The sequence below is a fragment of the Rhinatrema bivittatum genome, chromosome 8 (genome assembly GCF_901001135.1).
Source record: "Rhinatrema bivittatum chromosome 8, aRhiBiv1.1, whole genome shotgun sequence".
Taxonomy (NCBI): domain Eukaryota; kingdom Metazoa; phylum Chordata; class Amphibia; order Gymnophiona; family Rhinatrematidae; genus Rhinatrema; species Rhinatrema bivittatum.
Genome location: NC_042622.1, coordinates 142,494,221 through 142,598,509, shown reverse-complemented (window position 1 = coordinate 142,598,509; position 104,289 = coordinate 142,494,221). Strand labels below are relative to the sequence as shown.

Genomic DNA, 104,289 nt, shown 5'->3' with positions numbered 1-104,289 from the left:
ATCATTGAAATGCCTTTTAGGATTCACTTATGGTGGCCACACTACCCTATATATATATTTCCTAATAATGTCATTTTTTGCTCATTTGATAATTCTTACCAGAAAAAGAGAGCATAAGCTAGGGATGGCCAACTCCGGTCCTTGAGAGCCAGAAACAGGCCGGGTTTTCAGGATATCTGCAGTGAATATGGATGAAATAGATTTGCTTACAATGGAGGGAGTGCATGCAACTATATCTCATGCATATTCATTGTGGATATCCTGAACACCTGGCCTGTTTCTGGCTGTCAAGGACTAGAGTTGGCCACCCCCTGGGTTAAGCTCTCAAATGCTAGTCAAGAAATATGTTGTTAAGTCCAATAAGAAGGTATCAGCTTATATATATTTTTGTTTTGTTAGCCTTTTATTTCTGATCATTTACTATGTTACTATGCGGCTCTGATGACAGTCTGTTTTCTAGTTGTCTGTGCTGAATTCCTGCTTTCCGTGTATTAGCGCAATTCTGCATGGCCTGCTGCTGACAATCAGCACTGCAGCACTTTCTGATTCTCTTTGATTTTTTACTGTGAGTTGGGCTGAGCAGGAGAAGCCTAGGAGAGCATTAAACACAAAGATCGCCTAAAAAAAAAACCAACCCAACAAAAAATGACTCCAAAGAGGAAGGCAGGATGTGAAACGCTTTTGATAGTTTTATCCTCCCCATGAAATTATCAAAACCTTTTTTGGTTTGGATGTTTTTGTACTCCTCATGCTGCCTTTAAAGTGCAAAGCCATTAAAAAAGCAGAATTCTTGTAAAAGCCACTGCAGCCAAACATGCAACATTCATTGCCCCAAAACTTTCAGAGGAAAAATAGCATTCCCAGGGTCACTCCTGTGATTAGCGTCTGCCTTGTGCAGGGAAGTGGTGAGTCACTGAACAAAAGAAGCCTATAATGAAACACCCCCCTTCCCCTACCCAGTGTTGGAAAGGCCGTGAGAAGTGGCTTTTATCTGTCAGGAGGCAAGAATATGAGGGAATAGTTCCAGTTTTTTTTTATCCGATGCATCTTGTTTTGGTTTGTTTGTTGGAGGATGTGGGGCAAGGAGTGTTAAGGTTCTCGTATTTCAGTTTCTTCCTCCCTAGTGTTCTACTATGGCCTGTCCTTTGCCCAGAGACATAGGAAAGGATGAAGGGCTGGGGATTCCCCCTTGCCTGCTGGCACTCACTTCTGAATGTTTCTGCCCTCCACCACCCCATGTGCCCCCTCCCTCCAGCTCCCAGGCACGCCCATCCTTTCTCCACAGCTTGGCCTGACACCAGTGTGGGTTTTCTTGCCACAGTAGGAGGGCTCAATTGAGATGTGAGGGGGAGGGGTTAAAAATGGCCTAGCAGAGGAAAATCCACAATTACTCAGCCAAGAGAGTGGATGCCAGCAGCTTTCTTCCAGTCATTGTGGGTGCTGGGTGGGGGTGAGGATTGGAAACTGGAGTTCCCCAAGGAATAGTGTGAGAGAGGCTAGGACTGTCTGTGGCATTCTCCCAAAACATACACACTCTCCACATAGCAGTGTAACAAAAGGATGATAAAAGGCCTAGAGAGCACAGCTGGAGAGTCATGGGTCTTTTAGCCTGGAGAAGAATAGACTGCAGGGTGAGTTGATTGAAGTCTTCGAGGTAGGGGGAGAAAAGGGGTTATGGACAGTTGCCATCTCACCCAGGTATACCCAGAGCAGCTGAGCCAGGCTGGATTTTGCCCCACTGCATGCAGGGAGGTGTAGTTTTACTTGTCTTTGGAATTTTAGTTTTGAAGTCTTCTAAAATAAGTACAAACTGTATTTCCCTGCATGCCGCATGGCAAAACCAGGTCTAGATCAGCCTTGTTGGATTGTCCCTCCTCTCTCTGGTTTCCATGCATATTCTAGTACTTATGTCAGGGAGCTGGACAAGTTCCTGGACAGATACAGAGGAGAATTTTGCATGAAGGAAGGGGGGGGGGCATGAAGGGGGCTTTGGGGTACTTAAGGGCAAGACAATAAGAGCAATACAATATGTATACATTCTTTATCCATCTCATACCATTTTAGCAATGTAGATAATGCTGGCAGAGGGGGCAGCCTGCCACTCTATCAGAAAGAGATCCAATCCTGGTATTATACAATTACTAGGAAAAATCAGTTCTACAACTCCCTGCGTACTCCGAGGTAAAATCATGCCTGGATCAGCCTGTTTATTTTGACTTGGGTGAGTTAGAAATTCTACATTATCTATTAGGAAAGGGGGAGCAGTGCAACAAGCAGACACAGCCTTAGTCCCCGGTGCTGTTCTGTACAGCCCAGGACGGGGGCATAGCCATAGTTTGGCTGCTTAGTTTGGGGGGAGGGGCAAGGGATAGGGAGGTTATTTGGGGGAAGGATGGCTTAAATCAGCATTAGCCCAGAGCATTTTTGGGGGGGGGGGGGGGGGGTACTGCCCCCGATACCACTCTCCAACCTACACCTATGGCGGGAGGGTCCCCTTAAAGATCAAACGAAGTGCCACAGTGCTGCTCCTGTGAAACTCCTCAGTGGTGGTGCCCCTCCCGCTGCAGCTAACCCTGTGCAGTCACATGGCCCTGGGGATATAGGCGCATTTAATTTGAGTGGCTGAATGCCTCCAGATGTTCAGCCATTTCCATAGCTCAGGAATTTACCGCAGGAAAGAAACAGAGGCCAGGGCAAGACCAGTGCAAGCCTATTTGGTGCCCTAGGCGAACCTTTGGTCATTCACCCTCTCCCCCAACTTAACTACTGGCGGCAGTGGCTCCAGCACAGCGCTCCCTTCTTTGACGGTATTGCCTCTAGTATAGCACTCCTCTGAACCTCATACTGGTAGGATTTTGCTGCCCCCAAAATCTTGATGTTCTAGGCAACTGCCTAGCTTGCCTAATGAAAGCACTGTCCCTGGGTAAGGGCAAAATAAAAACCAAAGTAACTGCTTCCATGCCACTTAAGACACCCTACTGTAAACCAGTCAGCTGGCTGCAGATCATGGAGGACAGACTGTTTATTTATTTATTTAAAATCTTTTCTATACCGTCGTTCAATAGATTACCGTCACAGTGGTTTACATAGAGGCACATATAGTAAATTGTACATGTATCTGTTCCTATTATTGGTAATGGAGGTGCCTAGTGAGCTCGGTAACTGCAGACATGGACTTTATCTTTCTACTTTCTGATTATTGGAAGGATCCTCTTTCTATCTCCCAACACACTCACAGACTCACAAAACTGCACACAACATACACAGTCCACCACACACAGACATACACTCATAATGTTTTGTTATACAGTAGGACACCTGGCCATCCTAACTCCAAGGGAGATTATGCATAGGAGGAGCCAGCAGATGGCGGCAAAGCAAAGTTGAGGTATTTCCCAGCCAGAACACAACACACACACACACACACTCACACACATACAGTCATGCACGTGTGTGAGCTTAGGGCTGGCGTGATCTTCTGTGCAAACTGTGCACGTACAGAGGACAGCAGCTCCTAGGGGGTGACATCACACATCTGGGCTGGCCCATGGAGTCTAATCAGCACAGAACCTGGCTTATCCTCTCCACTCCCTACCATGCCCCCAGCTGTCAGTAGGAATGGCGCTTACCACAGCATCAGTTTCCTGTGGTGGGCAAAAGATCTGTGGGATCCACGTGGCTCACACCAGTAGACTGGACCCACAAAGCACAGGAAGTTGACACTGTGTTACACGCTGCTTCTTCTGCCAAACGGAGATGATCATCAGGAGGAGGTCAGGCTGCACTGAGGATCACAGGGCAGCGAGGATCAGGGTGAATTGGGGAGGGGAATGTGTGAGAGCTTTTGGGGGGGGGGAAAGATGGGGGCAGACAGAAAGATAGAACATGAAGTTTAAGAAGAGGGAACAAAGATGGAGGAAATGGGGGAGAGAGAGAGGACCCAGGGACTTAGAGAAAGAGGCCTGGCAATGGGGGACAGGGGGAGAAATGAATGAGAATGGAGGGAAAGGGGATTGGTTATTGGGTGGAGGAAGAAAGAACCCATGATGGGAGAGAGGAAGAAAATAAAGAGGATGGGATGGGGGTTGATAGAGGACTCTGGATTTGATGGGCAAGGGGGATCCAGGATGATAATGTAAGGAAAGGAGTGGAAGAGAGAGCGTATGAAAAACAGACGAGAAAGGAAGAGAAGCAGGGAAAGACAAGTAGGCAGGAGGACTATGAAGAGCTGAAAGGAGAGAAGCAGAGAAGAGGAAAAGAAAGTATGAAAATATCCATTTTGGAGGAAAAAGACAAAGAAGGGAAAGAATCTAAACAGAAAAGAAAAAAAGGACACCAGAGACAGAGAAGAAAAAAAGGAAGAGCTAGAGAATATTAATAACCAATTTAAAATATCCTGGGATTCAGTTCAAAGCCTCTGACCTGGATGTGTCTCTCACACAAAATTTAAATATTATCAGCTGGATTTGATTTTTTTTCTGGTGCACAGTTAATTCTGTTGTATGCAGGACATATCCCCAACCCTGAGACTTTTGTACTGGGTTTTGAAACATTTCGAATTGACAAAATTTAAAGAATATGCTTTTGGGTATATTTTGAGAGTAGATTACTACAATTTTGCATAGAAACGGTCTTATCAGACAACTGTCTCATCCTCCACCCCCAAATGAACTGCTGGTATTGCAGTGAATAAATGTCCCAGATTTGCTGACCAGAAATGGGGCAACTTGACTGTAACCCAAATGCAACTAGAAACAGGGATCAGATACTCAAAAGGTTATTGTTGGGGAAAACCGAGAAGCCCATGAAGGGCTCCATTAGAATCTGTGGGAGGGGAAGCGCAGTAATTGTTTGCCCAGGGCAGCAGGTAGCCCTGTGTGTGTTCATAACTACAGACAAGCATGTATATGAAAGGAGGCCAAGAAAAGACAGTAAGTGTGGACAGAAACCTTGCAGGAGGAAGGATTCCTGATGAAAGCCAGATAGGGAGGATCAGGGCCCTCACTAACAGGCCAATTCAGTAAGCTCCGCGGGAAAATGGAGAGCTCAGTGTTGAGCACCCGCTCTCTCAACACGAGCCCAGCCACCTCTCCTGGGCACACGAGCCTGAATTTAAATATTTAAATGAGGGGTCACGCTAAAAGGAGGCGCTAGGGACAATTATCCGCCCCTGTCGCCTCCTTGGCACAGGAGAGGTGGCTGTCAGCGGGTTCAGGAAACCGACGCTCAGCTTTACAAATGGTGGTTTTCCAAACCCACTGACAGCCATGGGTTAGGGAAACGGACACGGGAAAAATTAAGCGTCCATTTTCCTAATCTGACCGGCCGGCACATTTAAAAAATAAAAATTTTTTAAACTTTTTTTTAACATTTTTGTTTCCTCCGACTTAATATTGCAGTATTTTTCTGCTTTTCTGTACACTTTTTCAGGCTGCTAAGAAATTAACGCCTGCCTTTGGGTGAGCTTAAAATGTGCAGATCAGCCACACGTTTTTTTTCAGAATCCTGGGAGCATTACTAATAGCCTCCTCAACATGCATTTTCATGTGATTAGCGCTGTTAGTGTCAGGGAGGGGGGTGGGGGGCCGTTGGACGCACATTTTCGATGTGCTAAGCCCCTTACTGTATAAGGGGTAGTTGGACGCACGTCAAAAACATGTGTCCAACTACGGGTAAAACAGTGCGCTCAGCATGAGTGGGCAAGATGGGTAATTGCCTGAGGCACCAAGCAGGAAGAAAACCTGGGAGGACAAACACAAGAGGAGAGAGCCACAAACCAACCAGCCCCCTTCCTTATATTCTCCCCCACCCCCCTATGTGCCTGTGCACTCCACTGGTTGGCCAATAGGACCATTCCTGCCCCGATGTGGCAGCAGCCATGGGAGTCATGTAGCCAGCAGAGGAAGATAAATGCCATGGAAGGGGACGGTAAGGGGGCTATTGATAGAAACTCTAATTACAGTCCCTGATTACAGTCAAATGCTAAAGTCAGAGGAAAGGCCTTTGCTGGAGAGATAATCCCTGATAAGAGCCAGATGGGAAAAAAACAAGAATAGAGACCTTACAGAGGGGAGGAGTCTGGGAGGCGAGAGGCCCCCTTGTCCCCTTCTGTCTCTTGTCTCATGGTTTGTCCTCCTCTCTCTCTAACAGTTGGGCACGAGAGAGATGACTCAGATTAGCATATAAGAAGGAGCAGTATATTTGTATGTGGTGGATGGGTAGCGTTTTTTCAGTGGGCAAGAAAAGCCTAGGCAGAGCCTGAAACAAAAGGCCCAAAATCCTGTCACCAACGGCAACCAAAAGAGCTGCTTGGCCTTCTCATATGGAAATGGTCTTTGAATCTTTTAGGAGGGTGCATTCCACCCATTGTTGAGGGCACTATAGCAGTATCCCTCCTGGGAGGGCAAGGAAGGGTTTGGTTTCCAAATTTCTTACTCTAAACCCTCTCTTCAGCACAACAGCTGTGCGTGCAGGAAATGGAAAGCAAAAAAAAAAAAAATTGCATCATAGTGTAGCGAGATCCTCAATCATCCCCTACAGAAACACATTCCTGCTGTTTCTGATGGGGGAACAAGAATATCCCTTATTTCCAGTGCCACACATATGTAACACCATAAACCCAAACCAAGCCTGTGTGGTTCCTCATCTAAAGATAAGCCAGCAAGGCCTAGCCTCCTCAGGATAAGAGGGCCACACCTGTAAAGAGCATCGCACTGCATGTACACATATGATGCTATGTCCCTGAATGGCCGTAGGATGAGTGATGCCTTCTGCCTTCAATGGCTGTGGTGTGTGGTGCTGTGCTCTTGGATGGCCATAGGGTAGGGTTGCTACCTGGCTGCATGTCGTCAGAATCAGACTAATCCAGTTCTGGTTTTACCTTATTGGTAAAACAATGGGAAAATCAGAATTTACAGGTCCCTACCATATCGCGTGTGATGCTGTTTCTCTGTGATGGCCATAGAGTAGGTGGTACTGTGTCCCTAGATGACTGTAGGATGTGTGGTGCCCTGTGCCTGAGATGGGAATATGGTGTGTGGTGCCATGCCCCTAGGTAGCCGAAGGGTATGTAGTGCTCTGTGCCTGCGATAGCTGTAGGATGCATGGTTGGTCCGTGTCGCTACTTGACAGCCCTGAGTATGCAGCAGCCATCGCAGTGCAGTGCATGCGCTCAGGTGGTGGTGACAAAACTGTCATTTTCCCCCAACAGGTAGGGCTGTAGATAGGAAGAGGCGTATGGTTGGAAAGCATGCCGGAGGCTTTCATTACCGATGTCAGAAACCTTCTAAAGTCACACATCAAGGACAGAGAGAAAGAGACAGAAAAGGAACAATGGGTTCTGTTATATTTAGATGAAATTCTGCCCAGGATCCTGACCAGGCCCTTTGTTCCCAGGACAGCCAGAGTAACCTATACTGTATATTTCCGGGAAATTCAGAAGGCTGGACGGGCAAGAGGTAAGCGATTGTGAGATGTTTTTCTGTGACTGAACAAGCAAAGGAAAATAAAATGCTGTGCTTGGAATCACAAGAGTGGGAAATCTGTACAACGCACCTTCAAAACTGACACTCCAAGCTGCAGACTTTCTCCAGAGCTGTGTCTGATCACTCCCCCACCTCCCCTGCCACTTTGTCCTGCTCCAACCAGCAATAAAGAAAAGAAACGGCAGGCAAAGGTTCTGATAACACTCTAGAGATAATTTTTTTTTTAATGCACTCTTTCCCTGGTTGATATCACTTGCCTCTGCCAGGCCGAATTCTTGCCTGCACCGGAGGAATTTCTCTGGTGATCCCTAAAGGTGGGGACTCAGGGTGGGTGATAGGATGATCCTTAGTCTTATTGGGCAATCGATCTGCCCCTGTTTGCAGGGAGGGCTCCCTGACTCTCTTGGTGAGGTCAGAATGCTTTGGAGAACAGCTGGGGTGAGGGGCACAGACAGGCACATGTGGCATGCCATTGTCTCCAGGGTGGGGCAGATGCCGTTTCTTTCTGTCTCTCCAGCAAAACAATGGACCACAGTTCAATCGAGCTTCCTTTAGTCTTGTAGGCTTCCCCATTCCTCACTTCCCAGGGTTGCCACTTCACTCAGATCAATCCAAACTTGCTGATCCAGCCCTACCTTTTCCTCCATTGAACGCATGGAGAAGTTTAATGAAATAGAAGCTTGATTACTATGCAGAAGTGTTTGTTTCCCTACCCACTCCAGATTCAAATCTTGGTATAGACTATTGGCCATGTAGGGGATTGGGGAAAATAATTGTGCAGAATAGGAGTCAATTAGTGGCCTCACACAAATAAGTGAATAATTAACGCTGACTAAAATGAAATGTCAATTATAGATTGTTGGCAAATGGATTTGGCAGAATTACCTGTCATTGGCTGGAGAAAATACTGCTTTGCACTAGGAAGGGAATAGTAAATAAGTGATTATATTTATTATTTAGATTTATTGACTGTTGTGACAAAACAGTTTTATGTGCAGTGTCATTTTTTTGTTTTGCCCTAGGCCTTGTGTTTCCCCAAAGAAAGCCAGGTTGCTTACCTGTGACAGGTGTTCTCTGTGGACAGCAGGACATACAGCATCCGACGGCACTGAGTCAGGTACTGCTCTCTCCAAACTCAAAATCTTGAGTGTGCATGTACCTTGCCGCAACCCTTGCCTCAGTTCAATACAGAGCTGAAGTGAAGTTTCTGGGGAGGAGAGCAGGATCATGTGGCTATATGTCCTGCTGTCCACGGAGAACACCTGTTACAGGTAAGCAGCCTTGCTTTCTCTGTGGACAAGCCAGACATACAGCCACATAATTGAGACGCCCAAGCTGAAGGTTGTAGGCAAGTATTTATGTGGTTTTCACCAGTCTGCAACCTGATCTGTTCCCTGTGTATTGTGTTTGTTTTTGTTGTTGTGTGGACAGTTGCCTTGTCCATCATGCGTTGGGAACTAAGTAGGTTGATTCGTACATCTCCCAGTGTCGCGGCTTAAGTGAGTGACAAGAGTCCAATAAACCGAAAATCTAAGAAAGAAAGCAACAGCAAACTGGACGGGGTGGGGGTGACTAGGTGCGCCCCTGCGCCAGGCGAGGATAACAAGCGGTCATAGTGAGTTGCGTCACCAAAAGTGAGATGGCTCGAAATCGGGAGTTCTTGGCACTATGGAAGTGGAAAGAAAAAAGCAACAAGGTCCCAAGTGGTCCAGAGCTGCACAGACAGTGTGAGAGCATCGCAGAGAAAAGGTGATTAGCTCGGGCCGAGGCAGCGAGGTGCACCCTGGGCACAAAACGGATTGAGATTTGTGGATGTGAGATATCACCGGAGAAGGAAAAAGGGTCATAAAGAAATTATCTGAGAAGAGGCAGCAGGGAAACCGATGGTCGCTGTGAGGTAGGGCCATACTGGCTGGTAGTCAAGCCATATGATATAGGAAAGGATAGCGGCCACCTTGCCACTGGGAAAAAACAGGGAACAGAGCATTGATGCTGTGCAGCTAGTGCATGGGTGGTGCACCTGAGGTGCCTATGAATACTAGGAAACCAGATCTGAATAGAAATATGGTAAGAAGGGGGACAGCAGCCAATAGGCCTAGGGATGTCATGCATCTCGCTAACAGCAGCAGGTGGCAGGGGTGTAATGTTTTACCATATCAGTTTTATGTATGTTTTAATTTTGTACATCCATTTGGATAGCATGTTTTTCAAGAGGTATATAACATTTTAATAGGTGAAATGAAATGCACCTTTCCAAAGGACATGTAACACCAAAAGATGGGTTCAGTGGAGAGAACTCTCATCTACAGTTGCAGGAGTGAAGAACCAGGTTCTGCCAGATGGTACGTGGCAGAGGATAAGACGCTGGAATTCAATAGGCTGCTGGAAAAGAAAAACAGCAGAAAAGGCGCCTACGTTAAGCATGCAGGCAATGTGGTCATGCTCTGTGTCGAAGCACAGTCCAGGAGAGATGGTACGTGCTATCTGCACCTGAGGCCGAACCTGACAATCGTATAATGAAGGGCTGGAGACGCTGTCAGAGGTGGAGCGAAAGCTGCCAGCACAGCCAAAGGTGAAAAGGGGACATGCACGTCCACTCTCTGAGACAAGCAGTGAGGAAGGAATGTGCCCACAGGGAACAAGACAGGTACTGGCAACCCAGATTAGGTACGGTTAGAGGCAGAAGACCAGGCCGGACCACACCTGCCTGGCAAACCACACATTTCCCTGGTCCAAAGCAGGGTCGACGGCAGCATGAAGAATTGCGGTGAAGTGATGAAGCGCTTTAGCAACTCAGATGAGGAAAGCAAAGCCTTAGGCCGTGGAAATTGAGATGATCAAGAATGCACAGGAAATCGTAGGAAGAAGCGAAGTAAGATATATTGAAATAATATGAATGATGGAACCATAAGGCTAACTGAGAAACCAGGGATTCAAGTTGAGAGAAGAAGAAGAAATGGAATCTAGTGGTTCCTGACAGCATATGGAAGAGAAAAATGCCCAAACAACGAAGGACATCAAAACGGAAATCGAGAATATATATCATCATAAGACATGGAGAAAAACTGGAAACAACTTGTGGATGGGAGGAGATATAGTGTCAGCACAGACGGCCAAATATGCCATAAGTGCAAGGCAGTCATGAAAACCCTAAGTAAACTTGATTAATAGCCATTAATGGACTTCTCCTCCAAGAACGTATCCAAACTTTTTTGAACCCAGCTACACTAACTGCACTAACCACATCCTCTGGCAACAAATTCTAGAGCTTTATTGTGCGTTGAGTGAAAAAGAATTTTCTCCAATTAGTCTTAAATGTGCTACTTGCTAACTTCATGGAATGCCCCCTAGTCCTTCTATTATTCGAAAGTGTAAATAATCGAGTCACATCTACTCGTTCAAGACCTGTCATGATCTTAAAGACCTCTATCATATCCCCCCTCAGCTGTCTCTTCTCCAAGCTGAACAGCCCCAACCTCTTCAGCCTTTCCTCATAGGGGAGCTGTTCCATCCCCTTTATCATTTTGGTTGCCCTTCTCTGTACATTCTTCATTGCAACTATATCTTTTTTGAGATGTGGCGACCAGAATTGTACACAGTATTCATGGTGCGGTCTCACCATGGAGCAATATAGAGGCATTATGACATTTTCCGTTCTATTAACCATTCCCTTCCTAATAATTCCTAACAATCTGTTTGCTTTTTTGACTGCTGCAGCACACTGAGCCGACGATTTTAAAGTATTATCCACTATGATGCCTAGATCTTTTTCCTGGGTGGTAGCTCCTAATAGGGAACCTAACATCGTGTAACTATAGCAAGGGTTATTTTTCCCTATATGCAACACCTTGCACTTGTCCACATTAAATTTCATCTGCCATTTGGATGCCCAATCTTCCAGTCTTGCAAGGTCCTCCTGTAATGTATCACAGTCTGCTTGTGACTTAACTACTCTGAATAATTTTATATCATCAGCAGATTTGATAACCTCACTCGTCGAATTCCTTTCCAGATCATTTATATATATATTGAAAAGCACCAGTGCAAGTACAGATCCCTGAGGCACTCCACTGTTTACCCTTTTCCACTGAGAAAATTGACCATTTAATCCTACTCTGTTTCCTGTCTTTTAACCAGTTTGTAATCCACGAAAGGACATCACCTCCTACCCCATGACTTTTCAGTTTTCGTAGAAGCCTCTCATGAGGGACTTTGTCAAACGCCTTCTGAAAATCCAAATACACTACATCTACCGGTTCACCTTTATCCACATGATTATTAACCCCTTCAAAAAAATGAAGCAGATTTGTTAGGCAAGACTTCCCTTGGGTAAATCCATGTTGACTGTGTTCCATTAAATCATGTCTTTCTATATGCTCTATGATTTTGATCCTGAGAATAGTTTCTACTATTTTTCCCGGCACTGAAGTCAGACTCACTTGTCTATAGTTACCCGGATCGCCCCTGGAGCCTTTTTTAAATATTGGGGTTACATTGGCCACCCTCCAGTCTTCAGTTACAATGGATGATTTTATTGTTGGTTACAAATTTTAACTAATAGATCAGAAATTTCATTTTTTAGTTCCTTCAGTACCCCAGGATGCATACCATCCGGTCCAGGTGATTTGCTACTCTTTAGTTTGTCAATCTGGCCTACTACATCTTCCAGGTTCACTGTGATTTGGTTCAGTTCATCTGACTCATCACCGCTGAAAACCATCTCCATAACTGGTATCTCCCCAACATCCTCATTAGTAAACACGGAAGCAAAGAATTAATTTAGTCTTTCTTCAATGACCTTATCTTCCCTAAGAACCCCTTTAACCCCTCGGTCATCTAATGGTCCAACTGACTCCTTCACAGGTTTCTTGCTTTGATTATATTTAAAAACATTTTTATTATGAGTTTTTGCCTCTATGGCCAACTTCATTTCAAATTCTCTCTTCGCCTGTCTTATCAAAGTTTTGCACTTAACTTGAAAATGCTTATGTTTTATCCTATTTTCTTCAAATGGATCCTTCTTCCAATTTTTGAAAGATTTTTTTTTTGGCTAAAAAAGCCTCTTTCACCTCACCTTTTAACCATGATGGTAATCGTTTTGCCTTCCTTCCACCTTTCTTAATTCATGGAATATATCTGGACTGCACATCTAGGATTGTATTTTTAAACAATGTCCAAGCCTGTTGAACACTTTTAACCTTTGTAGCTGCACCTTTCAGTTTTTTTCTAACTATTTTCCTCATTTTATCAAAGTTTCCCTTTTAAAAGTTTAGTGTTAGAGCTGCAGATTTACTTATTGTCCCCCTTCCAATTATTAGCTTAAATTTGATCATGTTATGATCACTGTTGCCAAGTGGCCCCACCACCGTTACTTACCTCTCTCATCAAATCCTCTCACTCATCCTGAGGATAAGAAAGAAGTTTATTGCCCCACTCGCCTATGGTGATACCTTATAGTCCTTCCCTCAATTGAGTTTCTGGGTGATTTCCTTGGATCCTTCCCTCAAATGAGTGCCTTGGTCCAGTAGTTGGTATAAGCCAGCGTGGACTTAGCTGTGTAAAAAAAAAAAACAGCTGAAAGGCAAGCAGGTGCAGGAAGCCAAGCGCGGTGGTGAAGGTATATGCCCTCTTTCCCCACCACTGGAGACCGATTCCGTACTTGGCTGGGACGAGCTGAGCTCAGGTAAAGAGTTTAAAAAATAAATAAATAAATAATAATAATAATAATAATAATAATAATAAAAGAGGGGGAGTTGATTTTAGGGATTCCTCTCCCTTCCAGTCTCCATGCTCAGCATGCCGATCTGACGTCCATTTCTGCATCCAGAGGAGCTTGGGGGACTTGGGCAGCTTGGCAGGTTGACCTGCCTTCTAGGCTAGGCCCCGCTCTCAGGCTTAGATTTTTCGCTACATGGTAGGCTGCTGTGACGTTTGCATGCTTTTTCTCTGCGCATAAGGCTGTCCTCTTCAGGTATGTCGGTTCGCGCTTACATGCCCCGCTGTGCGTCTAGTTGCGCACTTATCTGGATCCTCAGTTGGGCATATAGGAATATTTACCTGGGCGCAGTTGTGCACTTCAGGATGTCTAGACGGGCGCTCAAATTGGGTGTCTCACTGAATAAGTGCATTGGGCACCTAATTTTTGGGCACATATTTTTTGAGCATCTAGTATTTTACAAACACCTATTGCGAGCACAGCTAGGTGCACAGTTCTCAGATGATTGTTTAGAGTGTGCTGTTAATTATGCCGCCGAAAGTGGATGGACTTGTGTGTGCTGTCACCAAGTGGATGACTATCCCCATAGAAGGGGAGCAGCACTGAAGGATGCACAAGATAGAAGAATTGAGGCTGTCCTTAAGCAGGCCTTTGAAGCGATGGCAATGAATTTGAGATATTGTGGCTGCCACTGCTTTAAATGATAAGTTAACTTTACTAGTAATAGGTTTGCAGTTTCATGCTTGTGTTCTTTTAGAACAATGGGATGAATGTCATCTAATCCTGGTGATTTGTTACTCTTTAGTTTATCAATTTAATCTATTAATTCCTCCATTATCACAGAAATTTGTTTTAGCTGCTCAGAATCATCACCATTAACGAATGTTTCAGATGTGGGTTTATTTCCAGCATTGTCCTCAGTAGAGACCGAGGCAAAGAATTCATTCAGATTTTCTGCTGTTTCCTTCTCCTCCCTGAGCACTTCTTTTGCCCCTTGACCATCTAGCAACCCACTTGTCTCCCTCACAGGTTTTATGCTTCAAATGTACTTGAAAAAGGTTTTATTGTTAGTTTTTGCCTTTTTAGCAAATTCTCTCTTGGCCTGTCTTGTTATTGCTTTATACCTAACTTGCCAGTACTTCTACTCTGGTCTGTTTTTCTCATTAGGGTCCGTTTCCGTTTATTTAAAGTTACCTTTTTGGCTTTAACTGCCTCTTTCACCACAACATTGAACTCTGCTGGCAGTCATTTGGTCTTCCTTTGATCTTTTTTTAATAGAAATGCGCAGCAGAAAAAGACCATTTGACCTACAGTATCTGCCCATCCACACTAACTACTCAGCTCTACAAACCCTACTACTCCCTCTGTGCTTACCCTATGCTTTCTTGAATTCAGGTACTGTCCTTGTCTCCACAACCTCTGCGGGGAATCCGTTCCAAGCATCCATCGCCCTCTCTGTAAAGAAGGCTGCATAGATTATTTTTTGTCTAGGCTTCCACAATGGTATTTTTAAACAATTTACATGCCACCTGCATAAGCAAAACTGAGTACCCTAATTAAGGGACCGATGCAAAACAGTGCGCTCAGCCGAGCGCACTGTTTAACCCATGGTCGGATGTGCGTTTTGGAAGTTCGTCCACAGCCTCTAATGCTATAAGGGGATTAGTGCGTCCACAACGCGTGTCCAACGCACTGCGAAATTAATAATGCTCATCATATGCAAATGCATGCTGATGAGGCTATTAGTTATTCACCCCATATGCAAAAAAAAAAAATGTGCATCCAATCCACATATTTTTGCACTCAGAAATTAATTCCTGCCCAGAGCAGGTGTTACTTTCTGAGCACCCCAAAAAGTTGTACAGAAAAGCAGAAAATATTGCTTTTCTGTACATCCTCTGACTTAATATTGTGGCGATATTAAATCGGAGGAAGGAAAAGTTTAAAAGATAAAAAAAAAAAATTTATAAAAAAGAGTGTTGGCGGTCAGGTTAGGGAAACGGACGCTCAGTTAACCAGAGTCCATTTCCCTGACCCATGGCTGTGCGCTGGTTAGGAAAACGGATGCCGATAAATTCAGTGTCCGTTTTCTTACCCCACGGACAGCCGCCCTCTTCTGGGAGCACGCTGCCAAGGATGTGCTAGGGGCACGCAATCGACCCCAGTGCCTCCTTGGCAGCGCGACCCCTAATTTAAATATTTGCCCAGATACAAAAAAAAATGTGCACCCGATCCGCACATTTTACACTCAGAAATTGGCGCCTGCCCAAGAGCATGTGTTAATTTCTGAGCAGCCCGAAATACCACTAATTTAAATAAGGTATCATGCGCCCATGAAAGGTGGCTGGGAGCGCATTAGGAAAGCAGGCGCTCAACGTTGAATGCCCATTTTCCCATGCATGTTACTGTATCGGCCTGTAAATAATTATGAGCTGGGGGGAGACTGAAAGCCATAGCCCTGTCATGTGCCTCTGGCCACCAATGGGGTGAAGATAGCAGTAGAGTTTGTGAAAGTGAAACTTGCTGGAGTAATTACTGGAAGAGGACCTACAGAGAATAATTTATTTCATGTGAATAACTACAAGTGGGGATGAGGAAACTGCAAGAGACATTGAAAGCATTTCTTCTCACTTAGCCAGTGAAAAATATTCCTATGCACTACAAACTGCTGTGATCTGAAAGAATAGGGGTACCTGTAATTTCTGGTGGGGGGGGGGGGGGGGGGATGGGTGTTTTGTGTGTCTGACCTAGCTAAAATCCATTAAACCTATGGCATCTGTAAAATTTAGGGAAAACTCTGCATCAGTCTGCAGATTTACAGTGAAAGTGTTGGCAGATTTTGCCTTATTGATTTGCTTAAAGTTAGAGAGATGGAATAACAGAGCAATTGGATCATGAGAGGCTGAGAACGTCTGCACCAAGGGGCCTGCTTCAGTGCATCTGGACCTGACTGCGGGACCAGATAACAGCAGATGGAGATCACCTTCAACCAGGGTCGTATGCACCCATAGGCAGTGGGGGAGGGGTGTTATCCCCTCCTCCTTGCGGTGGGGGGTTGAGATGAGGATGATTCCTCCTCCCTTCTCCTTCTCCTCTCATCTCCAAGTCAGCGCCTAAAGATGAAGAAAAACCAGCGTGGAGCCTTCCACGGCCCTTACACACTGGATGTTCCGCTCCTTGCACGGGCTTGCGTGGTAACCGGAAGCCCGTGCGGGTGGAAGGGAGGGGGGGGGGAGCACCGCAGGACCCATCAACGCGCGAGGGCTGTTGAAGGCCCTGCTCTGCTGCTTTTTTTGTTGTTTTTTTTTATCATCTTTTGACAGCTCTAGAGGACAGAAGCGGCACTGCGGCTTCAGGCTCTCATTTACTGACTGCAGGGCAGCGGCAGTGAAGCTCCAGCGCCTACTGTATAAAAAAAAAGTGCTATCGGAGGCATTTGCCTACGGTGTTGTGCTTAATGGAAACTGAGTTGCTACCGTAAGAGCGTTTCGGAACCACAGTATTTATCTGCTGGTGTTCATGTGGGTTGTATGACCCATAAATTAAAGACAAACAAGGAAAGAAAGGACATATTAATGAGAGTTAAACCTGAGATAAGTGAATACAATCTTTCCTGCCCGAGGTTGTGTTTGCAAGGAAGCTTAAGTGTACTGATTAACCAAGAAAGAACTGTTTTAAAGTGTAAGTGAGCCTTGTTTTGCATCTGAAAGCTTAAGTGATTCAAATGTTTTCACAAATGTTCACTCATCTGCTAATAGCCACTCTTATTTTTTAACACAAGAGAATAAATAAAAGTTGTTGCATTGATCAGCTTCTGGTTCTTGAGACAGTTTTGTGGTTTTCAGGTACCCTCCAACCTACCAGGAGCGAAATAACTATTATTTTATTTATTTAAAAACTTTTCTATACCGTCGTTAAGTTATATACCATCGCAACGGTTTACAAATAGGCACATAGACTAAGATAAGTAAATGTAGGATATCATACATTCTAACAGGTGCCAATAAAGTTCGGTTACAATTTCATAAATAAAATCATTATTTGAGTAATGTTGGTCAAGTCCAGGTATATTATTGAGTTACTATCTCTTTGAGATATTACTTCTTAAATGTAGGATTGAGTAAATTAATTCTCATCTGCATTACCCTGTACTTTCATTCTCTACCCTCCACACTCTTTAGTGAAGGCTTTTTTAAAGAGCCATGTTTATTTTTGCATCTCAGCCTCTCCTCTCGGCCTCCAATGAACCATATTGACTGTGTGGGTTTTACCATTCTACAAATATACACAGTAGAGATGAGGGATTGCAAGGGTCAGGTAGAGAAGCCCCTCTTCGTGTAAATCCCTGGGAAGGCATGAAGGTCTCCAGATTCCATCTAGTAACACCAGAAGCCCCATGGTATCACCATGACTCAAAGTGTGAGAGGGACCTGGAATAGTGTACACTTGCCCCCAGTTTGTATACATTAAGGGGCCGATTCAATATCGTGTGCTAACCGCAGCGCACGGCCTAACATGCGACTGAACGTGCGTTTTGGACGCGCTTCCATAACCCATGATCCAATACGGGGATTAGCGGGTCCAAAACGCATGTCCAAATCTCCACGTAGCTAATAGCACTCATCACATGGAAATCCGTGTAGATGAGGCTATTAGATAACCCCCGCGATCCAATGCATTTTCCCCATGGCCAATGCGCCCTTGCAACATGGCGAATTTTACACCAGTCCAGGGCTGACTTAAAGCTACGCCATGCTCAAGGGTGCATTGAAAATAAAAAAGAAAAATTCTGCTTTCTAAGATTCCTCCTAATAGTATCCTAGCGATATCATGTTGGAGGAACCAAATAAAGCAGTATTAAAAAAAAATATATTAGGAAAAAAAAAATGTTGGACATCCAATACACACACGAGATACATGGTCCAGGCTGTGTATCTTGTGCGTGTATATGCTGGGTAGCAGGAGAAAACGGATGCTCGAAGATCGAGCATCCGTTTTCCCAACTGGCCTGACAGCCACCTCTCCTGTGCGCCCACTTCCGAGGAGGTGCTAGGGGCACCCATTTGTCCATACAGGGCCTCCTTTTTAGTGAAAGCCCTCATTTTAATATTGGATCGGGAACCCAGGAGAGGCGGCTGGGCTCGCGTTAGGAAAACGGGCGCTCGATGCTGAGCGCCCGTTTTCCGCCCACATCTATTGCATCGGCCCCTAGGTAAGCAGGGGAAGAGGGGTTAGGAAGAAACTTAGCTTAGTAAGCGAGAGGCAGTAGCTGTGTCCCCTTGGCCGTCCCCAAAAACAATGCCCATTCAATTCATCACGCTCAACGCCAAGGTCATGTCCTTCACTGGAGCATTAGAGCCTGCTCTGCATGTGTGTCCTGGGGACAGATGGTGACCTCTGTGACCCCCAAAGATGGACAATCCCCCTCTGGGTCTGTGAAGGAGGTGCTGCTGGAAGCTGAAGATCAAAAGGGCCTTTTCAAATTCAAAACGTGATTTCACCCTCCGCCTCTCTTCCTGTCCCTCCCTTTCACTAGTCTGGTTTTCTCCTCTCCCCCCCCCCCCCCCCCCCCTTTTGCCTCCCACCTCGTTTTTTTGTTTTACAGTCTCTCCAGGTCTTTGCAAAGGACTCCATACTCTTACTGCAGAAGGAGAACGGGAACCTAGTGAAACCAGCTTGTCAACTGAATTTTACATAGAAAGAGATCCTTAAGATTTCCAGTAAATAAAAACTGCCACCAACAGAGCCTGCCAATCGCGGTGGAGCCCAGCTTTAGAAAGAGCAAAGCTGTGGGAAATGTGTTTTGCTTGGTAATGTAAGAGTGGTCAGCAGCTAAGGACTCTTAAGTCTCACCCAGCTCAGCTGCCCTCTACCCACCTTATCTCACCACCTTTTTTTTTTTTTTTATCAGGAGGTTTATTCCTCCTGCTTTGACAATGGTTCTTATCTCATCCCCTTCCCCCACATTTTCCAGGTTCTCAATCTCAGCCAAAAGGCCAAGAAGGGCGCATCCTCAGCCCAGAGCTCAGGCATACTTGTGGTTGGTACCACCTCTGCTGCTAGGGGATTCCAGGCATCTGCCAAGCTCTCAGTAAAGGAATATTCCTCCTGCTGCCTTTAAGTCTCACTTCCTTTTGCTTGGTATCCTGAGTACAGAATGAATTTCTGCATTGCCCCCACCCAGGTGCCCCAGCCTTTGTCTGCATGGGACTTTCTCGATCCAGAGATGGTTCTGTGAAGCTGTTCTCTGACCTCAGGGGAAACTGAGACACCTCTTCTCTTTCTCTCATCGCATAGTTCCAGTGCTGTCATGTCAGTTGTTAATTGCCACTGGGCATGTAATGTTTTGGGGTATTCGGGGGAACTGCTGACTTTCATTGTCCATAACTAGGCTCAGCAAAGCACTTTCAAAAGCGAAAAGAATTCATGACTTTTGCCATACATCCTCTCTCCTCTCCCTCCCCCAACACACTGACACACTTTTGTGTGTGTGTGTGTGTGTGTGTGTGTGTGTAAGGGGAAAATGCCCTTTCTTGGATTACAAACTGGTTAAAAGACAGGAAACAGAGAGTAGGATTAAATGGTCAATTTTCTCAGTGGAAAAAGGTAAACAGTGGAGTGCCTCAGGGATCTGTACTTGGACAGGTACTTTTCAATATCTTAATAAATGATCTGGAAAGGAATATGATGAGTGAGGCAATCACATTTGCAGATAATACAAAATTATTCAGAGTAGTTAAATAACAAGCGGATTGTGATAAATTGCAGGAGGACCTTGTGAGACTGGAAAATTGGGCATCCAAATGGCAGATGAAATGTAATGTGAACAAGTGCAAGGTGATGCAATCAGTGAAAAATAACCCTTGCTGTAGTTACACAATGTTAGGTTCTGTATTAGGAGCTACCACCCAGGAAAGAGATCTAGGCATCATAGTGGATAATATACATTGAAATCATCGGCTCATTATGCTGCAGCAGTCAAAAAAGCAAACAATGTTAGCACTTAGGAATTATTAGGAAGGGAATGGTGAATAAAACAGAAAATGTCATAATGCCTCTGTATCGCTCCATGGTGAGACCACACCTTGAATGAGTACTGTGTACAATTCTGGTCGCCGCATCTCAAAAAAGATATAGTTATGATGCAGAAGGTACAGAGAAGGGCGTCCAAAATGATAAAGGGGATGGAACAGCTCCCCTATGAGGAAAGACTAAAGAGGTTAGGATTGTTCAGCTTGGAGAAGAGACGGCTGAGGGGGGGATATGACAGAGGTGTTTAAAATCATGAGAGGTCTAGAATGGGTAAATGTGATTCAGTTATTTACTCTTTCAGATAATAGAAGGACTAGGGGGCATTCCATGAAGTTAGCATGGGGCACATTTAAAACTAATCGGAGAAAGTTCTTTTTCACTCAATGCACAATTAAGCTCTGGAATTTGTTGCCAGAGGATGTGGTTAGTATAGCTGGGTTTAAAAAGGTTTGGATAAGTTCCTGGAGAAGTCCATAAACTGCTATTAATCAAGTTGACTTAGGGAATAGCCACTGCTGTTCCTGGCGTCAGTAGCATGGGATCTACTTAGTGTTTGGGTCCTTGCCAGGTACTTGTAGCCTGGATTGGCCACTGTTGGAAACAGGATGCTGGACTTGATGGACCCTTCATCTGACCCGGTTTGACAATTTCTTAAGTTCTTATATTCTTAAGAAGAATTCTTATATTAGTGGTAAGGAAGTGCCCTAAGGCACAACCCAAACAATCATCCTCTATAGTACCACTTGCACCGCACTCTCTTTTTTGACTAAGAGACAGTTCAGTGGGAGCATGCAGCTGGGAAGCAGAGGACTCGTGACCTGGAAACAGAACTTGGGGGTTGGAATGGGTGAAGGGAGGCGTTTAACACTCTCAGGCCGATGCAATACCGATGCGCCAAAAACATGCGTCCAGACTGGATGCACTTTTTTAATGTGCGCACAGTCACCTCTCCTGGGAGCTCAATGCAATAGGCAAATGAGCCGCCACACTAAATTGTGCATCCTTGGCATCGAGCGCCCAGGAGACGTGGCTGTGCGCAGGTTAGGGAAACGTATGCTTGTAAACTGAGCGTCTTGCTACCTAACTTGACCACTTTAAAGACTTTTTTGTTTTTTTTTTTGCTGCTTCTGCGTTTCCTCCTGCTTAGTTTCACGACAATATTAAGCTGGAGGAACCACAGAAAAGCAGAGTTTTCTGCTTTTTTGTGCATGACTTAGGGCGCCTCAAAACTTGATGCCAGCTCTGGGGCTGGCGTTAATTTTTGAGCGTAAAAATGTGCGCCTTTACAGCACACAGTAACTTTTTACATCAGGCATACTAGCTAGTAGCCTCATCAACGTGTATTTACATGTGATGAGCGCTATTAGCTACGCACTGGTTTGGTCATGCATTTTGGATGCGCTAATCCCGGTATTGCATCGGGCGTAAGTAGCGCATCCAAAACTCGCGTCCAACTATGCGTCCAGCGGCACGCTGACCTTAGCATCCGATATTGCATCGGCCTGTATGTACATGCAGAACATTGTGCATTACTTCTCTCTCACTCCTCAGGGTAAAATTCCTGAATGTGGGAGGCGGCATTGGCGCCATCTGCTGGGGAAAATCTTGTCCAACAGTCACTGCACAAACTTGGAGAAGGTGTAAGACTCGACCTGCTAAATTTCCCTCTTTCCTCCTCATTGGACCTCATGTGTGTGCCCCCCACCCCACTACAACCCTTGACGCAAGTGAATCAGAGCTCAGCCACCATCTCTGTGACAGAATCTGTATCCCTGTACCTGTGCCCTGAGCCCTCCAGTCCTAGCAATGATAGGAGCTGTAACCCTGAGCCTATCCTCTGGACCATCCAGTTCTAAACATGTCAGGATCTGTATCCCCGTGTCAACCCATGAGCCCTCCAGTCCTAGCAGTGACATATTGTTTCCCTGCACCTTTCTCCTGAGCCTTCCAGTCCTAATGACAGATTTTGTCTCGTCCACTCCTGAGTCCTCCATTCCTAGAGCTGACAGACTATCCCTGGGCCCATCCAATTCCTCCAGTCCTAGCAACGACAGGCCCTTTTATCCCTGCGCCCATCCTCAGAGCACTCCTAGAAGTGACAGCTTCTGTATCCTTGCTCCCATCCCCTGAGCCCTCCAGTCCTAGAGACCACATGCTGTGTATCCCTGTGCCCATCCTGTGAGCCCTCCAGTCCTAGAGACCACAGGCTGTGTATCCCTGTGCCCATCCTGTGAGCCCTCCAGTCCTAGAAGAGACAGGCTGTGTATCCCTGTGCCCATCCTATGAGCACTCCAGTCCTAGAAGAGACAGGCTGTGTATCCCTGTGCCCAACCTATGAGCCCTCCAGTCCTAGAAGAGACAGGCTGTGTATCCCTGTGCCCATCCTATGAGCCCTCCAGTCCTAGAAGAGACAGGCTGTGTATCCCTGTGCCCATCCTATGAGCCCTCCAGTCCTAGAAGAGACAGGCTGTATATCCCTGTGCCTATCCTATGAGCCCTCCAGTCCTAGAAGAGACAGGCTGTGTATCCCTGTACAATCTCCTGATCATGACATTCTAGAGCAACTCCTCAGTAAATTAAAAAGTCAGGGGCTAGGAGACAAACTCCTACTGGGGACTGGTTAAAACATAGGAAAAGGGTAAGACTAAATGGTCAGTTGCCAATGGAGAGAAGTGAATTGCCTAGAGATTTGTACTGAGACTAGTATTTAACTTATTAACAATCTGGAAAAGGGAACAATAAAGGAGGTGATCATATCCGCAGATGGCACATGGCGATAAACCCGTCAACCCTAATTTCCTCGCGAAACCAATAATTTTTGTCAATGTGCTATTTTTAATTTTAGCATTGGTTATTCAGTATATGATTATACCGGTTTACCGGGATAACGGGTGTTGATATTGATATTAGGCCGTCCTTGAATTCAGGGACAATGGGTTCAAAGGGAATAGGAGCAGAGTATGAAGAATTGCAGGAGGACTTTATGAGACTGGGAAACTGGGCATCAAAATGGCAGATAAAATTTAAGATGAGCAAGTGCAAAGTGATGTATATAGGGAAAAAATAATCCAAATTATAGGTACACATAGGTTCCATTATGAGGAGTCAGCACTCAGGAAAAGGATTTTAGAAACTTTGTGGACAATGCCCTGAAATCCTCAGCTCAAAGTGAGGCAGGGGTCAAAAAAGCAAATAGACTGTTAGGAATTATTCAGAAAAGAATGGAGAATATCAAGAGATCATGACTGATTCAGGGTGCAACTGCACCTTGAGAGTATTGTGTGCAGTCCTGGTTGCCATATCTCAAAAAGGATAGTGTGGAAGGCAACAAAAAAATAATAGAGGATGGAATGGCTCCCTTTAGGAAGGCTAAATAGGGTAGGGCTTTCCAGCTTGGAAAAGAGAGGACTGAGTGGGGATATAATAGAAGTTTATTAAAAAAATTATGTGGGGTGGAACAAGTAAACAGGGAACTGTTATTAACCCTTTCAAATAGTACTAGGACCAGGGACAGTCCATTAAAACTAACTTATAGCAGATTTAAAACAAACTTCAGAAAGTATTATTTCAATCAATGCACAATTAAACTGTGGAATTTGATGCTAGAGGATACGGTCAAAGTTAATACTATGGGGGGGTTTGCACAAGTTTCTGAATCTGGTCCATTAACAGTCATCATACTTCTGGGAGTGAGCAATAAGGAATGGACTTCTCCTGTTGGGATCGTCCAGTTAACCTGGTCTGGCTGCGGTCGCAGACGGGATGATGGCTCCATGGATCCTGGGTCTGACCCACCAAGACACCTCTTATGCTCCATCCCTCCTAAGCCAAGCTTGGCAGCGCAGTAACTTCCTGGAGCCTGTAGTCTGACCAAAGCTGTCAGTGGTAGCCACTCAGGCTCTGCTCCCTAGGGCCTTACTCTCAGAGATGCTCTCTCATTACTAAGTAAATTGTTTTTGATTATCCTTCTTTCTCCCTCTGATTCATTGCTCATTCGCGGTTTCAGCAGGTGCTGTTCCAAGCTGCAACAGGAAAGCAGTTGGCCCTCGCCTGAAAAACACAGGACTTCTCTATAAAAATTCTGGGGCTTATTATAATGGGAGGGGGAGTGGAGGGTTTCTTGCCTCTTTCTAGGATCATTTTACACAGGGACACTGCAGTTTTACCATTCTGATACTGAAGAAAAGGTGCAAATCCATTTAATCTCAGCTTTTATTTTAGACGTGTTGGCCACTTTTTATGTCTTTTTGACACCTCCAACAGCACATACAGAAAAAGTATCAACATAACAAGGAGAGCTTAATAGAAAATCTAGGGGCTGGGGTCCTCACACTGTGGCTAACAAGGGTGGGGAGCTTAGAAACAGGCCATGGCCAGAGTGGTCCATCTGCCGTCTGACCCTTCCAGTTTCCAGGGGTCAGGTGCTAGGGGAATGCACTGAATACGGAGTGACATATTAAATGTTCTACTTACTAGCCTATAATCCCTCCACTTTTCCCAAATGATTATAACCCCTTCTTGAACCCGGTCAGTAAACAGCACCCATAGCAGCCACCCCTATGAAAAAAATGGGAAGTCTCCCCGTGTGCCTGCCTGTGACCTTGGGAGAACCACTTGTAACTCTCCAGACCTCTGCTATCAGAACCTAAACCCCAGATGTCGTTGCATGCCTGGTACTAAAGGTAAGAAATGGCAAGGCATGCTGGAAGATGGCTAGTACTGAAATTAAAATAAACAGCCTTAATATATAGGGCTACTTTAAGGAGAAAATGGTAACTACCCAACCCTGGATGACATCAGCAGTAGGAAAAACACATCCCACGCATGGTGGTCTAGTTTCTTTCAACACTAGCTGAATAAAAAAAAAAAAAGTGATTTTCATCTTGCAAATTGAGCCAGTCTGAGCTGGAATGCGTTAGATATAGAATGAAAGGGACAAGAAAGTCTTCAAATATCTATCTGAATTATTACTTTTAAACTCACACCATATTTCTATAATATTTCTGAAGGATTATTAACCTAATAATAATTATTTAGAAACTGCTTGATATTATTCAAAAGAGTACATTTTAGATTTTTAAGAACAATCATTTGCATTTCAAATGTAAACATTTCCCAGAGGAATGAAACGCTCCCGAAACCGGGGGGCAAATTAATTCGAATTTAAAGACAAATGGATCCCAAACATCAACGTGTAAAAATTGGGTCTTTTCACGAAAAATGATTTGACAGGCTGGCTTTCTATATATTTTTATTTTGTTTGTCATGTTTATATTTTTACTGAAAAGGGGGACAAATTCTTAACACAGGGTTCCTTTTTTCTTTTTCATTCTTTTTTTTTTTTTTTTTCATAATGTTCAACCACAATACAAGCAAAGCATAAATAAACCTTACAAAAAGTAACAAAACTCACACCCCCAAACCCAACAGTTGCTTCTTTGAAAAGGAGTCCTGAAAGGGAGGGCAGAGATCTTCGCACCCCGCACCGTTTGCCTCATGAATATCACGACATAGAAATAAAATAAAGAGCAGCAAATCATGAAATACAAAATAAAAAAAATAAGCAATATAAATAAATAATTTATTCCTATTTCTCTCTCCCTCTCTGGTCACATAATCACACACGCACAAAACAAAACAAAAAAAAAAAAACAAAACACCACGAAAGCAAATTTGTAGGTCGTTTTTTTTTTTTTTTCTTAGCGTTGTGAAATAATGATGTGAAAAGAAGCGCGCTGGCTCGTCACGAGTCCGGGATCTGATTTCCAGTGTTCTCATGGCCGGCAGGCCGGAGGTACCTGGAGAAGGGGCCCTCCTGGGCCGGGCTGGGGGCCGTGGCCCCCGCCGGCAGGGCCGGGGGCGGCTGCCTGCTGTTGCTCTCCGCCAGCACCACCGCTGGCCGGTGCAGCGCCAGATGTTTCCTCAGGTAGGCCGCCCGCCGGAAAGTCTTGGCGCAGTGGGCGCAGGGGTGGCTCTCCTCTGAAGGCGGAGGGGAAGGGGCGGCTAGGGCCGGGCCGGGGATCTGGTTCTCCTTGGCCGGGGGCTCCGGGGGGCTCCGGGGCTTGTGCCAGCGGCGATGGGAGGCCAGGTTGGCCGGGCAGCTGAAGGCCTTGGGGCACTCCACGCAGCGGTACTCCACGCGCACGATCCGGGAGCACCTGTGCTGGGCCAGGGCCAGGGGGTCCGCGTAGTGCTCCCTGCACAGCTGGCAGATGAACTCGCCCAGGGGGCTGGCGCTGCGCCCGCGGGGCTGCGAGTCGCGGGGGTCCTCCTTGATCCGCAGGCCCAGGACGGGGGAGGTGGTGACGTCGTCCCGGCCGCCGCCGCCGCCGCCGCTGCTTCGGGCCTTCTTGGCCTGGGGCTGGCCGCAGAGAGAGGCCGGGCTGGCTTGCACCTGGGCGAGGGAGAGCAGCGGGGGACCGGGGAAGGCCTGGGCCCCCGCCGGGGAGCTGCACTTCGGGGCTCTGTCCAGGCTGCCCTGGTGCTGAAAGCTGCCCCGGGCGGCCGCTGGAGGGGCCGGAGCCGTCCTCTCTTGCACCCAGGTGGAGGTGATCACGCTGGCAAAGCCGGCGGGGGGCCGGGGGTCCTCGTCCCCGCGGATCCGGTAAGATACGGGTCCTGCCTTCCGGGTCCTCTTTACCAAAAAGCCCCTGGGCATCCTGGCGGCCGATGCAGAGGCAAGGAGGGGGAGAGGGGCTTGGGTTTTTTTTTTTCTCTCTTTCTTTTTTTTGGTCCGGGTTTCTTGGGCTGGTGGGTGCAGAGCTGGAGCCGGGCCACCAAGCAGTTCTGCGGCGGCGGCAGCAGCAGCAGCTCAGACTTGGGCGGCTGCGTGAACTCGCCAAGGCTCTGCAAGCTCGGTCGCTCTGGCCGGGGCTATTTAAGGGCCCCCGGTCCCTATTGTCTGCCCGCCAAGCTGCAGATGGCTGGAGAGCAGGAAGCCAATAGCCAGAGGGGGCAACCTTATCCGAGGAGGGTCTCCCGGGAGGCAGCAGATGGGGCCAGCGCCCGACGCGTGGTCGCCTTTCATTCCGGAGATTGGGAGCATGAAAGGCACACGCCAAGCCGAGGCACAGAGGGGGCTTCCCCTGGCCTCCCATTCAGGGCACGCGTGCCGGGGCTTTGTCCTCATTCAATGGCACAGAAGAAGGGGGATTGAAAGGCAGAGGCATTCCTGCTCTCTCTAGGGAAGGGGGAGGAGGAGAAAGCACCCCCCCCCCCCTTCCAGCCACTGCACCAGCTCGGAGGCATCAGACGAGGTACCCCAGGGAGTCTGAGGCGAACAATGAGGACAGGCCGCCTGCTCATCAGGGCCTGCAGTCACTCTCTCTCCTCATTCCTCCCCCGTTCGCCTACACACACACACACACACACCCTCGCGGGCACCCTCACACTCCCACAGACTTACATGCAGAAACACATAGACACACACACACACAGTCACACATATCCAGACACACGCACATTCGCAATACATTTGTATTTCTTGGTTTGCTGACCCTGCTCTGTTTTAGATTCTGCACACTGCTTTGTTTAGATTCTATCATGTATAAAAGTGGTTTTGAATAAAATACATGAAATGAAATGTACAGATACACACACATTAACCTCTCTCTCACACACACACACACACACACACACACACACATTAACCTCACACACTCATACACACAGATCCTCACATTCATACACAGAAAAAGAGAAGGATGGAAAAAGCTTCTTCAACTGAATCCAGCAGATGTCTTGAGTTCCTAAAACTGAGTAGAGAGGAAGGAACTTCGGCAAAGATGTGCTACTTTTGAAGGGGGGGGGGGGGGGGCGGAATCACTGAAAGAGAAAGAGCTAAGACAAAAGGATGAATATGCAGTATATTAAGAAGTGGATTGTTCTGGGGAAGCAGCTTGCAATCATGCATCATCTCACATCCTATAAGTACCTGTGAAGCTGTCTGTAATTAACTTATCTGCAACATCTACCGTATGTCTTGGTCCCTTGCACCTCCCCCTTAGATTTATTATTGGCCAAGGTTTTCCAGTCCTTTAGCGCACTGAAAGTTGTTTTGTGCGCCTTATCCTTGCTTTTTTAAAATGTTTGGTTGAAGTGGAAAGGAATAGAAGCGGCCGGGTTTCATTCTTTCCTCTCTCTCTCTCCCCCCCCCCCCCCCCCCCTGGCTTCTCCTCCTGCCGCCACCTCCACCCCCTGTCCCTAGGGCTCTGTGATTGAGACTTGCGAAGCAGAGGGAGGGCGGTGAGGGGGCTCCAGCCACGCGTCCAGGCTGACCTCCCCCGACCCGTATTTCCATAAAGCTGCAAACCCTGAATTTCAACAAAAAAAGCCCAAGCTCTTAACCCTTTGGGTGCCAAGCCCTCTTGTCCTTTCCTTGCCTGGGCCGCAAGGAAGCAAGAATGCAGGCAGGGGCGATTCAACAAAATTCAAAATATAATCAATCAGGATTCAAATTCAAATACTTTTTTTTTTTTTTCACATTCGGTACGATTTAGAGCTCGAAGTATCAGATTTCTGCCCCCTCACCCCCCCCCCCCCGCCCCCACCCCCGTGAAAGAGAAAGGGGATGCAAGGTAGCATGAAGCTGTGAGATTATGAAAATCGTTATGTTTTCATTAAAGAGATGCACAGAGCTCCTGCGTTCCCCGTACATGCCAAAAGCACAGCGCAGGGTGCAGCCGCCTCCCCTTACGACGCGAGGGAGCAATGACTTAGGGTAGAGCATCATCCTTTGCTGTTTTCCACATAAGGAACCACAACAACCACACTCTTTTCCCGATCTCCCCCACCCCCAAACTGCTCTGCCGGAGGCGGGGGCGAGATGTCCTCAGTTGATTCACGGCGTAGGAATGCAGAGGGATTTCCAGGTGCTTCCCCACCGTCTGTGGTTCCCTCCTCCATCTGAAAACTTCAAAGGGATTTCTGCATTCCTGCCGGAGTATAGGACACCGCAGCAAGCACAGTCGGAGAGGCCTGGGACTGGAGGTTTGGGGGATTTTTATTTTCTTTTTTTACTCCACACCAGCAGATTTTGACAATTGAAGAGAAAGAAACTGGGAGGGGTGGGGGAAGAGTACTAAGAGAGTAAAGGCAGGGAGAAGCAGGGAACGTCCTGATCTGAGAAGGAGGGATTTTATCAGCCAGTTGGGAATGTCATGATCTGGTGATCAGTGTCCCCATGTCAGTGGGCAGGGAATATCTTAATCTGGGGGATCCTTTAGAGGAAGGAAGTGTATCAGTGACCTGTTAAGAAATTGTGGATGATGGCAGCATGTAACCCCTCGCCTTTAGGAAGGAATTCTGCTCCTGTTGCTATGTCTCTCAGTCCTGTCTTTGATAGGAGACGGGATCGGTTTCCTTGATTGGTTAGTACCTTATCTGCATACAGCTGTCTGGCAGGCTGGTTCCTCCCCTCCCCTCCCCGCCCCGAGAGCTCCTTAATACATCTTGCGCGCGCGCACACACACACACACACACACACACACACACACCACACAAATATCCTGAAAAGATACCAGTGCAGAGCCCGTCCCCTCCCCCACATCCTCTATGAAATACTTTCCTAGTCACCCCGATCATCCTGCCTTGTATCCTGAGCGTTACTGCATTCCCCCGACTGAATGGTCCCTGATCTGCTGGGCAGTCTTTACCCACCCGGTGAGGCTGAGGAAGCAGAAAAGGAATTATCTTGTTTGATAAAGATGGCCAATGAAAATGTCCCCCTTCACTCCATATTGTCTCAGCTGGAGAACGAAGTCTCCCTCTCATCGCCAAAGCCTTCCTTTTTATTTTACATTGTCTCGGGGCATAGGGTACCCCACGAGGAGGAGGCATACGCCCGGACCGGATGGCATGACCACGTCTCACACGGCATATACTGGCATTTTATTGCACAGACGAGCTGTTCGCTGGAATGTACATTCAAATTCAGACGACACAGGTGCACAGACATCTTCCAAAACTGATCATTAAAAAATAATACAGACAGAATTAATCTCAAAAGAAATCCACTGGTTTCAAATGAACTATTTACACTGCTACAGTGAGGCAGGCGTGGAGTGCGGTCAGTGGGAGGGGGATTGACAGCCCCTGTGCGTTAGCTGGGACCAGCGTTCCAGGTATTAATGCAGAATCCGATGTCAAACCGAACAGCAAAATCACCCCTCCCCATCCGGATTCAGCAGGCATTGGGGGTGCAACATTCTACAGCTCCTGCGTTACCTTCTCATCCTGATCCTCCTTCCTGCCTTTCCGCTCTAGACAGGCGGCTGTTACTGTTCCCACCCCACTCACACTGGGAGGGGGCCCTCATTCTCTTCTCCTAATACTGCAGAAGCCTCTGTCCCACACTTGAGAGTGGGGCTGTCTTTGTCCTACAGCGGGTGAAGGTTTCTGTCACACACTGGGAGGTGGTTCCGTTGTGTTTATTGCTATTCTGTACTGGGAGAGGGCTGACTGAAGGAGTGGGGCTGTTTCTGTCCCACAGGGGAGGGGAGCGCTATTGGGTTTATTGCTACTCTGTACTGGAACGGGGCCGACTGTCTCACACTGGGAATGGGGCTGCCTCTGTCCCACAAAGCAGGATGTCTGTCTCATACTGGGAATGGAACTGGATTTGTCTCACACTGGGGTCTGCCTCACTTGTGCTCTGGGTAAGAGCTCTCTCAATCTCTCATTAAAATACTGTATTCCTAAATACATGTTTCCTCTACTAGAGCTAAAACACGCATAAGGGGCAAAGTGTTACAGCAGGAATAGTGTGAGGATAAAGCACACAATATTATATAGCACACATATATAGGAATAGCTAAACCAAAAATTGGGAGTGAACCCAACTTTTGTAGCAAGAGAGAGAGGGGACACACATCTGCGTGTGGGGGGTAGACTTCGTTTTGTTTTGTTTTTTTTTTAATTTCACAGTAAAGGAGTAGACTAAGGCTTTGAACCTGGAGTATCATCTCTTGGTGAAACTAATTACTGCTCAGTGTTACAGCACAGAGCAGGGATCAGGAAGTATCATCCTGGGGCACAGATAGCTTCAAAAGCCCTCTACAGATGGAGAAGGGAAGAGCCAGATAAAGTGGCCCAGGCCAGGATTAGAACCCACCACCCTCTCTTCTAAAGGCAGAAGCACCACTGATTAGTTGACAGGAGAGCACCCTCACTCCTCCATACCCCTCCCTGTTTTAGGATAATATCTCTATAGTCCTTATACAGAGACTGGTTACTCTTCCTTAACCATCCCTTCCCTTCCCTTTCCCAGAGATTAACAGTGATATCTGATTCATTTAAATGCAGGAAGACAAGAAAGCCCCATCCCAGAGGTCTCACCTGATCCTGGCCTTGTAGCCTGAGCAATGAAATACAATTCCCAGAATGCACTGGGATCACAGTTTAAAAATAAAACCAAAGTGGTTCTCGAGGCCCTGTGGACCTAAACCCGTCTTACAATTGTCTGCCAGCTGCAGACTATTCATTCCAAACAGCTAGATATAATTTTTAAAAATTACAATAATAGACACATTTAAATTCCATGATATATCCTCTGAATTAAAACATTTTATCCAACAAGATTTTCTGTGTTCTTTTGATTTCTAAATATCCTAATTTTCTTTTTAAAAGTGTCCTTTTCTCATGAATACAGTCACTGAGGCAAAAATTGAATTATCTGTAGGTTAACTCTCACAGTGAGAAAATAGCATCAGAAGCTCAGGATGTGCTTTTGTGTGTGTTCAGGTTTTTCTTTGCATGCTATTTTCTTTCTGCTGTAACTGGATGTGCGAAAAGTAAAATGACTTTAATTGTTAAAGTCGTTTTATTTTTCACTTTCTATATCTCTCTCTATAAATTAATCAGCAGCTACATATATATATATATATATATATATATATATATATATATATATATAAAACCACCAGATTCAGACAGATCTGAGCTGCGATTGGGGTAGGAGCTCATTTTTATACCTATGGACTTTTTTTCACCAAAAGGAGCACTTTGAAATTCACCAGTCTCAGCCAGTTCACCTTGAAACATCACAGGGTACTGGCTGCTGTATGCCATCTCATTTGGCTTTCCACCCTCCACATATCCTGCAGGAGAGCAATTTCAAAATAAATACAATTAAATAAAAAAATAAAATAAAACAAAACAAGAACCCCCCCTCCCCCATCAAAGTGTTCTCCCTCCCCATCCCTTTCTGCCCCTTCCACCTCTGTGTATCTGCCACCAGTACATAAAAAGGAAGAGCAAGGATTCTCACTAAAAAGTCAGCTGCAGCTTTCTCTGACTCACTAGAAACAAGTTCTTCTCTGTATTGGAGATGAGTGGCTGAGTGGGTCTCATGCACCTTTAGGATGGAAGCACAGCGTGAGGCCAAGCCCTGAAACCTGTTCTTATGACAATAAGAGGCCTTGTTGAAGTTATGTATGCTAATAAAAATAAAAAAAAGAGAGAGAAACCCCCAAAACAGAGAGGCAAAGTCAAATTAAGACAATTGTTTTCTGGTGGAGTGTGTATCTAAGTGCTGAAATATGTATGTATGTATATAATGTATACATTTTCTTTCTTTCTTTAATTTATATTCCGCCTTTTGTGACACTTCAAAGCGGATTACATTCAGGTATTGCAAGTATTTACTTCCTGTCCTTCTGTTCTGGGCATCGGAGGTGGGGCTGAAGGGGGTCTCAGTTTCCTGTGTTGTCTTGCCAACTTTTTTTTGGGGGGGGGCAGACAGAAGTGAAGAGCCCAAACCAGGACACCTGCCTGCTCTGCGAGTTCCTGGGATGGGCTAAAATGGCCCTTGTCTGACTTCTGACCACACCCACATGCATGGAATTGGAATTCCTGCTTCTACCTCTGCATGCATGCACTGATGGGATGGGGCCACCTGCCAGTCCTAGCTCTTAGAGGCAGGAGATCAAAATAACTTTGTGGATGATCATAGCAGGAAACGGCCATTCTTTTTTTTTTGGGGGGGGGGGGGGCTAGGGTTGCCAATTGGTCACCTGAAAGCTTCAATCCAGTCCTGGGTTTACCCCACTGCATGCAGGGATTTATAGTTTGGATTTTTCTATTGCAGTTTCTAAGAAAAGTAAGCCTAAAAGTTCCTGCATGCAATGGGGGTCAACTCAGGCCTGGCTCAACCCTGTCAGGCAAACCTGGAGCCTGTTGGCAACCCTGGCAAAAGGATGGGGGGAGGGGCGGGGAGAGAAAAGGTGGGATTTTATTACTTAAAAATTGCTCATTCCCTGGCTCTCATGGCGACAACAGCTGGGGAAGTTCCTACTAGTCTTATGTTTGGCTCAGTCTGCAAATTCTCACCTCCCTCCCTGTCACAAAACTACAGGTAGCTAGCTATACTTAAAAAATTAATAAAATAAACCCAGAAATCATTTAAAAAAAACAGAAGGTGGTGACAAGGCTATACCCTGTCTCTATATGGGTGACAGTACAAGTACCAGGTGACTCCACGTCACATAGAAGAGGCTGAACTGGGTCTGATTTTAACCTATACCTCGCCTCCGTCCCCACCTCCACCTTCCCCATTGCATGCAGGGACGTGTACTTTCCTGCTTTTCAGCAACGGGGGGATAGGTAGAAGCAGTGAAACCAGGACCGAATCAATCTCTGCCTTAGTTAATTCCAGCACCAGGGTTGAAACAAGCATGGAAGACGTCCATAATATTGCAAGAATAAGACGCGTGGTTGCATATCTCATCATTGGGATATGCAGCTGTTATAATCCCTCTCACCCGAGAGCCATATGTAGCCCTTACCCGTCCCTGCCCCCCTCCCCTCCCAGCAGCTCTACAGCAGGGTTACAAACTCACCCCAGGTCAACTGAACAAGCTGATAAATTTCTGGTTTTGCATCGTTACGGACATAGAGTTGGAGTTCTGCTTGTCCCACTGATTTCCCTAAGATCAGGGGTAGGCCACCCCGGTCCCGGAGTGCCACAAACAGGATATCCGCATTGAAAACGCATGAGGTATATTTTCACACACTGCCTCTATTGTGTGCAAATATATTTCATGCATATTAATTGTAGAGGTCCTGAAAATCAGGCCTGTTTTTGGCACTCCAGGACCAGAGTGGCCTACCCCTGCTTTAGATGATCAGAACCATAACTCCATGCATGCAATGGAGCAAAATCAGGCCTGGCTCAGCCTCTTTAGTTGACCTGGGGTAAATTGGAATCGCTGAGCATGGCTCCGGCTTAGCACCGGGAAGAGCACTGGAGAGGACTACAGAAGGAGGCCTGACACCAACCACCGAGCAACAAAAAAATCACAGCTAGCCACTGGGACTAGTGAGCAAAGCATATGATATGATCAGAAAAACTTGGCATCTCTTCTAAATCCGCAATAATTTAAGTTCAAAAGGCTACAGAGGCGGGCTTACTCCCCCAAAGTAATCTCTACAGCAGTTGTTGTGGCAATTGGTCCTGCTGGGGAGTTCCGTCTTCGGCCTAGGCTCGAGGCCTGTGTGGCTGGAGTCGGTCACTGGCCCTGTCCTTCCTTTCCTTGGGAGTTGGGTGGTTGGGGTAGGGGGGTGGCAGTCGCCCCCCACCCGTCCTGTCCTCAGAGCTGCTTGCTGCCAGTGCTGCACAACATTTCGGTGACTTTGATGAGCTGGGCCACAGTGGTCTGCGACTCCTCCTGCAGTCGCTGGTTGTTCTGTCGCAGGCTCTGCACCTCTGCCTCCAACACAGCCTTGTCTTTCTTCTCCTGAGAGAGTAGAGATGAGCAGGAGGGGCAGGAATGTGTGTGTGTGTGGGGGGGGGAATCACATTTGAATAAGTACAACTCCTTTCCCACCCTATCCCTTCATTAATAACGCCCCCTACCTATTGTCTCTCTGTTCTCTGATCACATTTTCTCATATCTGTTTCCTTCCTTTTTTCCATTTTTATCTTTTCCCCTTCCTTTCTCGCTCTCCCTTCTTTCTTCCTATTCACCTCCTCCCACCCTCTCTTATTCTCTCCCTTTCCCCTCCTCTCTCCCCCCAACCCCAGCTCCACATACCTTTTGCAGGTCATCCTGCAGTCTCTTCAGAACAGCCTCCAGCTGGCAAACTTTCTCCGACAGTGTCCTGGCCACATCCCTTGCGAGAAAAAAAAAACCCAAAACAAAACACAAAAATGAGCCTCCTCCCTGACTTTTGAGTCATGGACTCAGGGCAGCCCTTAAACTCCGAGAAGTTCCAGCGTGATCCCTTCCATACAGCATCTGAGCTCAGCGGTGCCGGTCCTTTCCCTGGCTGGGGGGGGCAGCTGTGCCCTTTTAACTCTCTAAGCCCAGTCCTTATTCTGCTGCTAAGGAGCCGAGACTCCTCACTTTGGACATGACAACGTCCTCCTATGGATACTGTGCAAAGTTGTAGCCCCACAGATTTGACCTGCATTGGCCTGCCCGTCCTTTACAGCCCTCTCCCTTGACCCCGGGAGAGGTCGTGATGAGACAGGGGTAGGAACCGGGTCATGCGCACACGTCGGATCAGAATGGCTCACCTCAGTTGCAAGGCCAGCTGTGATGAGGCAGTCTTGGTGGCCACAGCAATGAAAGATTTCTGGCTTTCTCACTGAAGGGGTAATAAAGGAGTAGCCCCACTGAGGAATCACTGGAACAAAGTGATTCTTGCACCCCCCCCCCCCCCCAAAAAAAAATAAAAATCTAGCAACACCAATCAGCTACGGCTATTCTGGGCAGAGGCCTAACAAGTGGCTTCAATCCTGTAGGACAATCTGATTCGATCCTGCTATTAACATCCCTGCCCCCACCAGGTGCATGCTTAGGGAACTAAGAACCCATTCATACAATTGTGGTAGAACCGGGGACCCATCTCCAAGGGCCTTGGTGTCATCTGGTGTCCAGGGTTGGTGCAAGTACATCTGGCACCCTAGGTGAACCTTCGGCCATTCACCCTCCTCCTACAGCTTTCCTCTAGCACAGTGCTCCCTTCTTTTGACGGTATTAGCTCTGGCACACCTCACGCTGGCAGGATTTTCCCCGCTCCCAAAACTTTGGCGCGCTAGGCGCAACCGCCTGGTTTGCCTAATGGAAGCACCCTCCCTGCTGGTGACCCTCTGCCAGCCCCCTCTCCCCCTCCCTCCCCAGGGAAGAAACAAAACTTAAAACTTGTTACTCGTCCTTTGTCTTCCGCTGGTTGGGGGTCTTCCCTCCCGTTACTGCTGGAGAATCTCCTGCCTCCGACGACTGCTGCCCTAGAACAGGAGGGGGGGGGGGGGGGGAATGATTAAACGATACAGAACAGGAGAATGTGAAGCAAAGAGCTGGACCAACCCAGGCCATGTCACACTGCTGCCTCCCTGGTTTGTTTTTTTCCACTGTGCCTGTGAATTTGCACAAAGCTGGGGTGGGGGAGGATTTCTGTGATGCTGTTGCCCCCTAGTGTTCACGAACCAGACAACCTTACAAAATGAGCGACCTGCAGAGGGCTCACAGTAGCCTCCCCAATTTGGACCCATCTGTTCTCTCTTTTTAGAAAAACTATGCTGGCCAGCTGGCCCATTGGCTGAGTGGCAAGTGCTGTGCACGTCCCTGTGGCAGGTTCTCTGATTTCAGGTCCTGAATCGGGTCTTCTGCACTCTGGGAATGCCGTGGAGGGGGAAGAGGCTGGTGGCTGGTTTCAGAGCCCATGACACAGGGTCCTGGGAAGGGGCCCTGGGGCATGGCGTGTGGCCTCAGGACGATCACTGCAATGACCAGACTAGGAAGAGTGGGAGGAAGGGCTTGGTGGTGAAGGAAGACTCATGAAAGCAGAATCGGGCTGAGCTGGCAGGAAATGCCCTTTGCCACCGTCTGGATGTCCAGTGATTTCAAGTCCCTGTGCCCTCTGCATTTTGGCCCGAGTCTTACGAAGACGTGAATGAACTCCAGGCCAAACCTGCATAACTCACAGTGAAGTATCTGCCATAAATCAAAGCAGCCTCTGGAAATAAAGTAAAAATTAACAGGGGAATGAGGAGGGAGTTATGGAATAATGGAAAATGGATGATGCAGAAGACTGAGGTTTTATCTGTTTATCTTACATGACCTTGTGTCTTACTATTATGGGGGGGTTTTTTTAATTGAAAATTTATTGCGTGAAACAAGAACATTAACAATAAAACAGTACAGTAATTGAGATACACCCAATGACTTATTAAAGCCATATTCCCCTCCATCACCTACCCTCCACAGCATCCAATAAGGCACCCAAAAGAAAGAAAGAAACCCCACATGACCCGGGTTATCCCAGCAAACAACTATTACGGTTTTTTAAGATAACTATGCTGGGATACTGTGTACATTTATAATTTGATTGCTAATATGTTTGTATTTTGCAAATCTGTTAATAAAAGTAAAAGGTAAATAAAAAAAAAAAAAAAGAAAATTAGCAGGGGGTCGCAGTGCCATGTGGAGGTCCTGGGTTTGGTTCCTGGGCCAGTCAGGGCTAGGGATGCTGACGAAGCAACGCTCACAGTCCCTGGGGAAGAGGGAATCTCTGTCCTTACTCAACAGGGACACTTAGTGGCCAGGCTGGTCCCCAGCCAAGGACTGTCACCCTGATGACTGGGCTAAATTAAGCAGAAGGGGATACACAAAAGAAGAGTAAAAGCCCTGGGTAGTTTGAGAGGAAAGGCTCATGGCTCCGAGTCCAGATCCTAGCACTGCTTCCATAGCAAAAGTACGGCTACCATCATAGCTCATGGAGACTCCAAGTGGGAGGGCTACAGTGTAACCCTACAACCAAAAATTAGGGCTAATCTTTTTGTCCCAAGAAAAGAGTTTTAAATGTATACTTACTTTTTACTTTTTAAACTCCAGGGAATGAAAAACAAATCTCCCCCCCCCCCATTACAAACTAATTCTTCACAATTTTATTAGATGACATCCAGAATTTCTTTTTAGTGGGGGGGGGGGGGGAATTTGTTTTTTTTTTAAACAATTATTTAAAGGTATGTAAAAAGGAAATACAAATCTAAAGCTCTTTCCTTATGAAAATACGTATTAGCCCTAATCTTTGGTTGTAGGTAGATAGCGTTGCCTGGATCAGCAAGGGTCAGGTTGGAGGAGTCATTAAGAGTCGCGGCCTTTTGCTTTACCTTCCTTGGACATTGCCTCCAGGATGCTGTTACAGGTCAGAGCCAGGTTAGAGATGCACTGCCACTCCTCTTCCAGGGGCTCCGGGTTCTGTGAAAGAACTGGGGAGGCGAGAAGGTGAGAGAATCAGACTTAGGGGGGGAATAGGGATGGAGCCGGACATAGCGTAGAGGACAGGACAGCGGTGCGGGCAGACAGGGCCGTCCACAGATCCCTTACATTTTGTGATGGAGTTACGCAGGGACAGTGTCCTGGGCAGGAATTTGTCTGTCTCGCTTGGCTCCACGGCAGCAGACGCATCCTCCCCTGAAGGATCCTGGGAGGAGGAGAAGTTGCACATGAGCCCTTCCGGCTCAGGATTTCCAGGGGGGTCCTAGGTGGAAGCAGTGAGGGAGGGAGGAGAAGAGAAAATGAAAATATGGGGCCGAATTGGGGGGGGGGGGGGGGGATCTCATCTGTGTCTGACGAGCAGCGAGGAGCGCAGGCTGGTTTTTAGGAGCAGGCCGGCAGGATGGCTCACCTGGATATCCATTCGCAGATCCCGCTCCGGCAGTGGCTTGGGAATGACATCGGGCGTAGCGTCTGAGAATGCAGAAATCTCACCACAGGTGGAACTGCAGCAATGTTTTAAGCAGAGCATGTAATGAAATCAACAACTAGAAAATCAAGAGCAGGGGGGGGGGGGGTGCTGGGATGACAGTGACAAGATCAGAAGGACGGAGAAGAAGGGAGGGGAGCTGGGATGTATTAAGGGAGGAGGGGGCGCACGAGAGGGAGGAGAGATGGGGAGGGTGACTGGCATAAGGATGTGCATCGGGGGGGGGGACAAGTAAGAGGGAGGAGAAGTGGTGGCATGGCTGGGAGGAGGAGCTATGTAATGGGGGATAAGTTAGAGGGAGGATAGATGGAACGGCAGCAGCAGGGCGGGAAGGGGTGGCTGAGCTGTGCAATGAGAGGCAGGTAGGGGGAGTCAGGGAGAGAAACGGGGCTGGGATATGTAACTGGAAACCAGTGAGGAGGAGGAGAGACAGGGAAGGCAGAAGGAGGGGCGGCTGAAATGGATAATGGAGCAGAGGTGAGGGGGGAACAAACAGGGGAAGAGTGGTAGGGCTGGGAGGGAAAGAAAGAGGGGCACGTAAAGAGGGAAAGGTGAGAGGGAGGAGATCCAGGGAGGGCAGTAAGGTTGGCAGGGAGAAGAGCTGGGATGTGTAACGAGGGACAGGTGAGGAGAAAGACTGGGAGAGAAGCAGGGCTGTGATGGGGAGAATGGCAGGGGAATTGGCTTGTGTAATGATGGACTCGTGAGGGGGCGCTGGGGTATGGAATGGGTGATGTCTGTTTCTGACTTACTGCCGATCTTCCATTCTCTTGGTTTTTCGGTCTGAGTTTCTTCTGAGAAATTCCGTCCTTTCTTCCACAAGGGTGATCTGGGGCCCATCCTGCAGCGATAGTGACCTCAAGAACTGCAGCGTGGCTGGCTTCAGCCCTGCTCCCCCAGCAAGCATCGCTGATGTCTTCCCCTCCGCTGTGGCAGGGGCGGGGTCCGCTCTCCGGTTTTGCTCCTGCAGGGACTTCAGGTACAGCTCTGAATAGCTCCTGCTTTACAAAGGGGCAAAAAGGTCAGGTGTGCAGCTCCCAGTGCATCCCGGGTCACGACTACGAAGCACTATTGGATGGATGGTGTTCTCAGGCTGCCAACAAGCACCAGATCCATCCAGGACCAGCTGATCCAGACTTGGCTATACCTCCCTCACTGCTTTTATGGACTTTTAGTTGTGAATTTCTCTGAAAAAAAAGCAGGAATTATAGGTCCATAGATGCAATGGGTGTGAAACCAAGCCTGGTCCAGCCTATCCTTGGTAACCTGGAGCCGTTTGCTAACATCCATGCATCAGGCAGCAAGGAGACCTTAGTCACAGATAGTTAGAGGAGAAGGGGGAGAGGGATCAGGGTCGGAGCGGGTTGTTCTTGAAAAAGAATAGAAGCCCCCGTCCTTACCGCCTGGGCTTTCCGTTCTCTTCTGGTGGCACCACAGTGATGGTGACCTTCTTGGCGGTGCGTAGCAACTCTGCCGTGCGCTGAGGGCTGAGACATACGAGAGGCTGCCCGCAGACCCTCACCAGCCGGGCACCGGGCTGCAGCCCCGCCTTCTCCGCAAAGGTGAAACGCTCTACTTCTGTCACAAAGCCCTCAGGGTCCACCTGGAAGCCGAGCTGGCCCACGCCATTCCGCAGCAGGGTCAGTTCACGGGTTTCGCAGCCACGTGTCACCAGCTGGCCAGGAGGAGGGAGGGAGAAAGCAATGAGGGTGAGAGAGATCAGCCACAGCACTGCAGGGAAGAATAGATATCGCACTGAGAGTCAGTGACAGAGCCAGGGATTAGAGCTGAGGCACAGGGAGACAACGTGATTCACATTTAGATCTCACACACACAGGCTGGTGCAATATCGGCACGTAAAAAACGTGCGTCCAAACCGGGTGCATGTTTTTTGAAATGCGCGCATATCCACCTGTCCTGGGTGCTCGATGCAATAGGCAAATGAGCTGCTGTGCGTCCCTAGCGCTCTGCATCGAGCGCCCAAGAGATTCTAGAACAGCCTAGCCAGAGCTCCCTCCCCACCACCGGCAGGGCTATTCCTGATTGGTCCTCTTCACTGACACTTGTCGGTGAAAGAACCAATCCCTTTTCAGGACAGCCTTCTGAAAGGGGATTGGTGCTTTCACTGACATGTGACAGTGAATGGAGCAATTGGCAGGAAGTGAAGGAGTGAATAAATTAGTATCAAGTACCCAACCCTTAATATTAATCTATTCACTCCTTCATTCACTGCCAACAGGGTTTCCGATTGGGGCAGACCTTGGAGATGTTGCTTTCTGTGGTTCCCCCTATGAAGAACCACAGAAAACAGGATTTTTTTTTTGTGTTGTTAAGCCCTTCAGCAGGACATAATTCTGCTTTCTGTAGTTCCTCCTATTTAGTATTGCTAGGATACAAATAGGAGGAATCACAGAAAGCAGGATGTTTTGGGGTTTTTTTCGTCAGCCCTTGAGCACCACATGCTTTAATGCCTGCTCCCGGGCAGGCATTAAATTTGCAATGTTAAAATGGGCGCCCTGGCCGCATGGCAAGTTTTTGCATTGGGGGTAATAGCTAATAGCGTTATCTATATGTGATATGTGATAAGTTCTATTAGTTACGTGTTGGTTTGGATGCGTGTTTTGGACCCGCTAATCCCTCCTCAGCGCATTAGGGGTTATGGAGGCACGTCCAAGCACGTATACATTTGTGCGCTTAGCTGACAGCAATTTATTTCATTGGCCTGACAGTTGGGAATTAGAATTGATGAGTTCTATAAAAATACTCAGTTTAGAGGACAATTTTCAAAACCATTTGCATGAGTAAATATTGATTTATGTTTGTAAATTGTCCATCTGAAAATTGTCTTTTCTTAATGAGGATAAAAGTATGCGTTTTGCTCCACAATGCACAAACTTTTACCTACATTAACAGGAGGGGTTCCCGGGGGAAGGGAAATAACATGTGCACATTCCATTTTCAACTCTGCACGAGTTACTTTTCACTGAAAAAAGCACCCACACATAAAGCTGAGGCAAATACTCATGGTTACAAATTCAAAGGGAAAGTTCATGTGTACGTTCTCTTTGGAGAATTGGTGCAAAAGCCCCGGGGTAAAAAATTCCTGCGGACTTTGTCCCGATGCAGGCAGTTTGAAAATTGCTCCCATAATGCCATAGTCACTAGATCACACCTCGTTCCATAAACACAGTACCCCCAAAAGGAAAAACTGGTGCCAGCATTCCCTCTCCTCCAGACTCCTCACCCCCCATCTGGTCCCTACCTGGAGACGGTGTACAATTTCCTTAATATCCTCCTGCTGCTCCTCTGCCACATTCATGGAAATGTAGTCCCCCTTCTCGTAGTAGATGTCCATGGAGGTCTCCGAGAAGGTCCAGGCAAGGACATCTCGGCAGGAGCAGTTAAAGATCACTCTCCGGTCCCCGCCTTCAATCAGGACCAGAAAGACAGCCGAGATTCCCAGCAGACACTTAAGCTCCAGTGCCCGCCGGCTGTCCCAGGCTCGCACATTCCAGACTAGGGCTCCGGCACTCTGCATCTCCATGCCCTTTGCCCCCTTGGACTTCTCCTTTTTCTTGCCGCCTAGTGAGATGAGAGCAAACTTAGAGGTGGATTCGATGGTGGTGGTAGTGACATAATTAGTGGCCAGGTCCCGGAGGTACTCTTGTCTCGTGCGTGTGGCCATGGCGTAGAACTTTTCGGACTTTTCCGCTGCATTCTCCGCGTTGACGGCCTTGGCTAGCAGGAAATCTCGGAAGGTCGCTGATCTGGGGAAGAGGTTCTCCTCGGGAATGAAGGGCCCAAAGAGAGGGATATCCTTGGTCCGGCTCACTGCCACGCTAAAAGGAAGAAAACAGAGGATTAGTACAAAACAAGTGCATGCCCTCACCTGTATCATACCTGTGTCACCCTCGCCTGCAATGTGCATGTGTCACACCTGTGTTGCTCACCTCTGTGGGTCCTGTGTCACCAACACTAACCAGATGGGTGCTGGCAGGTTGGTGGTGGTCAAATACCATCCAGCAAAGCCACAGGGACATAGGCAACTGGATGTTTGGGCAGCAGCTTCACTAATTTCAGTAGCTGTTTGAATTATTACAAAGCTTGATGAGAAGACATGGATAGGGGGTTAGAGGGTATGGGTGTTGAATTAAGCAAGGGAATTTGTACTCTCATCTAATGGTAGAGTACCAAAGAAGACAACAAAAACTGATCCGAATGAAGAGAGATATCCTGCAAGTGGCGACGCTTCTATGGCTGGCAGCTGGGATGTGTCCTTAGCAATGGAGACCAAAACAATTGGGAGGAGAGGAGTGGATGGGGCAACTGATTTGGGTTGTTTTTTTTTCTGCCATCATGCGCTACATTACTCACCTGCATGAGACCTGCGTGTCGCTCACCTGTAGGTGGTGTGAGGCATACATGGGGCGTGAGCTTGCACGATGATGAAGACGTGTTGGAAGTGGGAGCGGATGGTTTTGGGTGTGAACGGCAGAGCTCCCGGCTCCTGGAAGACAATAGTCACAATATCGTTGCCGATGTGCCGTTTCCTCAGAAGCTAGAGTGTGGGGGGAGGGCAAGACAGAAGAAGGCAAAAGTTACCAATGCAGAGAACACCTGACCCTCCATCGCCCTCTCACCCTACCCCCCCCCCCATCCCCCAAAATCACACCTGCTCACCTGTTGACGGTTGTTGGCCGTATATGGAAGCATCGTCGAGACATGGAACATAATTTCGTACTCCTGATATGTTGTGTAGAGAGAATGAGTCCCAGTGGAATCCGCTGTACAGGAAACATAGATCATTAACATCTTGGCACTGTGCTGCAGATGTTACACAGCAGCATACACTGGGTCTTACATAGGGGAACAGTGAAAAATGATCATAATTTTTTAATATAGTGCCATAGAGTTACATGATACTGTACAGCATCAGTTAGTGGGAAGATCCAGGTCTGAAAATTGCCTTACCTTAACTCCACTAAAAGCACCAGAGTTCCTATAATATGAATACTTTGAGTTGGGTTAAGGGGAGGTGTTCCCGGACAGGAGGACCATATTTTTGGGTGGGATTAGGAAGTAGTGCTTGTGCCTTGCATTTTCACATGTGCACGTGCTAGAATCCCTCACCTCAGTCATATACATTCAGCAATGACAGACCCTCTCCAAATACAAAATAAGGGACTATACACTGAAACCACAGACAAATCTGAAATGGAAATCCCAAGAAATCAGACTTCGTCAGCAGAGCAATACTGGAAAAAGAGACACAGAAATGTACTTCTTCCTTTCTTTAAAAGATATAAAAACATTTCCCAAAGTTGACATTCTAATCTCTAAAAATTGAAATTCATTTTTTTCTATGCTATCTTTGTTGTCTGGGCATTTTTTCTAATTGGTTTGATTCCGGTCTCTCTTCCACTTTTCTGTTGTCAGTCTTCTCCTAATTTCTTTTCCAGGATTTCCTATCCATTTTTTATTTCTTCTTTCTCCACTTGTCTTCTTCTCTTCCCTCTCTATATCTGTTTCTAAACTGATCTTTCCCTTTCACCTTTATTTTTTTTACATTTCTCTCTTCCGCCTGTCTTCCCACTCATAGCTAAATTTCACCCCTTTTCTATTCTTCTCACACCCTCCAGTCCATCCTTTTGTTGCAGGCATGGACCCTTAGTCCAAGATGGGGTTGAGGCAACCTGCAGGGAGGAGCCCTGCAGGTCCCCACTGTAGGCGGACTCAGATGAGGCAGAGGCCCAATTGGAGCGTCACCTTACCAGCCCTCATTGTCCTCGGGTTGAGCCTTCGGGTACCGGAGCCGGAAGGTCTTAGGAGGGGGCCTCTGTGGACGGTGAGGATTCTTTGAAGTAACGGGATCAGAGCAGACTGAGAGCAGGCGAATCCTGAGACAGGCTGGGATCAGTAGCAGATGACTATCAGAGGGGTCTAAGAGTCAGGCAGTGGTCGTAAGCAGGTGGCAAGTGAGAAGGTCCAGGAGGCAGGCAATGGTCAAATACTGGGTATCCATCCATAGGGCAGGAGGGATGGGTAGGCAGGAAGGAAGGCAAGGAGCAGAACAGGCTGGAAGATGAGGAACATATAGAAGAACTGAAAAAGGACTATGGACCCTGGAGTCGAAGATGAGATGAAACTGAAGAACGAAGACAGGCTGAAACTGAAGAATGCAGAAACAGGGACACTGAGGCAACTCACAATACTCAGGCAGTAGGGACAGGTAGCAAGAGCCTTTTATAGGCCAAGACTCATGACGTCATTCTCAGGGGCTGCGGGGCGTTTTTCGCCATGGTCCCTTTAAATCATTGGTGTCATGTGCGTGCACACCTAAGGAGCATGGCAACGAACTGAAGCGGCGGTGTCTGCCTTGCGCCAGTCACATCTTGCCACGAAGAAGAGCAGCTGGCCCAAAGGCAGGGGAGGGGCAAGAGCGGCGGCATCCGCTGTGCGTTGGTGGTGTCCCGGGCATCTCGCTGCGTTGCAGGCCCAGGCCCAGAGGTAGGAGCGGCCATTCATGGGGCAACCCATGGGCCACTGATCATAACACTTTTCACCTCTCTCTACCTATCAGCTTTTCATCTTCCACTCTCACCTCCTCCCTAGCCCTTCTACTCCTGTGTCTCCTTCCCCAGCCTCCTATTTTCTTTCTTTCTTTCACCCACCCTCTAGCCCTCCATTTCCACCCCTTTTACTCATTCCCTCCCCAGTTCTCATCTGCCTGTCTCTGAGTTTCATTCCCCCATCAGTCCTATCTCCCCTGTCACTCATGCCCTCCTGGCATCCAGTCCCTTTATTCTCTCTCTTACCCACTACCTGGCTTCCCATTTCTCCTCTTTCACTTCCTCCCCAGTCCTTTTTCCATATACTCTCACCCCCTTCACTCGTGAAAGAGACTTGTCCCTTTCCTGTGATCTCTTCGCCCCCCCTCCACAGCCCTATCTCTTTACACTTCCTCCCAACCCCTTCCCTGTCCTTCCAATCTTTCATAGCATCTCTTAATCTCTCTCTTCTTTCCTCCTTCTCCCCCTCTCCCTTCCCCCAGATGAACTTAGCCTTTTTTCCCTCTTCTCCACAGGTACTTCCCTTCTTCCTTCAGAGGGTCTCCCCCATTATCACTCCCTTTCTGTGCTCTTCTCCACCTTTCCAACCTCTCTCTCCCTAGCTCTTCTCCCCTTCTCATCTCTCATCCATCCCTCTAGAAGTTCTTCTCCCCCCTTTTTATGCTCTCTCACACAGTTTCAGTCCCCCTCACTCTCTGCACTGGGGCTGACCGTAGTCAGTCCCACGGTTTCTCCCACCCCCACCTCTCAATCAGACCCACCAGTTTTTCTTCTCCTTTTCCCCTCAGTCCCATCAATCGCCACCATTTCCCCTCCGAACACCCTCCCCCATCAGTTCCCAGCGATTTCGCTCGTCCCCCTTCCCCTCAACTTACTGCTGGGTTCCCCTGCTGTCTGTGTCTGCCACCCTCCCCATTTGTGCCAGCTGGGGGGACCATGTTCAAACCTCATGGACGGTATTGTCCTGCAGGCTGATCTCCTAGAGGATATGTCAGCTGGCACAGGCTCCCATGACGCCTCTGGTTGGGTCCAAAGCTAGGGCCAAAAAAATGCCTCTTAAAGGAAACAGCAGATGGGACTGCATTTAAGCAAACAACATCCCCTGCGTCTCACAGTAAGAACTGAGATCTGCCCCTGCAGCAGCAGGAGATGACATTTGCTTCAATGCAATATTGGCTGCTGGCTCACGGGGGGAGGGGGGGGATGTAAGGAAGAGAACTGGTAGTCACAGGTTTGACAGCAGTGCACGACAACATTGGATCAGGCAGGGGTTTGGGGGTTTACCCCCTCCAATCCGGTGTCTGAAATTGGGGTGGCAAGCCACATTTTTTTGCCTATGCTCATGAGCAATTCTCAAAGGGAAAGTACACACAGACTTTCCCTTTCATCACTTGCAAAAAGCCCATGGATGTGAAGTACCTGCAGACTTTGCACCCGGACAGTCTGTTCTGAGAACACCCCCCACCCCCGTGCCATTGGCAGTTGCGGAGGTGTAGGCACTCCTGTTGGAAGTTACACTTAGGATGCAGACAGCAGCATTCTTTGGAGGTCTCGCTGGGCAGAGAAGACGGACTCACTCTTGTTATCTAGCTGTGCCCGGTACTTGTCAAAGCCCTTCAGCTGTACTTCCTCCCCCAGCAGCTGCAGGAACTCCTGGAAGGCTGGGCCCGCTGTCTCATTATTGTACATCTCCTCCTCTGAGCTCTGCCCGGCCTTGCAGTACATTATTCCGATCTTCCGTTGAAAGCTCAACTGTTGGGGAAGATAGAAGAAGTGGGGAAGTCAGTGGGACTTTTCTGGGGGGGGGTAAGGGGGGATGTCATTAAGTGTGTCATACTCATGTACCAGGAAGCATCAGGGCACAGACGGGTACACATGCTAGTATAGTCTGCTCAGTTTACATCTTGTACAGAACATGACTGACCCTGGCCACACTTGCGGTGTACATTGAAATGCAACATCATAGCATACATGTACATAGCAGTACATGTGACACATTCTACCCATACTGTAACCAAAAAAAACCATACTATAAATACACACAATTGCCAACTACTAGCAGTCATACATACATACACATAAACTGGCAATAGACATGCACATATGAGCACTGGCTATATACATACACATGCATGGATGGACACACACATGTATCAGCTGTGTACCAAACATACCCCCTGCTCATCCAGCTTGAGGAGTGTTTCAGGCACTTTAGGTGAGTTTGACGCCAGGCGAAGGCAGTGCAAATTCAGTTCAGGGATCACGTGCTCCAGAAGCTTCTTAGGAGACAACCCTCGGGGTGTAGTGTGGCGGGCTGCCGAAGGTACAGCCTCCTCCAGGATAGAGCCGCGCAGCGTCTTCAGCTGCAGGGAGGAGGAGAAGAGACTGAAGGTTACAGGGGCTGACACATAGATAGCAGGGTATTACCAGAGATGGTGGTAAAAATATTGGGAAAGACTGAGTCCTTATGGGGGTGTTGGCTCATGGATATCCACCCCTAGCCTGAGCTTGAGGCGGGAGGGGGGGGGGGTAGGTGAGGGTAATTTGCAAATAGCCTGCATAGTTGCAAAGTACCTGAACAGCTTTAGTGCATGTACTTTATGTTAATTTTCAAAGAGAAATTATCTGAGTAGTATCTCTTTGAAAATTTGCATAAATTACACACATTGGGGAAAAGCCGACAGTCACTCAGCAGTGCATGGTGCGGTGGAATGTATCTTTGAAGGATACTACAGTAATGAAACAGGAGAGTTAGGACATCCCAGCAGAGAGGTTCCAGTAAATGCAAAAGTAGCCTATGTGCCTATAAGTTAAGAATCATCTAAGCTAAAGAATTCCAAGATATCCATTTCAACTGAAAAGAAGATTGTTAATACAAACAAAAAACACACTTTGAAATGTCTGTATGCCAATGCCAGAAGTCTAAGAAATAAGATGGGAGAGTTAGAATATATAGCAGTGAATGATGAGATAGACAATTGGCATCTCGGAGACCTGGTGGAAGGAGGATAACCAATGGGACAGTGCCATATCAGGGTACAAATTATACTGCACTGATAAGGAAGATCAACTTGGTGGGGGTGTGGCACTTTATGTCTGGGAGAGCATAGAGACCAACAGGTTAAAGATCATACAAGAGACTAAATGTTCAGTAGAATCTATAATGGTAGAAATCCCATGTGTGTTGGGTAAGAGTATAGTGATAGGAGTATACTACCATCCACCTGGCCAAAATGATCAGACAGATAATGAAATGTTAAGAGAAATCAGGGTAGTTAACCAATTTGGCAGTGCAGTAATAATGGGAGATTTCAATTACCCAAAATTGACTGGGTAAATATAAGATTAGGGCATGCTACAGTATTCCACGCATTAAAAAAGGTGGAAGGAAGGCAAAATGATTACCGGCATGGTTAAAAGGTGAAGTGAAAGAGGTTATTTTAGCCAAAAAAAATCCTTCAAAAATTGGAAGAAGGATCCATCTGAAGAAAATAGGAAAAGCATAAGCAGTCAAGTTAAGTGTAAAACATTGATAAGGCAGGCTAAGAGAGAATTTGAAATGAAGTTGGCCGTAGAGGCAAAAACTCACAATAAATTTTTTTTTTAAATATATCCGAAGCAAGAAACCTGTGAGGGAGTCAGTTGGACCATTAAATGACTGAGGAGTTAAAGGGGCTTTTAGGAAAGATAAGCTCATTGTAGAAAGACTAAATTAATTATTTGATTCTGTGTTTACTAATGAGGATGTTGGGGATATACCGGTTCCAGAGAAGGTCTTCAAGGGTGATGATTCAGATGAACTGTGAACCTGGAAGATGTAGTAGGCCAGACTGACAAACTAAAGAGTAGCAAATCACCTGGACTGGATAGTATGCACCCCAGGGTTCTGAAGGATTTAAAAAATGAAATTTCAGATCTATTAGTTAAAATTTGTAACCTGTCATTAAAATCATCCATTGTACCTGAAGACTGGAGGGTGGCCAATGTCACTCCAATATTTAAAAAGGGCGCCAGGGGCGATCCGGGAAACTATAGCCAGTGAGCCTGACTTTAGTGCAGGGAAAAATAGTGGAAGCTATCCTAAAGATCAAAATCACAGAGCATATAGAAAGACTTGGTTTAATGGAACACAGTTAGCATGGATTTACCCAAGGGAAAGTCTTGCCTCACAAGTCTGCTTCATTTTTTGAAGGAGTTAATAAACATGTAGATATAGGTGAATCGATGGATGTAGTGTAGTTGGATTTTCAGAAGGACTTTGACAAAGTCCCTCATGAGAGGCTTTTATGAAAACTAAAAAGTCATGGGATAGGATGCAATGTCCTTTTGTGGATTACAAACTGGTTAAAAGACAGGAAACAGAGAGTAGGATTAAATGGTCAATTTTCTCAGTGGAAAAGTGTAAACAGTGGAGTGCCTCAGGGATCTGTACTTGGACCAGTGCTTTTCAATATATTTATAAATGATCTGGAAAGGAATTCAGTGAGTGAGGTAACCAAATTTGCAGATGAATCAAAATTATTCAGAGTAGTTAAATCATAAGTGGATTGTGATAAATTGCAGGAGGACCTTGTGAGACTGGAAGACTGGGCATCCAAATGGCAGATGAAGTTTAATGTGGACAAGTGCAAAGTGATGCATAAAGGGAAAAATAACCCATGCTGTAGTTGCACGATGTTAGGTTCCACATTAGGAGCTACCACCCAGGAAAGAGATCTAGGTGTCATAGTGGATAATACATTGAAATCGTTGGCTCAGTGTGCCATAGCAGTCAAAAAAGCAAACAGGAATTATTAGAAGGGAATAGCTGTTGAGAACGGTGGTTTAGTGTGCCCATGGGCCTCAACCTGACCCAGACCTTCTGAGCCGAGCCAAGGGTTGACGGTGGCTCCGCATGGCTGACGGTCTACCCTCCGCCAGGCCGGCAAGCTCCCATGGCCAAACATCCGAAGATGTTGGAAGGTGAATGGTCCTCCGACCATTCCGGGCCCTTTCGGACCTGCTGCGAGCAGCATGGAGCAGCAGGCCTGGCCTGAGGTTGAGGGCAGACGGGCCTTGACATGAAGACATGACTGTGGATTGATGCGACGGCATCCAGACGAAGACACATGGCTGATGCAATGGCATCCAGGGATGAAGACACATGACTGATGCGACGGCATCACAAGGCACGAAGACTCGGGGTTGATGCAACGGCATCCATGGCAAGGACACAAGGCTGATGCAACAGCATCCATGACGTAGACACTTGGGATCGATGCGGACGGCATCCAGACGAGACTCTTGACATCCACAAAGGCAATACGAGGCATGGACATTGGCACTGTCTCTCAGGGCGCCCTACTCAGGCCACCCGCGGGACTGAGTCGCAGACCACCTTGTCCGTTATGCGCCCTACACAGCCCTTGCAGACTGGTCACGGACCACGACGGGAGCGGGACAGCACAGGAACACACATCAGGACTTGACAGCTCAGGAGCACAGGACAACCATCCACCGGCAGGCAGTCCACCCAGGAGTACTGCATCTGAGGGACCCCCTGCCTACCAGTACCAGAAGGCTCGAGAGTGTTGACGAGGCATGGCGTAGGAAGGAACATCAAGGAAGGCAGGAACACCAGGACGTAGAGGATGAAGACACCTGGACGAGGACCTCAGGCACGAAGACATGACATGGAAGAACAAGACGACATCATGATGAGGAGCTCCACGAGAAGAAGACCTTACAACTGGCTCTGGCAGGCAGGAGCCTCCAGAGCGAAGACTCACGATGACGATGCAAGGCCAGGAACAATGAACGGAGCAGCCCTTTATTGGGCTGAGCAGGAAATAGTCCCAAAGGTGGGGCCCAGACACTTCCTGTGTCTGGCCCTTTAAATGCAGAGAGAAGACGCGGCCTCGCGCCTAGGAGGAGAGCAGGAGCTGTGCAGGACCGCGGACAGTGGCCTGCACAGACGGCTCTACGCGAAGACGTCAGAGGAGGCAGGGCTGAGCCTGGGCGCAGGCTCCAACGTCGGCAGTGGCTCCAGCCGCTGCAGGAGGCCCCGGGGGCGGCTCCTGCCGCTACTCGAGCCCGGGGCTGCAGCTAGAACGCCGCGAAGAGACAGATGACGTCGGGGGCACTCCCAGCCCCGAAGAAGGCCACGGCTCCGACCGCGGAGGGGAGGATGAAGCAGGGCGGCCTCCTGGCCGCGTGGGCAGGCCAACAGCGGCGTCCTGCCACGTCGGCGAAGAAAGCTGTGAGGGTAAGTGGCCTGCTCGCAGGGGAACCCGCGGGCAGCGCAATTCATAACAATAGCGAAAAAAGCGGAAAATGTCATAATGCCTCTGTATTGCTCCATGGTGAGACCGCACCTTGAATACTGTGTACAATTCTGGTCACCACATCTCAAAAAAGATTTAGTTGCACTGGAGGAGGTACAGAGAAGGGTGATCAAAATGATAAGGGGAATGGAACAGCTCCCCTATGAGGAAAGGCTAAAGAGGTTAGGGCTGTTCAGCTTGGAGAAGAGATGGCTGAAGGGGGATATAAGAACATAAGAAAATGCCATACTGGGTCAGACCAAGGGTCCATCAAGCCCAGTTCCTGTTTCCAACAGTGGTCAATCCAGGCCATAAGAACCTGGCAAGTACCCAAAAACTAAGTCTATTCCATGTTACCATTGCTAATGGCAGTGGCTATTCTCTAAGTGAATTTAATAGCAGGTAATGGATTTCTCCTCCAAGAACTTATCCAATCCTTTTTTAAACACAGCTATACTAACTGCACTAACCACATCCTCTGGCAACAAATTCCACAGTTTAATTGTGCGTTGAGTAAAAAAGAACTTTCTCCGATTAGTTTTAAATGTGCCCCATGCTAACTTCATGGAGTGCCCCCTAGTCTTTCTACTATCCGAAAGAGTAAATAACCGATTCACATCTACCCGTTCTAGACCTCTCATGATCTTAAAGACCTCTATCATATCCCCCCTCAGCCGTCTCTTCTCTAAGCTGAACAGCCCTAACCTCTTTAGTTTTTCCTCATAGGGGAGCTGTTCCATTCCCTTTATCATTTTGGTAGCCCTTCTCTGTACCTTCTCCATCGCAATTATATCTTTTTTGAGATGCGGCGACCAGAATTGTACACAGTATTCAAGGTGCGGTCTCACCATGGAGCGATACAGAGGCATTATGACATTTTCCGTTTTATTCACCATTCACTTTCTAATAATTCCCAACATTCTGTTTGCTTTTTTGACTGCCGCAGCACACTGAACTGACGATTTCAATGTGTTATCCACTATGATGCCTAGATCTCTTTCTTGGGTTGTAGCACCTAATATGGAACCCAACATTGTGTAATTATAGCATGGGTTATTTTTCCCTATATGCATCACTTTGCACTTATCCACATTAAATTTCATCTGCCATTTGGATGCCCAATTTTCCAGTCTCACAAGGTCTTCCTGCAATTTATCACAATCTGCTTGTGATTTAACTACTCTGAACAGTTTTGTGTCATCTGTAAATTTGATTATCTCACTCATCTATTTCTTTCAAGATCATTTATAAATATATTGAAAAGTAAGGGTCCCAATACAGATCCCTGAGGCACTCCACTGTCTACTCCCTTCCACTGAGAAAATTGTCCATTTAATCCTACTCTCTGTTTCCTTTTAGCCAGTTTGTAATCCATGAAAGGACATCGCCACCTATCCCATAACTTTTTACTTTTCCTAGAAGCCTCTCATGAGGAACTTTGTCAAACACCTTCTGAAAATCCAAGTATACTACATCTACCGGTTCACATTTATCCACATGTTTAACTCCTTCAAAAAAGTGAAGCAGATTTGTGAGGCAAGACTTGCCCTGGGTAAAGCCATGCTGATTTTGTTCCATTAAACCATGTCTTTCTATATGTTCTGTGATTTTGATGTTTAGAACACTTTCCACTATTTTTCCTGGCAATGAAGTCAGGCTAACCGGTCTGTAGTTTCCTGGATCGCCCCTGGAGCCCTTTTTAAATATTGAGGTTACATTTGCTATCCTCCAGTCTTCAGGTACAATGGATGATTTTAATGATAGGTTACAAAATTTTACTAATAGGTCTGAAATTTCATTTTTTAGTTCCTTCAGAACTCTGGGGTGTATACCATCCGGTCCAGGTGATTTACTACTCTTCAGTTTGTCAATCAGGCCTACCACATCTTCTAGGTTCACCGTGATTTGATTCAGTCCATCTGAATCATTACCCATGAAAACCTTCTCCATTACGGGTACCTCCCCAACATCCTCTTCAGTAAACACCGAAGCAAAGAAATCATTTAATCTTTCTGCGATGGCCTTATCTTCTCTAAGTGCCCCTTTAACCCCTCGATCATCTAACAGTCCAACTGACTCCCTCACAGGCTTTCTGCTTTGGGTATATTTAAAAATGTTTTTACTGTGAGTTTTTGCCTCAACGGCCAACTTCTTTTCAAATTCTCTCTTAGCCTGTCTTATCAATGTCTTACATTTAACTTGCCAACATTTATGCTTTATTCTATTTTCTTCTGTTGGATCCTTCTTCCAATTTTTGAATGAAGATCTTTTGGCTAAAATAGCTTCTTTCACCTCCCCTTTTAACCATACCGTTAATCGTTTTGCCTTGTTTCCACCTTTCTTAATGTGTGGAATACATCTAGATTGTGCTTCTAGAATGGTATTTTTTAACAATGACCACGCCTCTTGGACATTTTTTACTTTTGTAGCTGCTTCTTTCAGTTTTTTTCTAACAATTTTTCTCATTTTATCAACGTTTTCCTTTTGAAAGTTTAGCACGAGAGCCTTGGATTTGCACACTGTTCCTCTTCCAATCATTAAATCAAATTTGATCATATTATGATCACTATTGCCAAGCAGCCCCACCACCGTTACCTCTCTCACCAAGTCCTGTGCTCTACTGAGAATTAGATCTAAAATTGCTCCCTCTCTCGTCGGTTCCTGAACCAATTGCTCCATAAAGCTATCATTTATTCCATCCAGGAACGTTATCTCTCTAGCGTGTCCCGATGATACATTTACCCAGTCAATATTGGGGTAATTGAAGTCTTCCATTATTACTGCACTACCAATTTGGTTAGCTTCCCTAATTTCTCTTAGCATTTCACTGTCCGTCTCACCATCTTGACCAGGTGGACGGTAGTATACCCCTATCACTATAGTCTTCCCCGACACACAAGGGATTTCTAACCATAAAGATTCAATTTTGTATTTAGTCTCATGCAGGATGTTTATCATGTTGGACTCTATGCCATCCCGGATATAAAGCGCCACACCTCCTCCCGGGTTCTCCTCTCTGTCATTGCGATATAATTTGTACCCCGGTATAGCACTGTCCCATTGGTTATCCTCTTTCCACCATGTCTCTGAGATGCCAATTAAGTCTATGTCATCATTCACTGCTATACATTCTAATTCTCCCATTATACTTCTTAGACTTCTGGCATTAGCATACAAACATTTCAAAGTTTGTTTTTTGTTTGTATGATAGAGGTCTTTAAAATCATGAAAGGTCTAGAATGGGTAAATGTGAATTGTTTTTTTACTCTTTCGGATAATAGAAGGATCTAGGGGACACTCCATGAAGTTAGCAAGTAGAACATTTAAAACTAATCAGAGAAAATTCTTTTTCACTCAACACACAATTAAGCTCTGGAATTCGTTCCCAGAGGATGTTAGGGCAGTTAGTGTAGCTGGGTTTAACAAAGGTTTTGATAAGTTCTTGGAGGAGAAGTCCATTAACTGTTATTAATCAAGTTGACTTAGGTAATAGCCACTGCTATTATTGGCATCAGTAGCATGGGATCTACTTAGTGTTAGAGTACTTGCCAGGTACTTGTAGCCTGGATTGGCCATTGTTGGAAAAAGGATGCTGGGCTTGATGGACCCTTGGTCTGATTCAGTATGGAAATTTCTTATGTTCTTATGAAAGTGCTCACATACTTTGCACCTACTATTTTGTGCAGAAAGCCATGGAAAGTAAAATAGTGCATGTACTCCTGAAAATGTCAAGTACATGTACTGTTTTACTCCAAACATGTCCAGGAGAACACTTCTTTTTACTGTGGCTGCAAGCATGCATGCAGTGAAATCCTGCGCATACTTTATCTTGTCATAGGATAATGTTTAGATTTGGAAATGTAGTGTATTAATCTGTTTTAACATGTTTTGATTGTGTTGAAAATTATCCTCTTATCACTTCAGCTATAATTTCATCTAACCTAACCCAACACTACCCAAACACAAGTCCAATTTAATCTAACGCAGATGTACTCAAACCCAAATCCAATCTAATCCAAATCTAACTAAATGCAAATCCAATCTAATCTAACCAAACACAAATCCAATCTAATCTAACCCTAATCTATACAAATGAAACCCTAAACTAACCTTTCCCAAATCTAATATAATAGAATAGAGTTAAGATTGGGTTGCGTTTTAATTCAACCCAACTAACTAAACCCAACCTAATCCTAACCTACCCTAATATAATTTAAGACAACTTAACTTTAATTTCACCCAACTCTAAACTAAACTAACTGAAGCTAACCCAACTGAATCCTCACTTAGTCTACCCTACGTAATTAACGCAAATCCTGCCCATTCTTATCCTAAGTTAACCAACCACAGATCAGATCTTAAGAAAAGAGATAGTGTTAGGATTTTGCTTGTTTCACAGGATCCCTATGCCCTGCGTCTACCTGCAATAATGCCTCCCCACCAACAGAGGCCTCCAGTGTGCTTTGTTCCAAACTACCTGAGGCATCTCATCATTGGCCTTCTGACTCAGCCTGTGGTGCTTTGTCTCCACCAGGGGACCTCAGCGAGCTTCATCTACAGGCTTGCCAAGTTCTTCCTCACTGCTTGCATCACACCCAAGCTCCAGCCCTATGTAACCCAGCCTTGCCCATTCACTCTTTACTCTTCATGGAGTTACTCTTGGCTCTGTGACTAGGCTGCTGTTTCATTTACCTTGCCTTGAGGCCTCTGGTTCTTCTTGCTTCCTGCTCTGTGACATACTCAGGCCTTGCCTTGCTGCCTTCTTGCTCCTTGTGCCTTGCTCTGTGGCCTACCCTAGGCCTTGTCTTGTGGCTTCCGGGCCTTCTTGCTCCTTGCCTTGAGGCCTATCTAGGCCTTACCTTGCTTAGTGGTCTTCGGGCCTCCGGTCTTGCTGCCTTAAGGCTTGTATTTTCTGTTCTGTGTTACCCTTGTCTGCCTTGTCTAAGTCCAGCCCTAGTCTGCTTTGTTTAGGCCTGTCCTTATCTGGTCTTGTTGTGCCCTGCCCAATCCTGTTTGTTCTAGTATCCTGTCCACAGCTCCTTCCCTGTCCCAGTTCCTGCTTAGTGTCCTGTCCAGTATCCTGGCTTGCTTGAATCTCGCCCTGGATGTGCTCACTACTTTGCCTCGTCTCTGTCTATGGCAGCCCCAGTCCTTGGTTCTGCATCCAGCCCCTGTATCAAGCTTGGCCTCATCCTGTCTGTACAAGCCTTGCCAAGCCCTGCCTGCACTCTGTGCCCTAGTCCTGCCTGCACGTCATGCCCATGCTTCTAGCCAGTGTCTGTGTCCAGCTTTGTTCTGTAGTAATGACTCAATATGATGTATTGCCGCCACAGAGACTTACTGGATCCCAGAACTCAAGGGCTCAACCTGCAGGGGAGGGGGCTGGTTAGGCAGAATACTGGCCCTACATCCTGCTCAGCATCCTGCCTTGCAGTCCTGTACTGCTCCTGCGGCGATAGACCCCCAGCAGAGACCCTGATAGTCACTTTATAAGGGCTTAACTTCCCATTTTTGTTTTTCTTGTAAATGTGCATGTCTAGATGTGTAGGCAATCACTGTATCACCTCTTTCTTCATTTCTGAATTAGTTCCACAGAAGCTCTTTCAGTTTTTGTTTCCCCTTGAGTGATCTGATTTCTGCAGGCCTTACCTCTGTTGTTCGGAAGATGATTCGATAGTTATACTGGAGGCAGCTGCCTCCTTCCTTATCCTCCCGCCTCACGCTGATCGCCACAGGACCCAACTGTTCATCCATCCCAAAGAAATTCTGGTGTTCTGCAAAAGGATGGGACAAAAACAAAGGAAAAGAGAGAATGGGGGGAAGAGGGACAGAGAGAGAGAGAGAGAGAGAGGAAAGCCAAAAGAAACAGATGTTGAGGAGAGAAAGTAAAAGGTAAGAAAGCAGGAAAGAGAAGAGAAATAGAGAAAGAAAGGGAGAGGCAGACAAACAAATCATAGTAATAGAGTAGATGATGGCAGATAAAGACCAAATTGTCCCATCCATCTTGCTCAATTGAGATTCTTCCACTTTGGGTAGATGAGTGAGTAACTTCCCATATGCAACGCAATACCATCTCCCTACATCTACCCCATTCCCAGATTTGGATATGCTTAAAATCCAGTTCTCAGCTACCATTTAACTACAGTTTTCCAGGGCAAAGCACCTGAAGCAGCACAAACAGGTGAGGAGCCATAAGATGACGGGATGAGGAAAGAGAAATTTATACAGACAAGTTGGTCTCCATTTCTGGAGCTGGAAACACAGGACACCTAAAGCACTTTTCACCCATCAATCCCACCTCCAAAGCAGTATGACCAATCAATCAACAAAACCTTCTGTGAGTCTTCCTCAATTGCAGTTCTTAAACTTTACCACCAGAGGGGGCTGTGATGCAGGACTTACCTTTCCCATAGAAATATTTTCGATAGTAGCAGGCCCCCAGGTCCGCATACTCGATGGAGTGGCCAACCTTGCTCCCCTTCTTGGCGAAGCACTCCCTTGGTTCCTCCAGCACTGAGACAGCGGCGTTGGGGCTGCGGCAGGCTGGGGGAGGCTCAAAAGACCCCCAGTGAGGCTCCTGACTTGCCTCCAGTCGTGAAATGCTGTGCTCCCCCTCCCCTCCGATCTCGTTTCGGAAGAAGGGGCAGCTCAGGACCAGTAGGCTGTCCTTGCCATCTCCTTCATCAGCGGTCAGGCTCTCACGTGAATTCAGGTCCTCAGTGCTGCTGGATGGAGAGCTGGAAGCCCCAGAACTGTGCAGCTGTGATGCAGCTGAAGCACCGGTGGTGATGTTTTTCCGCTGTCCAACACTGTTGCAGTGGTTGACCACTTCCCTTGGGTCAAAAAGAATGCTCTGAACATCAAAGTGGGCCAACTGCTTGATCCATGTCTTGGGGAGGAGCTCAGGGCCAAGGCCTGACTCTTGATCACATTTCAATGCTTTGGCCCCAGCGGTGCTCTCTAAGGAGTTCATTCTCCCCAAGACCCTGGGATTCCTTTCCACTGGGCTCCCTTGGGGGAGAATCTGGAACTGAACCTCTACCTCCTGCATGTCTCCGGGAAGGCCAAGGAGGAGGAATGGGTCCCTGAACCTCTGAGCAGCTGGGCTGGAGCTCCGGTGCTCCTCGTGGCTGTGTGCTCGGGCCCTGGGGCTGCCACCAGGCTTCTCAATGGACGTCAGGCTCCCATATTCCCGGTGGAGGGCATCCCCAGAATTTGGAGACTCCAGGCTGGAGGCCCCTACTCCATCCACCTCCACCTCCGCCTCCCCATCCCCAATAGTAATGTCGCTATTGCTTCGGTGCATTAGGTAACTGCGGGCCCCAGAACCCCGTAAGGCCAGATGAGGCCCCTGCCCCTTAGACTTGTCAGCCCCTGCCCCTTTGTAAAAAGGTTCCTTCTTCGGAGGCCACTCCACCCGGGTCCGGATGCTTGTTACAGTTGGGGTCCCTTTTGGCTCAAAGGACAAGGCAGAGAGAGGTGGGCGGTTGCAGTGCCTTCGAATCTTGCGGATAAAAAGATCATCTGACTGCATGGCGGTATACTGGCCCTCCACCCCACCCTGGAGCCAGTGGAGAGTGGCGCTTGAAGGGGCACCAAAAGATAAAGGTCAAACCAAGGTCTTTGTTAGGTGTGACAGGGCCCCTTACTTGATAGTCCTCAGGCTGCAAATGCCCACTTGTTGTCTCTGTACCTCAAAATCGGTGCTATGTAGCATGTACTGCTGGGTCTTTACTTCAAAGTTCCCTTCCAAGAGTGGATGAGAATTTAGGAGCCAAGGCAGCTTCACTTGCTCCTTCCTTCTGGATTTTATGTTCCCTTCACCTCCCTTCGGCCCCCAGGCCTCTTGCTGCTCCCTTGGCAGCTGCTCCTATGAGACTGGGCACTGGTTGCATGGTGACCCTGGAAGAACAAAGTTTTACTGGAGTCCTGTTCCCTCAAATGAAGCCACACAGTCATTTAGAAGTAGGAGAGAGCCAAGTTAGAAGGTGTTCCAGATGCCACCCGCCATTGATCCTCTGTCCCTCTGCACAACTTGCATTACTGTGCAGGATGGGGGCAGGGATGAGGCAGGAAGGGTTTCACTTCCCTTTAGCAGCCTCCTAAGAGGACATCATCTAAGCCTCAACTTGGCTGTAATCTCACTCTTAGTGGGTCGTGGATGCTGTATAGCAATTAATCTGCAGTAGCATGGAGGCAGCTTCAGAATCAAAGAGATTCAATCCTTCTGGTGACAATTCCCCCTTCGTCTTGCCCCAGCCTGGTGGTGTCACCTGTCCTTTCCTGGACACCGGAGGAAAGGTGGAATGAAAGCCCCAGAAACTGGGAGTGTGGAGCTTGGGCCCAGCAGGCGTCTGTCTGTCCAGATAGGAGACTCTAGGGACTAGCGGCAACCCACAAACGCTGACACCTCAGGATGATGTTAGCCTTGGCCAGCTGCCTGCAAGAGATGTGAAAAAAAAAAAAATCAACATTTGCAAAACAGAGACAGATGAAGGAGGGGGGGTCACACTGCCGATACATTTTAGGGAACAAGATGCAAGGCCTGTCATTAACCAGCCCCAATTCATGATGGCAAGTTATCTGCAGCCAAGCTGCGTAGAAGGGAATATCTATCCATCTGTAGATACAGATGAATAGATATGGTTGCTCTGTGTGAGTAACAATAAAACCGTACAAAACAAATAATCAAAACCAAGCATAAACCAATGACAGACTACAGACAGACCTTTATGAATATTACCACATCGCCAGATATAAACACCACCAATTACACAAGAATACACAGCAACATAGAAAATAAAAACAAAGCACGGGCCAATATGTGTTTTTAGCCACAGTAAAAGAGAGGTGCTTCTCGCTGCAGGAGAGGGAGGAAGAATAAATACTGTGCATGTTCATTAAACTTTAAAAAATGTACAGCATATTACTTTTAGCTGATGTTCAAATGGAAAGTGCACAGGGTGCCTTGTGTTTGAATGTAGGCTGTATCTATGCAGGATAAAAAGTCAAGAGTGTAGGGTGCTAGCAAGGAGCCCAACGGAAAATGTATATCCCTGGGGTAGATATTCAAAAGCCATTTAGACAGATAACTGAAAAGTTATCCATCTAAAATGGCTAAGCTGCTAGTTTAAAAAGCTTAACTGGCTATATTCTAGCAGATAACAATATAGAATATAGTCAGTTAAGTTGGGAGCATACTGTAGAGGAGCAGAGGCCAGGGAGGAATGGGCAATAGGCATTCCTGGGAGGAGCCGAGTTAGCTGGTTAGGTTAACTATATTACTCCCATATTCAGAGTTAAACAGTTAACCTAACCGGCTAACTCTAGTTGCGCCATAGGGCTGGTCTAAAGTTAGATGGATACACCTATACGGCTAACTTTAAGATACTGTTGTGGGTTTGGGCTGTAGCAAGGGACTGGCACAGGAGGGTAAGGCTGGACCATAGTGTGGGTGGTCCGATGAGGCTGGAACAGGAACAAACGCAGACTGTGCTGGAGCTCAGGGATGAAGTGAAGCTGAAATGGTGCTCTGGAGCGAAGCATAGGCTGGAATGGAGCTCAAACACTGGAACTGCAGAGAGAGGTCTAGAAACAGGGCGAGACCTAGGAGTCTCAGGGTAGGCTGGAGGCTAGGAAACAGGGAGGCCTGGAAACAGGACACCTGGTAGTCTCGGGCAGGCCTGACAGGACAGAAAGCCGGAGGCCATAGGGCAGGCAAGGGAACCAGGAAACAGAAGACCCAAGGCCAAGGAACAAGGGTCAAGGAAACAAGTGTCAGAAGGCCTGGAGGCCATGAGGAAATACAGAGAATGGCCTGAGAAGGATGCGAGGTACAGGTGGGCTAGAGCAAGGAGCCCAAGGGAACTCAATGCTGAAGCATTGAGGTAGGGGAGAGGCAGGATTAAGTAGGGCAGGGGTCTGGGTGTTGTGCAGGCAGAAGAGAGTGGCTTGGCCAGCCAGGGGCATGAGCTTGTGGAGGTCCTCTGGTGGCGTGGAAGCTGTAGGACAGGCAAAGGCTAGAGAAGAAAGACATGCTGGTAGTTTGGAGCCAGGCTCACCGGGATCCTCTGGTGGAGAGGAGGCCGCAGAGCGGCCAGAAACACAACAGATATCTGGCTATGGATGGCCCATAACCGTTTAAAATTAAACAAAAAGAAAACCGAAATTCTATTACTTAGCTTTATATCAAATCCCAAAAATGCTCCTCCTGTAAATATTAAGCTGGGAAAAGATACCATCCAAATTACCAAAATCGCCCGGAACTTAGGAGTTTGGATTGATTCAAATTTATCACTTACACAACACATTACTAAGGTTGTGAAAAATTCATTCTTTAAGTTACATGTGGTAAAAAGATTAAGACCCTTATTTTTCAATGATTTTAGATCTGTCTTGCAAGCCTTGATTCTTTCTGGTATAGACTACTGTAATGGCCTATATTTAGGCTTACCCGAATCTACCATTAAACCGCTTCAAATTATTCAAAATTCTGCAGCGAGACTACTTACAGCTACTCCGATGAGGCAACACATTTCCCCAGTTTTACAGAAATTACATTGGTTGCCGGTAAAGTATCGAATAAAATACAAGATTCTTAATCTTATTCACTCGCTACTAAACAATTTCGATTCTACCTGGCTCTGTTCCGAACTCAGAATTTATAAATCTCCTAGGGATCTTAGGTCAAAAGGAAGAAATCTCCTAGAAGTCCCCTCAGTAAAAAAGGCCACCTTAAACGTCACCAGACATAGAGCAATCTCAGTTGCGGGACCCATATTGTGGAACGCCTTGCCTGACCCTTTAAGGCAAATTTATAATAAAAAAGAATTTAAAAAAGCCTTAAAAACTCATTTTTTCAAAGAAGCCTTCAGTACCCTAGATACTACTTAGAAAGGTTTGTTGTTTAGCCGTCAACCTAATATCAAATAAGTTTGCAAACTGTAGTCTTTTTTATTTGTTTCTTTTTATAACTTAATGTAAAGTTATATCCATTTTTTTAAAATTTTTGGTTTATTGGATTTGATCATGATGTTTTAATGTAATTTTGGTTTTTATTATTTTAGTTAGTAAGTTTTATTTCATATTCGTTTTTATTTTATTTACTATAAACTTACTTTATTTTAAATTTTTTTTGAAAATATTGTAAACCGCTTCGGTCATTTCTAGCATTTGGTGAAACGGTATATAAATGTATTAAATAAATAAATAGAATATCCTAGTTAAGTTAGCTAGACAGAATATGGACCCCCTGGTGTCTACAAAAAAGGCAAAGAGGCAACTTCCAGAGGACAAAGAAAAGGTGCAGCCTACGATTCTGGGGCTGCGACCAGCACTTAGTTCATAGCTGTGAAGGGTAGCGGGTGTGTGAGCCCTTTGTGCTGCGGTGTAGTTGATGCATCCTTGAGGGTGAACTCATGAAGCTTACGCTGGCAGCTGGTGAATTCACCCTATAGTGGGACAGTCTGGAGTTTCACCTTTACCAGCCATCTCCCCTGCAGGTTGAACCCTTGGGTTCTGGCGGCCAGCAGGACTTAGGAGGGTCCCTAGGGCAGTGAAGATAACTAAAGTCTAAAAGCACACTGGATCAGGGCAGGCAGCAGACTAATGGAATCAGAGATAGGCCAAGGTTGGGGCAGGGAGCTAGCAAGAGTGGTCAGGTCCAGCAAGAGGTCAAGATCCAGAGTGTCAGGCCAAGGGTTGACAAAGACACACTAAAGACACTAGACAAGACAGATAAGATAAGGTGAGGTTGGACAAGGCCGGCTGGATGAGGCAAGGCTGGAGAAGACAAGGCTGGATGAGGCAAGGCTGGACAAGGCAGGAACACTAGTCAATACGCAAAGCAAGACAAGAGACCCGTTGCCTAGGTGAGGTAATGCTGTGAGGTCCTGGCTTAAATAAGCCAGTCAGCCTGACAGGATCGGAGGGCGCCGCTCAGCATTTCCCACTGCGGTGCCCATATAATGCACATATATGCGTGTAAACCTAAGGAGCTTCCAGAACAGGAGCAGCATGGCGGCATGTGGGTCTGTGCCTGGCAGTGCTGAGGAGACGGTGGTGCCCAGCCACAATAGTGTGCAGATGGTGTCCTGGACCACTTGTGGCGGCATCAGGGTGAGTACAGTGGCTCGTGGGGCTCTCCAGTGAGCCATATTCCTAACAGTACCCCTTTCCTAACAGCCCCTTCCCCCATCTTCTGAGCTTGGCTTTCCCGGAGAATCTCCTATAGAATTCAGATATGAGTTGGGGGCTTGCAGTTTGGAGGGTAGCTCCAAAGAGTTCTCCTTGGGTCCATAGTTCCGCCAGGATATATGATATTGCAGCTGGTTTTGGACTCCTTGAGAATCTAAAATCTCCTGGACCTTGAATTGAGTGTCTTCTTCTGTAGCAACTTCAGTGGTCTAGAGGGTTGGTCTGCCCAGAGAAGAGAGAATGGCAGGCTTCAGCAGCAAGATATGGAAAACATCATGAATTTGTAAACTTGATGGTAGTTTGAGTTTCTAAGCCACAAGGTGTTATGACCATCGGTTGCAGACAGCTGCGACCGCGTCTACTTACATCTTGTACTGCCCTGCTTCCCACTCCAGGTCTGCTCGTGGCTGGGGCTAGCCTCCACTGCCGCATATCTCCTGGTTCCTCGTGGTGGCTGGGATGCCGCTGCCATCCACGCCAACTCCGGGCCTTCCTAGGCGCGCATGCTCACCACCGGGCCCTCTTTTAAAGTTGCTATGGTGAGAACCTCAGGGGTGTCCCTGACTGATGACATCACTGGGTCAGGGTTCTTAAGCACCGTCTTCTCCCTCTTCTAGCCGACTTGGCAACGAGTTCCATCGCTACTCTACTAGCTCCTCTCTCCTCGGACCTGTGGTGATGGCACCGGACGGACCCTTCTTGGATCTGGACCCTGGCTCAGGTACCCACTCCTCGGGGACTTGTGTGCGCTATCTCCAGAGACCCGGTCTCCTGGCTTCCCAAGCTCCTCAAGCTAGCCCTGCCACTCCCAGGAGTCCTACTCGCTGGCTCTCCGCTCCTCAGAGTTGCCTCTGGGAACACCTTCACCACTTGGGAGACCTATCTCTGCGCTTCCCCACTCCTCGTGGCAGTGCTCACATTCCACATCAGAGACTGTCGGTGCTTCCCCGCTCCTCAGGGCAGTGCCCACGTTCTACAACAGAGACTGTCTGGGCTTCCCCGCTTTTTGGGGTTGCCTACATCATTACCTGGGGACCAGACTCTGGCTTCCCCGCTCCACGGGTTAGCCTACATCATTGCAGCAGTACCTTCCTCGCTACACAGCTCCACCGCTCGGGGTTGCCTCTGCAGTATACCTCCTGCTCTTCCTGCCTCGTGCCTCCCGCTCCTCGTGTCTGCCTGGTGCCACCTTTCGGAGGTCTCCACCCAGGTACTCCTCTCCACTCCAACCTGCTTACTGTGGAGTCCCTCTCAGCTGTGCCTCTCAACCGCTCCTCGGACCTCCCCACAGATTATCCCCCAGAGCTCCAGCTATACCTGACCTTGCTTCCCGACGGTGTGGACCTGTGGGGCTCCTCCCCACAGGCAATAACGACTCTCACCTCGGGCCAAGGGTCCACAAAACTCACAAACCGTAACACAGGGCCCAGTTATTGCTCAGTGGGGAATTGACTTATGAATCGCCATGCAAACTTTAGAGATGGCATCTTCAATCGTAGATTTTTAGTGCTGAGCCAAATTAGGCTTCCCGGGCAAAGTTGAGGTGTGGAGCTGCGTTTCTTCTCAGTGTGTTTTTTTAAAACATTCAGCTACTTGCTCTAGAAGACGATGTGTCTTCCGCCATAGTTCCTGGAGTTCCTGTCACATCAGATTAGCTGCTGGGCAAGAGTCAGAGATAGGAACAGTTCTGAACATGATGTAGAAGGGTGATGACCCTGTAGAACTGTTCATATGGTTATTATGTGAGAATTTGGCCCATGGGAGGAGGGAGGCCCAGTTATCCTGCCGTTGGTTAACATATGCTTGTAGAAAGGCCTTGAGACTTTGATTTACCTACTTGGATTGTCCATTGTTCTGGAGGTGGTAAACTGAGGTGAAATCCAATGAAATTCCAAACTTCCTACACGAGCATTTCCATAAGCGGGCTGTGAATTGAACCCCCGGTCTGAAAGGATGTGAATAGGGAGCCTGTGCAGACAGATGTGTTGTACAAAGATGTGATGTACAAAGAATTTAGCCAGTTCAGGCACAGATGGAAGGCGTGAAATAAGCCATCTTAGAAAATCTATTCACTACTACCCATATGATGGTGTTGCCGCCAGAGAGGGGAAGGTTAGTGACAAAGCCAGTAGCCAAAAGGGTCTAGGGTTCCTTGGGGGCTGGCAGTGGCTGTAACAACCCCCAAGGTCGTACTCATACACTTTTATTCATGGCACACATGGGGTAAAACTCTATGTAACATTTCACATCCGTCTTCATCTGAGGCCACCGGTAGTGTTGAACGACTAATTCCAAGTTCGGGTGATACTTGGGTGTTCCATCAAGCGGCCCATTGAAGAACCTTCTGTCATAGGCACCAGAGAACCACAGTCTTCCAAGGAGGAACTGTAAACGTGGCAGCAACTGCAATCTTTGCAGAGTTGATGATATGCCATGGGGATTCCAGAGGGCCTTCAGAATCAAAGAAACTTAAGAAAGCTTTGACTTATTGGTTCTTTTCAGTGGGATGATACCGCAGCTTGAAGTCAAACCGATTTAAAAAACAATGACCAGCGGGCTTGCCAAATGTTCAGTCTCTGCAATTGCACTAGATGCTCTAGGTTCTTGTGATCCATATAGATAGTTACAGATGCTTGGCTCCTTTCAGCAGGTGTCACCATTCTTCCAAGACTAGTTTGACCACTATTAACTCCCGATCTCCAATTTTATAATTCTTCTCTGCCAAAGAGAATTTCTTTGAAAAATAGGAGCAGGTCACACGTGTACCATTATGGTTATGCTGTAGGACAGCGCCTACTCTGAGGGTAGATGTATGTACCTCCAGGATGAAGGGCTTGGATGGATATGAATAGTGCAGGCACAGATCAAGTGTGAACTCCTCTTTGAGATGCTTAAAAGCTTGGATAGTGTCCATGATCCAGTTCATGGTGTCCTAGCCCTTTTTAGTTAAGGCTCTGACTGGGGCCGCTGAGGAGGAGTAATCATGGATACATTTCTATGGTAATTTGCAAATCCCATGAAGTTCTGCAGCACTTTAAGGCCTGCTGGCCAGGGCCATTCCAGTATGGTTTGTAATTTATCTAGGTCCATATGGAGGCCTTGGCAAGAGATAATATATCCCAAGAAGGGAAGTTCTTCCTGTTCGAAGGTACTCTTCTCTAACTTAGCGTAGAGGTGGTGCTCACGGAGTCTCTGGAAGACCTGTTTCACATGATGATGGTGCTCCAAAAATGACTTTAAAAGACTAGAATATCATCCAGGTAAACTACCAGATAGGAGTGGTGAAGGTCCTGGAAGATCTTGTTTAACATAAATTGGAAGATTGTGGGGGCATTGCAGAACCCAAAGGGCATCGCTAAATATTTATAGTGTGCTTCACGGGTGTTAAAGGCGGTCTTTTACTCATCGCCTTCTCAGATTCTGATCAGTTTTATGCCTCCCGAAGGAATTATTTGCATGCCCCAAAGAAGGTCAAAGAACTCAGAGATCAAGGGAAGAGGATAGTGATTCTTCTTGGTAATAGAGTTAAGATCACGATAATCAATGCAAGGATGTAATGATCCATCTTCTTCCTAAAGAGAAAGAATTCAGCCCCTGAGGCTAAGGAAGATGGGCGAATAAAGCCTCTGTTCAAGTTCTCTTTAACATATTTGGTCATAGCCTCTGTTTCAGGAGCAGAAAGCAGGAATACTGACTCTGGGTGGAACCTTGCTGGGAACCAAGTCTATGACACAATCATAGGAATGATGAGGTGGCAAGACCTCCACCTGGTGTTTGCTAAAAAACATCTACAAATTCAGTATATTGTGGTGGCAGGCCCAGAAGCTCTGAGGTAACTGTTAGAACCACAGGCTCTACAGGGGAAGCTTTGGCAAGGCATTGCTCATGTCAGCTAAGACTCCATCTGGTGAATGCAACATAGTCCAATCGATGTGGGGCTGATATAGCATGAACCACGGCAGAACCAAGATAACTGCATTGACTGCCTTTAGCAACACAGAGACTGATCTGCTCTTCATGCAGGATCCCTGTTTCTTTCTTTTTTAATTTAAATTTTTATTGAATATTATAGCATTTACATTGAAATGTTATAATAGGAAATCCAAATATAAAGAAAATCAAATTAAACAATGAACACATCTTTTATATAACACTCCATAACATTTGGATATCTAGCACTCATCTAGGAGGAGCAAGAGAAAACGAGTTGGATATGCACTCCTATCTTTTACAACCCTTCCCCATAACAGCTCAATTCAATTATTAATCGGAGTCTTATCCCTTAAGAAACATTCCAAATGTAAAGGATCAGTAAATACAAACTTATTATTTTGAAACATTATCTGGCATTTGCAGGGGAATTTAAGGAAAAAATTAGCCCATGTATCTAGCCCATGTATCTAGAACAGATTGCTTATGTGTCAAGAATTGTTTTCTACGTGCCTGTGTGGCCAGAGACACATCAGAAAAAACCTGTATTTTTTGCCCACAAAAATTTAAATCTTTTTTTTTGAAAATATTTGGAAAAAAATTGGTCTCTCTCTTGTTTTAATAAAAAAGATATGAGCAACGTTGCTCTAGAAGGGATATTGTCCATTGAGTCTTCTAAAAAAGTAGAGACCCCTGGACTTTCTAACAAATCTATACCCCCTGGCTGTGCCAATAATGTTCTTCTCTTAGGCAAATAATATAACTTAGAGATAGTTGGGATTTTCTCAATTTCAAAGGATAAAATCTCAACTGCATATTTTTTAAACAGTTCAAAAGCTGATATTAATAGGGAAATTTAATAATCGAAGATTAAATGAACATACTTCATTTCCAAGTAATCCAATCCTATTATGCAGTATAATATTATCCTTAATGGAAGATATATTTGAAGCCTGCAAATTAGTAACTAATGGATTCAAATTTGCCACTACTTGTTCTATTTTATTAGTTCTACTTTCCAGGTCTACAAACTTTTCTCTGGTTTCTACAGAGAAGGTATGTATCCTGGAAATAGAACTAGACAGTTTCCTATCATTTTTAACATTCAGTCTCCAAACATCCAATAAAGATACATTTACTGGCTCCACATCAATATCTACTTCTTCATTAACAGATTCAAAAATCACTGCTGGACATTGAATTTTTCTATTATTAGTAGTAGCCTCATCTTCCATATTATTAATACTTGAAGGTATATTTCCATCTGTTATGTTCTCCCCCAAAACTGTGATTGGGGGCACATTTACAGAGGGGTCTATAATCACATTGACTTCTTGTATACCTTCCCTTGGCTGTACGGGGGGTTGTGAGGACCTGGGACTTAAGGAGACTCCCAATAGAGTTTACCTTCTAAGTCGTCCCTAACATTGGACTCACCCATATGAATTATGTGGAAGTCCATGGGTCCAATCCTTCTCGGCATTGGAGTTATAGGCGAAGATGTATAGATTTTTAATTTCCGCTTCCTTCCCATAGTAAATATTTTTAACTAGGGGCACCCGGCTTCGGTTGCGTGCTGCAGGGCCCTTGATTTTATGCTGTCCCGAGGGCGCCTACCAATGATGTCATGGTGGGAACCGCCCCCTCGATTCGGGCCTCGTTGCACCTCATCCAGGAGTAAGTTGAATTTCTCTTTTTGCTTCTCAGCAACTGGAACCAAGTGTCTCCCAGCACTCCAACGACTTCCTCCTCTCCTCCAGGATCCCTGTTTCTATGATCAGTTGTACAGTGGCTCTTGTGAAATGTCCGGGCAAGATACTTCATAAATATAGGAGATCAAAAGTGGGGTGTCTAAGGAAACCATTGGTATGCAGTTATGTTGGACCAGAGCCTCATGGATAAATTTGTCCCCAGTGCCAGTAACCAGAAATGCAAGCATATTGGCAAGAATGTCCCCAAGGGATAGCATACTGGTACTAGCAGTTGTGGAGAAGTGCAAGGATGACCTCTGCCACCAGGCTTAGGTTCTTGAATTTCCCAGCTTATTCTGGCAGCAACTTGTAAAATTCCCAGATGCAGAACAGTATAAGTACAGATTAAGGTTATAGCGCTTCTGCTTCTCCTCTGCCGACAACTTGAAGTGATCCATGTGATTGGCTTCATGTAGTGCTAGTCCTGGCTCCGGGGGAGAGAGAGAGGTTATTTGGACGCTGGAAATTTGGAGTGACGCGGACAGGGCGGCGAGCTGAGTCTCTCTCTATGGTCTTCTTCTGAAACCTCAACTCTAGCCATATGGCTAGGCTAATCAGGCCTTCCAAGGTATCCGGCAAGTCCTGGGCAGCCAGCTCGTGTTTAATGCACATCAAGAGTCCTTGTTTGAAAATCGCACTGCCCCACTGAAGTTCAGAAGCAAGAGAGTGGAAATGCACTGCATACTCTTTTTATCTTTATTTGTATTTATAAACCACCTAAAGCAAGAAAACTAGGCGATGTACAGGTAGTACAATCATAAAATAATATACACAAACATATCACATAAAAATACATACATGAGACCAGGGCAGTTACAGCTATCGTAAACCAAAAGTATGATTAGTCAAATCTCAGATCAAATCATATACTTGCTTAAATAGCCATGTTTTCAGCAAGGATTTGAAGATTTTAGACTGTCAACTAATCGTAGGGCCTCAGGCAGTGCATTCCACAAAATTGGAGCCCCCTCAGAAAAAGCACAGTCCCTGGTGCAGCATAATCTTGCTTGGAGCTTTGAAGGCACATCCAGGAGGTCCCTTTGAGAAGATCGTAGTTGGCGTGTGGGGTAGTACATATGTAAAAGTGCATTGCACCATTGTGACATGTCTGAAGAGATCAGTTTAAAGGTGGTAACAGCAATTTTATATTTGAAGCACGGGGATAATGTGGTCATGTCTTTTTTGCCCGGAGATAAGACGAGCAGCTGCATTAAGCAATAATTACAGAGTCTTTTTGTCACGGCAGGTAAGTAGAGAAGAACGGAAAGAACGGAGTTACAATAATCCATCAATGATAAAACTGATGCTTGCACAACCGTCCTAAAGTCTGGTTTCTCCAAGAGATGTTTAAGATCGCACATAACCCGAAGCTTGTAGAAACCAGATTTATAGCAGCTTCTTGCATGGGGACAGAAAGACAGAGCGGGGTCTAAAACTAACTCCTAAATTCTGGATACAGAAGTTAAGTGGAAAAACAGTTTTATCTATCACAATTGATGTTTGTTGGATCTTAGTTGGAGATTGCTGAATCAGAACTCTATAAAGCTATCATTTATTCCATCCTGGAATGTTATCTCTCTAGCATGTCCCGATGATACATTTACCCAGTCAATATTGGGATAATTGAAGTCTCCCATTATTATTGCACTACCAATTTGGTTAGCTTCCCTAATTTCTCTTAGCATTTCACTGTCAGTCTCACCATCTTGACCAGGTGGATGGTAGTATACCCTTATCACTATAGTCTTCCCCGACACACAAGGGATTTCTACCCATAAAGATTCAATTTTGTATTTAGTCTCATGCAGGATGTTTATCCTGTTGGACTCTATGCCATCCCGGACATAAAGCGCCACACCTCCTCCCGGGTGCTCCTCTCTGTCATTGCGATATAATTTGTACCCCGGTATAGCACTACCCCATTGGTTATCTTCTTTCCACCATGTCTCTGAGATGCCAATTAAGTCTATGTCATCATTCACTGCTATACATTCTAATTCTCCCATCTTACTTCTTAGACTTCTGGCATTAGCATACAAACATTTCAAAGTTTGTTTTTTCATTCTGCTTTTTAATTGATAGGGATAAGTTAGAATTTTTTTAGCTCAGGTGAGTTTTTAGTTACAGGCACTTGGACTATTTTTCTAATTATTGGAACCTCACTGTCGGGATGCCCTAATTCTAATGCATCATTAGTGTCCTTTGAAGATACCTCTCTCCGAACCATGTGCTGCTGAGCGACTGTCGGCTTTCCCCTTTGTTCTAGTTTAAAAGCTGCTCTATCTCCTTTTTAAAGGTTAGCGCCAGCAGTCTGGTTCCACCCTGGTTAAAGTGGAGCCCATCCCTTCAGAAGAGACTCCCCCTTCCCCAAAAGGTTCCCCAGTTCCTAACAAAACTGAATCCCTCTTCCTTGCACCATCGTCTCATCCACGCATTGAGACTCCAGAGCTCTGCCTGCCTCTGGTGACCTACGTGTGGAACAGGGAGCATTTCAGAGAATGCTACCCTGGAGGTTCTGGATTTAAGCTTTTTACCTAAGAGCCTACATTTGGCTTCCAGAACCTCCCTCCCACATTTTCCTATGTCGCTGGTGCCCACATGTACCACGACAGCCGGCTCCTCCCCAGCACTGTCTAAAATCCTATCTAGATGACGCGTGAGGTCCGCCACCTTCGCACCAGGTAGGCATGTTACCAGGTGATCCTCACGCCCACCAGCCACCCAGCTATCTACATTCCTAATAATCGAATCACCAACTATGACGGCCGACCTAACCCTTCCCTCCTGGGCAGTAGGCCTTGGGGAGATATCCTCAGTGCGAAAGGACAATGCATCACCTGGAGAGCAGGTCCTTGCTACAGGATCCTTTCCTGCTGCACCTGGTTGGTGCTTTCCCATCATGTGACTACACAATTATTCGGGAGAATCCTTTGGCTAATGTAAGGTGTAATTCAGCTCCGAAAGAGGAGATGAGAAGACGGTGCAGAGAGGGATTCCGGATAAGTAATTAGAAATTCCTCTGAGCACAGTATCCTTATGAGAGAACTCTAATGAGTCAAAAAAAGCTAGTCCAGATATGTATATCTGGACTAGCTTTTTAAAGATAGCTGTCCAGATATGGAGACATAGCTGACACTTTGGAGTAATTGTGCAGTCACTACTGGTAAGTTCCTTAAAACTACTCGGGTGCCAAGGTGACACCAAGAGCAGTAGTGTGTATATTTATTTATTTATTTATCGAGTTTTATATACCGTCGTTCGGTTTCGCCATCACAACGGTTTACAAAGTATCGATGTTTAACAGAGTGTTCAGAAATTCACGAGCTTGTTAACATTGTTATCGTAGTCGTTATATGAAAGAAACATATGTTTATGAATGTCCAAAGAACAGATCCAGTCTCACTGATACAGAAAGGAAGCCTGGTGCCCAGTGACACCATCGTAAGTCACTCCTGACAAGGAAATGTGTATAGGGCATACAGGTGGAAAAGAAGTCTGATCCGACTGTCTTTTTTTTTTTTTTTTTTTTTAGCAGAACTAACTCCGCTGGTAGGGAAATGGATTATGGTTCTAGGATACTGTAGATATGGTACTCACGGCTTCACACTGAAAAGGTGATTCTGGGGTATAAGTATTAATCTTTGTCTGTTTCCTACCGAATTCAAGTGAGAAAAGGATCTGTTTGCTGGAACAATTTAAAATATAGCCGGAGGAGCAGCCTGTGGAGCTGGCTGTGCTCTAGATGTCCTTGCTTGTCGCGTAATTCCCCTCTGAGGAGCCCTAGTTCCTCGAGTACGGGACACAGGGGGATAGTACCTGCATGGTCTGTAAAATTGTTTCCTGACGTCCCTTCGTGTTCTCCTGCGGGCATTAGAGGGTATATCTGGGGAAACAGAGGACAATTGACGCAGGGTGTCATGATAGTCTTTTAATTGAGCCACTGCGTCTTGGATCTTGTCCTCGAACAGGTTGTCTCCTGTACAGGGAAGATCTGCTAGTTTATCCTGTACTTCTGGGCGTAGGTCTGAAGCTTTAAGCCAGGCCCAGCATCTAGCACTTATGCCTGCTGCTGAGACTCTAGAAGCTGTTTCAAATGAGTCATAAGCAGCCCTGACTTCGTGCTTGCCTGCTTCTAGTCCTTTCTGTAGGATGGAAGTCAGTGAGTCTTGTTGCTGCTGTGGTAAAGTATTGGCAATTTCCTGCACTTTTTTTCCACAGATTTCTGTTGTATTGCGTCATATACAATTGATATGCCGCTATTCGGGCTTTCAACATTGACCCCTGAAAGACTCTGCCTCCCAATGCATCCAATGCTTTTTGGTCCTTTCCAGGAGGAGCAGAGGAATGTAGACGCAACCTTTTGGCTTTTTTCTGTGCCGACTCTACCACTACAGAGTAGTGGGGCAGTTGTCTCTTCTAAAAGCCTGGGGCTTGTTGCACCAGGTATGTCACATCAGTCTTCCTATTGACTGGTGGTACAGTACCTAGGTGGTCCCAGAGTCCTTGTAGAAGATCAAGCAGTACTTTGTGTACTGGTATCACCATTATTTCTTTTGGAGGATCCACAAATTGTAGAACCTCCAACATCTGGTGGCGAGCGTCTGCCTCCGTAACTAATGAAAAAAGGATTGTTTCAGACATCTCCTTTACAAAACTGGCAAAGGAGAGGTCTTCTGGAGGAGACCGCCACCTCTCTTCTGGGGGTGAGGGCTCTGAGAGCAAATCCTTGGAAGTATGCGAAGAGTCATTGGAGGACTCATCTTTCCAAGGATTGTAGGGGGCTTCCCCTTCTCCCTATGGACCTCCAGAGGGAGGAAGCACTTCAAATCCAAGAGGTTGGGAAGGCCTCAATGGATGGCGGAATGGCTTCGATGTAGGCTGAACTTGCATCGATGGAACCGGTATCGGCATCAACGAAACCGGTGTTGGCATCGATGGAATGGAAGCGAATGAAGTACGCTTAGGCCTCGATATCCTCCATGGTCCCGGTGTAGGTTCCGACATCAGTGGATCCCATGGAGGAATCTGGCCAGGAACCGCCTCATCTTCCTCCGAGGAACTCGGGAGGGGAATCGGGACCTGCGGAGGCCTGTATGGATGACTTGATGCCTGCGTTTCAGGCATCGATACAGCACCGATAAGCTGTATCTAGGTGCTCGAAAAGCGGTGCGAACATCAAGGACGCCAATTGCGGTGCTGGTATGGGGGCCAGCACCGGTGGAGAATGGATACCCCAAAGGGCTTTTAGCACTGCCTCTTGGACCATTTTGTCCAATTCCCCCTTTGAGGCTGGCATAGTTAGCTCTGTGCCTGGGGTAGGAGGCAGGCTAGACGTTACTGACTCCTCCACAGGGATCTGTGGAGGCTCAGTACCCGGCATCGATATTGATGGGGAACGCCTCGGGGACCCAGGTCCAGAGGAGGATGGGGGCTCCTCTCCCTGGGTTTTCTTTATAGGCGGCTCAAGAGCCGTCGATGCTGCTGTGGAATCGGTGCTGGCACCGGACAGGGACTCATGGTGCCAGTGTTTCCCTAGACGCTTGGTCCGGTCTTTCTCTGGAGCTGAGGAGGACGCCGATGTCCTAGAGGGGAGGGGTCGGTGATGGATGGTCACCCGCTCCGCTCTGCTGCTGGCTAGGCGTCCTTGAGGTCGATGGACCCTTTTTGGACTGCAGTGCCCAAGTTGGAGACGATGAAGCCGTGTGCTTTGAACCAAAGAGCTGCCCCATTTTCTTCAATCGAACACGGCGTCCCTTCGGGGTCATCTGTGCACAACTCTGGCACCGATGAACGTCGTGCAAGGGTCCTAAGCACAAAACACAAGTTTCATGTGGAAAAAAAGAGACTGAGGGGGGACCCTGGTGGCTGCAGGGTTAGTGGCATGCTGGGCATGCTCAGTGTGCCCTTATGGACATGGTCCTTGGACATTCGGGGCATTTTCTAAATCCGGTCACCATAAGGAAAAATTGGTGCGCGCACAATCGATGACCATCAGGCACTGAAGAAAATGCCGGTGGGACTCGACCACAAAACACGGGGATTTCACTTACCGAGCGTCGGAAGGAACAGATGTCGATGGGGGACCACGGTGAGGGTAAATTTATGTAGAATAAACTTCGAAAGTTCAGTGAGGAAAAGTTGTGAGAATTTCTCACAGAGCTCCTAACTGCAAGGCAACTTGCTGCGCGGAAAAAAAGAGACTGAGGGGGGACCCCTGGTGGCTGCAGGGTTAGTGGCATGCTGGGCATGCTCAGTGTGCCAGTCAAAGTTCTAGAAACTTTGACAAAAGTGTTCCGTGACAGGGCTCCATCTGATGATGTTACCCATATGGGAGGACTACCATCCTGCTTGTCCTGGGAGAAGCTCTAAAACAAGGGAGGTCATAAGATGAAGGTGAAAGGAGTAAACTTGGGAAATATTTCTTTACAGTCTTCCAGTGGAGGTGGTAGAGAAAAAACAGTAACAAGTTAATTATCTGAATTCAAGAAAGCATTGGATGAGTATAGTTGATCTGTAAGGGAGTGATGGTAATTATAAAGCTAAAATAATTGGAAAGATGAGCAGATTAAATGGACCAAATGGTCTTTTTCTGCGATTATGTTTCTATTAAATAAAACTACTACAGTAGCATATCTTTTTAAAAAGGTAGACTATGATAGAATAAGGAATTTAGTAAGAAAAAAATTAAAAAGTGGTTGCAGAGATTAAAAGTTTGCATGAAGCATGGCCATTGTTTAAAAATAGAATAAGGGAAGTGCTGCATGTAGTTATAAGCATCCACACAAAGCAACTAGGTAATTGTTATACAATGGTGCAGGCTTTATTCAAGAGCTTTAAATAAATGTGATTCAAAAACAGTTTACAGAGCAGTAAGTCCCTCGACATGGACCCATGTATTGCCCAAAGGCTGTGACAGGAGGGACTGTAGGGCAGACAGCTCAATCTTTGATGAAGCATTCAATTAACTTGAAAGAAGCTCTTGACTTATTCTTGACTCCTTGGATGGATGCTCTCTGACTCCCAACTTGATTTGCCTGCATTATTTAAAAGCACCAACTTGGAAGGCCAGATAAAATACATCCCTTGCATGAAAACAAGGTTGAAAGAAGAACAAATGACTGCCAATATGGTATAATGGGTGTTGCATTTGGCTGGTCATGGAATGGATCTGCGACCAACTGCTCTTACCTCCAGCCCGAGCCATGGGAAGAATCCTTCGATATCGGGGCACACCCCCATGCAGAGGTGTGGCAGACAGCCATTCCTGAACAGGCCCAACGCACAAGCTTGAGGAACACCGTTGACAGCTGCCCCAGTCGTTCCTAGGTGCACCCATGCTGAACTTGCTGTCATTTAAAGGGCCTGCGACTGGAAATTCCCCACTGTGCCCTCTGATGATGTTGGGACCTCTCCAGTATAAAAGGACTTTCCCCAAATCTCCACAGATGCCTCGACAATAGGTCGACTTCATCAGAGTACCAGATGGCCTCTGTATTCCTGGTTCCTGATCTTGATCCTTGCCTCTTGGCTCCTGTTTCCACTATGTGTCGTGTTCCTGGTCCCCCTGCAAGTCTGGTCTTCTCCTGAGTTCTTGTCTTCATTGTCTCCTTCTCTCATCTGTCTTCAGCATCTTGCCTGTCCTATTCTTCTTCTCCATGCCCTTCGGATTGGAGTCCTAGCTTTGACTTCGGATTGTACTTTGTTGCTGCTTGACCTCAGTCTGCCTTTCCACCACTGCCTGCTCATCAACTTGTTTGAACTCTGCCTGCCGAGACCTCTGCCCAGACCATGACACTGCAGGAACTCTGCCTGCCTCTGACCACAGCCTGCATAGGTCTCTGCTACCTGCCACCCGCTCCAACCACTGCTTGTACCGACTCCACTTCTCTCTGTCCTGGCCTGTAACACCCTATGTGAAGGATCTACATCTTCACAGAGGCCCATGCCTAAGACCAGCTGACTCCGGCATCCGAGGGCTCAACCTAAGGGGAACAAGGGCTGGTATTGGTAAAGCTCCTGTTGCGCCTCTGCTCCAGTCAGCTCTGCCTGCCGACGATGGGGATCTACAGGGCTCCTCCCTGTGGGTTGTGCCAACTCCACCTCGGTCCACTTCCATAACAGATTGCTGAAGCCATGGATCCGGCAGACATCTTGGGCCTCCAGGCCATTCCTGGCCTGGCACATAAGATCCAGCAGCAGCAGCAGCTTCTTGAGCTTCTGGCAGGCTCCATGGAGCGACTCAGCGCCCGACTGGATGCAACAGCAGTCTCAGCTGGTTCTCTGCCTCCTGCAATGCCGCAACGCCTCCAGTCATACTGGCTGCACCCATGATACATCTACGGGTTCCTCACTAGTATACTGGAGATCCAAAGCAGTGCTGTGGGTTTTGAACCAATACTTTATGCACTTCTCCCTCCAGCCAGCACTGTTTCCCAGTGATTCTGTCAAGACCAACTTCATGCTTTCGCTTCTGGATGAGAAAGCCTTGGCCTGGGCCTCTCCCTTGTGGGAGCGTGAGGAGCCCCTTCTGCAAGATCTGCAACACTTTGTTAAGGTCTTCAAACCTGACCTGCTGACCACAGTGGGTTTGGACCTTCTACATCTTCATTAGGGCAATCGGCCCTTAATGGACTATGTCATTGAGTTTCTGACCATGGCCACAAGTTGCTTCTGTAGCATCTTTATGGAGGAACTGTTATCTGGGTGAAGGATGAGCTAGCCCCCGTGAGCTTCCTGAAACTTTGGACCCTCTCATTGATCTGGCCAAGAGAATTAACCATCGCCTCCAGCAGTGGGCCTGGGAGTTTTGTCCACCATGCAGACAATTTGTGATGGCTCCTTTATTTTCAGGCCCTCTCTCTCTCACACACTGGAGACAGCTCCAGCCCAGGTGCGATCGGAAGAACCAATGCAACTTGAATGGGGATACCTCACCCCTGAGGAAAGGCTTCGCCACCACCAGCTGGGTCTATGCTTCTATTGTGCCGTGACCAAGCACCAGCTTGTGCACTGCCTTCCGAAGCCAAGAAACTAACAATCCTAGGATCTAGTGGGGAGGTGATCCTAGGCTTCATGACTCCAGCTCCTCAATTGACCCTTCCGGTGGCTATTTCTGTGGTTAATTATGAGTTTCCCATCCTGGCACTAGTTGACATGTGTGCTGGGGGGGGAACTTAATAATGAAAGCCCTTGACCATGTGCAGCTTCCTGTAGTTACCAGGACGACATCTCTTGTCATCTCCTCCATTCATGGGGAGCCTCTCCCTGGCCGGATCACCTTGGCTATGGCACCCTTGCACCTCCGCACTGGTGTCCAACACATTGAGAGCATAGACTTCCATGTCATTGCAGCCAGGATAGCCTCATTGTGCTGGAGCTACTCTGGCTGCAACTTCGTTCTCCTCACGTTGACTGGGGCTCATTTCAGCTGATGAGCTGGGGCTCCCATTGCCACAATTCGTGCCTGCAACACATTGAATCACTACCGTGCTTGCCCCTGGCGACAACCTTGGTAGGGCTCCTCCCTAGTATGCTGAGTATACCGATATGTTTTCCAAGAAGGAGGCTGAGACCTTGCCTTCCTACAGAGTGTACAACTGCGCCATCGATCTACTACCTAACACCAAACTGCCTCGAGGGAGAGTATATCCCTTGTCAGCCCTAGAGACTAAAGCGATGTCAGTGTATAACAAGGAAAACCTTGACTGGGGTTCCATTGGACTCTCCACATCTTCTGCAGGAGCAGGGTTCTTTTTTGTGTCCAAGAAAGATGGCTGAAAGCTATAACAAAAAAGGACCGATACCTTTACCTCTCATTTCCAAGCTTTTTGACTGTCTCCAGGAATTTAGAATATTTACAAAGCTGGACCTTCGCGGGACCTACAATCTAATTCAAATCAAACACAGTGATGAATGGAAGATGGCATTCAATACACAGGATGGGCCTACAAGTATCTGGGGATGCCCTTTGGGTTATGTAACGTCCCCTCTGTATGTCAGAAAATGATGAACGAGAGCTTTAGAGACCTCCTGTTTGTCTGTGTCATCATGTACCTTGATGATATTCTTCTCTTCTCTAAGGACCTCGTTTCCCGCCGTCAGGATATTCACCTTGTCCTCCAGAGGCTATGAGATAAACTATACGCAAAGCTGGAGAAATGCTTTTATGAGAAGGAGAGTCTTCCTTTCCTAGGATATTGTTATATTCTGGTATATTTATAGACCCTGGATCGGGGTGAGAGCTGACTCCACCCTCAGGGAGGAGCCCTGTGGGGACTCACCACGATAGGCGTGGCCTTAGCTGAGACTGACACAACAGCAATAGACTTTATTATACTGGAAATATAGAGGATCCCTTCAAGTGGGATAGATAGATACAGTCCAGAGATATGGATGGCTCGTAGATGATATCTTCGGTAGTGGTCCGCGGAGCGGGGTACGCCAGGGATTCCCTCCTTTGCTGGAATCTTCTGAAGGATCCGGTAGTGGCCCGCAGTGCGGGGTACGCAGAGGTTCACAGGAGAAATGTTGAGAGTAGAGTAGGAGGTCAGCAGAGCTGTAGAGCAGATGGTACTCACTCTGAAGTGTGCAAGGAAGGTTGCTGAGGCGATCACTGTAGTGACTTGAGGCACTGGGTACACCGGAGGTTCCGTCAGCAGAAGGTAGCGAAGTCAGAAGGCTGAACCAGACAAGCCTGAAGTAGGAGTAGAGAGAATCCAGGTGAGAGGCCCTTCGAGGAGCGGATAGCCAGAATGCGACAAGGCCCCTGAGGAGCGGGTACTTAAAGTGTTCAAGTCTCTGGTCAGGAACGAGTTCAGCATAGCGAAGCAACGTCTCCGAAGAAGTGGAATTCAGCAGGAAGGAAGTCCTTGCTAACTGATAGGTAGCTCGGACTGGTGGCTCAGATTCACGTAGGCAGATGACATCATGTGGCTGGGACGCCCCTGAGGTTCCCGCCATGACGTGTATAAGATGGGACCTGTCGCGTGCACGCGCACCTTAGGTAATACCCGATTCAAGATGGCAGACGGGACTGCCGACGCCGTCCCAGGAACGCTGAGAAGAGCGGCATGGAGAGGCAGAGGTCGCCAATTGTCCGAGAATTACTGATGCAGGCAAAAAGGAGGTGAGCAACAGAGGTTGCAGCCATCTGCGACCGACAGGCGCAACAGATATATCATCTCCAGCAAGGGCTTCCATATGGATCCAGTTAAATTCAAGGTCATTCCAAGACTGGCTGTAACCCTCTGGTCTTCGTGCCCTGCAAAGATTCTTAGGCTTTGCTATTACTGGCATTTCATTCCCAAGTATTCCTGGATTGCGGCTCCACTCACAGCACTCACCCAAAAAGTAGCCAACACCAAAGCTTGGCCTTCTTAAGCAGTTACTGCCTTCCAAGAGTTGAAGAACGCCTTCCTACAAGAATCATACCTCCATCACCCTGACCCCACAAGCCCCTTTATCCTTGAAGTCAATGCCTCTTTGATGGGGGTAGAAGCAGTTCTAATTCAACACAGCGATATGGGTGTTCTTCGCCCCTGCTCCTTCTTCTCAAGGAAATTCTCCCCCCACAGAACACAATTATGGAATTGGGGATAAAGAACTGTTGGCCATCAAGCTTGCACTTGAGGAATGGCGCCATTGGCTCGAAGGCGCTCAACATCATATTATTATAATACACCAATCACAAAAACTTAGAACATCTCCATCATGCTCAACGACTGAATGCTTGCGAAGCTATGTGGTCGCTCTTCTTCACATGTTTTGACTTTCAACTGAGGTACCAGCCAGCCACCAAGAATGTCCATGCAGACGCACTCTCCTGGTCCTTCCTGGCAGAGGACACCCCGGATCCATCCAGACACTTTATTGATCCAGTTCAGATTCTCCTGACCTCCATCATGACTGTTCCACCAGGGAAGACTGTTGTTCCATGCAAATTATGAGAGAAAGTGGCCCCAAATGCAGAGAGATGTCCATGCCTACATGGACTCCTGTCCCACCTGTGCAGAGCAGAAACCCTTAGTGGGACGACCCTGGAGGTTGTTATAGCTGTTGCCAGCCCCCAAAGAACCCTGGACCCATGTGTCCACCGATTTTGTGATGGACCTTCCTCTAACGACTGCACAATTATTTGGGTTATAGTCAACTGGTTCTCAAAGATGGCTCGCTTTATCCCTCTTCCTGGCCTTCACATGGCGCCAGAGTTGGTTCGATTATTCACTCACCAAACCTTCCGTCTGCACGGCCTGTCCAAACATATTGTTTTGGATTGGGGTGGCACTCCCTCTGTAAGAAATTTAACATCACCCTGGACTGTACAACAGCATACCATCCCCAATCTAATGGCCAGTCCAAGTGGACCAATCAGACACTGAAAGGCTTTCTCAGAGCCTTATGCAAATAATCACCAAGATAACTGGGCTGCTCTTCTTCCATGGGCAGAGTTGTCCCATAACTCCCACATTAGCTCTGCCACAGGGTAATCCCTTTTTCAAATTTTGCATGGAAAACAGCCGTCTCCTCTATTATCGATTCCATTGACAGTCCCCTCACCTGCGGCTCAGTTGAATGCTCAGGAGCTCCAGGAACTCTGGGTCCACACTGAGGAGATGCACCAGAAGGCGGCGGAGAGAGACAAAAATATCATGGATACACACTGTAGATCTGTGCCACAGTTTAAGTCAGGGGACAAAGTTTGGCTTAGCACCCATCATATTCGACTCTGGATGCCCACAGTGAGACTCGCCCCCATTACATCAGGGCTTCCCAATCACATGCCAGGTGGGTCCAGTAACCTACCAGTTGCGCTTACCAGCCTCCTTGGAGTCCATAATGTATTTCACATTTCGCTTCTCAAGCCTTTAGTCATCACATGGCCCTCTAGGAGACTCTAGGAGAGGTATCTGCTGAAGAAATTGCTACCTATTGGTGGAGGAAATCCTGGACATCAGACGTCAAGCCAAGAGATGGGAATACCTGATATCATGGGAGGGCTACGGCCTGGAGGAGAATACTTGGGAGCTCGCCTCCATTATATTGGATAAAAACCTCCTGAAGGAATTTCATGCCTTGCACCCCAAGAAACCCAAACCCTCTGAGGGGGGTTTAGAGGAGGGGGTACTGTTGCGATTGGCTGGTCATGAGACGGACCCATGACCAGCTGCTCTTACCTCCATCCCTGAGCCGCCTAAGGGATCCTCTGACGTTGAGGCAGCCCCCTCCCCCCGGATAGAAGCACGGCAGGCCACCGTGCCTAAACAGGCCGAATGTGCCGGCCTGAGGAACACTATCGCCAGCTGCACCGGGCATCCATAGGCATGCGCCAAACTTGCTGCCATTTAAAGGGCCTGCAGTGGGAAATTTCCCCGCGGTGCCCTCTGATGACGTTGGGACCGCCTCCTATAAAGGGCTTTTCCCAACTCTCCACAGACACCTCAGCAATAGATCGACTCCATCAGAGTAGATGTTTGCCTCTGCATTCCTGGTTCCAGATCCTGATCCTTGCCACCTGGTTCCTGTTTCTGCTGTGTGTCATGTTGAGTTCCCGTGTCCTGTTCCTGGTCCCCCCGCAAGTCTGATCTTCTCCTGAGTTCTTGTCTTCATGGTCTGCTTTCCCTCATCTGTCTTCAGTGTCTTGACTGTCCTGTTCTCCATGCTCTTCGGATTGGACTCCTGGCTTTGACTTAAGATTGTACTTTGATGCTACTTGACTTCCACCTGCCTTTTGACCACTGCCTGCTCATCGACTAGCTTGAACTCTGCCTGCCCAGACCATGACATTGCATGAACTCTGCCTGCCTCTGACCACAGCCTGCACAGGTCTCTGCTGCCTGCCCTGACCATTTCTCATACTGACTCCCCTTCTCTCCATGCTGGCCTGTAACACCCTATGCGATGGATCTACATCTTCATAGAGGCCCATGCCTAAGTTCAGCCAGCCCCAGTACCTGAGGGCTCAACCTAAGAGGAACGAGGGCTGGTGTTGGTAAAGCTCCTGTTGAGCATCTGCTCCAGCCAGCTCCGCCTGCTGACGGTGGGATCTACAGGGCTCCTCCCATGGGTTGCGCCAACTCCACCTTGGTTCAAGGATCCACTTCCACAACAAATGGCAAGGTGAAAGGGGCAGTTAAAGCTAAAATAGCATCTTTAAAAAAATGGAAAGCAGAACCAAATGAAAAAAATAGGCAAGCGCATAAGCACCAACAATCTAGATGTAAAACAGTAGTAAGACAGGCCAAGAGAGAATTTGAGAAGACATTTTCTGTAGAGGCAGGAACTTTTTCAAGTACATCCAAAGCATAAAACCTGCGAGGGAGTCAGTTGGGCTGCTAGATGACTTAGGGGTAAAAAGGCTGCTCAGGAAGGACAGGGAAATAGCAGAAAAGCTGAAGGATTTCTTTGCCTCAGACTTTAATGCGGAGGATGTTGGGAACATTTCCACACTGGAAACATTCTTTGATAGTAATGATTCTGAACAACTAAAGCAAATCTCTGTGATAGTGGAAGATGTACTAGATCAAATTGATAAACTAAAGAGTTAAAAATCACCAGGCCTGAATGGTGTCCACCTTAGAGTCTTGAAAGAACTCAAACACGAATCTTAAAACCTATTTCTAGTCATTTATAATCTATTATTTAAAATAGCCACGATACTTGAAGGATGGAGGGTGGCATATGTAACACCAATTTTTAAAAACAGCTCCATTGGTGATCTGGGAAACTACAGAATGGTGAGCCTGACGTCAAAGCTGAACATAATGGTAGAAGCTAGTCTTAAAAACAAAATTACTGGCCATATAGATAGAAATGGCTTAATGGGGAACAGTCAACATGGTTTTAGCAAAGGGACGTCTTGCCTTACTATTCTATTAGATTTTTTTGAAGATGTAAATAAACATATAAATAAAGATGAGCTCGAGACTCCTCATGAAATTAAAAAATCATGGGACTGGAGGTAGTGTCCTATTGTGGATTGGTAACTGGGTAAAAGACAGGAAACAGAGGGTTGGACTAAATGGTCACTTTTCCAAATGGAGATCAGTACTGGGACTTGTTCTGTTTAACATATGCATAAGTGATCTGGGAAAGAGAACAAATGAGGTGATCAAATTTGCAGATGACAAAATTATTCAAAGTTATTAAAACAGCAGCAGATTATGACAAACCACAGAGGGAACTTGCATGAATAGGAGACTGGGCATCTGAATGACAGATGAAATGCAATGTGCAAAAGTGCAAAGTGATGCACATAGGGAAAAATAATCCCTACTACAGATACACAATTCTGGGCTCTTTATTAGAAATCCCCAGCTAGCAAAGACCTTGAAGTCCTTGTGGACAATTCATTTAACTCCTCAGCGCAGAGGGCAGCAGCAATAAAAAAGCAAATACAATGTTAGGAATTACCCGAAAAGGAACAGACAATATCATATTGCCTCTTTATCAATCCATGGTGCAAGTACACCGTGAGTATTTGTGCAGTTCTAGTTGTACCATCTCAAAAAAGACAACGGAATTATGCAGAGGAAGGTCACAAAAATGACAAAGGAGGTGGAATGGCTAAGAGGCTATGCAGCACAAGGTTCTGTAAAAAAGATGACTAAAAGGGAACATGAAAGAAGTTTATAAAATCATGAGTGGGGGGAACGGATAAATAAAAATTGGTTATTTACCCTTTCAGATAATACTAAAACAAGGGGCCATGCCAGGAAACAGCAGATTTAAAACAAATCGTAGAAAGTACTTTTTCACTCAGCGCACAAACAAGCTGTAGAATCTGTTGCCAGAGGACGTGGTCAAGGCATTTAGCATAGTGGTGTTTAAAAGAGGTTTGGACAAGTTCCTGGAGGAAAAATCTATAAAGCATTATGAACCAGATGGATTAGGGAAAGCCATTGCTATTCCTGGGAATAACAAACAATAAATCTATTGTTTGGGATCTACCTTGCCACTGTCGGAGACAGGACACTGAACTCGATGGACCTTGGCCTGACTCAGCATGGCAATTCTTGTTTCTTGTGAGTCTTCAAGACTCTGTGACCTGACTTTCAGGCAAGAGCTCTCCCAGCTCAGACCCAGCATGTCGCTCATATCTTTGCTCTCACAGGCGACTGTTCAAAATCAGTATGCCAAAGGCGGACGTAATGGGTGGAGGAAACCTGGGGGTGGGGGGAGGGGAGAGAAGCTGTGATGATGAATGGTTCGATGTGAAGAGATGGTGGGGGGAAAGAGGGCTGTGAAAAATCAGAAGAAAATATCCTTTAAAAACCTTTGACCCTTCCAGGTTTTCCTGTTCTGGAGTCACCTGCTGTGCTTCATCCCCCACCATCATGTGCAGTTTGCATGTGCCAGAGTCAGCTCCTTGGCTTTGTTAGGTCTCACTCCTTCACTTAGCTTTCCTCCAATCTGAAGATCTCCCCCTGCTCTCTATCCCACCTCCAAACATGTAGGCTTTGCTGCCTCTAGGGCTCACTGTTGAGCGAAGCCTATGAGTGCTGACTGTATTAACCACTTTGAACATGCTGTCATAGAAAGTTGGCCTTGCAATTTGAACAAATAAATCTGAATAAATATGTGCTCTATTGCCAAAACAGCATTTGGCTGCCTAATGTGGGTCGTCGTCCCCCGCCCCCTCCCCCCCCCCTTCTGACTTCCTAGCCAGGACCCGTCACCTGGACCCTGCTGCTTCAGGTGACTGCGAGGAAGATTTTACCCTTACAGGGGAATGCTTCCCTGCCCTGCTGTCCTGCCACAGCTGGAAGTGAGGAGGAGGAGGAGGAGAAAACAGTTTCCATGGAACCAGGCGGCGAAGGAATGCCACCAGGGTGAGGGTGGAAGCAGTGCCTGGAATTAATGGGGGGAGGCAAGAAGGGGAAAAGATACAGGAAGTGCTGAGCAGAGCCAGAAGTGTAGGCCGGGCAATACACACAGTGGAAAAAAAAAAAAAAGAGGGCTCATATCCCTTTTTCTCCCAGAGGTGTTTGTCCCACCCAAAGGCTGTTTTTCTCCGGCTGCCTGGAGCAGCTGTTGCCAGAGGTTGCTGCAGCTGTGCTGGAGGATGCCCAAAAGATCTGCCTGCGTGTTTTAGGCTGTTTTGCTTATTAGCAGCCCTATGAGTCTCTGAGGCCTGTGCAAAATCATACTGGCCCTTTCCAGAGGCTGGAAGATGTAGATAAGTCAGAGAAGGGCTGGGTGGCTTATCAGCAGAGAGGGTTAGTTAAATGCCAGCCCCCTCCGGCTAAACTTCTCCCCCCCCCCCCAAACAGTTTAGCATCAGCAAGAATAAAAATATTGGGCAGGGAAGACAAAGTTTATTAGCTGTAATGTGATGTTTATGCAATTGCAGCCCAATTCCACCCTTCGGGTGGTTGCACTTCCGCAATACAGAAGACAATGCAGCTAGATGTCATTGCTTCACTGGGATGCATCTCCCTTCCTCTCTCTGCTGTATCCTGGGGGCTGTATCTGTGTTTCCAGCCCTACAGGTGGTTACTGGGACAGAAGAAAAGGGAAACAGGAAGCGAAAGAGCTGTGCTGTGACAGCACTCTAGGATATGAGACACCTGTAGAGGCAGAGCGCCTTTATTCTTAGGGAGTGTTCCTCACATTTACCATTAGGGGGAACACAGTGGGGGAGAGTCAGAATGCCATTATTCTTGGGGAGTGCGCATCATGCCTATTATTGTAATTAGGGGGAGCAAATGCCTTTATTACAGAGGTGCTCACCTTATGCTGTCATAAGGGGGGGGGGGGGGTGAAGCACCTTTATTTCTGGGAGCTTACTTCACACTTGTTATTAGGAACTCACAGCACCCTTACTCTTGAACAGCTTGCCTCATGCTTTTTTGGGATGGGGGGTCAGAATCTTTATGCCTGCCAAACTGTAATTGCCAGAGGTGTGGGTAATCCAGCCTTTGCCCTACACAAGTCCCTGGATAAATGGAGAAGCGTGCCCTGCTGCTAAATGCATATCTTTCATGTCCTGGAGCACGAGGTAACATGGTAGATAATGGCAGATAAAGCCCAAAATGGCCCATGCAGTGAACTACCACGACTTTCTGAAGGACATGACCTGCATCTCAGCCTTTCATCACAGCATCCTGAGTGTCCCTGACACTCTCTCCTCCTCAGTTTTCCCCCTGGGTGGTGACAGGAAGTTCCTCAGGGCGAGGTGCAGCAGCAGAGGAACTCCAGGTTCCTGGGCAGCGAGGGAGGGCTCCCTCAGGGAGGGGCCCGGCAGAAAAGGAGTCCTGGGACCCTTGTGGAAGGACTCAGAAGCAGAGAAGCCCAGGTCCTGGGGCTATGATAGGGGAGTTCCTTGGGGAGGAACTTAGTGGTACAGAAGACAAGGCTCCCCTGGGAGGAGGCATAGACCCTGGGCAGGGACAGGAAGCTCCCTGTAGACAGGTGCAGTGGCAGTCACGGATGCGACCTCTGCTCCCCTCTCTTGACTCCCTCTCCAAGCTGTGCAGGCCCAGTCTCCCTCTCTCCTTTCTCACCCCCTTTGATTCCCTATTACTTGGTCTGATTCTCTCTCTTCTTCTTCTATCCTTCCTTCCTCCATCTCTGTCCCTACCCCCTTGCCTTGCCGGCTGGGGATGTGTGAGCAGGGCTCTCACTGAAACTCTCAGAGAGGACTTCCTTCTTCAAGCGGAAGAAATAAGACTACAGTCCCTTAGGGGAGATTGAGCTACTTCCTCCTCCCAATCCGGGCTGCTACAGCCAACATACAGCGACACATGCACAGTCAGTGCACACAATACCATACAGCAAACGTGATACACTCCCTTCTTTTTCTGTCACTTTCTCTCCTTCTCCATCGTCTGCCTTGCCCTCTGCCTACCTCCTGTCACCCTTACTTTACACTCTCTCCCTCTTCCTTCAGGTATTTTTCTCAACTTCATCTTTCTTCCACTCATCCTCCCTGTCCCTCTCCAGTTCTCTCTGCCCGGGAATAACTCATCCTTATTCCACACCTTCTGACTCCCCACGTGTCTGTCTGCCTGTCTGTCTGTCTGTTCTCAAAAAAAAAAAAAAAAAAGAGAAAAAAAGGGGAACAGATTATTCAAAAGGATACAGCGTGAGTCAGACAGAGCCAGTAACTTCCTCATCTGCCTGCATACAAGGGCCTCTTACACACAAACCCCCTGCCCTAAGCAAGAGATAATAATGTAAAAAAAAAATTACAGAAAGGAAGAAACATGAGGAAAAATCTAATTAAAAAGTAGAGCGGGAAGGCTTAGCTAACATGTGATGGAGTGGAAAGCCACCGAGTGAGCGGAGCGATGCTGAAGATAGCACGAGCAGGACCTGTACACCACTGTCTGAGAGTTACCTGGAAGTCGCCCGAGTGCCCCTGGGAGCTCCAGCATGTAAAGGATAAGCCAGGCCTGGATGACCCACTGTCGTCCCCTCCCCTCTCCCACTCCAGAATCAAATCCACACGAGTGACAACAAGCACAAGAAGGCAGCAAACCACCCAAAACGCCTCCTGCTCTGCCTCTTCCTGCCTCGCGGTCCAGTGACGTCAGCTGAGGTACCGAACCCTCTCTCTCCCTCGACACCCCCCCCCCCTCCCCATGAAAACCTGACTAGGGAAAGTGTGTTGTCGCATTTCCCAAACAGCAGGAAGTGACATCGCTAGCGAGCGGCGACCTCATGCACAACCCAGTTGTTTGCTACCACATCCTGGGAAAAAGTGTCAAACTCAGCAAGGGCTCTCACCTCTGACCCCCCCCCCCCCCCCCCCCCCATTTTGCCTCACTTCCCCCCTCTCTCCCAGTGCCCTGATTCTGCCTAGCCATCTGCAGCTTCCTGCTTCACTCACCGGTCACTGCTGGCTTCCTGAATCCCCTCCCCCTCCTCAACCCCTGCTTAAATCCTCCTCTGCTTTAGCCACAAGTTTCTATGAAAATGGTGTTGAGGGTCCAGTGACAGATCCAGCCAGATTCCTGAAGATGTAAAATAATTAAATCCACTCTCATGGATGCTAAAGCGATATCAAGTACCTTATCTGCCTAAGAACGTTACTGTTTATATTCCCCCCACTGCCCGAAAAGAGCTTTCCCACTTGCAACAAGTTCTACGTCCTGGTCGCAGCGAGCCCATCCTAGCAGAACTAGTCAGCAGTCATGGTATGACTGTCCCATGACGCCCATCCCATCTCGCCTCCTGAGAACCTGTTTCCAAAAGAGCTGATCCCTCTCGAATATCCTCCTTTGCTCCTTCCTCCCCCATAAACAGACACACACACCCAGATACATACTGTCTCTCATCCTTTCCCCAATGGCCCAATCACCAGGAGCAGCCATGTTGGACCAGTGACATCACAGAAACTGGTATCTCATTGATTGACACCATAGTTCTTTCTAAGCTGAGCACGTGAGCGATGGCTCATATTTTGGAGCATTGCTCACAGGTTTTACATGGTCGCTCACATACAATTTTTTGTACTATATACAGAAATGCAACGCTAATACTGGCACTCAAAAATTGTTGGTTTAAAAAAAAATTCTTGCTGACACGAAAGAGAAATTTGCACACCCCTAGTCACTCCTTGGAGGGAACATTTGACACTGACTGCAATACATAGCTGCCCTTGCACGCATTAATCCAATTACACACAAACGGGCGGGGACTAAGAGGGAGAGTGGGGGCAGGGTTACTCTCAGTCTCAGACCCTGGACTAGCTTTTAGCAAAGCTGGCTGCAGCCGCACGCCCAGCGGAAAAGTATTCTGCTTCTGGAGATTGCCTCTGTGATATTGCTAAACTGACCTGGTGCAAATAACTCACATCTGCACCTTGGGCCTGCAGCTTTAGAAACCTAATGAAAAAATAAACGCAGTACCTTCCTGCCTACATGAAGCATCATGAATGAAGTCTGGCCCCCTCCCTTAGAGGCCGATGCAATAAAATGCGCCAAGCCTAGTACACAGGTTTACATGCGGTTGGACGCATCTTTTGGACGTGCTAGATTAGCACCTAATCGCAATAAGGAGATTATCACATCCAAAACACGCACCCAAACAAATGAATAGCCAATAGCGCCCATCACATGTAAATTCCATATAGATGAGGCTATTAGCTATTACCCCCCCCCCCCCCCCCCCCCGATGCAGAAAATCACTGGGTGCCCACAGCACCCTTAACATGGCAAATTTAACTCCAGCCCCAAAGGTGGCGTAAAGTCAAGGGCTCATGAAAAATAAAAAGGTACGGCCCGCTGAGGTTCCTCCTACTGCTTGCGGTGTTGAAAAATAAATGTATATTGGTCTGATGTAAAAAAAAAAAAAAAATATGTCTTCTGGACGCACAATTTAAATGCCCATAGCAAGGGGTGCTCAGCGATGGGCGTCTTCAACAATCTCAACAAAACTGACCAGAAGTGGGATAAAAACGGATGCTTGTATTGAGCAGCCATTGCAATCGTGGGCACCCGATGCATTTGAGCATCAAAGTCACACTATTCTCACCTGGCTAGCGCGTCCTTTTTTACGCAGACCAGGGGATGTGGCTGCGAGTGTCCATTTTCAACACACTTATTGCTTAGGCCCCTTAAGGAGCAAATCCCCCTTGCTGCGTGAGGTATACCATACTGTGCAGGAACCCCCCCCCTGGTGGTGGCACAGGCAAGCTCCATCCCCCTGGATTTCTAACCCCTTTGTGACACAGGCCAGAAGCAGCTGTGAGTGGATGTGTGTGGGGATGAGAGAAGGAGAAGTGAAAAAGAAAAGGAAAAAATATGCAGATAAAGGAAAGGTTAAAATGGGCCCAGTTTGAAACCAGTAAAAAGACAGAAAGCAAATGCCCCAGGAAGCTGGGCTGGGTGGTACTGAAGGGTTTGGTGAGTGGGGCTCTAATTGGACTCTGCCTTCCCTCTCCCCAGGCTGATCAAGGTTCATAACACCCACCCCTTCACCCTCGGCACTCCCATGAAAGCTTGGCATTTTCTGTGTGAATCGTCCCCTTGTCTGCTCTGGCTCTGGAGCTTCAGTGTGAATTCCATATCCCCAGCGTCACGCACCGCCGAGAGAGGGGACAATGAGGGTCGGGGATGCTCACAGCCCTGAGTAAGAGTGGGAGACAAGATGTGGGGGGAGGGAGCTCGGGAGAGAGAAAGAATTACACAGAAAGATGGAAGGAAAGAGAGACAAGACACCAATCCACAGAGAAAGAGATGGAGAGACCCACACTTAACACACAGAGAGTCAGAAGGAGAGACTGACAGAGTGAAGAGAGAAACAGACAGATTTAGTGATGAGGAACCCGCTATAGAAAGAGGGAGGGGTCCAGAAAGATACAACAGGGTCACATGCAGGATAAAGTATGGACTACAAAAATACAAAAAGAACCATTTGTCCTGCAAAGGCCCCTCCTCAGACCTTGAGTGTATCCATCACGGCTGAGGAGAGGGCAGGGAAGGCAGGAGAGAAAGTGAGAGGATCAGGGAGAGCACCTGACAGAAAGGGGGCTCTCTGGCACAATGCAACAGAAACCGAGAGCTTGAGATCATTCCCAACACACCCTGGGCCTTACGAGCGAGGTTCACGTCTGTCAAGGCACGCGCAAAACAAACCCCATTTGGAGATACCACCAGAGGAACCCGGGGCACCTGCTAATGCACCACCCTCAGCTCCTTGAGCTTGAATGAGGAAAGAAAAGAAATGAGACGGTGAGGAAGGAGGAGAGGGGGATAATGGGAGAAAGCTAAGGAAGAGACAGAGAGTGCCACTGTAGTTTATCGATCCCATCCCTCTTATAGCTGCTGGTGCATCACTGATCTCAGGGCCATGACAGCAAGAGGGATGACGCATGCGACAGTAAAATTAGAAAACAGGGTTTTTACAGAGCCCTGTCCAGTAACACACCACTAGAGCACGCACACGCGCCCCCAGACAGACACAACAGTAACTAAAACAGGGCCAACTGACAAGGGCGTGTGTTCTGATCAGTTAAATAAAACCCATCTCAGATCTGAAAGAAAACAACAAAAAAAAAAAGAGGTGGTGGAGCAACTGAAAGAGAGAAGTGGGAGGGATGGGAAAGAAGAAAAGAAGACAGAGAGGGAGGAGATTTTAGATCTATCTATATATATATCCTCCCCTCTATAGAATAGGCAGTTGTTTGTTTGGGTGCCGTTTGTCTGTCTTAGTGCTTCTGTGGGTGCATGCACAGCCCTCACTCTGCATGCTAAAATGACAGAAACACCGAAGTCATAGAGAAGATATGTGAGGAAAGGAGAGAGAGAGAGAACTGAGTGGAAAGAAAGAGACAGAGACAGATGAGGGAGAGAAGAGGGAGGTGGGAAGGAGAGAAAGAGCTACAGGCAAACACGTCCCCCACAGATCATAGCTTGAAGAGTGAGCCTGTCCTGTTTTCACATGCACTTCCTTTGTAGCCGAAGCCACAAGTTTTGACACTTCCTCCCGCTGCACCTGGTTCCCATGTGGGAGCGTTTTATGTAGGGCGTGAGGGACACTGCCTAGCAAGCAGCGCAGACTCTTATTCTGTGGGCACATGCAGGGTACAAGTGGGGTGGAGGGTTCCAGAGGTCTCCTAGAATCACTCCCAGACAACCCCTTCCTCCCTCTGCCCCCCCCCCCCCCCCCCAATGCTTTCTCCCTGCTGAAATCTGCACAAACTATTCACTCTCTTAGCTGCACACTGGCAACTGACATCTCCAGATCACGTGTAATCTCAGGAAGGGGTAGGCTTCATCTGTTATCTATCTCTATGTTCTTGCACTTAAACACACAGATCCCAGAGCCTCACCATATACTTCCCAGAGACACTGTGCAGTCTGAGTGTGACTCCTGGCACTAGTCCACTAGGGAGCTTGGATCCTGCTGCACATGGGCTGCAACCCCTTTTGGGTGGTGGGGTGTGTGGGTTTCACTGTGTGTTCCCTCACAGGGGTTGGGAGTCTGAATCCTGGCACTAGTGCCCCAAGGCACAGGCTTCCTCTTATGCTCAGAGGCCAGGAGTGTGCAGACACAATGCACCCAGGCCCTGATAAAAGGAAGTGTGTTTTAATGAGAGAAGCTCCCTGCCTCCAATGTGTGCAAGCACAATGCACCAGGCTTTGCATCTGGGAATGATGTTTTGCACCCAGGAAGGCTTCTCTCGCACAAACACACAGAACAGATACAGCAACCAACACACACACACGTGCATACATACGCACTACACCACACAACAGGTACAACTGATGCACAATCCAGTGCAAGAGTTGAAAGGCTGTATCAGTGCTGCTAGCCAGTGCACAATAAATTATTTTCCTAGTCACCCTGTGGAAATAAAGAGATTTGCAATTTTTTCACTTTTTTCTTTTACAGTCATCAGCCAGTGGCATTCTTTCCCTGACTGTGGCCGGTTTCCTGGGGTCAGAGACTCCCCTGCCTTCTGTGGCATCCTGTTTTGTTATTGTTATAAGCACCATTATTTCAGCTGTGTGAGTACAGTTACAGGCCAAAGATGGCCCAGGCGTTTGAGATCCCTGCCCCATCCCTTCCAACTGTAAATGGGTGAGGCAATTGCAACTCCCCCTCCCCTCGCACCTTCTGCATACATAGGTAGCCACAGGGCAGGGCAGTTTGACAGTGGGGGCCTACATCTCTGAGTCCCGGGAAAGTTAGCCCTTTCTCCAAGGGAAGTATATATATGCAGTAATACACGCACAGCACACTGTCCTCTCTGCCCTCCGACCAGTCTTTTGTATGACATGATTATTACAAACAGCACCCATCTCACACATCTGATTCAGATCCATACACACACAGCATCCACCCCACATACCCAATTCAGATCCATACATACAGTAACATATACATGCACAGTACCCGCCTCATGTACCTAATTCAGATTAACACACACAAAGAGTAGTACATATACACTCACAGGAGCGCCTGCCTCACAAACCCAATCCAGATCCACACATACCCGATTGCTCACCTACTGCAGCTCTCTGCATTTTGCTTTCTCAAAGAAACCAGTGAAGGTACAAGATTATGGTGGAGTGAGGACTGTTTATCATTTATTAATTTAAAGAAAATTAAGAAAGTTTCAGGCCTCACACCTGAGATTGAGGCAGTTGCGCTCTATCAGTGGGATCGAGGCGACTACTTATGCTGGTGGGGCCATGTGCACACACATGTGGGATCAAGGTGCCTAATCACCCCGGTGGAGCTACAACCAGGTGTGGGGAATTTAGGCACAGGCCATCTAAGGCATCAAATTTTGATGAGCGACAAGCACCTTGGCAGCCAAGGAACCTGTTTCAAAAGGACCTCCCTGGCACTTCATCCACCACCTTCTAGCCTGGCTCTCTGGTTCCGATTATGGGCAGCAAAATCTTAAATGCAGGCCTGATTACGGCGCGTACCTATGGGATCAAGGTTGCTATTTACCCCAGCGAGATCATGGAACACACCTGTGGGATCGAAGCAGCTATTCCCCCAGGTGGGGCCATAGCATGCCCCCTGGGATTAAGGTGGCTAATCCACTCCCAGTGAGGCCTCAACACACACACACACGTGTGGCATTGAGGTGGCTAATCCACCCTCAGTGGGGCAACAGCAAGCACTTGTGGGAACAAGGTGGCTACTCCTCCCTGGTGGGGAACGGCACACACTCATGGGACTGAAATGGATACTCCTCTCCCAATGGGCACATACCCATGGACCACAGCACGTACCCTTATGATCAAAGTAGCTACAGCACCTAGTGGGGCCACAGCACACACCCATAGGATTGAAATAGCTAAAGCCCCTGCTGTGACTTTCAGTGCTATATAGATTAACATTTAAAAAAAATGTATGCTTTTTAATTTGTATTAAGAAGTCCTAGATAGCCCCCTCCCAGATAGCCCCCTCCCCCCCAAAAAGTGAAATTAATGTTAATGATTTTAAAGGCTAGATCCATGGTTTGGGGCCCCTTTCAGCAGCCCCCGTACTTTTGAACAGAATCTGGTGTCCCTCGTGTCAGACCTCATCACTAACCCAGATCCTGAGTGCACTCTGCTAGCATTAATCCATGGCTTGTCTTTTAATTCATTAGTAGGAGTGGTGGTGGTGGTGGGGAGCATTGGATACTACTGGGGAGGGAGCTGCTGCTGCTTAATCCCACCTTCCACCTGTCAAAACAGCATTAAAAAAATCTGCTGTACTTCATGTGAACTTATATTGTGCACATAGACACGCACATATCCACAGAAATACTTACAGAAATGCACACATTCACAAGTATATAGACCCACGCATATACACACTGACATATAAACATAGCTTCAGATGCACAATTGGACATAGACACACACACACACACACACACACCCTGATATCTCTTCCTCTCTGCCGCTTGCTGCAGACCAGCTACATAACGGAAATCTTCTGCCTAACAGAAAGACCTACATTAAACACAGCTCTCCTCCCCACCACACACAGCCCTCAAACACACATACATACACTGAAAGTCCCCCCCTAACAGACACACTCAGTCCCCCCCCCATACAGGCATACACTTATACACAGCTCTTCCCCACCCACAGTAAGCCCTCAAATATATATATATACACTCAGAGCCCCCCAGCACAGACACACACATATACAGTGCCCTACAACAGACAGACCCCCGACCCCCACAGGCACAGTCCCCTCATCCTTGACACGCATACTCAGACACCCCCACCTCACAGACACATATGCATACAGACCCAGATCTGCCGCCCCCCGCCCCCGCACACCTAAAATCCCAGTGCCCTAATAGCTGTGAAGAGTCAAGAACCTAAGCAAGTGAGATGGACAGAAGGAAGGGGCTCACCGCATTGCTGCTGGGGGGGGGAGGGCTCATCCCCTTGTCCATAGCTGGGATCCGTCCTTTGCTGTTTCCCCGCCAGCCTTCACATGCTCTTCCCTGCCTCTGGCTGCCTGCCCTCCCTCCCTCTTCCTTTCTCCTCCCCTTATGACAAAAGCACAAGCCCAGAGGCTCAGCCCTTTGCAGACGAGCTTCCCCCTCTTCTCTTTCTACATGAACCAAGCAGAAGGGAGGGTGCAAGAGCTCCAAATCTTGCCCGATGACCCCCAGCCAGGGGACTCCATCACAACTAGGTCTACCACAAGAAGCTGATCCAGTCCTGGTTTTGCTCCAATACATGCCGGGATTTTTAGTTTTCCCCTAAGAAAAGTAGGAACTATATCTTGTTGCATGATCAGAATGATGCCACTGTGGGTTGACCTGAGTGAAGTGATGACCCTTGCAGGTTTGCCCCCTCCCCCTTAACCAGGGAGTTTTCCCACCACCTCGACTGGCTTGGCTGGAGGAAGACAGAGGTGGCAGGGAGAAGCAGTGCAAGAAACCCTGTCAGCATGCAGAAACCAGAAGCAATTCTCCCTCCCCATCCCAAAAAAACCTAAAGGCTGTTAGCATACCCAGATAAACAATCACAAGAGAACTGGGTGAGCTCTAAACTCTGCTTCCACTAACCAACTTCTTGACTTCTCACACAACCTCCTCTTCTCATGTCTTCTCTTTACTTTCTGCTCCTTTATCTCTTCTCTAGGAGTGTTATATATGAGCTGTGAACACACTAGACCCCAATTTTAACAGGTTTTCTCTTATTTTGACACTAACGCTGTGTATGAGATATCTCAGTGAGTCACTTTAAGCTTCATGTTTCTCAGTTCTAATTCTTCACTCTGTCAGTGGACTGTCTGTGACCTTGAAATGAGTCACTTTATCCACCTAGACCTTAGTTCTAATCCCCGGGGCTGTCACGGACTCTGACAATTCACGTTATTTTCCCGTGTCTCAGTTCTAATTCCTGACTCTGTGCCCTTGAGGTAAGTCACTTTATCCCCCCGGACCTCAGTTCTAATCCCCAGCTCTCCCACCGACTCTGCCTGTGAGCCTGGGGTCACTTTATCTGCCCTATGCCTCCTTTCTAATCCTCCAGTCTGTCACTGACTGTGACCTTGGGATGAGTCACTTTCTCTCTCTTTGCCTCAGTTCTAATCCTCGGCTCTGTCACAAATTCTGTGACCTTGGAGTGAATCACTTTATTTCTCTGTGCCTCAATTCTAATTAATGAGGAAATGACACAGTGGGGGAGGGAAGAGGCATGTCAGAGTCTAGCTTAGCAACACAGCTCCCAGCTGCTGTCTTTTATTTAAGGGTTCCACCTATATAAGAGACAATTGTAACAAAGAAAGACTAAAAACTGAGGCCTGAAGCAAAGCCAGCTTGCTCATTATGTACAGGATCCAGGTGAGCGTTATCAGCACTAACAGTCTGTGAGTGAGGGAATAGTGAAGGGGCCAAGGATGTTCAGCATGACTTTAAAGCACAGCACTTGCACCTCTGGGACTGGAACACAGTTCCCCTAACCTCTGCAGTACTCTCAGGCTCAGACAGTAATAAATCCAAGACAGTAGGTGTCCATGCCCAAGCCTCTCAACATCTGTAGTGTTCCCAGCTCCTGGCATCCAAGTCATGCATGAAATTCAAGTCCCCTAAATTCAGGAGTACTGTATCCCCTCTCTCCACCACCCCCTGCCACAAACTGTAAAGGAGAGAGAGTAGGGGCAGGAAGCAGCTCTCACTTCCTTCCCTGGCTAATCTCAACCCATAGCCTTTCTCAAGAACATAAAATTACTACCCTTAACCAATAAACCTTCATACTGTTGATGCAACTCCAGCATTGCTCTCTGCTTCAACAGCAGGGGGAAAAGGGGAATTAAATTCAGACAGCAACCAACAAGGACATTAAATTTTGCAGTCTGGGAAAATAAATAAGCATAGGGGGTAACTTGCTGACACAGCTGTTAATACCCTTAATCAATAAGCCTGAAACTCTTGATGCAACTCCAACATTGCTCTCTGCTTCAACGGCAAGAAGTAACAGGGAATTGGACTCAGACAGCAACAAACAAGGGCCCTGATTTTGACAGTCTGGGAAACTTAAGTATGGGGATGACCTGTATGGCACAGCAGATGCTACAATAAGCTTGCTGGGCAGACTAGAAGGACCATTTTGTCCTTTTCTGCCATCATTTGTATGTTTCTATGTAAGTTCAAAATTACAGCCACCATCCAATAGAATCAGGTTGAAAAGTATTGCTTTTAAGCTTGTCTTATTCCCCCCACCCAGATAATGGAGGCCTGCATGGAGGCATCCTACCACTTCCCAAGGAAAGGCAAGGTGTTTTTCCATGCTATCATCTGTTGGGACCTTGAAGTGTTTCCCTGAACTCTCCTACCAGCCCACTGAGAGCATTCAGTACTCAATCCCCTTCTATCCCATTCTTGAGATCATTTTTTGAGGGAAGCCAGCCTTTGTAATTCCTTGTTCTCTGCTCCTGCAAGACAGCACTCTTAAGCCACAGTGTGCTACTGCTGCCCCACAAAGCCTGCGAGGTCACAGGGAGGGGATCCTTAGCATCTTTACAGGCCTATTTTATGCCATTCAAATGATCTTTTGGATGAGACTGATGCAGAATTCATAAATAGAAATTTGGCATATAGGAAATATGCTAGGTGCTTTAGGAAATAAGAAAAGGGATAGACAAGCCCCATCAGCCTTCTCTTAATTCAGAATTCTCTAAATCTAAACAGCAAGAACCTTAGTACACAAAAACATATTTGCTCACCATAAACAGCAGGATGAATTAGCCATCACATGTGTCTTTCCATGGTGTAGTGCTTTGAGCTCTACTGAGCATGCACAGGAGCTCCCACACAGCAGTTACCTTGTGAGTCTCCTCAGTCAGTAAGAACTAATGGAGCTGTGTAGTTTTTTTTCCCACTTTTTTTTTGGCATTTCAAAGTAGTTTACATTCAGGTACTGTAGTTGACTCTCCAGGGTGGTGTACAAGTATTCTATAGCTAATGCATGCTGTTATCTACAGAAAATACCATTTATGGTAAGCAAACATGATTTTTCTGCCAATAAGCAGGCTGAATTAGCCATTACATGTGGGGCGTCCCAAGCTAAAGGTTGCAGCTGAGTGATTACTTAGTAAGCAACCCAGACTCCACGCTGGAGAGTGAACTACAGTGGGAACAGGTTTTGCAAACTGCTTGTCCAAATCCACTGTCAGTTCTTGATGCGCTATGAAGACAATAATGGGACATGAAGGTGTGGACCGAGGACCAGGTTGTAGCTTTGCAGATATCTCCAATGGGTATCTCTCGGAGGTAGGCAATAGCAGAAGCCCAGGCTCGAACTTGGAGAGCTTAGATTAAGTCTGTAATTTGAAGTTCAGTCAAGGTATAACAGAAATGGATGCACTCTGCTATCCAACTGGATAAAGTTCTCTTTGTAAGTGCCACTCCAAGGCAGTTAGGGTCATAGGAGACAAAGAGTTGATTCAACTGATGATAAGAATGGTGTTTGTAAGATGCCAGGGCCCATATGGAGTCTAGAGTGTGAAAGGCTTTCTTTCCTGTCGGATCTTGGGAAGAAAGTAGATTGTACAACAGATTGATTGAGATGAAAAGCCAAGACTACTTTTGGCAGGAACTTGGGGTGAGTTTGGAGGACCATCCCATTGTGATACAATTCTAGAAGTGGAGACAGTGAACATAAAGCTCTCGTTCACTAACTCTATGTACTGAAATGATTATAAGGACAAGCACTTTCCAAGTTAAGAATTTCAAAGGAATAATTCCAGTGGCTCAAAAGGAGGCTTCAACAATTGAGAGATGATTACGACGAGGTCCCAAGCAAGAGGGGTTTCTGAACCAGAGATTTCACATGCCAAAAACCTTTCATAAATCAGGATATCAGCAGGTATGTGGATTTGGGATTTCTATCCACTAGGGAGTGGTAAGCAGTGATTTCATGCAGGTGGACAGTGGAGGTGCGAATAAGAGAGATGGAATAAGTAATTGCAATAGTTACAGAGATTCACAGGAAAAAGGAACTGACGCATGTCTGTGGCACCAGATGGCGAACCTTTTCCATTTGAAGGCATAGTTCTTCTGGGTCAAAGGTTTCCTTAAAGATACCAGTATGTCCTCAATCGCTCGACAGTAACTAAAGGTTCATGATCACTGCACATTTCAACATCCATGTTGTGAGGGTGAGAGCTGGGAGACTGGGATGGAAGAGGCTTTCATTGTCTTGAGTTAGAAGAACAGGATCCAGTATAAATGAAATGGGAGTACTGCTGAATAGTTTAACGAGATGCACATATCAAAATTGCCCAGGCCACGCCGATACTATGAGAATCAAATGGGCATGATGCCAAAGAACATTTTTCACTATTTTGGGAATGAAATGTATTGGTGTAAAAGTGGACATGAGGCTTAGACCCCACTCGAGAAGGAAAGTATCCTGTGCGATCCTGTGGTTGCTTGGAAGAATGGAGCAAAATTGCTTTAGCTTTGTGTTTTGCTGTGATACAAAGAGGTCCATTGCTGGTAGACCCCATAAGTTGAACAGTTTGTTTGCTGATTGATGCAGAGACCACTCGTAAACTCAAAACACTCTGTTGAGACAATCTGCTAGAATGTTTGAGATGCTTGGGTAAGTAGTTTGTAGAGTTTCATGATGGCATTCAGCCCACTTCTAGATATTTATAGCTTCCTGTTCGTCCCTGTTTGATGACACAGAACATTGCGTCTTGATTGTCTGTGTGAATGCTACTGTTTTGGAGGAGAACATGATGAGGGCATGCGCTATTGCTCACAGTTGTAGTACAGGGGTGGCCAACTCCAGTCCTCAAGAGTCACAAACAGGTAAGGTTTTCAGGATATCTTCAATGAATATGCATGAGATGGATTTGCATACAATGGTGACAGTGCATGCAAATCTATTTTATGCATATTCATTGTGGATATCCTGAAAACCTGGCTTCGTTATAGCTCTCGAGGACCAGAGTTGACCACCCCTGCTTTAGTAGATTGATCTAAAAGAGGGATTCATGATGAGACCAAATTCCCTGAGTACAGAGGGATCCTAAATGTGCTCTCCAGCATTTGGTGGATATGTCTGTTATGAGAACAAACTTGTATGGAGATAAGCTTAGGGGATGTACTATCATGTAGAACATGAGGTTGTAACCACCATGCAATTCTCTTGTCATCAATGGGCTGATGCGTAGTATTGAAAACAGGGGTTGAGTGAGCTGATCCCATTGGGATCGTAGACTCCACTGTAGCTACCGCATTGTATGACTGTTAAGTTTCCAGGCTATGGATCGAAGATTGGAAAACAGCCTCAAGGGGTGGATCCTCGCAGAGCTTCGGTGGCTCTAGTTCTTTCCTTTCTGCAGAATGACCTGGACAAAGGGTTGTCTTATAATTCGCTGAAGGCTCAGATCTTCATCCTGGGCTGTTTGAGGGGCCATACCCAGGGTGCTCCTCTGGTGTCCCATCCGGATGCAGTGCATTTTCTCCAGGGTGTGAAACATGTGCGCCCCCCGACTCACAGACTCTGCCTATCTTGGAGTCTGAACTTGGTTCTCTGGGGGTTGTGCGAGGTCTCTTTTGAGCCGCTCAGGAAGGCCACTTTAAAGGATCTCATGCTGAAAGTGGTGTTTTTGGTGGCCATTTGTTCAGCCAGGAGGGTTTCGGAGCTTCAGGCCTGTCTTGCAGGAAGCCTTTCCTCCGTATCTCAGATTCCGGAGTCTCACTGCGAACTGTCCCATCTTTTTTGCCAAAAGTGGTTTCTGCCTTTCACGTGAATCAATCTGTGGAGCTCCCGGCTTTTCAGATTGTGGAGCTGACAGCTCCTCATTTGAGACAACTTAGACAGCTGGATGTCAGATGGGTTTTGTTGCTCTGTCTAGAGGCTACCAATGGGTTCTGTTTGTCAGATCACCTTTTTGTTCTGTGGCATGGTGCGAAGAAGGGACAGTCGGCGTCTAAAGCGACTATCGCTCATTGGTTAAAGGAGTCCACAGCATCTGCTTATATCAGGTCTGGTCACCCAGTTCCAGAGGGCCTGAGGGCTCATTCTACCTGAGCGCAGGCGACTTCAAGGGCAGAATGCCAGCTAGTCTCCCCACAGGAAATCTACAGGGCAGCTACCTGGAAGTTTTTACACATCTTTGCCAGACACTACCGGCTGGAGATCCAGGGTTCGGACCCCGGCAGTTTCGGTGCCAGTGTCATCCGAGCGGGACTCTCGCAGTCCCACCCTAATTAAGAGAGCTTGGGTTCATCCCAGCAGTCTGGACTGATCCGGGTATATACAGGGAAAGGAAAGCTAAATTGCTTACCTTGTAATAGGTGTTATCCCAGGACAGCAGGATGTAGTCCTCACATATGGGTGACATCATCAGATGGAGCCCTGGTACGGAAAACTTCTATCAAACGTTTCTAGAAACTTTTGGCTGGCACTCTGAGCCTTCTGAGCCTACTGAGCCTGCCATGATATTCTCAGCCACAGGGGTCTCCCTTCAGTCTCGTTTATAGTAATATGCGTGAGCTAAAAAAATAAAATAATAAAACGTTTCGGACCCAACTCCACGGGGAGGTGGGTGGGTTCTTTGAGGACTACCATCCTGCTGTCCTGGGATAACACCTATTACAAGGTAAGCAATTTTGCTTTATCCCAGGACAAGCAGGATGATAGTCCTCACATATGGGTGATTAGCGAGCTACAGGCTGAGTCATTCTTACATTATACCAACAGCATACAACTTGTGCAACAAGCACAACAACTGGTGAACTGATAGAAAAAAATGAGGCAGTCTAATAGATGTAGAAGGAGTTGGAGTTATACTGGAAATAAGTTCTTTAAGATAGATTGTCCAAAGGCTGAATCTTGTCGTCCTTCTTTGTCCAGACAATAATGAGCTGCAAAGGTGTGAAGGGAACTCCATGTTCTAGCTTTACATATGTCTAGGATGGGCACTGAACAATAGTGTGCTACTGATGTGGACATAGCCCTTACTGAATGTACTTTTACTCGCCCCTGGCGAGGAATGTTTGCTTTTTCATAACAGAATTCAATACAGTCTGCTAGCCAGTTGGAGAGAGTCTGTTTTCCTACCGCAACTCCTGGTTTATTTTTGTCGAAAGAAACAAAGAGTTGGGTGGATTTCCTATTGACCACCATGCGGTTCAGGTAAAAAGCTAGTGCACTTTTACAGTCTAAGGTGTGTAAGACTCTCTCTCCCTGGTGAGAGTGAGGTCTTGGAAAGAACGAAGGCAAGACTATTGACTGATTGATATTAAAGTCTGTTACCACTTTTCGTAAGAATTTGGGGTGAGTGCGAAGGACTACTCTGTCATGCAGGAACCTTGTGTAAGGTGAGTATGTGATGAGAGCTTGCAACTCACTGACCCTTCAAGCCAATGTAATGGCTACTAAGAAAAGCACTTTCCATGTAAGGAATTTTTCTGCACAAGGGTGTAGAGACTCGAACGGTGAGCGCATTAGCCTTGTTAGTACTAAATTCAGGTCCCATTCAGTGACCTGTGGTCGAATGGGAGGCTTAAGGTGAAGTAAGCCTCTCATGAAAACTACTTACTAGGGGTTGTGCTGTTATTGGCGCATCCCCTATTCCCTTGTGGTATGCCGCTATGGTGCATAGGTGTACCCTTACATAGGATGTCTGGAGACCAGAATCCGACAGGTGGTATAGGTAATCTAGGAA

At 47.1% G+C, this 104,289-nt stretch overlaps 2 protein-coding genes across 2 annotated transcripts; both read right to left on the bottom strand.

Moving 5' to 3' along the window:
* Window positions 1-25,936: 25,936 nt before the first annotated feature.
* Window positions 25,937-28,360, bottom strand: LOC115098290 (insulinoma-associated protein 1a-like). The gene has a single exon (XM_029614804.1). The coding sequence runs from the start codon at window positions 26,888-26,890 to the stop codon at window positions 25,976-25,978; it is 915 nt and encodes a 304-aa protein (XP_029470664.1). The 5' UTR covers window positions 26,891-28,360; the 3' UTR covers window positions 25,937-25,975.
* Window positions 28,361-30,098: 1,738 nt separating this feature from the next.
* On the bottom strand, window positions 30,099-96,626 carry SIPA1 (signal-induced proliferation-associated 1). The gene is made up of 16 exons (XM_029611912.1): window positions 96,506-96,626; window positions 58,214-60,251; window positions 57,461-57,585; window positions 47,684-47,872; window positions 47,087-47,261; window positions 43,621-43,724; window positions 43,341-43,498; window positions 42,203-42,779; window positions 40,341-40,615; window positions 39,693-39,938; window positions 38,863-38,956; window positions 38,562-38,715; window positions 38,345-38,443; window positions 36,382-36,460; window positions 35,262-35,340; window positions 30,099-34,964 (listed from the first exon to the last, which is right to left on the bottom strand). The coding sequence occupies exons 2-16, from the start codon at window positions 59,343-59,345 to the stop codon at window positions 34,818-34,820; spliced, it is 3,633 nt and encodes a 1,210-aa protein (XP_029467772.1). The 5' UTR covers window positions 59,346-60,251; window positions 96,506-96,626; the 3' UTR covers window positions 30,099-34,817.
* Between the last annotated feature and the right edge of the window lie 7,663 nt (window positions 96,627-104,289).

Coding starts and splice junctions, on each gene's coding strand:
- LOC115098290 (XM_029614804.1), bottom strand. CDS start 26,890: ATGCCCAGGGGCTTTTTGGTAAAGAGGACCCGGAAGGCAGGACCCGTA.
- SIPA1 (XM_029611912.1), bottom strand. CDS start 59,345: ATGCAGTCAGATGATCTTTTTATCCGCAAGATTCGAAGGCACTGCAAC. Junction 47,262..47,683: donor TCAAGCTGGATGAGCAGGGG/GTATGTTTGGTA, acceptor CTTCCCCAACAG/TTGAGCTTTCAACGGAAGAT. Junction 38,957..39,692: donor AAGAGAATGGAAGATCGGCA/GTAAGTCAGAAA, acceptor ACATTGCTGCAG/TTCCACCTGTGGTGAGATTT.